Source organism: Helicoverpa zea, chromosome 10 (assembly GCF_022581195.2).
Source record: "Helicoverpa zea isolate HzStark_Cry1AcR chromosome 10, ilHelZeax1.1, whole genome shotgun sequence".
NCBI lineage: Eukaryota > Metazoa > Arthropoda > Insecta > Lepidoptera > Noctuidae > Helicoverpa > Helicoverpa zea.
Genome location: NC_061461.1, coordinates 8,119,399 through 8,233,726, shown reverse-complemented (window position 1 = coordinate 8,233,726; position 114,328 = coordinate 8,119,399). Strand labels below are relative to the sequence as shown.

Genomic DNA, 114,328 nt, shown 5'->3' with positions numbered 1-114,328 from the left:
GGCTTGGAGGCGAAACAAAGACAGGCGGCAACGAATATCTGGGCCCAAACGTAATTTACCTGAGATAAAGGTGGGACAATGTGCCCGCCTTACCGACGGCGAAGCAGATGAGATTACCAGGAATGGGACCCATAATACTGTTTGTCTCGGCGGAGGAAACTTAAAATATAACGGTTAAAATTGCTGACGCTCTCTGAGAGATGGCTTCAGGAATAGAATTGTATGGTCTGCGTGAATATCTTGTGTGGGAAAATGTGTATCTTCATTCTTATGTAGATACTAAAAAGCTGATATATTGTATTAACTAGAAGAAAATCTACAAACAGGATGGACTCACAAAAAAGAACTACAATAGCGTAGAATAATGTCCAGCAAAATAAAGCCAACATGTAATTTATTTGCCGTTACAATACAGAATTCATGTGCTTACGGCAGTTAAAAACTACTAAGCTTCTCTGGCTCAGCACCAAGACTTGAAATGTATCATCGTACATCTTGTGTAGACTATTATTTGTGAGAGTTAGTACCGTCACGAACCTACCTAACATGCAACAATTCCGATTCACTTCCTCTCCGGTTAAAAGCTTCTAGTTTCTTGAGTTTGTTAAAAGCCGTTAAAGCCAGTATGAATTGAGCCTTCACGACGCACACAATAGGCTGAAAAGGCAACATTAAGACCAGATTTTAGTCGTAAGTAAGGCAATGACTTGAGATACCGTAATGCAGACACCGGCGGAGTTTCTTCGACGTTATCATATCAAGGAATACTTCAGTTTTTTGTTTGTAGCACACTTTGCAAAACCTCGAGATTCTCGTAACTCCGTATCTAAATAAATTCAATCTCCATTCCGCTTCCTTGAGTATTTTTAAAAGAAAAATAAATATATCCTCGTTCCGAGAACTTTCTAGAATCCCCTTGCGCACCTGTTGTAATTGAGGGCTGCACACCAAAATATGGTCCCAATTGTACAAGAGTCATCTGAAAGTTATTCTCGGCTTCTTCAACAACTTTCTGAGATAAAATAAGTCATCTTTCTGAGTTTTGTTTTTACATTTATTTTTTGTTATAGGTAATGTACATTTGTACAGGTATCTTACAACTTTTGTCATAATAGAAGTCTAACTCTTATATCCCGAATATGTAAAAAAATGTGCTGTGGGGAAAAAATGTTTTACTCCAAAAGAATTGTGACCAGTCAATTAATATTCAAGATGTTCCCATATTCCCTTTTGTGCCATTTTTACACGCAAAAAATTCCGCAGCTGGTGCTCAGAGAAAACAATTTTGTCGTCACAAGTCAAGTTCGAGAATATTCAGGGTAATGGCCATTTTACAACGCCCCGTTCAGACGTCTAAATCTTTCCAGACTAAAGGGTAGGGTATGTTATATCGTGGTCGCAAGGAACGCTTAAAAGAGATAGCAACCGCTTAATATTTCCCGGCCCCACTTGCTTCCAGACGATGCAAAACGCCTAGAGGCACAAAAACAATTTACTCCTCTAAGACCAGTTTTATAACGGTAGGACTCTGCAAAGGATCCTTCTCTAGTACTTTTAGAAGTCTATTTCCATCACAAAGTCGTACCTGAGGCTAGGAACGAAAGAAGCTAGCTCATTCCATCTATTGTACTAATTCTGATTGTCTTTAGGGAGCTTTCAATGGGAATACTTAGTAGCTGTAAAGTAATCACTATCGCTGGACAATGCTTTTAAATGCATCGTACTTTTCGTATGTAAATGATTAAGGGAAGAAAGATATTAATTTATTTATCTTTATAAATTAATAAAATACTCAAATGCAATCATAAATCTTTAAATACATAGTTAATTAATAAATGTTCACTTGTAATTTATTTATTCCCTCCCCCCTTGCTGATGCAGATTGACAATGTATGATATGTACCTAATACCTATACATATACAGCCTTACTTATAAAAGTGAATTAAATATAAGTAATACTTAAGGGCTGTTTAAGAAAATTCTTACTTACATATAAACATTGCTTAAGCATGTCTTAACTAACATTTAACCACTACTTAAGACTTTAAGTAGTGATTACTTAAAATGTTGCTAAGAAGGTGATTAGAGATTTTATAGGTAAGGGGGATAATAATCTCCTTTGTTGTCACATTTGAGAAGTTTCCATAAACTTGTACAATTTAAACGAAATCCTTTTTCAAATATCATTGCCTTACTAGGTATTTCATAAAATAAAGTGTTAAAAATGCTATTCGATCTTTTTCGCTGACTGCACCAGAAATAGTAATCCACCTAGCAAGGGAATATTAAAAGTCTGTTCATGTATAAATCGCCGGGAGATTTCAGCCGAGGTAAGCGGGTTCCGTTCCTATTTGCGTTTAGCTGTCCAATATCTAGTCGGGAATAAAATGTCCATCGAGACCTACGATTTAAATCCGACATGTGCATTTTGACTGCAATGCCAGGGATCAAGTATGGTGGCGCAAAATAAAAATGGCGAGCGAAATTCGGAGCAAAAAATATTTCAGCTGTTGAATTATTGTACTCAAAGCTGGAATATTCAAAGCTTTCAAAAAATTATGATAAAACTTTTCCGTGCTATCATGAGACTTGTGCTTTCGATATGCTTTAGTTATGTTTGTAAAAAGGGTATAAAAAATGACTATAATAATATAGGATTCAAATATCAACGATAAAAAATACTAACGAATACTCTTCACAAAATGCAGATTTTGATTAATCTATGTGAAGAATAGAATAACATTTATGTGAACACCTTATGTATCGACTTACACACTTCCATTGTGCACTCATATAAATTTTATCCGTAGAAATGCAAGTCCTAAGTGGTTCATACTTCACTGGTTTCCTTGATACCGGGGAAGCGTTCGATCTTCATTAGTAAAGACGCTCTCAGCTAATTGCCAATACGCTGGCTAAGTGCCACTATTTAGTCGCGGTACCTTTAGATTAATAACTCATGAAATTTACAATAACCTGGTTGGACCTTAACTAGGTCAGATTGAACGGAGTGAAGAAGATATCAACTTAATGGCCTTGGTTATTGGAAGACAATGGCTTGATATTAAGAAGCGTTTATTACTGTTTGATGGGAGATATTGTTGTTTTACTCAATATTAAGTCACTACAAATATCAAAACTGATAAATTGCTGAATCAATGAAGGCACATTCATTACTCTCTGTACCAAAATCACGAAACATCTCTAATTTTCTGTTAGTAAGTTACAAAGGCACGAGTAGTGTTTTACCAGAGGGGACTGAAAAATACACGACCGTCTCAGCAGGTGGTACGTGATCATTAATTAAAAGACAGCAGATGTTGAGAAAAACTTGCAATTAGACGAGGGTAGTAAGTTAGGGCGGGGAAATGGCAGCCTAGAGGAAAATAATCCATTTTACTGCTTACTATAGCTTTTGGTACAATTCTATTTATAGATTAAATTGCTTGCGGTTTGCCGAAATGGATACTTTGTCCAGACTGAATGGCACTTGACACGTGTTCGGCTTTGCGATTTAATTACGAAATCTCGGTTCAAGGAATTGTTTTTTGTTTTTTTCGTTCCCAAAAGTAGTTCGAACAGTGGCGGCGTAGCATCGGGCGGCACCCGGGGCGTACTACCTATTGAGCACACCCCCCCCCCCCCCAAAAAAAACGACAAAATATAATCACGGGCTAAAATTGTAAATTAAAGTACTTAAAATTCGTGTAGAAATCATTCATGGTGCTTTTTGCTAGGTTTAACATAAAGAAACCGGAGACAGATCACTGCAAACTTATAAAGCCCTAGCGAAGCGATCCCGTGTCATTTGAGTTTTGAGACTTAAAATAACCCAAACATGTTTCTAAAAAACCAGTGTCCAGTGAAAAAGCCGCGAGCGTAGCGAGCGCGAAATTTTTATTTTAGAACAGTAAACTCCTTAAAGAGTTTAAAATAAACAGGCGTAAAGTGGAAAAGCCGCGAGCGAAGCGAGCGCGAAATTTTTGAGTTTTAGAACAGTAAAGTCCCTTAAAGAGTTTAAAATAAACAGGCGTAAAGTGGAAAAGCCGCGAGCGTAGCGAGCGCGAAATTTTTGATTCTTGGGACTCAAGAAATTAGAAAAACCACCGTAATGTGAAAGGCGCGAGCGTAGCGAGCGCGAAATTTTTTTAGTTTTGGTACACAAAAGTCCTCTACTTCCTAAACAACTTAGAAATCGTCAGCGTAGAGCGTCAGTTTTTGCTACTTCGGTGCTTTAACTTTTTGTTAGATTGAGGACTCAAGAAGTAAAAGCAGAAGAAGTTTTTTTCTAAGTTTGAGGAATTAATTTAAGTAATCAGGAAACAGAACAAAAATAAACAAGAAAGAGAGGGGTGACAGCCGGACTGTGTCACCCCTCTCAGTGTTGCCTCGACGTCTCGCGCATGCACTGTTGTGGTTTTGTTTGAATATCGTGCATTTAGTGAACCTAGGCTTTGCAGATTAGAATGGCACCCTCAGTGACTTGTCCCTTCTGCCCGTGCCATCCTGGTCGTGCAGATATGTGTCGACCGAGATGGCACCCCCTTAGACGTGGCACCCGGGGCGGACCGCCCCCTCCGCCCCCCCCTTACGCCGCTACTGAGTTCGAAGGTTGATAGGTACGCCTTCTATATAAATGTATAGCGTTCCGAATCTGCCTTTGTCACTTAGGAACACAGAATTAGAATTACGGAATAAAAGTGTACGTGGATTAATTAGTGAATATTCAATGGTATGCTGTGAGAATATAATAAGGGACTAAGGTAGGTGTTTACGCGAGAATACTCGTAAATCATAATGAGGTTCTGGTATTTTATTTGAGTGTAGATACGTAATTAAATTTTGTCCAGCACGCTTACGTAATTATATTTACGTTTGTTTGTTTTATAAAAATGTTAATTAATGTAATTTAACCTTGAGTGTAGGTTACATAATAATGATATAATAATGGTGTGCTATAATGTTAATTAGTGAATATTTTAATGCGAAAGATGCTGGCTGGCGGTCACAATGACAAATGTGAAACAGTATAATATTTTATTTAGGATTTTTTTGACTACTGGAACATTTTTTTTCTTAGTGACTTTGATTGTGAATTTGAAGATTGGTCCAATCAACTTGACAACCTTATCATATATTTATCGCAGTTTATTTAATTGAATTGTGTTCTTATTAAGTTGCCAGTGGTATGATAAAACAATATATTCTCAATATGAATAAATATAACAAAAGTTAACCTTGACATCAACATTGAGAGCGAATTTCCTGGAGAATTCCACTTTTGGACAAAGAGTTTACTCAACCAAAAGGCAGTTCATTAAATTTTGTCATCATTAAAGCGAGACGGGAACTATCGGGTGTCGAATATTTTGTTCCAGTTTAAGGGAAATTTTGACGGTCAAATTGTACAATATTAAAGTATTTTCATTCAAAAAGTAAAATGATTTTAGAACAAAACAGTGGCGTTGAGTTCTTTAAAGAGTAAATTTACTCTTTGCACCATAGAGCCCGTCGCATGAATACCAGGATAGAAATATGGAAATTTGTCTTATTCAAGCCTGTATTATGTATACCTACTTTTCTTGTCATACTTTGCAGCCGTTTTCCTGTGAAAGCGTAATAGTCAAAGTTCCACTTCTACGTTTAAATAGTAAGGATATTTTATTTTTGTAATCAGCGACTGCTGACGAAGATTTGTAAGCTGTTTACAAAAAATCTTCTAGAAATTTCGATACAAAAATTTTTAGACAAATATCCTCTGCATAATCTTGCTCTATTACCGCAAATCCTTGACATTGCCAATAAATATCAATAAAAGAGTAAACTTCGTGAATTTCGAAGCAAATTGTATTTTGTTGAATCGTATGGTGATTTTATGGGTTTGCTCGAAATGGTTCCTATTAGTCACTTTTAAGTTTATTCTTGATAAAATTTTGGGGTTTAGTGACTTTTTTGGTCGGACTTGATCTCAATTTTACCTAGACTTATGTATATTATACGATTACAGTTGTTTTGTTATATTATGTGCAGTCATTTTTTGTTATTGATATAACCATTTTATCAATTTTGTGTAGGTGCAGTTTTATTATTCAGCGAAGCAGTAATTTGAAGAATTTGATCTGTAAATAAAGATAAAATATGCTTTCAGCCGAACAATTTAAAAACCTACGATTGCAGCTACAAACAATCCCTTTGGATAGAATTCATTCGCTGTTTGATCAAATAAGTAAAATAATGCTCATTGCTTATTGGCACTGTATAGTTTTAAATGAAATAGCTGCTCTTTGTTTTGATGTAACAGAAGACAGTCGTGTTTAATTACAACCTTTGAAGTGTAATGCAACCTCCACACTCGACACATGCTTTTATTTTTAATCTTGGTTAAAATCAGGCTATAAATAATCAAATTATTTATTTCCTGCTCTTATAGCTTTGTAGTAAAAATGTTTAACCAGTCGCCGAAACCAAATGAACGCCATTCATAACAGTAGGTTCTATCAGGAAATCCATTCGAAAAGGCAAACCAAGACGCGAAATAAATTGCAACGGGACGCGGTCACGCATGAAAATTCCACTTCCATATTAAATGGAAAGTACCAATGATCAAAGTAATAAATATAAAACAGGGTCATAAATCTGTGTGTCCACATCCTTTGGTCCATTATTACGAGAAAGAGCCAGAGCGCATTAACTTACGAGTGTATCACATTCGCATAGGAATGTTATTACTGAGTTCCAATGTCTGCATGAAGATTGTGTGTGCTTTGCTCTAGAAACAGATTTACCTGTAAGCTGGATTCTGGATTCCTTTCGTTAGCTAGCAGTCCAACCAGGATACTAACATACTTCCCGTAGTTTCATAATCGTGTTTTCCCCTACACTATTCTATGAAACAGAAATAACGAGGTACAGAAACTACTAGGTCTCCCGGCACCGCTCAATGCCATCGCGCATAATTATTCAAAAAGTTCCTAAAGTAGACTTCGCTACGGCAAATATGTTACTTTTATAACTTCCTCTGACTGGGTGTAACAAACAAGTTGTTTATAAAATATCAAAACAACACATCCGCGAGTCTGTCGGGCTATAGGAAACAGACAAACAAAGCGACTTTTTCAAGAACAAAGACTCGACCCGCGGTCCTATGACGAATACAAACTAGCAAACAAGAAAATGCGGTCCTGATAATTCTTAAGCTGGTGCAATAAAGATTGTTTTTGAGGAACCTAATAATGTGGGTATTTTTGTACGTCGGGGGATGAACTAGTGACGTTGCAGAATGTGTGTTTTCCGTGAGAGCGCTATACCATTGTGGATTTTCAGGGAATTGAATTTTGTAGTTTATACTGACATGCGATGATATTTTATGCCGGGGGCGTTGTTTGATAATTAAATTAAGTAAATAAACATTTAAATAATAGTAATTTTTTTATTCAATAGTTAATTGAATAAGTAGGTATGTAATTGCTTTTTATTTTTCTTCTCCTCTGGGTAATTTAATTAATAGCTTGGTTGCAATAAAATATGCATATTTTTTTCATGTTCAAAGAACTAATTTAACTATTATATTAGAAAGACGCGCTAAATCATTTATCACGAACAAGTCTTTGCTTTATTGAAAGGCTGTTATTCATTCTTCCATTATTTATTCCCATTCAGTACACTTTTTTATATTCTATGGAATTTAAGACGAGAATGGAGCCTTCATTATTCTATGCGCTTCCTTAAATTCTTATTGTATGAATATAATATAATGATGTGAGGAAAATTCGACATGATTTTCTTCGAGATTGTACGAAGCGAATATGGTTGCGCCTCAAAGATAAAATCTAGGGTGGGATTTGCAATATTCAAGCCGTGGTTAGGAGATCGGCATTCTCGCTAGTGTAAGGGTTTGCTCACACTATTACACGGTTACGATAATTTTAGACCATTCAATGAATATTTTACCCATCATTTTTATCGTTAGAACCGGGTCTATTCTCACATCATTGTTTTGTTTGCGGAAATCTTTTTTTATGTCTAGCTTTATGGATGCGGGTCGCCGTGATTAGACCATTTGTTTTTTTAAAACATAGCAAAGTTAAGGAAGATATAGAATAAGGGGGAAATTGTTAGGTTATTTTTATGTTAAAGGTTCGCAAAGTCACAGCTTTTTTTTCCACTTTAATTTACAAAGTAAATAAGAAACTTCAAAGATTCCTTTAAAAACCTCAGAGCATTCGATTTGTTCGTCGGCTTCTAGTAAAATAAGCACGTCGGAAACGAAATTGAGGTCGAAAACAAATGCTACAGCCTATGCTACTAGCTATGAGCCTATTACTCCGAGATTTTCATGACAGGAGTATTCAAAATGTGAAGCACGAGTTTCTTTGACGTTCTCTTGTACCTCGTCTCTAAACTAGTGTACGTTGTTTGTTTTTCTGATCAGGCGCCTGCATTTGGCCCAGAATTTGAAGTGACGGAGCGATACTTAGAGATACTTCTTTATTCTGATTAAATTCATTATGTAGATCCGTTTTGTGCTCAAGCTAAGCTACGTTCTGTTGGAGACGAATATTTTGTTGATTCTTATTTGTTTTTTTTTTTTTTTAATTCAAAATTGGAATTCAATCAATATTGGAGCTTTTGGTTTCAGATATGTATCTAGAACTGTGAGGTTTTAGGGATATCGGAGCGTAAATTGTGCAGCCGACAGGAATTCATCTCTCCTTCTACAGGTTCTATACTTCAAATATAATATTCCTTTCACATATATTTGCTATTCCTGATTCATAAGGACTTCATAAAATAAGACCAGAGTCTTCGATATGTATGTGAGTAACGCAATGCGGTGGCAAGTAAGCAGTCACATTTCTAGCTTACGACCATTACTTTATACGACAAACGACCTATTGCCAGCTCGGGCACATTTGGGCGCCTAATAGCTTTCTGTTTCAAGTTGACTTTAGACGTAATTTACGCCGCACTAGCATGGAAATACTAAGTTACCGCTTTGAATATAAATTCTTTGGAGTTTTCAACACATAAAATTAAAATATTTTGAAAGAAAAACATCATAAATTGATGTTTTTCTTTCAAAATATTTTAATTTTATGTGTGCTTTAAAAGTACAAGCGTTAATGATCTAAAAAAATTATCTGTTTCAGAATTACTAACAGTTTTTGTGTTTTACAAAATATTTATTGTTGTATTATCAATGGTAGGTTATATTATTTAACGAAAAAATAAGTTGGTTAGTTATAATTTATAAAATAAACATAACTACTATATAAAGAATTTATTAAAATTCCTTTGAAATATAAATCTGAGAAATGATGTTAATTAAGTATCTTATTAGCAATACATTAATGAAGTATCTTCGTGTCTAACCCTCATCAATTTTATGAAGCTCTGAAGAGCAAAAATGTAAAGATTTTCTAAAGGGCACCTTTTGATGTAAGATTAATTTTATCTCATATAAATTATACTATTCATTCAACCTTGCAGATATATTAATGCAAACTGTAATTCTGTAACTCTTCGAGCAAAAATAAATTATTCGTATTAATAATAGAAATATCCAATCACTTAGATGTAATTAAGAAATTACTTAGATATTAAAATATTCATTTGGGAAAACCTTTGCAAATAAAGATTATATATTATAATCTCTATAGTCTAATTATGTGTGTTAGATAGTAGATTTAGATAAAATCTTTTGGCTAGAGTGATTGAGGTAAAATTTGTCATAGAGATGGGTGTTCCCTTGGACACAGATAAAGGTTTAGGTTTTGTATCCAGTCGATAGGAGTAGGTAGTTTAGTTTTATAGCGGAGCGGATGTTAGCAAAATTAATAGATTCATGGTACATCTGTTGTATATCAAACAATTATTGACGAAACATATTTACCGAAAGTACACACAACAAATAATATGAACACGAAGTAAATAAAAAACGCTGTTTACAGTGCGAACATCAATAGCTAATTATCGCTTTACACAATTGTATTTAGAACAAAGAGTTCCGACACTCAATTGTTTAGTGCTAGTTCGTTTTTCGTCGAATGTTTCATTGCATTCCTGCGAACAGACAGCTGAAAAATGATGATGTTATGAATGCTGTCGCCGTACATGTAAAGTAACTGTTTCAATTTGTTACGAACTCTTTTTAGGGTGCGTTTGTACCCGTTTATCACGTGTAAGGCGTTTACAATGTAAGGAGCGTAACGTGTCTTTATGTAGATGTGTCTTAGGACTGGGACTTTTTTTAATGTCGGCAAACTTTAAAATCCTGTAGTTGATACTTGTAATGTTGAACATCCTTTAGAAGAATATTGCAAAATCCCGGCTTAGTAGTTGAGTGTTTTTTTTTTTTTTTTTTGAGAAAAATTATATTAAAGTAATAAACCATACCAAAATTAATGAAATTAAATCCGAAAAAGTTTTTAAACAACTTTAAACTTGATATCCTGCCGCTAAAATTACGCAAAAATTTCGTGAATCAGAAAATTTTCATACGAAAAACTTTAAGTGAAGCAGAATAGCAACTTAGTACTTACTGAAGTTATAACAAGCAAACACTTGACTCGCTCACTAGAGATGTGCCATTTGCACTTAAAAACAAAAGTTTTAATTAGATACAAGTGTTCTATCCGGGTTTGTTTGCGGTTTTTGCTACCGTCGCTGGCAACTTTGGGCAAAATTGCGTAGTTTTCATTTAACTGCTATCCTGTTTGCGTTTAAGTTTAATACTGATGTAAGTGGTTAATGTACCTAGCATTAAAAAGTTTTAAATTCGCAGTTCAAATTCTACATTTTTGTATTCATTCTTTTATAATCCTAGTTCTAGCTTAAAAATAAATACAGAATAAAGAAAGAAATACAAACTGCGAATAGCTTGCGAGTGAAACAATCGAAAGATCTAGGCAAGCACCAGTAAATTTTACGCTAGATTTTAGCCCGTGATACGGTATCTAACTAGGGGACTTGTTAGCATTGAACCAACGTAAGTAACTCATAAATTACCTGCCTTCAGCAGCGTTTCAACCGTTTTCAGGAAAACTTTTCTTGTAGTCACTTAAAAGTTTTTGCTGTCAAACTAACCGGAAGTTTTAGAAACGGTTGTTGGCAGAAGTTTTTGTTAAGAAGTAGTTTGGTTAACCCTTTTTGAAAAAAACTACGCTACCTGCATTCAGTTTATTATTTACTAGCTTCTGCCCGCGACTTCGTACGCGGATCCTGTCCCTTATGCCAGCGACTACGGGGTCAGCAAAATCAAAGATCTGAATAGTCGCAATAGACGTGAACATAGGGATAAAAGTAGTGATTCTAATTAGTCCGCATTTAAGTTGTGTGTGGCAAAAATATTACGTAAAAAAACATTAAATAGATGACAAAGTCGTGGTGACTTAGTGGAATTCGTGGTGGTTTAGTGGGTAGAGAACCAATCTCTTAAGTATGAGCGTGCGTCTTTGATTCCAGGTCTGGCAAGTGCCTGCCAATGCAACTTTTCTAAGTTCGTATGTACTTTCTACGTATATTTTGGATACCAATGACCGTTATTTGGAGGGGATGTTAAACTGTAGGTTCCGACTGTCATTGAACATTCCATTCTTGGCAGTCGTTATGGGTAGTCAGAAGCCAGTAAGTCTTACCAAGGGGTATTGGGTTGAGCGGGTAACCGGGTTGTGGAGGTCAGATAGGCAGTCGCTCCTTGTAAAACACTGGTACTCAGTTGCATCGTGACTGGAAGTCAACCCTAACATAATTGGGACAAAGGCTCTTGAGATAATAACGACAATAATAATGAGATATAGGCACCGCAGGACATCTGAGGCTGATGACGGGGAGTAGCGACCCCGCGGGGTTATATATACTGAGTTCTCCCGGGAGTGTATACTGTCCCCCATCTCCGGCCGGTCGGAGTAAACCATGACGGGGGTAGGTCTCTCGCCTCTGGCTTGGCTTGGCCGTCCAGAGTGGAGTCGCTAGAGCAGGATTAGTAGCCCTGCTCGGAGGGTAGGTGCCTCATGGTAAGCACAGGGAGCGCGTAATCTGCGTTTAAAGTCCGCCGAGGTATCCTCACCCTTCAGCCGCTCATGTCCCTGTTGCCCTCTTGTTGCTATTCAGTGACTGGTTCCCGGGGGCCCAGTAAGTGAGGTGGCGAGTCTCCACCTGCTGTTTTTACATGTACCTAATACATTGTCATCCGCTAACATCCCATCACAATAGCCCAAGTAGTTTTCCTCCATAGTTAGCAATAGTTTAGCACAGAACCGGGGATTGTCTTTTTTTAACGACGTCCACCGGGGATTGTCCTTGGATTCATTTCTATAGTGTATAAAGGGATAATCGTCGGTTTTGTGTCACCATTTCATTAAAGTTGTCTCAAAAGGACTTCAGCGTGTTGGCTTCGGCCCCACGTTTGCCTCCCAAAAATTCGGAACTCTGTAGTCCCGAGGTCTGGAAGAGACATACAAAATAATAATGAGATATAACGCAACAAAGTTAGAGAGTGGGGGCTCGTGACGCCACGTCTAGGTATGTAAAATTTGTACTAAGCAGTGACTTAACACGAAATTCAAGCGTTGTTGTATCTTCGTTATTATTTGTTTGTGTGAAAGAGAAAAGAAAAATGCGTCAATAGAGAGTGCTTATCAGATTGAACCACTTTTGCTAAAACATCATATCTTCATATGCTTCATATAGTCTAGCAGGGCTCCTGGAGTTCCACATCAGGTGTTTTACATCTTCAATTTTTATAAGTCAACAGAGAGTGCTTATCAGATTGAACAACTTTTGCTAAAACGTCATACCTCTATATGCTATAGTCTAGCTGGGCCCCTGGATTTCCACATCAGATGTTTTAGATCTTCAATTTGTATAAGTCAATAGAAAGTGCTTATCAAACTGAACAACTTTTGTTAAAACGTCATACCTGTATATGGTACAGAGAAGCTGGGCTCTTGGGGTTCCACATCAGGTGTTCCAGATCTTAAAATTTATTATCTCAGCTGAAAATGCTCATCAAATGAAACAATTTTTGCCACGGCACCATATTTGTATCTCTTATAGTTTTATTGGTCTGTTGGAGTTCTGCATCAGGTCTTCAAGTTTCGAAGATAAATTATAGCCTATATGTTGACCAGGCTTAATACTGATACAACAAAGAAAAAATCATTGAAATCCGTTCAGTAGTTCGGAAGATTAGCGTGTACAAACAAACAGACATACAGACATACAGACAGAATTTTTTTTTTGGATTTGTGCTCCATTACTGTTTCTAAACCCCACCCAATTTTTTTTTTTTTTAATATATTCAATGTACAGACACAGTTTTTTTACAGATTTATTATATGTATAGATTCAGGTACCTGCGTCTAATTAAAGTATATTTCTTATATCAATATAAATATTTTGGTAAGTACTCAATACTCAATTCTTAATTGGCGTTCCATATGTTAGGTAGGTATACAGATGGTACATTTTACAGTCTAGAATTAATATGGACCTTATGAGGCACAGCTTTAAGAAGTTGGAGATTTTAATAGTAGCTTATTACTAGATTATACGTATATAGTAGCTAGCTATGGTGACCACCCAGCCTTCGGCCCTAGATTAAGTCTGTACGCACACATGTATAATGTGCTGACTATAATTTTAAGAACTTAGGTAGATAAGTCGCCCCACCGGAGATGTCGCGCCGAGATGGGTCAGACAGTAGATTAGTTTTTTTACAATTAAAAGTACCTCAGAATCGGTAACACGCTTTTAATTTGTCTCCCGAAATTCCTTAGTAGTAATACTTAGTAATTTCAATAGTTTCCCCGCTCCGGAAACAAGAGTGGCGCAGCCGGTAGGATTTCGCTGTTATATTCCTAAATTCTTCGCGGTTTTAAATTCGTCGCGTGTCTCGAGGACGAGCTGCACGATAGCTGTGGGAATTTAAGGACGAGTGAAATCCGACGAACCAAATAAATTACTCTTGGTGCGTGTGGGCAAACAAAGGAATACCAAGGATGAGAGTAGCAGCTGGCTGGTGAGTGATTTTTTCGCCAATCCATGTTCCTCTATCCCCCAATACTTAATACCTACATTATTTTGAGATTAAACCTCTCTCATTATAACGTGTTCATTTAGATTATTGGCTTATCTCATTGTGTTCTATAAATAGAACCGACATAGAGTAGTTAAACTTTCAGAGACGCCAATTAATTGTTATCTCAAGTGTATTCTTTGCATTGATATTTTTATAAATGTGTTTTATTAAAAGTAATAAGTAAAGTGTATGTAATTCTACACCTAATATAAAAAAAAATATATATTTTATACATTAATATTTTTAATTTTATTACCTAAACTATTACATACATTTTGCGTCTAATTATTTTCTGATTTACGTGTGTTATGTTTGAATTGTGTTATCTTGTGTGTTTCATAGCATAGTCAATTGTACTCTCACGAATTGTTTTATCTGTTCCGTTCTCTACTCTGTGAACATGACGACTTCAGTGACTATTGAACAAATACCCAAAGAAATTATTCAATTAATACCTTTGTATAATGGTGATAAAAGACAGTTAAATCTTTATTTGCGAAAGTGTCAGTATGTCCTTGACCGATATAAGGGTAGCCACGAACAAAATCTTTACGTTTATAATGTTTTAACTAGTCGATTGAGAGATGACGCCGCAGCGCTCTTATCAGAACGTGAAGATATTGTGACATGGTCTGCTTTTAAAGATCTACTTATTCAACATTTTGGAGACCCGCGTAGCGAAGCGTGCATTAATATCGAATTAGAATCCTTAAAAATTAAATCCGGTGAAAGTTATTTAGAATTTTGTAATAGAATCCAAAGTGTTCGATCATTATTGATGTCCAAGGTCAACATGATTGAGGATACTGATTTGAAGAGTGCAAAGACAATTATTTATAACAATACGGCCTTGAATGTGTTCTTATACAATCTCCCAGAGAATATGGTTCGTATTGTAAGGCTTAAGGCACCCTCTAGTTTAGAAGCGGCCTTGAGTATAGTACTTGAGGAAGTTAATTTCTTAGAGCAGTATAATACTAGGAATCGCATTTACGGTCAATCTAGCAGTTTCGGATCAAAATTGGTAATGACGCCAGCGGGATACAAACCTTTATTGCCAAATAATATTACCACACCTAAATTTAATTTCGGTATTCCACAGAATAAATTCAATCAGCCCCAAGGTCAATTACCAAATGCATTAACATCACGCCCCAAGCCTGGGTACTTACCCCAATCTCAACAATTTGGGTACAGGCCACCCCAACAATTCGGGTACAGGCCACCTCAACAATTCGGGTATAGGCCACCTCAACCATTTGGGTACAGGCCACCCCAACAATTAGGATACAGGCCACCGCCACAGTTTGGCTATAAACCGTTGCAACCTCAGCAGTTTGGTTACAAATCCCCCAATAATTCTAATACCCCACAAATACTAAAACCTCAAACGCAAACTACTGATGTGTCTATGCGAACAGCCCAACCTAAATCGAATGTACCACAAGGTTTCAATTTAAATGAATTGTCTGCTGACGACTATGAGCCTTATTACAATAACTATTACTCTAACTATGACGATGACTATTATGGTGACTCAAATGAAATTAATTATCATGACGAGACTCATGTTGACTATGAATTACAATCAGAAAATGAAATTCAGGCACTGGATTTTCAGGAGAGTGCCTCGACGGACAAGAAATCTTAGAATTAAATTTTGACTCTAATTTAGAGCTACCGTATATTTATGTAGAAGAGATAGACGCAAAAATGATGATAGATACTGGTAGTATGAGATCGTTCATTAGTCCTACAAAAGCATATGAGTATTTTTACGACTATATACGTAATGAAAATTTTCAGGTGGTTAGTACTCATGCTACTAGTAGACATAATGAAGTAATAGAAATTCCTCTTCTACCTACCTTTGTTAGTGACGATTGGCATAAGTTCTATGTATACGAAGTAGATCCACGGTATGACGGGCTTATAGGTAACGACCTTTTACAGCAATTAGGTGCAATTATTGATCTAAAAGAACGAATCTTAAAAACGAATTCCACTTGTATTCCAATAATCAATAATAATTTAAATTATAAAATTACTGTACAGCCACGTTCAGAACAACGATTTAAATTGCCAGTAGATCAATATTCAGGTGACGCTATTCTTGACTACCAAGAATTTCGAAATGGACTACGAATGCCTAGTGCTTTAGTAAACTGTGATAGTGGATACGCATTTACAGTAATTCAAAACACTTCAGATTGCCCAAAACAACTGACTATTTGCCAACCTTTCACAGTAACGCCATATGAAAATACAGAATACAACATTAATTTTACTACGACCAATACTCCTCTAGAAATTGACAAATTACTTGAAGAAAATTTAGATAAATTAAGACTCGATCATACCAATGGCGAAGAACGTGAGAAAATTTATGCACTTTGTAGGGAATATAAGGACATATTCTACTGTGACCAAATCCCCCTTACGTTTACTAATCAGGTTAAACATCACATACGTACCAAAAATGAAGATCCTATATACATTAAACCCTATAGACAGGCACCTTTCATCCAAAACGAAATAAATAATCAGGTAGAAAAATTACTTCATGAAAATGTTATACAAGAATCTCATTCCCCTTGGAGTGCTCCAGTTCACCTTGTCCCTAAAAAGAAGGATGCGTCTGGTGAAATTAAATACAGGATGGTAATAGACTACAGACGACTGAATGACATAACCATAGACGACAAATACCCCCTACCTAATATTAATGACCTTTTCGACAAACTAGGAAAGAGTGTGTACTTCACCACATTGGATCTAGCAAGCGGCTACCACCAAATAGAAGTAGAAGAGAAGGATAGACAGAAGACAGCTTTTTCGACGCAAAATGGCCATTTTGAGTTTCTCAGAATGCCGTTTGGACTTAAAACCGCTCCTGCTACCTTCCAACGGACCATGGATAATATTTTGCGTGGTCTGCAAGGACTCCACTGCATGGTATACTTGGATGACATAATAATTTACGGAAATAGCCTTGACGAAATGATAAATAAATTAAGAATTGTATTTGACCGACTTAGAACAACTAACATGAAAATTCAATTAGACAAATCTGAATTTTTACGCAAAGAAGTGCTCTACCTTGGACACACTATAACTAAAGACGGGCTAAAGCCTAATGACGACAAAATAAACGCTGTATTGAATTACCCGTTACCAAAGACAACGACAGAGATTAAGAGCTTTCTTGGACTTGTAGGTTACTACAGACGTTTTATAAAAGATTTTGCAAAAATTACTCAACCATTGACAGCCTGCTTAAAAAAGCGCAACAAAATTGTTATTGACCAGAAATACATAGACGCATTTAACAAATGCAAGGAACTCCTGACACATGCCCCACTGTTACAATACCCTGACTATGACAAAACATTTATACTGACGACCGACGCATCCAATGTCGCTCTAGGCGCTGTGCTGTCACAAGGACAGATTGGCAGTGACAAGCCCATTGCGTATGCTAGTCGTACCCTCAGTGATACAGAATCACGTTATAGTACCATCGAACGTGAACTGCTCGCTATAGTGTGGGCAGTAAAGCATTTTAGGCCCTATCTGTACGGTAGAAAATTCTATATATATACTGACCACCGTCCCTTAACTTGGCTCCAATCTCTTAAAGACCCTAGTAGCAAACTCACACGTTGGCGGTTACGTTTGCAAGATTACGACTTTGATTTAATTCACAAAAACGGCAAACAAAATACAAATGCAGACGCTCTGTCCAGAATAAAAATCAATGCCTTACTCACAGACGACGAAAATCAGTCTCTAGCAGTTAATATTGATGAGAAGGAAGATAAAAATCTAAATGAATGTGCAGATAGTAAAGGTTCATCAACAGTAACGATATCTGATTCTAGTCGAACTATGACCTGTAGTCCTATAGATTTTTCCGACAATATTAGAGAAGTTCACTACGATACAAATGAGTATCCAATACGATCAGTGTCCAGTAAGTCGAACGAAACCGTTCATTCCGCTGTAGAATTAGAATCAACCGGTATACCTATTTTACATGAGGCGATCGACACCAAGCCGAATCAAATCTTAATATTTTCATGGTTTAAAAATCAAATGCATGTTAAGAACCTGTCACGTGACAAACAAAAGATATTAGAAGTTTTCCTGCCAAAAGATAATCCGCAATTAGTAAAGGACTTTTTAAAGGAATACATACAGCCAAAATTAAAATATTTCATTTATTTTGAGGAGAATGAACATCGGAAACTATTTAGCAATATAATAATTGAACTATTCAGAAAGGGAACTATTAACCTATTTGAATGTACAGAAAGAGTTATTTTTGTAGAAGATGAAGGAGAGCAAAAGGCACTTATACTTAAACACCATGAAGGAAAGACCTGTCATAGAGGCATAAAAGAAACGCTAGTTAGGCTCCGTAGAAATTATTATTGGAATAGAATGCAGGAAACTGTAACAGCAGTCATAAACAGTTGCGATGGGTGCCGTAGAATGAAATATGATAGGAAACCCATCAAACCTATATTACAACTAACACAAACCCAAGACGCGCCTTTTCAAGAGCTATTTATAGATCTTTTTAGTATAGAAGGTAAAACTTATTTAACTATAATTGACGCATTTAGCAAATTAGGTCAGGCAATCGAAACTCAGGGAAAATCAACTCCCGAAGTAACTAGAGCACTGATGAAATATTTTTCGTATTACGGTACACCCAGAAGAATAAGCTCAGACCCCGGAACCGAATTTAATAATGAACTAATTAAGGAATTTTTGAATTTACATAAAATTGATTTCCACATTGGAACCCCTAATAACCCCAATTCAATGGGTCTTATTGAGAGGTTCCACTCCACTATAATAGAAATTTACAGACTGGCCAAATACGAAAAACAATGTACTGATGCGGCTTCGGTTATGACTTATTCTGTTCTGGCATACAATCACACTATTCACTCAGTCACTGAACTTGCACCATTTGAAGTTGTCTTCGGACATACCGACTCAAGCAGTCCGTTTAGCATAGAATTAGAAAAACGTTATTTCCAAAAATTAGTAAAAGATCATGCAAAAAGAATAAAAACATTATACGAACACTTAGCAGACAAAATGGTTAATATTAAAGAAAAGAATAGAGAGAGTAAGGGTGGTGAAGGTGAAATAAAGTTTAAAAAAGGAGAAATTGTTTTCGGTAAAGACATAAATAAGCGTAAAAGTAAGGATAAGCCCCGATATATAAAAGCTGTAGTAACAGGCAAAGCAGATAAAAATATTTTACCTATAAAAATAGGAGAAAGGGATACCAAAATTCCTATTAAAAATATAAAACGTCCTCCACAGGTGCGGCATATTATTGATGACAGTCACGATGCTGTCGCTGGCCCTTCATCTGCAAAATCTTGAAGGTAATCCAGGAGTTTTACCGGTGAAACAAGGTCATGCATATTTCCAAACTGATCAGTGGACTATTGTAAAGATCATCAGCCTAGATCAAATTTATACTGACCTTAACTACATCTCTACCAACTATCAAGCGCTTTGTAATTTAATTGATTGGAATGCATCATACTCACAAGAAATTATGACTATTAAAATGCATACAGATTCCATACGTGATTTAACTGTAGAAAAATACCAACAGCTTATACCATCCAAACGATCTAAACGAGGACTCATTAATCCACTGGGCTCTATTATAAAAATTGTTACCGGTAATTTGGATCATGATGATGCGTTGAAGTATGATAATCTCATTTCTAAATTGAATCAAGGTCAAATCACTATATCTAAAAGGTTAACATTGGTCTCTAAAATGTTTGACAGTTTTATTAATGCCACTGAAACTATTGAACAGAATACAATTAACTTCCATAACAGGTTAACTAAAATTGAAACATTAATTAAAGATTTAACTGCTCAGCAAAATAGTTGGATTTTTCTGACGTACTTAACTGGGTTGTTCAATGTTTTCATGAGTAACTTTCGTACTATATTTATTAGATTAAGTGAAATCGAAACTGCACTTGCATTAAGCAGAGTCTCTATTTTACATCAATCAATTGTTAATTCTTCAGAACTTTTATATCATCTTAAATTAATATCCGAATATGAAAGCTTAATATATCCTCCCGCCGAAGCGAACTTGTTAAAAATAGAAGAGATTATATGTGTTAAATCATTTATTAAAAGTAATCAAATAACGTTTATAATGGAGATACCACTTACCGATAATGTTACTTATAACTATTATAAGATTTACTCCCTACCAATTTTCCATGACACCGAAAATAAGACCCTAGCTATTTTCCCCAAATACCCTTACCTATTGGCGAAAGAAAATAGATACTCACCAATCGCAATACCGTGTAGACCATTCTCTGCCGGTGCTCGCTTCCTCTGCACTGCAGACAACAGGATCCCCTTCTATGAACTTACCTGTGTCGAACAGCTTATGAATTTCGAAAACGACCTTACCCTTTGCAAACAACATCCAATAGAAATCGAACAGGTCAGAGTCCAACAAGTCGCTAACAACAACTGGATCCTGTATAGTGAAGAGAAGACCACACTAACAGAACGATGCAAGGATGAGACCAGTAGACAATTGGTATTTGGTACTTACCTGATGACCATCGAAGAACCCTGTGAGGTGGAGATTCATGGCATACACATTAATCATCGTATCTTCATAGAGTCCGATGTGGTGAAAAGAGTACCAATCATCGCCTTACCTCAGTTACGCACTAACGCACAGCTATCCAGTACACGTGCACTTGATATGAAGGGCATAAATCTAGACGAAGTGAAATATATGGCGTATTCGTTAAAACATAGTGAAGTGATCGAAAGTGTTTTTGATAAAAGGGACAGTAGCTTCAGTGCGTCCTTGGTGTACGTGACCTTAGGTTTAGTTATTTTAAGTATTTTTGTATTTTCCGTTTATGTTGTTCGGCTCAAATTGCTGAAATACACGTGTTTCAAGAAAAATTATCGGAACCAATCTAAAATCGATTCTCCCGATAATTTTCCTCTTAAGGTCGGAGGAGCTATGGTGACCACCCAGCCTTCGGCCCTAGATTAAGTCTGTACGCACACATGTATAATGTGCTGACTATAATTTTAAGAACTTAGGTAGATAAGTCGCCCCACCGGAGATGTCGCGCCGAGATGGGTCAGACAGTAGATTAGTTTTTTTACAATTAAAAGTACCTCAGAATCGGTAACACGCTTTTAATTTGTCTCCCGAAATTCCTTAGTAGTAATACTTAGTAATTTCAATAGTTTCCCCGCTCCGGAAACAAGAGTAGCTATAGCGTAATTATTATATTAATGATTCCATATGGATAGGTGTTGACATTCCGTACCTACATGACAAACATGGCTTACATTCCTGAAATTCTGAAGCTGAATGTATCATTGAAATAACTAAATTAAGGCATTAGGTAATATTTTGCTCAGGGAGAAAACTTTATAGAACAAAAATAACATAGGTAAAACCCAAACTTTTACTTAGTAACACAATTAAGTTCGTCTCCAACCCTTTCAAAACTAGTGCCATTGGTGTGTCGTGTTAGAAGAGTGACCTAATTAGGTTGGCACCCACACTTTTCAATCCTTGTCAAATTGAGACGAACGAAAATCATTCTTAACACACCTGAACATTAAGTCTATTTCACCTTGCGCAATTAGCAGAGGGAACCAAAGATTGCGCCTCGACTAACCAATTTATTGTACCTCTAACTTACTGGAGAAGTAATGGTGATGTCTACTTAAACGTTAATCCAATAAAGAGAGGCAATTCCGTTGTCTTAGTTAACAATTAATGTCAATGAAATTATTTCCCTCGCTTTTAAATTATTTCAGGTAACGGCAGAATTGACTTGGAGTGCAAAGAATTTGTATTTTGTTAATAATTTTCGAGTGAATCAAAATTTCTCTATATTTAATTCTATTATGGCCCGTTTCAGTAAAATAAGTCACTGGAAGTGTACCTATTTCGTCAAGTGTTGCTTCCTTTCTCTAGGTTTTACCTATAGTATTACATACACCATCTTTTGATAGTCCCACAAAATATCCACTAAAACCTAAAACTCATTACCTACCAACAAAACCTTGAAACAATGTAATCTTAATCAACGCTCCAAAGCGTTCCCATACGGCGAAAAAACTATTCTTTCCATTGAATAATGATCGTTTCGACAATAGGGGACAATCGGCAAATGGTAATTGAAGAGCAGAATCAACCATTTTGTGGAATGCTGACCGGGCATATTTTCCCCATCAGTGCGCTTTCTAGCCACTCCCTCATTCGGTTCACTTAATAATCTTTAACGTGCAAAAATTTTTAATCCCCCTCCCAATTTATTTTCACGTACATTTTTAAGCCGTCGGGAATCCCGTTTAATTGTACTTACCTACAATTTGTTGACATTTTTATGAAGCAATTTTCTTTCTTGGAGTAATATTTTTAATTAGATTTTTTGTACACCTAATGAAGAAAATTTAATTATTCACAGTTGATCGTTGACCTGTAAAATTGTATATTTTTTCTTTATTAATACATATGTCCAATATATGTATAATAAGAAAATAGCCTTTAAATCCTAGATATAATTCATGTCACAGTCAGCCATCGTACGAAAACCAAGTGAATACCCATAAACCGTTTAAATATAACAAGAGTGAGTTTAAAAGCATAACGATAGTTTGATTGAGTAGCTTGTCGGAGCACTTCTCACTTATCGAGGCTAATGCATTTTTAAGCATCGATCAAACTACTGTTCTTTCAGAAATCGATAGCCATTCAAAGCCTTGAAGTATGGGAAGATATAAGTTTTACATAAGTAACGCGCTCAAGTAGCTTAGTTGATATGTAGTCATAGATTTTCATTTTTTTTTAAGTATGGCAAGTGATTAAACACCAACCACCAATTATGTTGTGAGTCGGCTTCCACAGTGACACAAAATATTTTTAAAAGCCTTGTATGTGTGAACCCTGATGAATTCAGATTTAACCTATACTCACTTCTTGAAACCGCTTCACAGCTGTAACATTAACCTGTATAAATAGAATAAACAATATAAAACGTAATTTATTAAACCATTATTTGTAGGAGTTTTAAGTATTCAAGTTACATAGGTGCCACGCATTATGAATACAAATTAAGACACCCTTAAAAGGGACAAAGAAAATATAACATTTGATGTTCTTACCTACGTAACATGGTTAACAAACTGCTAGTCAGAAGCAAAAGGGACGTAAGTATTATTTATTCTAGATGTAGGAACCCTTTATGTATAAAGGAAGCTAAGGCTATAGGCTAAGTAAGAGCTGACTGAGGTACCTTGTACATCATATCTTTCTCCTTTCATATGTCAAGATTAAGCAAATGTATGTAAAGTACTAGCTACAAAGTTTTATTTTTTACTAGCTTCCGCCCGCGGCTACGCCCGCGTGCTGTGTTGATAATAAGTAGCCTATGTGTCATTCCAGTGTCACCTATCTACATACCTTTCAACTGAACCAGCCGTTTATGCGTGAAAGAATAACAAACATACATTCTCATAAACTTTCACATTTATAATATTGGTAGGATATTGGTAGGATGAAGGAGTTCTTTCAATTAAAATGTTACAATGATGTCAACTATTTTACTTAAACTAACAATGAAATAAGTAATCACACTTCTATCTCGCATTTTTCTTCACAGCAACCCAGACTTCGAATTACTCACAAAACATATTCTTATAAAAAACTTTCAACTGAAAAATATCCCTACAAAACACTTATATTTAATCCTATTAAGACTATCATATAGAACTTTCAACTTAAAAAAATCTATACACCCCTGTTCAATCCTAGTAAACTAATTGCCTGGTGTTTGATGAAAACGAACACAATATAAAACTTATTAAAAGGCTGTGTCATTAATATTTTCGGAGAAGATTTCCCGGAAAATTCGATGCTATTTTTAATTAAACAAAGTGGACAGCTAATCAATCTTGTTGGCACAATTTTTGGGCGACCGTTCGGAAGTATTCCTTTTTTGTTATTTTATCGATTCTATTGACATTGACGTCATTTATGTGTACTGAAAATCACTCTGGTATTATGATTATTTTTATAGTTGGCCCGATGATAGATGAATTTTTTTAAATCATGAATTCAATAATAGTTTTTAGTCGGTCTGATACCGGCCAAATACTTGGTCGTCGTTATTTGCTTACTGATATGATATTCATCTTCATACTGATTCATGAGCCCAAACAAACTATCAGCCGACTAACAGCTTGAAGTGTGCTATTTAACATTCGTGTTGCAGTGTACTCGTAAATTGTCGTAGCTATGGAAATGAGCCTTGAAATAGACCACAGGTGTTAGGCTAATGCTGCATGAAATGTAAGCATAACTGCCGACTTAGGAATTATGAGGATTTATTTATGGCTTAAAATTATGGGTTTGTATAAAACTCACTAGTTCGGTAAAAATCGCATTAGACAGTGCCTTCGAGCAGTATTCAGCTAGGAACTTTCCAGAAAAAATCGGAAGGATAGTACGTAAAAGATAGTGCAAAAATGCTACCCTATTCTTTTTCCATTGACCATCGGCGCGCACGAGCGAGCACGACTAGTCTCATCATTTATGAGAACTGTTCAAAAATGGAATTCCTAATTTAAATTTGAATCCCAAGGAATAAACAGGGACATTTTTGAACGTTTTAGTTTTAATACTACTTCCTTTCAACGTTCAAATGCTCTTGACAGATATCGTGAATAATTGCAAACTTTGTTTAACTGTTAATAACTCTCAAACTGTCAACTAGGTACATGAAGTAGAAATCGAAAACTTTTCAAATAAGTCGATTACGTAACAGAGGATTAAAAGCTTTAGCAATTAAAACTTCTAGAAACCTATTTTCATCTTTTGTTTCTTATTAATTTATTTAATTCGCTAGGAATTTATTAAAAACTCTACAAAAATAAAATAAAATAAAATACGTATTTTTCTTCTGCCAACGTATTACCATTGAGGACGAAATACCTCGGCGGCTTGTAATTAAAATTGGCTTTAACTTGCGTCTGCATTGAAAAGCTCTATTAAAAGTTTTACGAACCCAACGTATCCTGAACGACGAAATTAAACTTTTTAAGCATCTCATCAATATAAATCGTTTGAATATAGATCGTGTGGAGTGAAATATTGTAATCGGATTAATAGATTGGTTGGAAACTCATGAAGGAGTCGTAATATGAGGCTTTATTGATAGTTAGTAGAAAACTCTTTCACGCTTTATGGATATGCACAATCTGCGTTTATTAATCAGTAAATAAGTTTGTCACTGGCAATTCAAAAACCGTTTTCTCTGTGAAAACACTTTTTGAAACACACGAAAAAAAATTGATTTAATAATTACGTTAAAATTATTGATTAAACTCTAAACCATTGGATTTTTTTTAAAGCAGTTTACATATTGCAAATTATCGTTATACGATACAACGTTATACAATGCCATTCATGCAATAAATGAGCTGACCATTAGGTACAGTTGATGGTGTAATAAGGCTCACACATTTTGGGAAAATTATGTAATAGGCAAATTATTTTACAGATTGCCGGTAGTCAAATTAAAAGTTATGTTCATCATAACACTGACCATTTTAATAACAAATTTTAATCGTTATGAGTTTTTGATATAAGTATTAAACATAAAACCTATACGTTTTCATGATTGCTAATTAACTTTACTCATAGATATGGCAAAGGTCTAGCGGGTGCCAATTCAGGAAAAAAGGCAATGTTGAACTGGTTTTAGCTTACAAGCTTAGCAGTATAATCCTGCTGAGCTAGACCAAAAATACCTTTTCATTACCAGCAATAAAATCCGGCTACTACAATAAAACAAAACAAATACTGACAACAAAACAAAGCACTACACAGACCAAGTGGCTAATTATAACCTCATCTATCCGGTCATCATGGCACATAAAAAGGAAAAACATTGTAATAAAGTGAATAGAACTCCATAGTTTCGTACATAAGTGCCACAAAAAGTGGGCAGAGATGTGACGTTGACAGATGGTGTGGACATTACAGCAGCTCAGCCATTAGTGCCTCACTGCTTTGCTTTACTCGAAGCCCAGATATTAATGGTTTTATACAAGCCAGACCCTTCATTAATTAAGTGTTACTTCTGCATATTTTGTTGAACATTTGTCGGAAAAGTTTCATTAATTTATCTAGTTTGGAGGCTGTTTTAAATTGTTTGCGAATTTGATTGTTTTAGTAGATTAGACTTGTTGTTGTATTAACACGTACCGAGCAAGTTTTTCTAAAGGGTCAAACGTGGGATATCCAGTTCATTATATTCGATAATATGCAACTGTTTCTAAACAGCAATAATTATTGTTATCTTGTATCACATTAAATAAAATTACGTGTAAACAATCGTGACGTGATAAAACTCTAAAAAATAAATTGTACTTCCTCTTGACTTGATATTTGCCACACAGACTCAAATGTTCTGTTATTTTTTCGATGTTTACCGAAAAGCTTATAAGTACACACCTCTGTTTCATCTCAAAAACAATTCGTGTTCATAAAACTTTGGTGGCTGTCGTAGCCAACTCGATTTCGCCGAGGGACCTTTCCCAACTTCTATTTTTGTCCCGACAGATATAATTTTCAAAGTCAACAAAAGTTCCCGCGAATGTATTAGTTTTTGTTGTCATTAGTAAACTTGGTGTTCATAAAGTTTAATGATGCTCAACTTAGGTGTATTAGATTTATGAATATTTTTGATATTTAATAATAACGCGATTAATTCCAAGTTGAAATAATCAGTGGTTCTAATTATAGCCGATTTTATTTTAGGGATTTGAAATTGAAAATATAATTAATTTCTTAGATAATTAAGGCTTCATTTTCATTAAAACACAATCGCAAAAGACGAAAATCGTATAAAATATCAATTTTATACTCAAATGATTAATTTAGAGAAATTATTCTGCGGTCCTTGAGTAATCCACAAAAAGCTTTAGATTTATTACTTACAAACCAAATAGTTTCAGCCCATAAAGGTTGGATAGCTCTAAAAAATCACAAACACTCGCGTTTAGTGATAAAACCGGTGTAAAACCATTTGTTGGAATTTATGACTCTTGCTGATGTAAACATTTTCACGTTATTGTTAGCTACGTACCTACTTTAAAAAAAGCTGCGTAGATACTAAAAATATTTTTTTGCTCTTGGATTTATGCTCATGTAATATCTACTTTTACATTATGTGTCAAAATATTGTAATGAAAAACAACTTTTATGTATGGTAATATACTAATCTATCAAAAACAACAATTATTCATAATCAAGGGCGATAAAAATACATCATTCATTCTAATCATAACAAATAACTAACAAGCCACTTAACCAAAACTACCTAATAAACACTCGCAGAAGAACTACACCCCAAAACTTCCGCGACCACACCATTATAATACTCAGAAAACTTTGCAAATAAATAAACCTGTTGTTTACCAACCACTGCCTCCCTCGTAGTGTGTACAAACACCATCCGTCAATGTCCACCGCTCTTATTCACTTTGATAGTGTAAACACGGCCTTAGAGCCTATTTACCGGGACAAAAGCATCCGTACTTGTAAGTGATAAGTTTGGTGAGGTCGAAAGGATAATCGATTCAGTACATTTTAGATGTTTGAATGACTTGTAGATCTTTGGTGATCGTAGTGGAGATTGGATTTTTTTAAAACATATACTTTGGTCTGTATATAGAATGTCATTTAGAGTCCAAAGCAGGAACATGGTGACTAAAGGAACATAATGAATTATACTTTTCTTAAGGGCATAGTGACGTTTAGCGAAAGGGTCTACCACCACCAATATTAAAATTCTCAATACCAAGTGGATATCTCCAAAAGTGATTAAAAGTCCCTCATAGTCAAGCGTTACTTTGACATCTCGGAAGCTATTTTGAACGTGCAATAAAGTATAAAAGTAATAAAATCATCACTGAAAACTACAGTTATCTATCGCAGTATTCGCGATATCTCATATTTATGGGGGTTATGATGTTTTCATCACGGGCCAAGTTTGCCGAAAGCAAACCTTTTACTTAGTTACTTAGATTTATTTGTCTTTTGTAACTAACGGAGATTCGGAGAGATTATACTAACAGTACCTAAGTACAAAACCACATAGCCTTAGGTAATGGGTTGAGCGGAGGTAGGTTTACCATAAATTTGAGAATTGTCGGGCATGCACGCATACATCACGACCGTTTTCTCCGGACAGTTTAGTAGAGATGTACCTACGTCCAAGCATACCCAAATCTCGAGAGCTGTATGCCTAAACCTCATGAAATAGCAGAGCTTATATCCTGACAAGAAACTGCTCCTGAGAAATTCCTGATTAAAAAACAAAAATTTACTATGTCTTATAAATCGGTAAGGCGAAAGCAGGACTAAATTCAAGGATACGTTAAAAATGAAACATTGTTGAAAGTTAGCCTTAGCACAATCTAGAATAAGAAACATGACAAAATGAAATAAAAATATAGTGTGTGAATATTTTGATTCTGTCTTCTACTCCTAAATAAATACTGTATTCGTCGTTCCACTCATGTTTAAGGCTCTTGGGAGGCCTCAAAGTCGACAGGTTCGAATCAAATTCAAATATCACCCTTTCAGGATTTCCTACCGCAGTACATTACTTTCTGCCCTTTGGTTAACATATATACTTTTATCTTGAATTAACTATGAGGGAAGCTTTGACCTTGGTACACTATTTTGTTTCACTGTACAAGTTTAGACTGAACTAAGATCTATTATTTAGTAGGTATGGTGAGAAGCTTGAACTGACACGAAAACCATAAACCTAAACGACTTTAAAAAGCCGATTACCTATTATACCAAGAAGAACAATTTCCCATAACAAACATTCAATTCTCTTGACAGCATATTAAAATACCATCTCCAGTTACTTTGCACTTCAACAAATTGTGGTTTTCTAAAGCAACGAACAACCATGTATACATACATATAGCTACATGTATGTGTGTGTGTATGTTGAGTTGTGAGCGTGACAGTGACATGACCGCAATGTCCTCGTGCCCTCACGAAGGGCTGTGAAAACACCGAGATTGTGTATTTAAATTATTTTAAACGCACATGTGTGTGTGAGTATGTGTGTTAATCTCTATGTCATTTTTCATGATGTATTTTGTATGCTGAGAGCATAATTCTTAAAAGAAATTTAGAGAGGTTAGTGATGCTATAAACTGAGTAATACAGAATTGCGTATAATTTCAGATAGCAAAGCAATATTTCTAAAGAACAGTAGGCTCTTAAAGTGGAAATGTCATCTATACATATAATAAATCTGTAGAAAAGTAATTTTTGTACATTGAAGAAATTGACAAAAAAAATAGCCAGCATGTTAAAGGATAACTAACAGAACCCATTTCCATCATTTTTGTCATTTTTGTCTGTTTGTCTGTTTGTCTGTTTATCTGTTTATCTGTTTGTTCGTTCGGGATTCACGTAAAATCTGCGAATTCAATGCAGACAATGCTTATATACAAAAAATCTACGTAACTTGGGGTATTACTTAGTTTTTGTTTCATCGAAATCGATTCACTCTATCAAAAGATATGATTAATTTTGTGAATTCAAGATGTAAAATATTACGACACGCAATCTGTTTGTCAAAACTGTACATTTGAATGTTGTACTTATATTAGTTGATCGGCCTATTATTAATCTTTACACAGAAAATCACACCTTTATAAGTAACTTCGGAAGAAAAAAAAATATGAAAATTTTGTTTAGCCAAGGTTAAAGTAGCTCCATCTGTGGTAATCTGTGTTAAATAAAATACATAAAATTTGTCAAAGGAGCGAGGTGGTAAATGACAATAAATTACCATACATTCTTTATAGAGGATTATTATTTCAACAGATGGAGTTGTGTATTTTCCGTAATTCACCATATTTTAACACGTAGTGTAATTTTTTGATAGACATTTCAATAGTGTTTGTCAGTTTGCCGTGCCACATCAAAATCCAATTATAATTATTACCTTGATGAAAGGAAAATTAATAGTTCTCAGCCAAATTTAAAACGGTGCCATCTAAATTATTTTTTGAACATTATGTCAAAAATGACGACTTTAGTATAACAATTAATTATCATTTAAAGTTACAGATGGAGTTCATATCAGGATTTTTTCATAAACATAGTTTAGCTTATCTTCCACTAATGTGGTGGCCTTAAAACAAATTACTTTGAGTGAGTAGTATTAAGTAGACCTTAATTATTTTTTCTGATAAAAAATATGTAAACTTAATCCTAGAAGAAAGGAGGATCTGTCTCTCGCAAGCGCTGCTAAGCGTGAGGTAGGTAGGTAATGTAGGATTCTGTAGCTTTAAGAACAAGCCCAGATACAAAGTGCAGATAAGAAATGGGAGCTTTCTCGATTTAATACCATACACACGTAAAATGCTTTATGCGTCTGAAAACGTACAAATAGCGCGTCGCATACCAGAGACATGCTTACTTTCAACTTCTGATCGCAAATACACTGGTCACGATTACGAACAGTCTCAGTAAGACCCGAGCCAAGTTTAAAAAACACCTTTTATATAAAACTACGTTTGATGTCATTCAATCACAAAGACAGAATTGTTTTCTGTTGCAAATCCTATCCACCTGTATCCTATCCTAATCCAGCATGCATTGCAGGTGTGCATTGCACAAAAACCAATGGTATCCTATTCGAGAAGTCAAAAGAGTCGACCTGCCAACGTCAGCTTCTGCGCTAAGCAAGTGTTCTTAATAGTACCATCAGAATTACATTCATCGTTGAATGAGGTGAATTAATTTTCAGAAACCACAATAACAGTAGGAGCCAAAGCATATGATCGCTTCATAGAGCTCTGATTGGCCCCAGGTGACCAAGTCAGGTCTGATTTGTTCGTTCATCAGATCTTTGAAAGTGTTTCGGTGGATACTTACTGTCGTTCTTTGTGACACAAAATATGGTATATAAACGTCCTCCGCAAGAGCGAAATTTTCCCGGTGTGCGGTAGTGACGCACAGTATACAACACTTATGTTTCTTTCGATTTGCTGGCTCCACCAAGAAATGACAAATTGCAAGCGTACATTTTGAAAATCTTGGCAAAACTGCAGGTTTCAAGTACGAATACATGAAGTGGACTCTCACAGATACGTACATTTTGCCTATTCGTGAACTAATGCAAACATTTCGGTGGAGTCCCGGCTTAGGCCTCCCCCACATTAGGTGTGCGTGATTCTCGGGCGTGTGAGTAGAGTGGGCGCCGCGCGTGCGTCGCGAGCGCGCTGCGTGAGCGTCGCGTTTTGCTGCCCTGCGGCATTTACCTACAGCGTTTAACTGCTAAGGCGTTTAGCGGGCGGCGGGGATAGCGCCGCGTGCTCGCCGCGAGCGCGTCGCTTGCACTCTTCACACATGCCGCAGGGCAGCAAAACGCGACGTTCATGCAGCGTGCTCGCGACGCCCGCGCTACTCACACGCCCGAGGATCGCGCACGCCTGATGTGGGGTCAGCCTTACCATAGTGAGTAAGTGCACAGAAAATTCCCGTCATACAAGTGTTTCTCCGCAGTAGTGAAACTATCCTACCCTATGCGCCTGCTGATGATGATGACTCATTTTATCATCCATCCAGCTATTCCCCAACTATGTTGGTGTTGCCTTCCAGTCACCGAATCTGTTTGAGTACCAATATTTTGCTTGGAGCGACTACCTATCTACCTATCTTCAATCCAGTCTCACTACACAAGACGATATCCATGGTGAAACTGACAGACTTTCTGGCTTCTGATTAGTCGCAGCAGCTGCAGAAAATGTACAAATGACAGCTTCGTCAGACTCAAAGCATATAGACATAGATTATAACTGTTTCCTGTGAAAATTACTTACTGGCGCATACGTAATAATTTTCCAAATTGGCTGATTAGATCCAGAGATATTCACAACGTCACAAACTTTACTTCTTTTGTTTAGATAAATGGTCACATCCACAACACAACCTTGATCAATGAATCTATGCGACTGCTAAGTGCTGATCCTAATTATACTGTCACGTGAAAGAATGCACCTACGGGATAAGTAGTATTTTGACTATTCTATATTGCCCACGCAGACGAAGTTGCGGGCAACAGCTAGTTATTAATAAAGGCCGACATCACAGGCTTGTTTTTGCATAGATTGCTTATTACTTAATCAAGAAATCTGTCATTCATTGTCATTCGCAGACAGATGGCGTAGGCGATTCAAGCTAGGTTATTTGAACCAATCGTTCGGCTTTCACTTAAATTGCTCCCACACAATCTTTGAAACGTCATCAACATTTTTTAGGCTTCAATCTAAGAATTTTATTATTCGGCATTCGAAGAAAATGAAAAAATCGTTTAATTTTACTCCCAGACGATATTTGCTTAACTCTTGAGCTCGTTAGAATGGAATTGCATTGCTAATGTGTTTTGTTCAAAAAATAAATTAAGTTTAGATATTACCTAAATCGGTTTATATTAAACTCGTTTAAACAGTCGTTTCATCGACATTACTGTATGCATTTTGAGCTAATAACTATAATGAAGTTTTGTCAATGCAATCAAATATTTTTTACATAAATTGTGAATGGTGTGAACTTTTAGGATACATATGTTGTAACAAAGTAACTGTGAGCACTACAGATAAAAATATCAAAATCTCTATAATTAAGTGTTATGCCCTTCTTTTAACGACGTCAAAAATTATCAAATGCCCCGCTGTGGGTTAGCAGCGGTGAGGGAGTGTCAGACTCTTACTGACTAAAAACCGTCGTGTTCCGTCGTGGGCCTTTTATGTACCAGGGCCGCGGTAACTCTTTCGAACAACCCGCAGCCCCAGCAGGCCTTGGCCCGCTGGAGGTATTATGCCCCGAAAGAGCTACACAAAAGCTGGTAAAATATCACTGTAATCTTAAAATCGAAGTTCAAGGAAGAAACGATGCGTTCTCGTAGAGTGGAAGTTTTAAAGCATTCCGGCGTAGACAATACTTGTAACTTAATTCATTCACAAGCTTAATACCATTGAAGATCTCAAAACCCCTACAAAAGAACAATTTCATACTAACACCACAACATTATGAAAACAAACCGCACAAGACTTCAAGTTTCAGCTCAGGCAGTCCGTAATTCTGAAATCACAACGTTTTATTGTACCTTTTCCACAATATGAAACGTAATATCGCGTATGAAAGCGGCTCTCACTAGCTAAAACATAATGTTGTAGGTTTTCTGAATGCATTTAAAGGGGTCACATCTAACCTGGAAAAGGCTTGTAATGTTAGTTAGCTGTAAGTTTTTGATTCAGTTGCGAATCTAGCAAATGAATAGGTGAAAACAACCTTTTATTTCGTCAGTGGAAAATTAAAACTGACACGTAGCCCGTGTACTTCTCATGTGTTTGTTACTCTTTTAAGAGTAAATTGCTGTTTTCAATCGAATTATATTTTGGATGGAACTAACTAGAGATAGATTGTAGTTACAATGCTTTTCAGCCGTGAATGTCCATCCATACATTTTCCTCCTCACCTCCTGACGGTCTATAGCAACACAATTGTTCTAAACGAGAAAGTTTGTGAAACCTTTTACGCTCACGCTTTTGAACAGATCAGAAATAAATACAGTTATATGGCTAATAAATGTAAACTCGGAAGAATATAGATAGTTTACTTTTATTAGAATGCGAGAAGTAGTTAACAGGACGCTGGTTAAGAATATTAGTCTAAGAATACAACAAGTTTGTTCTGAAAGGCGATTCATGAAAAAAGCCTAGATGTTAAAAGTACACAGACATGAATACACAAAGCTTATTCCCAGCGAGAATTTCCCCCAATAAATATTCTATTCAGTCCATAATGTTCGGCTCATGATGGATTAGTGTGCAACGTGCTAATATCGAACTGTGTGCTTTGCCAGATGAATTTATGCCGTATTTTACAGCCAATATTAATTGGCTGTGAAGTTATTTATTACTCTATGGAAGCTAGGTAAGCTGAACGTGGTCAGATCACCACGTGGATATAAGGACATCGGCTAATGTTTTGAAATGTGACATTCTTTTTGCAATTAGTTAGACCAATCAAAAATGTGGAGGCTAACAGTTATAGTTTGTCTACGCTATCAATACTAGTCTATACTATCTATTTCTATACTAATTTAATAAAGAGGAAACCTTTGTCTTGTTTGTTACTATAAAGGCTCCGAAATACTGAAGCAATTTGAAAAATTATTCACTGCTGGAAAGCTGCACTCTTCGCGTGTAACATGAGCTATATTTTATCCCGAAACGGAGTAAAATTATACAATAATTGTTTAAAAAAACAAGTTCTTTGTAAAATAAAATCACCCATTTGAACCAAATTTTCCCTTTTCACAAACATACTTAAACATCAATACTGTGCTCGGCTTATTTACAGAACATTATGGTTTTATCTAGGTGTATTTATAATTAACATTAATGTTTGCAATTTTGTATTATCTTTGTTATTGCCAATTATGTTTCGATTATTATTAAGTATACTCATTAAATTTTAACAAATGTGTTTGAATAGGAGAATGTTACTCTGGTCAAAATTTTACATTCACATTTAATAAAGTCAAGCTCCCATCTGACCATTTTATGCAATTTCAGCGTACAAATAATGCATTAGTTAAATACTAGCACTGGTTAAATACTAAATATGAGACCAAAGTACGTAATATATGGTCTGCTACCTGTTTCTCGTGGATCCAGCCGCATCTCGAGAGGACGCACTCTTCTAAAAAGTTTCCTATGACCTTCATTAGGCAGTGATTAAAATCGGCACATGACAATGAGAAAGACTTCGCATTTATTATACAAGTACATAAGTATAAAATTAATAGCATGTTCACTTCGAATTTATATTAGTTCAGCAACAGTAGCAGAACTAATTAAAGTAAAATTGACACTTTGATTTTCATATATATCCTTCTTATTAAATGAGTACGTAATATGTTAGTCTATCTCCTACCAATCCTTCATGAAATTGCTCTCGTGTGTAAAACTAATTAATTCAAAGACGATTCGAGCAATTAGTGATCGGAAATGAACATCTGAACCTGGTCGGGTCATCAAGTGTAATCAATTAATTACCTACAGGATGTGTGCTCGGATAGTTATAGGTTCCTACTAACTACTGCTTCATCTATCGATGTCCTTATTAAGTAACTTTATTTACCTTTTTTTAACGACGTCAAAATTCATCAAATGACCCCTCCCGCTGTGGGTTAGAAGCGGTGAGGGAGTGTCAGACTCTTACTGACTAAAAGCCGTCGTGTTCCGTCATAGGTCTTTTATGTACCAAGGCCGCGGTAACTCTGTCGAACAATCCCGCAGCACCTGCAAGCCTTGGCCCTGCTGGGTCCCGCTGGAACTTTACTTACCTACCTCACTAAAACTTTGTCAATTTCACAGTCCGGCGTGAATTTTTACGGTCGGGTGACTGTTCGACCGAGTTTATAAATAGTGTGGCTAATATTTTTAGGCTCACCCCTAAGGTAAGGAATAGAATTACAGCACGTACTAAGCTCATTTAAATAGCAAATAAATCTATTTGAATACAGTGCTCCTAAAATATATCCGATTGAAGTTCGGAGGCTTCCATTCAACGGCTTGAATGAGACCGTCTTTTTGCGAATGTATGGCACAAAATAGTGTCACAGCACAGTTTTCTGCAGTACTGTAACTCAGATCGTCAAAGAAAATGGAAGAATTGGTTATTGACTCTGATTGGACAACTTTAGGTATATGAATCAGTGCCTTAATACGGTATTAAGTAGACTTCCACTATAAAATTTTAGGTTCGCCAACGCTTTCACTCGCGACCGAGGGTACTTCTTTTACGATATGGCCTATGTATTTTTTCAAACTCTAGATTATTTATCAAATCAGTTCAGCAGTTTTGGCGCGAAAGCACGTCAGAACACAAAGTTGCGTACGTATTCATAGATATGTATGCGTAAAGAAAACTACAGTGTTTTGTTTTTTACGTGTACTCGATAGTTTGGTAAACGTTTCGATACCTTACTGTATTACATTCACTGTGGGACAGTTCTACTAGAAATGTATCCCCCGGGCATAGAAACAGCTGTGCGCTTTAAACTAGTAGACATATGGGTATTTGGCAATAGGTTGTATATTTTATAGGCCTTTCGGGTGCTTATATGATAGGTGGACCGTTCATTTGACGATGATAAAAATGAAGTTTTAATGCTACAATTTACTCTTTGACAACTATACAGTTCAATGTTACAAAATGCTCAATGAGAGGAAGGAAAATTATTCCTAGCAACTTACCTGTCTTTGTTCTGTCGATGTTTCATCCACTATAACTGTAAGTCCTTACTCAATAACTATAACTTCTATATTCAATGCGTTGACCAAAAGTTCCACAAAACGTAAAACAATGTAACAAATAAAGAAAACCCCACCTTTCTAAAAATACACCCGCGAGGCTAACAAAGTTAGCGTTATAAAGTAAGAACCTCCGCACACTGATTGTAATGCGATTTCGTGTAGCAAAATGGTGAGTACAAAATAGTAGCTTGTCTTTCTTGTAAGTCATTTTGTGTCAAAACTGTACTTAGTAAGCATTAATGAAACTGATGAATATTTGAAATTATTAATTTTTGTCAGAATTTTTATAATTATGTTTATATCACTATTTAAAGGGTCATGACTGACTGATTTATTGTTAACATTTTATTTGGTACAAGATCAAACTAAATAGTGAGATATTCTTAAAAACATTGCTTTAGCCTTTATAAGAATTTAAAAATGAGAGTGAACTATTTCTTTGTTAATTTAAAAGGGGTTCTAATTCTTTTTACAACTTGCTTGACACCAAGAACTCAGAATTATTTTACGTTCGTAAATAAAAACATTTTCATTCAAGGATCGTGACTTCGTGAGCCAACAAACTTATGTTAAATCGTTATTTATAGCGACAAATATAATTTCCGCAAAACGGTTCAACGTTCTGCGTGATGTTTTCGCCGTGTTCACTATACTTAGAAAAGTTTTCAATATTTCGAATATTTAATAAGTATTCGATTTAGCTATCAAAAAAGTTTAATACTTCCTACTGCTGAAAAAAATTGTTTTTTAAGGAAAACTGATCAGACTTAGTTCCAGTCTGCCAAAGTTTATGACTTTTGATACAGCAAGATTTGATATTTGACGATGATTTCGTCCGAGCCGACTATCGGTAGCTGTTTTTATAACAACGAGATAATGATATTTATTGAACAAAAATCTAGACACAGGGAAATATTTACTTATTTGGATTGTTTCCACATAATAATGTACATAAGCATCTTGCATAACAGTACGGTACAACATACAGTTTGACTACAAACACAATTCACGTCATGACGTCACAAAAGTCAATTTAACTTACTCTGACTGTATCTTGTATTAGCAAGTCTAGTCTAGTTCTAGAATTCAATGTCCGTTGGTTGTATTTCGCATGACTTTAGTCTCTCTAGGAATTAGTAGCCCGAGAGTGATAAAGTTTTAAGTAATAGGTCCCATCTTAATTGAGGTGAAACGTCATAGAACATTTTGGAGGAGACTCTGTTCATTGGGTTTGTTTTGTTAAAACATATGGGATGGTAGGTACATGTTTCCATAATTGGAAAAAATATAGGCTTCTTGATTGTAAGAAATAACGTAAAATAATGTTTCTGTCAAAACTTCATCTGCTCATTGCCCATTGAAGGTCAGACTACTAGGAGGTTCTATATCGTTATACCTATGCGGTTACAAAAAAAACAATAACTAAATGAATAAAATATCTTTATGTAGTTAGGTATAAGAAATAACAATACATCTGAACCTCATTAAACGTCACACAGTTTCCTTATAAATCAAACACAGTTCAGGAACTCTAAAGCACACACTATAGCTAATTACGTATTTTAATTAAGACGCTAAGTCGTCCCACGTACGTTACAACTTGTCCGGAGTTTGCCGCAGCAAAGCTGAAATAGTTCTAATTTCACGTTTAGTCAGAATACGTGTTAGTTGTGATTCTAAGTGAATAAGCATGACTTTATAGTATGGCTCTCTAGTGCTTTGTGTTTGTTCTATGAAGTACCTATAAGTATGTTTCTGGATAATACATATGACCTCTATTTAGGATAACAAAGTAATTTATCAAAAGCTATATTTGTCTATCCCGGCACATGTTTCTTCTATCAATCCAATTCGTTCCTTAACTTAGGCATATATATGAGTAGGTACATTCTTCTTTATGACGCACCTGTTAAGGTGGGCACTTTGTATAACAGCAACACCATTATTTAAATGTCCCACAACATCGAAATTGTCTATCAAACTATATGAAAACCATTCAATTTAATAGCACAAACTTTTCAAGCCTCGACTCACAAACTATGCTCTATTTTCCCGCTTTGTTTGTTCGGAAAAACATGTCACACACTTCTTCAACAAAACGCATATAAATTTTCATTCGAAAATACTTTTTTATTCTTAAAAAATAAATTTTCATTTTGTTTTTCGTGAGTAGAAGTGGATGTGTGTTATCTGTGCGGCGCTAATGGCGGGGCTCGTGACGTCACTTGACACTCATTAGGCGGTGGTTACGGTGTGCTGGATGAGTAAACAATGATGTTTTAGGATCTGTTTACATGGTTAACTTTTTTATTTCATTATTACAAGACTAAAGTACAAAGTTTTGGAGTGTAAAGATTTTTTTTTTAGATATTAAAAGAAATAGGTCTGTCACTATTGTATCCACGGAAACTGGATAATATATATTAATATAAATTATAATGTAGTTAAGCCTAGACTCTAAAATCGACTAAGTAAGCCACCGAAATTGATAAAAGAAATCTCTCCAGACAATGCTTTATAAAAAAAAAACGTGGTCCTAAGATACGCAATAAAACATTGATTTTATACGACTGTGGGATCAAAAAGAAAATGGAAATTCTATGTAGTCGGCTTCTAAGTGTGCCCTCTGAAATATATGGGTATCCATTATAGTCCGCGACTTCGAAGGTAGCGTAATATTCTTCGTGCGAAGTTCAAAACTGTGTAAAAGCATTCTTGTCGTACAAATTAGATTTTAAAGCGCGCCGCTGTCGCAAGCACTTGACACTCATTACTGTGCGGTTTGGGGAGAGCCGCACAAACAATAGTGAATACTGTGTACGGGCCCCAGTGCCGTGTCACTGATCCCTGAATAAATTCCTCTGTGGAAAAGAAAATAAACGGGTTCCTGTTTTTGCTGTGAACGGGAAAACTTGCATGCTTGCTGTATTATTGTTTTGAATGCTGGGCCTTTTTGTGATAAAATGCGCATTTAGCACTGTTCAGCTGTTTTGCTAAAAAATATGAGTTCTGTTATTTAAAAAGTAGGTACCTATTTTTAAACGAATTGAACAATAACAAATAACTACATCTTTTATTTTGTATGAGTAAAAATGAATTTTAGATTTGAAAAAAATACCTACAGAAATAATTCTCTAAAACTTACTTATACCTACTTCGTCATCTACATGAAATAACAACCTTCGGTAGCTTTTTTGTAAAATAAATTTCCTAAAGAAGTTTTATATAAAATGAAGAATTTTATAAATAAGTTATTTTTCCGAAACAGGTTAAAGGAGACACTTTTGCAACATACAAAAATAGTCTCGGTCCAAAATACACAAGTATTTGACATTTTGATACCCATCAACATCGATAGATACCAAAAGTCATTCCTTCATTCATGGATAAAATGTATTAAGGAAAATATCCTGTACCGTTTGTCTATTGACTACCTCCTAGTCTTATTTGTTTTTCAGTACTGAAGCTACAGGTATTACCAGTCGCACTCGTAATGAACTTGTTCAACGAAAAGTACTTTAAGATTCCTGAGCTGAGCTTGTACTTAAAGGCGTTAGTGTTTTAAAAGTAGTTCTTTGAGCATCTTTTTAGCCTTCTCTTTTTTTTAACAATTACTTATTACCTAATATACCTCTGTATTGTTGTTGAATCTCTATATTAATCGTTACTCATGGTTGAGTACGTCGTCAATCTATTTATTAACGACTAGCTGTTATCCTGCGGCTTCACTCACGTCCCGTGGAGACTGCTACTCCTACCTTCCTATGTATATTACTCGAGGATAATGTAGCTTGCCAGGAGTGAAAGAATTTTCTAAATCGATTCAGAAGTTTCGGAGCCTTTAGAGTACAAAAAACAAACATGCAAAGAAAAGAATGTCTTCTTTTTATTATATTAGTAGGTATATGGATTGAAGTATGATTATAGAATTATTAGGCTTATGCTTATTTTATCGTAGTTTATTCTATAATTGGTGATAGACACTCGCACATACCGTGAGTGTAATAAAACCACAATTTAAGGTTATAATTGATCAATTTGTCTCACCATAGGTGTTCCTAACATCGTAAATCGAACAAGCATTATAGTTTCCAATCTCGTGGGCCCGCATGCACGCAATCAATTTGAACTGTATTTGGTGTTAACGGTGCGAAAGATTTCACATTGATCTGTGTTCTGTACTTTCCTAGGTACGTCTACGTGACCGAACTGTGAACAATTAGATGGTTTAGTATTGTTATGCTTCAACAAATGGGGTTGTTGATGGTATTTGTGAAAATCATTGGAAGGTTAGACAAGGGTCCTTAGTTTTTACATCAAGGACAGTAAAAAATTTAATAGGTACAGGATATGCAAAGCTACGGAAAAAGACCATGCCTTTTAAAATAGAGTCTTCATATTACAGTTCGAGACTCTAAACGTATAATTTTCATACTTTTGTCACAGGAATTTTGAATCTGAAATATACATTCAAAAAAATGCATCCTAGAAGTGACAAAAAGAATTGTAGCTTTTCCTCTTGCGATGAAATCTAAAACAAAAAAAAAACGAATATTTGTCGACTGCATAAAAAATACGCTTTCAAGAATACTGTTAAAATGCTAAAGTCCTCAGATAATGGGACTAGTGGTAGCATCTGAAAAAAACACAGGACTAGATTATAACTTCACTCGGAGAAAATGGAAAGGGAGCAAAACAAAACACTGCTGCATCAGACGGCAACCGGCCAACATGGTGGACAGCTGACAGAGAATATAGTAGGTCAACTGGAATTATTTCGAGTTTATCTTTAAAAACAATGTATTAAGTTATTGTGTTTGAAAATGATGAAATGTAAACTTATTTTTAAAGCCATTAAAGAAATGCTACAATATATCCAAATTGAAACGATATGAATAATATTCGTATAGCAAAATGACAATATTTTTTTATTTATTTATGTTTGACGTTAATCACCCATTAATGTTTTTTTCTTTTTATAAATTGTCTGTATCAAAACGTACATTAGTTGATTTACTGTGGATATTCCTGTATCGTGTGGCGGTAAACTCGTAGAATTTTTATAAAGTGCATCTTGTCTCCCGACAAAAAATGTTAAAAAAGTGGGTACTCATCTCTCATGATTTTTAAAAACATCAAATAATACGTTTTTTAGCAATCTACTTTTTTTGTTTACAGGTGTACAGACAACCTTAGACTATAATTACTAATAAGACAGATTGATCAAACAAATAGAATGGAAACACCATAAATATTAAATATGATAAAAAACAATTAGTTGTCAATCCGACAAAACCAATACCTATTCAAAAACCAGTATCGATAAAATATCCAAAGGTCCCACCCATTACAATACAATTTGGTAATTCATCGACAAGTTAAGCACAACACTAACCTATGCCAAGTGTTGTTATGTGAACAGAAATGTTATTGCTTGGCCCGCCGCCATCTTGTGTGACTCCGTGACTTAGTCTTGGCTAACGTGGCGTGAACTTCTTGTAGACTGTATCATTCATGAGTTGGTGTTTCACGGTTTCTGATTTGATAATAATTAGGTACAGGTAACAAGTGATATTTATCCAGTCTTCTATGGTTTAAGAAAACATTTTTTTTGTACTAAGTAGGGGCTCCGAAGCTACTTAACCCATGTCACTGTTTAGTGGAATAATTCAGTCAGTTTTAATTAAACAAAGTCGAAATAAATCCGTGTTCCAAAGTGCTGCCTTTTTATTTTATAATTGATGTCCTCCTAGCCAATTATCGGCTACGGTCGCTGTTCTCATGTAAGGAGATCAGCCAACTGACCAGGACATATTATAGTGCACAAGCATTTGCGTAGACACAGGACGTGTACTCACTATTCCTTCACTCTCATGGCCTGATGGGATAGCAATCCGACACGACCGGAGAGAGATCAGGCGCAGGACCGACATTAACGTATAATTATTTTTATTTTTTGTTAATTAATCATTCTATGATTATTCTATTATCTACTCAAATTATCTAAAATTAATAAGTATAAGTGTCTAAAATTATCTTATTTATTAATATCTTGAGTTATTTTCAAATTCTGAAACCAATTAATCGAGTTACAAGTCAACAGCTGTTCAATTACCTTCAGTTTTCAGTCTCATCCTACCTTCCTACCTATATTATAAATGTGAAAGTTTGTGAGAATGTATGGATGTATGTTTGTTGTTCAATCACGCAAAAACGGCTGGACCGATTTGATTGAAATTTGTTATGTAGATACCCTGTATTAACACATAGGCTACTTTTTATCAACACACCACGCGGGCGAAGCCGCTGGCGAAAGCTAGTTAGTAAATATAGTGTACTAGAGTGCCGCTTTCAGTATCTAATCAGTTGAAGTGTCATAGATACAGAATGTAATGAATAGAATATTAATATTGCTAACTACGTTCAGTACTTATTCATATAAATATTTTGCTATCAATAACCTATAATTGAGATATAGCGACATCCTTAAAACCATTCATCGAACCATATCGTTATCATAATTCGTCATTACGTCTCACAATCCTCCTATTATGGGACTACACATCATGCGTCAAAGTTCCTTTAAAAATAAACATTTAAAGAATCCTTCAATTTCAAAATCTTACTCTCACTACCTAATTCATTTATCCGTCATCACAAATATCGACCACAGACATGTGAACACCCGTTATAAATTGTGGCAATCGCTAGAGAACACTCAGTATAGCTACCAATATAACAAGTGTTGACCTCAATAAAACATTTTAAATGGCCTAGGATTGACAATTTAGTGATATAGATAGTAACTGTGGTGGCGTGGTTATTTATCGTTTATGTGATCTTCAAAACAACTAAACTAAACCCAGTTTGCGTTTTTACTAGCTGTGAATTATTTTGACTGTACGACTTGTGTATAATGGGTAATTAGAACGATTAAGAACAGATAAAGAATACTTTGTGTCTATTAACATTAAAATAATTTGATGATGAATGCTAAAGTGCTACGAAAGAGCACAATATCTATGCTTGTCTGGTCTAAAGTACCCTTACACAATACCTTTTTTTTGTTTGTTTTAGTAGCAAAACGCAAATTGTTACAGGATCGCAATGTTGCCGTATAATAAAATGGTGCTGGAGGTGCATCACGGCAGTGGACCAATTCTTAACTTTCACGAACCACGAGGTAACGTTGTCACGAGGTAACAAAAGGCCTTATAGTAGGTATTATTTAAACTAAGACAATTGATTAAAAGTTTTGAAGTTCGTTTATTCAAATCTCAACAAATATAGTTATCCCAACACAGTTATTGAAAAATAAAAGAAGCTAAAAACAAAATGTTTCTGTATAGATTGTATCTTGTGATTAAATATACAACGTCAATTTACAAACCAAATATAAACTCCTATTCCCAATAATAAAATACGTACATTTTAACAAAACCAGTTTAATACCGCGGATTATAAATATTAGAAAAGGGCAATTAGCCGACAGTTACGATTGGTCCATAAAATTAGGTAACAAGACTTTCCTCGGAACCTCTAATCGTCGTAAAATATACAAGTTAACATATTACGATGAGGAAAGCCATTTTAAAACTTTTAATTAGACGAATTCCTAACAACTCCTGTTAAATGGTCCAGCCGTGAACTTTGTTCTGTTATAGGCGATCGGCAGCAATTTAGCGCCACGATTCGGTGAAAGTTACTTTTTTTAATGACTATTATGAAATGTTACGGATTTTTCACAACTTTGTAGTGTATTTCAGTAAGTTTCACACTAAATTTTATATATACTAAATTAATACCTAGATACATTTAGGACTTTCAAGTAGGTACATACATAAGGGCAATTATGTTTTTGTTTTATAAGTAAAACAAATGATACAATTACTTTGCCATTATTTCTTCATCTGTCTTCATCGCTAAAAACAATGAAACCCTAAGAAAAATCATGATACAGGGATCCCATATACCTATCAATGCCTATAAAGGTATCTATACTAAACGTAGTACCAATGTCGTAGATATCACATCTAGTGGGAAATTGTGATTGGTATCCAATAACGACAGTTTCGCGAGACGCCCAATTTGTGTCAATCATTTCCTATACATTACTAACAGGCGTCATGTGTAGTCACCCTACATGCTTGTTACGCAAGCAATGTATGATATTGGCTTTCAAATTCACGTAGGTAATAGATAAGTGTATTTTCTTTTAATGTTTATTTTATACGGTTTACTGAGATTTCAGACAATTGCAGCCAATATGAATTTGATCTTAGAAATGTTTAGTTTGATGCTTAATTTAAATAATTATATTCGGTTTACAGATATTAATCACTTGTTATAATATATCAAACGCCAAAAAATATTGTCATTTAATTATAAAAAATACTTAAAGCCTACTAATATTATAAACGCGAAAGTTTGTATGTATGGATGTATGGATGTTTGTTACTCTTTCACGCAAAAACTACTGAATGGATTTTAATGAAACTTTACAATAATATAGCTTATACATCAGAATAACACATAGGCTACAATTTGTAAACATATTGTTCGAAATACTAAACCTGCGCAGACGAAGTCGCGGGCACCAGCTAGTCAATTATAAATAAGTTCATATATAAACGGTAATACCTATAATATGACCTACATATCGTATCATTCCTGTTTTACTATCAGACACAAAAACTTTATCCATCTGTCAGTCAATAAAACACTCGAGTAATATCGCAAGAAGCCAAATACGCCGCATTACTATCTCTAACCCCACACTACTTCTTACCCTTAACACAAATCAGAGCTCAATTTTCCTCTTTAACCGCAGCCTATAAAATAGCACGACACGAATTGAAACACATATCAGACGCGGCGACATGCTATACGGAACTGTGCGCCTACTTTCTGTAATGTTCGAAGCCTGTTTCCTTCCAAGCCAATATCCTACACGAGACTAGTTCTTGGAAATCGCGTTCGACTTCAGCATATTTGTACATGATATTAAATTATGGTGTGTGTGCTTTTCTATGTATTTGAATTGATTTCAGGCTGCTTTTGTTTGTGAGGCGATGTTTGAGGAAAATGTCGGATATTGTTTGTTAGCATAGAATGGTGTAGTAATCTGTTGATATTCTGTTTAGGGGTAGGGGTTCTATAAAACTGATAACAGTAAAAAAGTGTATTCTAGAAATTACTTTGTCCATAGAAGAATATGTTCTTTAGTCGTCAAATCTTGCAATAAATAGCTAGCTAGCTATTTACAATAATTTTAATATGCTTATGTAAATATAAAGAATTCATCTCAGGAAGTGTGTCACAAAATAAAAACTGAACTAATTTTGATGTACCATACTCACTTAGCTGATTCTTACTTGGCTAAATACCATCTTAAGAACTTCTATTTCTAGTCTATAAGAATATCCCATTGTTCGTATAGAACTTGAATAGCAATTCTCTCTGAGACGTAACTTAATAACCGTCATGTTCACACTTCTGAAACCGACTGTACTACGCACGTATACCACCGACCACCAATAGCACCGACTGTACCGATTTTACAATCCGGGGCTTTAGTTGAAAATTGTCTGGCGAAAAGTTCCATTTTATTTCTTTTTCGCCGACCAGGTGGTTCCTTGTTGGGTATCTAGGTAAGGCACTGCAAATCCAGATGCTTTGTAATGCTAGTGATAACACGTGCGATTCTAAAATATTTGTTGGTGTTACTTTCAGTGTTTCAGTATGTCAATTGTCTTGGAAATATTACATTGTGATTTTTTTGAATTGAAGTTACTTTCCGATAATATTAGAATGAAGCAGTGGCAGTCATAATTTTAAATACTGACTCCATATTTTGCTTCTAATAAAACAATATTAATGACAAATTAAATTCACTTTCTGAACAGAAGAAAATCTTTACACCATAATAAAAACAAATGAACCACATTTGAACAATCGCAGGTCGACCACGATAAACAATTATTCAGATTTAAACAATATAATTGCATCGTTTGAGAAATATTATTTCTTCAAATGGATGAGAATAATTTATAGTCTTTTGTACACACATTAAGTGATATTAATCCCGGTTATTTGATACCGCTTGCTAATTGCCTAAGACAATTGATATCAATAGCCTGAAGTGGGATTTTATTGAAATAAATTGATTCCGCCCTTGTGGTCATTTGACTTTTGATTATTGTGAAATTGTGAATAATTTGAAGATATTTTATGTAAAATACGTCATTTGTTTTCAAAATTATTATTTAGATAATATTTTAGTGAAATTAATTGTTTGCTGTCATCTCTTCTTTTATTTTTTAGGAATTTTCAAAACATTTAATATCTAATTGAAATAAATCATATCAACAATATATTTTTTTGTTAAAAATCGAATTTCTTTGGTTATTGATTCTTTGGTTATTGATTGAGTCATTATTCGCTATCTACGACTTGAAAAGACATAGATAAGAAATGTAAATCTACTTTAGTATCTCGAATTTACCTTTATAGATATTTATTTCCCAACTCTATTACACACTAGTGAAATTTCACATAATAATGTGATCATGTGTCAAAGCTATTTACTGTATCTAGTCAGCTAGATTCCGAAGGCAGGGGTTATAAACAATTTTATAGTTTCTATCTCCTATAATGAAACCATCGTTATCCGGTGATGCGGTATATTAAAGTCTTCCTATATATTCTGTTTACGGTTTCTTGTTACAATTTTATAGGAAATGAGCGTATAATATGGGAAGGGTGAAAATTGGATCGTTTTATTATTTTTGTTTCCAATAATAATATTGGCGGGATTGGGATAATTTGGTAGGAAGTTTGTTTTTGATCAAAATAGGAAACTGATTCAAGTTTACTTTAGTTAAAGTACACGTTGCAAATACTTGAGAATGATTTATCTAAACACGACAAACAAGAACAATTATTTATTAATAATTAAATATTGAAGCACTAAAAGAACACGTGATACGTGATATTGATACCTTCTTAAAAATCAAAACCCAAAAATATCGTATTCTCATAGAACTTATTACGATAACAATATACACCATAATTATTTACAAACTAAACAAAACTATAACGAAAACAATATTAATCAATGCAGTATCGATTTGGAAAGTACCAGTAATTTATTGCGCGTCCAGTGAAATATTACACTTCTTTCAGAACCGTTCGTTTCACGTTTCGGTTGAAAACGGACAGAAAAAGTGAATAAAAGAGGGCTTTCCTCGAATAGTTTTTCTCGGCGAACTAAGAGCCATTACTGTATAAATAAACAGATTTATATATTTATAGCCTCTAGTCAGGTGACTGAGTATCTTTTCAATAGAGCTTTCATGTTCTCTCCTTAATTACTTTTTATTTAATTACAAACGCTTTTAATTTTAATGTACCCTGTTCGTATTTAGGTTGAGTTTTTTCTTGGATATGGGTCATTTATAATTGCCATGTTGTGTATAACTGGGTTGTAGAGGTCAAATAGGCAGTGGCTTACTCACACACACACAATGATACTTAGCAGTAAGATTTGAAGCTAACCTTAAAAAAGTTGAGAATTGACAAGGCTAAGGATTGGCCACTTTAATAAAGTGGTTCATTTACAAGACGTTATTTTAGAATTATACCCCTAGCTGTACATGACAATAAATTAAATGTTGACTGAGGACGATATCAAAGCGAGAATACATAAGAATGTACCTGTTTCCCTACAAACAGTAAAAGTCTCAAAATCGCCACACACATGTGCACATAATTTGTATGCAATATTGTTCAAAAACATATACATAAATTATATTGTCTACCAATCAGCTCACCGAGCCATACATATACTTATTATTTTCCCACGAATCATTGCACAGTGTAATATGAAATCTCTTGGCTATAAGATTTCATACCTGAACGTTCGCCCATTGTGTGAAGCCAAAGGCATTTTTGAACTATTGGACATTAATTTTTCTTCAATGCCAGTCATAAATTCGATGAAGGAATAATTATTTTATGGAGAAATCCTTTAGATTCTTGAATAAAGACGTTCAGTATTCTCATATATTTTGAAGCGCAGTACCTCCTTCTTATGTTTTTTTTTTCTCACCTGACCTTTCTACTCATTTTTAATTAACCGGAAATAATTTCAATCCCAATTCAGTCTAATTATGAAGCGAAAACTATTTTTTATCAGCCAAAATTTCTCGCAGAATTTTGTTTGCGGTCTAAAAATACATATAAAAGAAATGTAAACAAAAAACAAAACGTACTACCCATTTCCAACGAAAAGCGCATCTGAAGTCAATGAATATCTCATGAATGTAATTCTATTAACAAGGGTTAGATTCCAAGGGAATATCATACACAGGCGATGGGGTAACAATATACCCATAGCCAGGCCGGTCACGTCTTCAACATTCAGTGGGACCCTCGGTCACACAAAATAGTAATATCGTTCGTTATACTGTGTATTGTAAAACGATCCGTCTGTTCGCACGTGTTATTATAAGGGGGAAATTATGGGAGAATATTATTTAGGAGTTCTATACCGATGGAATTATTCTGTGGTATGGGATATGAAGGAAGTATTTTCCTCTGTAAAAGGTTTTGTGTTGTTCTCTGTGAATGGAAATCATGAAGGGTCTTTATTTGTTCATGCTAGAGTTGAAAGTGTTTAGATAGTTTTAACTACTCAGTAAAATGTTGCCAACCATTTAAGAGTCAAAATCATATTTTTTACAATATATTTTACTTTATCATGAGATAAGTAAAGTTAGAGTAATTTAGGTTCATGTGCATAAAACTGTACATTTGAAAAGTAAATTGGATAAAATTTTGAAAGTAACTTATTTTTTTTTACTTTTAATTACTGTTCCGTGGCTCCATCTGGGCTTTATTTGAAAACGTCAATAAGGACAAACAAACAAATGAAACAGTCCCCGTTCACATTAAACCTGTTAATAAAGAAGACACGTAACGCCGGAAAGCACAGTTAGTCTTAATACTGTGACAATAAAAGACGGTACACGTATTTCACGCTAAAGATTTCCCGTGTCTTCGCTGCAACCATTTGTTATAATTTCCTGACTAAATAAGCCTCGGTGCGAACATAAAAAACATCCTTTTTGTAAATTGTGACAGATTATAATGCCTTGCACAAAAGTGCCGCGTAATTACTATAGGGGAAATTTTTGAATGGGAATTGTTCGTGATTTTGGCACGTGTAAGGTTGTGCTTTTTTGAATATTCGCTGCCATTTTTAGCAAAGAATATAATAATATTGAGCTTTAATCTGAATCGTCTCTGAATGTTTGGATTTCCTTCGCTATCGAATCTCTGTATCTTTCTAAGATTTGCTGTAAGAGAACTCATAAGTATTTGCGTTAGCTCGCCCTTATGTAAATAAAAATAAATACATAAATATGTACGTAGGCAAAAGGATATTGAAGTGCAATAAAATATAAATAAATAAAAAATCCTTAATGATTATGTATCTCAAATTATTGAATCTATAAAATCTCACATTTGGCTGAAAACTCATACATGATTGCAGCCCAAAGTACCAAAATCGCAAGCTTGCACCACAGATAAAACACTGATGACAAGTCTACTAGATAAGCCTTGTAGTCCCGAACATCAACACCTTTAGTACCACTTACTATCCGCTATGCGCTGTAAACCCATTGTCTGGTCATAAAAATTGACGTAAACCAAATATCGTACGTGAACTAGTTTAGCTTGCACCGTAGTAGTGTAGTGTTATTGTTTTACACTGGCGTTTATGCTGACTGTATTTATTTTGTGTGAACTTTATTGAAGAGCTGTGACTGTTTATTGGCATGATAGGTAATATCGTTCTGACAGTATCTACTTTATTTAAGGCGTTAACGTGTTGTCTATACAGATGAACGTTGGCCTCCTGCGATGAGCAGCACCTATTCACTGTAGTCTTATCGATTTGGATGTATTCAGGATAGGTACGGAATATTTTTTTTAAGTTGTGACTTTTTGTTAAGTTTTTATAGGAGTGTGGTACCTAGTAAATCTTTTTTGAAAAATCTCTTTTGAAAACTATCCTATTTATCTTTTAAGACTGTTCATGAGAGAGTTTACTCGAACTGGTCTGGTGGCGTAATTATAGACACACTTCATTACTTAGATACATGAATGAAAGATAGTCATAGTCAATTCATATCATATATGAACGGTTGGAATATGGTAGGTGTTAGGTATCTATATTTTTGTATATAGTTAAGTATGTATATGTATAATCTTACTAACGAGTAGAAACGCACCGTGAACATGATGGCAGAAAAACTTCAGAAAACTACCTTATAGTAAATTCTTCTTACAGCAGATTTTGCACAGATTCATTATTGCAAGATTCTAGAGGATTTACTTAATCTTGTATAGGTACCTACTCATGAAGTATGAATGTTTTCCAATCTATTTACATTGCGTTTACTTTCAGAAATAATTTCATTCGAAATCGAAAAAGGCAGTACCTAGTTGGGTCTGTTTAATTCTAACCAAATAAAACCAAAAGTTATATAAACAATTTATTTTCTCTCCGTTTGCTGATTTCACATTTAAGTAGACATCAACAATGTTTATTAATTAATACTCCATTATGTATAGAAGAAAAGTATTGTGCGATCTGAATAACTTTAAGAATTTCCCTTCAAACAGTCTTATTATTATTTACATACGGAATAAATTCACATTTTGTATCAGTGAATGTTTAATACAAGAAATTATAAAGAAATACAGTAGTAGTTCAACTAATTTAATACGACATTAAAATTAGAAATACACAAAATCTCTTTTATTATAATGTATAAATACAATTTCATAATACTCCGATTCCACTATTACAAAACATACAAAACTTCCTTTACTTGATCTGATACTAAAACTTGTTAACACTCGGTATCTATTCATACTCGGTATAAATATTAACGTTATACAATATACTATTCTTCAGGGAAAATTATTTACACAAAACCATTCGTGTCTCCCAAAGAGGTAGGTTGGAGCTCACAATGTTCTACATCTATAATATTGGCACAATGTTCCTCAACGTTCATAAACCACATTCACACACTATTGAATCATTTACAGAAATCAGACCCGAAGCTACTGGTCCACATGTACTTAAAACTAATATTTCTCTTCTAAACCATCAAACAACTAAGGATGTCTTTTAACTGTCGATATACACTTTTGCTTACATTGGTGTCTATGTTCCGGGGATAAATCCAAATGAACAACATTAACCGCTTTGTCAAAGGTAACCCTCGGAAGTCATCGCGTTAACGTCACTTCAGTGTCACTGGAGCTCCTTGAGCTCTCTTTGATAACGTCAAGTTCTCTATTAGATAACGACGAAGTACGAGAGAATTTATGAGCACTGTATTCACTTTTTTCGTCATGAATGTCATGAACACAACCGTTACCATAGTCTTTGTTTTCATCGGAATCGTCCTCCACTATATCATTCACTTCAACCTCCAATAAATTATCGTTCTCTTTCAGTCCATACGCGTTAAAACTCCTCTCGTGACTTAAACTGCGTATTCTATCGAGATTATGCTCTAAATTTTGCATGTCATCGTCAACACCAGGCGAATCGTCAAACTTCCACTTTATATTTGAATTAAAATGTTCCACACCTGGATACATACTTATGCTATTACTTCTATGCCCGAAAACCGGACAGTTTCGGAACTCTCACAACTCCGGATGCCTACCATTACAAGTCTTGTTGAAGTTGCCCTCATCTAAACTTAAATTGGAACGAGATCGTCCGCATTCCAGACCGGGGCTTGGTCTAAACAGGCACATGTCTGAGTTCTTCAGTCTACATTGTCGTGAACAAGATTCAATTTGGAAGGCTGATCTGTCTAGCTGTCTGTAATCAGTTGGGCCATAGCCATCGAAGAACCTTGGGTCTTGTTTACAAGTACTACTTGAACAGCCTTTGAAGGAACCGGTGCATCGCAAAGGATCGCGATGGCATGCTTTCTGAATAGCGTGAAGGGATGATGATGATACTGTACGTTCTAATATCTCGCCCCAGTACTTTTCTCCAAGGCCCTCAAATTCGCCTTTTGAATGTAAACCATCGGATGTGACGGGGGACCCACAACATCCTGTTGTGGGCTTCTCGTAACTTGGAAACGATTTTGATCTCCGACAGCAAACCTGTAGATAAAAGGAAGATTTTAGTTGTGTTGGATTCTAGTTTATTACTTACTTGCTACTCGATGAATGAATTCCTGAAAATATTGCATTTTATTCCAATTTAGTGGTAAGTTAATTATTTAATTAAATAGTGAATGGTTAATCAATGGACCGCATTTCAATTATAATAAACACAATTGTCAATCAACGCCATAAATATTTGCATTCACAACATAACGACCATTATTTTATAATTAAAATAAAATACGTTACAACTTACATAGTACTGTAGCAATTCATGACTAATCCTTCTAAAATGACTATTTAATAGCCAGTATAGAAATGGATTCCAAAAACTGTTGCTTAGCGCCAACCACGTGACGATGAAGTCCAGTGAAGGTGGTACCTGCATAAGAAAAAACATTTAAATAACCCATTAGGTAAAAAGAAAAACAACATTCAATAATTTAAAAACAGATAAAGCCAATGTCGAAAAATGGAACATGGAATTAAATATGGAATACAAAGATATCTGGATGGAACCTTTTTTTAGTAAATTCAATAAAATTAATCAACGAAACCCGGCTCAAAATAAAGAATGGTAATGCACGGCTGTATCATTTTCTTTCTCGTTATTATCCAAAGGCTTTCGTTATTATTCATTAGTGAAAGTAGGATTTTCAAAGGGGAAGGTTCAGTCGCTTTTTCCTTAGTTAGGAGGAATATTCATAGACACTGGTAATTGGCATGTTTAAGAGAACGGTCGCTGAGATAGTGTTAGGACGGCGTTCAACGCCTAATGTAGTGGTGAACACAGTATCAAAGACGAAGTACTACCACCGCACATATTTAGGGCTGCCAAGAACTTTGGTTTTGCATACATGACATATAATTGCGGAGATGGTGCCGTCTAAGTTTTATGATTTCTAATAAACTATTTCAACTAAGTTATCCAATATATTAATCTTTATTAGAGTAATATACATTCAAACTCAAACCTAGATATTAAAAACTGTTCCAATGTATAATACACCACATTGAATACTGAGGGCAGCTCACCAAACTGGTAACCTACTAAAAATGACATTAGCCCCCAACAATATCAAAGCAGAAATCCATACCTTGCAGCCGGTACAAGCCGCAACTACTTCCTGAATAGTGGCCGGAGTGACCATAACGATGAAACCTAATGACATCGCAGCCATAGTACGTGACGTGCTCACACTGTGTGGCCTTACTGGAGCTTGAATCTGTAGCAAAGAGAATTATATTATCAACATGTACCATACTAATGTTTGCAGCTGAATGGACGGGGTTAAGGGAGACTGTTGTAGTACAATTGATGTGGAACGTCATTACATTGCGATAGATCGTGTTGGGTTAGTGAGTATCGAAATGAAATGAAATGAAATGAAATGAAATGAAATGAAATGAAATGAAATGAAATGAAATGAAATGAAATGAAATGAAATGAAATGAAATGAAAATAAGTTAGGGCTAACGAGTCTTGCCATATTTACCAACTGAAGTCTACCTCACTGAAGGCTTCTAAAATATGTATAAAGTAAAAGTAATATTTTAATAAAATATTACTTTTAATCAATTTCTTAGTTGATAACTGGCGAAAAAATGTTGATTTATCAACTTATTTGTAAATAATCAATGTTTCTATTTTTGCATGCCTAAGTTAAGGTAGAATGTACAAGGATCGCATTTTTGTAACATCTGTATTTATATTGTACCTACATTCCGTTGCAAATAAACTATTATTCTATTCTATTCTTTATTGCCTTGATTGTAAGACAAATGTTGCATTCGCTATAATAGAATCTTCATGCGAGCGCGCCACTTAAATCAATGAAGTCGAAGAAGCGTCAGGCGTACTTAAAAAGAAAGACAATATATCAAAACTCCCGTACATTGGTAACGAAGTTTTTGAAAAAGATAGGAAAGAATGAAGCACGGGGGATAATTTTATTCCGTCTGATACAATTACATCGTGAGCGAGATTTTATTTATCATCTTGATTTATAAAAGTAACTTTATCTGTGTAACGAATGCTTATTGTATTTAATCTTATTTGTAAAGAGATGTATTGCTGATACGTTAACCAACGTACACTTGTAAATGATAAATGTACGCTACGTGACCTGTTTAGGGATATTCATATTTGATGTCATAGAAATTATTTGCTTTTGAATTTCTGCGAAGAACATTGGAAGTTAAACATTGTGACAACTGTTTACGTTATCTTGAGATTTAAAAGTTCTCTTCAATAAGAGATTTCTACTTTTGTACATTCATATGAATGAAAGTCACACAACGCACAACCTATGAAAGTCTTATTTTAACCACTTCACTGTCCACAATATAGACACAATAGTTAAACAATAGGTGTGTATCACATATGACTCATTAGATAGGGAAGTTATTAAGAATACAGGTGCTGTACCCGACTTTAAAAACATATTTCTTACCACAACTTCATGTTCGCCGTGCGAAGTCTTGGCACACGGTACAGGCACTCCGTTGGGTCTCAGAGGTTCTGGGTCGAATTTCCCTCTGGTCTTACTGACGTGGAAACCAGAGCCGTAACAGTACATCAACGCCATTGTAGTTGGGAAGTAATAAGCACAGCATGATAATATCCTAGTGGAGAAAAATAGGACATGGTGTTTTTAGTCGGTTGTAAAAGTTTAATTTAAGTAGGACTTTACAGATTATGTTCTCATGAAATGTCACATAAGACGCATTTTTTTTTATTTAATTACTAAAAATATGTCAAATGGACAAAGTTAAAATTATGAGGATTACAAACAGTAGTTTAAGTATGGTAATTCTAAAAGTTAATTATTATTTTTTTATTTATATCATCTCCTGATTCAGTCCACTTATCAGATATGGCTAAAATGTTTGAAAAAAAAAAGAATCACCTGAAAGCAACTCTGCTATGGAAGACATCGCACGCCATGAGCCCCGTTGAGTTGAAGTAGTAACCAGATCTCGGTAGCACCATGATAGCGAACAGCGAAACTGATAGTATCCAAGTTATGCTTATCACAAGAACGCAGCCCTGTGTACACAGAAACAAAAGAAGATTTTTAGAAGAAAAATTTAAACAACTATCCATCATCTTTATCATCATCAGTTGTTTTTTCGTCCCACTGCTGGGCCCAGACCTCTCGCACCGAGAAGGATTGAGCGTTATTCACCACGCTTGCTCAATGCGGGTTGGTGATTTCAGACTTTTCTCAAGATGTTCCCTTCAGCAGTAAGAGTTCATTACAAAAAAGTCAGATCATAAAACAACACGACCACGTTAGGCGAAGTCAAATATTCGTTTTCAACACGCTTGAATGAGACAATATTTTAGCAAACAGTGTACTTTAAAACGCAACTTGTATAAAATAAGAAATACAATTTAAGTTATATGTCGCACACTACTCATATGACCAGAGGACTGGCCTATTTTTCACAGCCATTTCAGTCACGTTTCTCGTCCGCTGAAAGCAGGGTAGACGAATATTCTTATACCTAAGCTTTTCCTCTTGTATCACCATGTATGTTTCATGTTTTCGTAAAATATAACCACATTTTAATAAAATATTTTGTTCAGTTAAATTTACCCGATTCAAGACACATTGACAATGAAGCTTAGTTCTCTTAGGAATTATAACAACAAGTACTTGGATATGAATTTCTATTCCAAACAAAAAATTAAGAATATAAAATGGCAAAGTTGACCTTGAATTATTCTTGTAATAACAATACAAATTGAACTGTCAGTCAACATGTTTTATACAGTCTAGTGATCCCTAGACCCTAATTTACGTCAACAAAATAAGAAATAAATAAGGCATTTGATTATAAGAACCACCTCCTTTTTGGGAAGTCGGTTTAATATACTTTAAAAAAAAAAACTACTGTCTAGAATAATGAATCAATTTATAACTTTTGTTATTTTAGTAGGTACCTATTCATTTACATTTAGTTTTAGCCCCATAACATTATTTTTAAACAGAGTTTTTAAATAAAAAGTCATGCCTATCAATATTGTTTATCTTTACATTGCCAAATCATATGGAGCATCTATAGGCATACCCAACTTTAATTCTACCTACATAAAAAACGTAGGTAGGCTTACAAGCAAATCTCCAAAGCCAGCTATATTGTTCCTTACAAAACACTTCAAGTTTTTACATAAGCCTAATAAATTATTTATACAAAACGCTTTCGAAGCAGGAAAGAGTTAATTTTAAACACGTACTTGACTACCCTTTGCAGCTAAGTACATAAGTTTTGTCCCGATACTTAAGACAACTTCCTAAGCCGCTCAAACAGAGATTTCTTAAGAAAGATTGTGTGAGATTATTGTGTCCACGACTCTCGAAAGGAAAGTTGCAAAATAACTCAGTAATTTAAACTACCCTGTACTAGGTTGACCACAAAATACCGACAAGCAACTAAATAAAATCTAGCTAACAATATAACTTGACTAAAAAACAAAAATGGATAGCACCACGACTATTTTGACAAATAAACAATTTTATAACGAAAGCCCACTCACTTTTTTACTCGAATGTTTGTGATAGGTGTCCGGGTGCAACAAATACAAATATCTGTCGATAGCCATGCAGACCAATATAACCGCACTTTGTTGACTCACTGCACCGCGCAGGAGAGCCTGAAATAAACAACATTGTTTTAATACCTACAAATAGAATTAAGAAACAAGTCACGTTATAAACGAGGAACCATGGACGTCTAAACCTCGATCTGCGAAACAAAAGGGCCACTTCGTAAAAGGAATAAATAACAAGTCAGCAAGCGTCTAGCAACTTACAAAGCTTAAACTTCATTTTTACTTTGTGCTTGGTCACTATAAACCATTAGCTGATGCCGCATTATGTGCTTTCATAGAAGTTTTAGCAATTTTATTGTTCGCGGATCGCCGCTTCTTCGGAACGTCAACAATTACCCCTTTACAAACTTTGTATTGTAAGCATAAAGGGTCTTCAGATCGATCTCTTTAGTAAACGTCTTGCTTCATACTTTTGTGTTGCTTCTATATTTTTTAGAGCTTCTAATTTAAGCTTTCAAAACTTCGTCAGCTTTCATTTATTTCATCACAAGCAGTATTAAATCATGTATCCCTGACACCCGATTACCATTTAACTTTGTTTAGCGTAATGCAAAGTTTTTTTCTTCGAAGGAACTTTACTCATTTTCTCTTCATCTCTTGTTTAAACAAAGTTTCGCAAGGACCTCGTAACTCCGCCTAGCTCTAACTAAATTAAGAAACTCTTGCAAAATTTTGATGGCAAACTAATTTTAGTGTACTCATTTCGTTTATGCTTATTAGGTACATTGCAAATCTTTTGAAACAACATTTTGCTCACCATACAGTTATTAAGAGGAGTATATTATAAGTTAAATCTAAAATGAAATTGAAAGGAAAGCAGGTGAGTAGAGAACAAGGAAACCGATTCCATTGGCTAAGTAACTCACCTGTATTTGACAGAATATCTCTCCGTATGGCCAGCACTTGTACAAAGCCGGCAGGAGAGCCACTGGGGCTATCAAGATTCCCGTGAATAAATCGTTCAATGCGAGCGAGGTCAGTAAGTATCTGGGCTGTAAAATATGGCACCACATAAATTATTTTCGTTGAGAACTATCATTGTGAATTAATGACCAAGAAAGATGTCTTATGATGCCAAATAACTTAGGTAGAACCTAGTAATATTCCACCATTATTCAGAAGCTTAACATTGTTATTATCTGAAAGGCAATTATTTAGACACAATCGCGATTTTATTATAATTGGCGGTTCGAAAATCAAGAAGTCACTCCAATGAAAATTATGACAGCAAATTATATTCAAAAGCGTAATTTATTATCTTTGTGCAATAGCTACATATTGATAGAATTCTATAACGACCACTTATTATTCAAATATTTTATTAAGTGTAAAAAAGAAGCATGAGCTCTAAAAATATACAAATACATACCTGGTTATCAATATACTTGATATACCTCCTGTTATTCAAAACGCAGATCAGAACCAAGTTCCCAAAAACAATTGACATAGAAAGTGCGAATATGAAGAATGCTTTTAAAATGTCAGCTGGTGCTGGGAACGTGGAAGGCCAGCCCTTGCCATTCAGCCAACACGAGCTGTTGGACAAAGAGGGCGCTACGAGTAGTGCGCCCTTGGTCGAGTCAAACATAGTCGGCGCCTTAAGGCAGCGCACTCTTCTCTTAAATAAGGCATTTAGATCATATGATGTGCACTGTCTTCAGACTTTCTTGGCTTTTTGTTAACGCAAGTACTGTTTCTTCCTATCTTGGGGATACGGGCTTGAGGTGCGACACCATCATAAGAGTGTAGCTTTGTGTTTCTTTATCTCTTTCAGTTCGATATCTTTCTTCATAATTTATCTGAAACAATGACAAAAAAACAAATTTAGTTACATTTCTAAATATTTTAAACTAGAAGGAATGTACTGGTTTAGCCGGTTACTAAATAATTTCTTTGAAGCTATTTAGATCCCGAGATATTCAAATTCAATTATGTTTTGAGACTCAAGATATAGTTAAAATTACATTGTGATTTTTCAGATGTGTTGATATAAGACCGTACGCGGAAAAAAAGAAAAGGCTATTTTCCCGTCAGAATCAAATACTGTTCGAAGTAATTTGTGAAGCACCCGAGGGACTGAGTCCCCCAGTTTCACGCGACTTTAAAACATTTTATGGTAGAAGAATTCTTCATACTTTTGAGAGAGGAAAAATAAAAGATCATACGTGGAGCGTGCGTGACAAGACAAGGAATCTTTTCCTTGAGATAAAAATATATATTTTTCTAATAGAAACTTTTCCTAAGATTGGTGGCGAGTAGTCTGTCAATTTCCTAAAGGAAATAGTGTCTTGTGTTAAGGGAAGAGGACCTTTTAACGTTTTGCTTAGGTTTTCTTGCATGTTAATTGTTGTGTAGAATATATTTATTGGCTTTATTAGTCAAATAAATAAAATAAATTAAAAAATTATAAATTAAATTTTGCACAAAATTGACCAATTTGAATAGTACCTTGTCATTTGCCTCTATCGATTCTTCTTCTTTTTTTTTATTATTATTTTTGTTATGCATAGTTTGGTTTAGTTTAATTTAAGTTATTTTTAATTTGAACGTTGTGCGCACCTGTAATTAACATATTTACGCAGGACTTATTACAATTATAAACTTATATATGTGAAAGTATTTGTAAATAAGTTGTTGGTGTGCCTAAATAAATAAATAAATAAATAAGTATAAAAAAACATAAAGTTATGAAAAGAAAGTTGAAACAACGTGAATATCATTTCATTTTTTATTATTAAAATATTCATTTTTTTTTTCTATTTACTTAATTTTTTTGTGTTCCGTGATCTGTGAAACTTTTTACTAACTTGACTCTACACACCCTACACCAATAAGGGAAAAGGAGTCCCGAAGCGAAATTTTACTAGCGCCCATAAATTTGTTTTTGTTCAAGAGACGAGATATATTAGGAAGTTAATGCTAAGTAGATTGATCCATCTGATAGAGAAGTGGGACGGGCCTATAAAATAGTGAGTACTCCTTTTTGTATCTACAACACATTGGCTTGTGAGAAACTATTTATACCGACCTTTTTATAGAATGAAGGGATCCTCTTGAATGGAATATATATAGGAAAGTGTGTTTATTTATAAGGAAAAAGGTTATATGTAATGAAATAATGTCTGACAGTTTTTGCGTTGCTGTTTGGTGATTAATAAAATGTCTTGACCAGGCATACACAAAGATAGAATTCTTATAACATTGTTACAATGAAAAATCGACAATAAACGAAATATGATAAAAAAGTAGGTATTTCTAAAATACATTTCCCTGTAGAATAATATGATATTACTATCCTTTTTAAAGCCGTCGAAGTCCTATAGTCACAAGCTACATCTGCCCATCCTAGTACAAAAAAAAAACAAAAATATACATATAAATACATAGGTAGTTTTAAGTTCAAATTGAAATCTTAGTGGAGGAACTTTATTAGCCTCACTCAAGAGCTCGGACTGTAAATACCAGGACTTGACTTCTAGTGCCAAACAACGCAAACACAATAAAAAACCTTCATTACGACGACTTGAAAGGTCATTGGGACCCTGATGTTTTCACATAAAAAGCGCTAAGGTATGAAAACTGGACCTTGCTTTGGATGTGGTTTCTTTTAAGAATTAGGGTTCAAAGTGTAACAGATTACTTAAATGTAAATTAGCTCTTTAAAAAAAGAAAAATATGTATCATCAAAATTGTATAAATTATAAACATGGTTTGAAATAATTTACGTTCATTTTATTTTCACACGAAATAGCATTGTGAATTTTAATGCTACGTAGCTCTAAAGACAATAAACCCTTCAATTCAAATTAAATAATGAACACAAAAGTAGTAAGGACCTAATTTATTTATTTTCATATTATTAAATATCTTGCTGAAAATAGATATCACTTCGAAACGTGGTCACAATATCAATTCCTAGGTATTACTATTCCTTTGGCTAAGCTCATGATCAAAGAAAATTTTGGCCGTATTGAGACTATACATTATGTGTCAGTAGACCGAACTCTTATCGATTTTGAATATAAGGTCCCCATTATTAGTACGTATTTCATTTTGCTCATTAACGCAAATTACTAGACGCTTTTTGTTTGAAGGACCAGCCCGAATGCGGCAAAGTGCCCCGGTTTTAATTATTGAAATTAAAGCAGTCCTATCAGGTTTGACTAGACCTTACTTACGTAATATGTGTTTGGGAACTCGACCGTTGAGAAGATTTATTCAGCATTATGAGGTTTGTGGCCTTAATAGTACTTAGTAGTTTTCGTAGTACAGTAATACTTAACTACAGTGTACAAGCCAAAATATTATAAATATCTTAAAATCGATTTGATTGAAATAGTTTTTTATGAATTCGAAAAAGGAATATCGCCAAAAATTTAAACAGCCATTGTTAAAAAAGAACAGTTCCACATTTAAAATTAATTTCCAGCCACCAATAAATCTGCGACAAACAATAAAAAGTGCCACGAAATAAGTTCCATTATATTGTTGCGATAATATCCTCCTTTCGGCCAAACTTAATGCCGCACTTGGCGACAACGTGTCTGGCCTCCGCACTATGGGAAAATCGCGTATGTTTCGTCTCAAAACTCCGTATCTCAGTTATTTCAAAACTAAATGATCTGTAATTTTGCACACATATACTTGAAAGTACAAGGTTTAATAAAAAAAAATAATAATTTAAAAAAATATGTTTATTAATTTATTTAAAAAATAAAACTTAAAAAAATACATGCATTTATAAGAAAAAAAATATTTTTTTTGTAATTTACTTACATTAAATATAATTAAATATCATTGTATAACGAGAAAACAATAATATACAAAATTCAACAAGCTCCTACAGATTTTTGTTGACAGCAAGAAGGGACTTGGCTTCATCGAAAAGTTCTTTCGATATTGTTTCTGAGGTATTTCTCAAACTTGATATATATGGATCAGAAGTGTATAATAAGGTATGGAAAACGTCTGTATTGGTAGCCGCTCTTGAACACTTTCTAGAATGATGAAGTCTAAACTTTTTGTAATCCTTGTTGCGGGATTCTTGAGCGTCTTCGGACAATTGTCCGATAGGTAAAATAGCATAGTACTCAATGATTTTTTCTCCGTGAATAAGTATTTTATGTACGGAGGAAGGCATATAATACCAATTATAAATATTTACGTACAGTTGGGCGGTACTATATGCGTATTCACCGAACTTTTTTGAATCAATAGCCATTCCAGATGACATAGTTTGTAGTATAATGTACATTCGTTTTATAAGTTCTACGTCTACACCTGTAATGTCTGCAGAGCAAGAGTAATTCTGAAAAAATCTCCGAGCTGTGTTTCCATCATTACTATTTCCAGTGCCTTGTCGAGGTTTATCGATATGCAGTCCCATTTCCTCCCTAAACCGCTTTTGTACCAGTTTTTTCTTTTCGTCTTTGTTTTTTTTATTTTCTGGTGTAGTGGCTGACCACTTTTGGAAAGACAAGTTATAGGAAATGTGTAAAATCATCTCCATGCTTCTAATCCAAGCGTGTAGTGTTGACAGTCCATATTGAAATGAACTTTCATTCACATCTCGTGTCCTAACTGCCTCTAAGTTATTCATTTGCCGAGGAGTAGCACCACAAATTGTACAAGAAGCGCTTGAAGGAGTTTCAGTTAAAACTTGTGCTACTTTACCATCAATCATGGTTAAAAATAGGTCATGAGTAATTTCAATTACTTCACCATTCTTATTTATCATGGAAGGGGACAGGATTTTAATTTGATTTTTGATATCAGCCACAACAGACGCGGTTTTTTCAGGAGTTTCTTTGGCAAATTCTATTAATATAGGTCGGCAATATCTTACGGATGAGCAAGCTTCATTTTTCCAAATAACGATATTAGTTGTCACATCTATGAGTTTAATGGGTACAAGTGAAGCAATAAAAAGGTTCGCATCTGATATGAAATCGCTTTCTTCGGGCAAAACTTGCTTGTATTCACTTTGCCCTGATGACCCGTCACAACCCCATTTGCAGAATAGTTTCAACTGTCTTAAACCGTTTTTGTAAACTGAACCAATTAGTAATATACGAGCTACAGTATGATCCAATAAGTCCTGCAGATTGACTTTTGCACTTATGTTAGTAATGGTTATGCTCGAATCTGGTGGGTAACACATCTTCTTCGCTTCGGCTAAAGTTGGATAAGAAGGAAACACTGAGCAGTTTTTGTCCGCCAAACAAATTCGAAGTTTCCCATACTGTTCTTTGTTAAGGTCTAAGTCAATAAATGTCCGTAGTGCTTCTTCCTTTGTAAAAGGTGTAACGTCTTCAGGGTTCTCAGTTATGAATTTAAGAAACTTTTTCTTATCATTTTTTGGCGCAGTTCGTATAATATTAACAATTGTGGCCTCCTCCGTCTCACCCATAGACCGCAACTCCTGAGTATATGCATTGAGCACACACTCCAATCCGTATTCTTGTATTAATTGCATGTTTTTTCGTTTCTTTGTTTTTTCTGAAGATGCTTCGTATGGTTTCGATGGTCTGCCACCTGCACTGCTTCCAGATGTATTAGGGTCATTAACTGTGACTCGACACTCCAGTGGAACACGAAATTCACCATTTAACCAGTCGAAGTTCTTACTTTCAAAGCGTTCTCTTTTCCGGGATGCATTTCTCCAGCGTTCGTTACATTTAGACACCAAGTTTCTTTGAATGTAGGAGATCACAGTAGCCATATCGTCTGGTGACAAATTGAAATTTTCATGCAAGTAGTCTTCTATATTATTCCCATTTATCAACAAATTGCACAACTCTCGTTTACTACAAACAAATTCACCCATTATTTAAAATCAGATAACTTCTGTGAATATTTGAAAATAGGTTTGAACTGCTTTTTAAAAGCAACTGAATTTCTGACGAACAACTGTGGATGTTTCAGGGTTCGCCTTTCTTTTATAGGCCAATAAAATAGTGCTATGTGCAAAAAGATAAGAAACTAATATTTGCATTCTTCCCATAACCTGTTTTTAACTTGACCCTAATAGATAAAGTGACCATATTTTATCATATAAGGTGGTCAAAACTATATCAAAACCACAAATAACTATTAATAATACTCATCACTGTAATGACCATTTTATCAATTTGACACAATAGATAACAGATGATTATGTGAGAAGTAAAATCATATTGGAAAAAAATATTTTTTTTATCTCGCGATATGTTTTGGCACCGTGTCAGAAAAGGCGCAAGTATGCGCAACTTTTTTTTTTCTCCTTGTGTAAACTAATGTATAAAGATCGTAATACAACAAATATCTCGACATCGGCAAACAGCGGCAACCGGGTAAGTCTCATTAAAAAAAAAAGTAACCCGAAAATTATACCATCTTAAACTACATTGGTTAATTTTTATTTATTTATTTATTATACATAATATTATTTAAGAAACGTTATGAGGAGATTATAAGCATTTCAAAAATGTATAATACTTATACATTTATATCAAAAACTTTCGAGTAATGTGGCGTTGAATTGTAGTAATGTATTGTGCTAAAATCACATCATTGAACATGGGTTAGCTTTGATGCCTTTTTTTATACATTTAGGTTAGCAAAAAATAATTTAAAAAATATAGAAAAGAAAGCTCATTTATAAGACTAAATTAATTAATTAGTTTTACTCCATAACAATGACTTTCAGGTGAAACGGTTTTGAGACGGCCTTGTATGGGGCTTTCCCATAGTGCTCCGTGGTGACCTTTGTTTTGGTTTTCATATTTTTATTGGGAACGCGGCTTGAATAAAAAACTGTACACTTTTTTATTAGTTCTTTTACTGTCTTGGTGTACGTGTGATGATTTTTAAGGGTCGTATTAATTTAGATGAGGTTTTAAGTCAGAGTGAAATCTGATTTTGTGACACAAAAAATAACTGAATTTAGGTATACTGTGTATAATGGGGCAGTCATCGATATTCTCTATTTAGGACGCCTTATTCAATGCCTTTCGACGTATTTTAAAACACTAAACAATTATTTACCATCGAATATTGCTTGGCGCTATTGTAAGTTCAGTTCCCCTTTTTCACACTTTTTCAAAAAATGAAAATGAAACAATTACATAAAACTTTTTTAATAAATCTATTTAATTTTACTATAGTTCAACATGCTGTCCATAAAGAGGCTTTTATTTTACGAACTACTTTTAAAACCTACACTCATTCATGCGTAATTTCGAGCTTAAATTCCATCGTATGCGGTTATCCAATGGTCGGTCGGTCTTTGCACAATCTTTCGCTGACACAGTTACTTTATGCAGCCATTTTAACAAACCCAAATTATGATAAACCTTTTTGAATTAATCATTTTAAAGTTCACTTATTTTCTAAACTATTTAAAACACTAAAATTCTGTTGTTTTTATTAACTATTTATTTAATTCCCGGTTTGCACAGAAATGTTTCAACAATTTCTAGATTTTGCTTTAGCTTACAGACAGGCATTGAAAATAATTAATGAAAGAAAAAAGATTCACAATAAAGAAAACAACCTACCTAGTAAATAATCCTTAAATTGCTTTCTTTTCAAAAAGTTCCAACACACTACAACCCAGAACCTAACTGAATAAAAAACTGGCCACAAATGCCTTTAAAAATAAAAACCGTACCTTCACGACACACTTTCTACGTCACACTAGTGAAGCACCTTCGGTTAACACTTAGAGCTAAATGTCGCAAAGCGTCGCCGAGGGTAATTAGCGTTCCTATTGCTTCAGGGTAAATTAATTTAGGGATTACTGCGGTAGCTGACCTAACACAATACCGTGGAATGAAACGTTTTATATGTGAATACGACGGTCGTTAGAGACACGGTTTGGCTGTATGACGCATTCAATGTAAGGTTACGGATGTCACTAAGTAAGAACCTCGTGTTCTAAAGAAACTGTTGTAAAGTCAAAAATTATGGTCTGCTGCTGCTAGTTTGTAGCTGTTGTAGCCGTTAGAAATTGCTGTTATGACGAACTATACACGTACACCACCAAACTTAGTATGAATTTAAAATTGTAGAATACGAAAGTATTGAACCAATTCCAATTAAAAGTACGTAGATAGAGCCTGAGAAAGGATCATATAAGTTACTTTTCTACCATTTGCGGGAAACAACCAGTAAACCAAAAGTCCTAATCGTGACATCAAAGAAAAGGCCAAATCATCATCCTCCGAGCCTTTTCCCAACTATGTTGGGGTCGGCTTCCAGTCTAACCGGATTTAGCTGAGTACTAGTGCTTTACAAGAAGCGACTGCCTATCTGACCTCCTCAACCCAGTTACCCGGGCAACTCAATACCCCTTGGTTAGACTGGTGTCAGACTTACTGGCTTCTGACTACCCGTAACGACTGTCAAGGATGTTCAATGACAGCCGGGACCTACAGTTTAACGTGCCATCCGAAACACAGTCATTGGTGTCTAAGATATACCTACTTAGAAAGTACATACACACTTAGAAAAGTTGCATTGGTACTTGCCTGACCTGGAATCGAATCCGCGCCCTCATACTTGAGAGGTGGTTCTTTACCCACTAGGCCACCACGATTTCATTACTATACTTTACCAAATATACTTGTCATTTAACAGAATAAAGTCACAGTTTATAGCAACTATAGTTCGGCCATTCAGAGAATGCGTTCCTGACACGTCGCGATTGAACTGACGACGTAACTACATTCATTGATTATTGATATAATAATGTTGTTTTAATGCTCCTCAATTGTTAAAACGGTAAACAACCAGCAAAAATATTTTTATCGTAACTGCAACGCCATTGCAAAGTTACGTCGTCAGTTCAATCGCGACGTGTCAGGAACGCATTCTCTGAATGGCCGAACTAGGCATCCACAATGATAACGTGCTCGAGATGCTTGCTTCCTCGCTAGGCGAGTTGAGAACAAATTCACGTTACTTTCAAGTCTCCTAAGACCACTCCTAAGTGCTTACCTAGTGTGGATGAAGTTTATTCGTCTAGCTGTAGACAGTTCTACTAGAAGTTCAAGACAAATCTTATCAGGATTCTTCCCATTGACAATAACTATACAACGTAACATAGAATTGTAGGAAAGATTGGATCTAACAATTGCATTATATCTCATGTTATTAAATAGTTTTCCCAATAACGGTCGTTGTTTATAAAGTTGATGCAATTTATCTAGAAAACTGTCAATTTGTCATAATATTTTACGTTGGACTACGCTCAAATCTCATAAAAGCTATTGGGTTTGCCGCTGGGGACCTATAAATCTTTGGATTTTTGTGAAGCTGGAATCTTAAGCTATGTAATCTAGAGCTGTGATACGGAGCGTGAAGTCGCTAATATTTTTACGTTTGATGATAATTTACTGAATCATGAGCATGAATTTAGAGAAAAGTATTCAGCAAAAATCTAATCAGATGTAAATGATATTGAAGATAAGGCGTGAAATAATTTTGGTAAATAAAGGGGGGATAAATAAATAATCTATTGGTTTTAAAAAAAATAAGGACAAGCATCGGTTCCACGAAAAAACCTAATTCACTTATGACCTTTAGAACTACAATATTACGAAACGCAATCCATAGTGTGGATTATGGACTAGATAAGCGTATTCATATGAATCTACCCAATGAGGGTTTTCGATACTTTTTCTGCCGCCAGGCGGCGCTTCGTATGCGTCAGGTCCAAACAGCTGTCAAATAGTATGGAATTGTAGGGTCCGAACTTATTGTTTATTGAAATTCTGTTATATTGGAAGTGTTATTGATTTTATTATGGACTACGGTCAGAATAAGGTTTCCGAACTAAAAATTGAGCTAAGAGATAGGGTGCAAAAGTCACTGGTACTAAGGAAAAGCTTGTTGAAAAATTTGTTAACACAATATGATTTAGTTTTTTTTATTTACTCAACCTCAATAGTAAAACAATAATGCAGTGCTTTAATTATAAAATAAAAAAAAAACACTAAAATCGTTCACTATTCATAGTAAAGATAAGCACTTTGACAGTTACCTGGACCTGACGACTCGGTGCTGCCACCTCGTGGACGCCATTTTAAAAAACCCTCATTAGCGAGAGTTTAAAACAAAACTGATATTTAGCTACATAATGATGATAGTCCCAAATACATTGACCACAATTATTTGTGGTTTCAAAATAGCATAATAGGTATTGAACGTTTATCCGAATCAGACCACATTGATTTCCGGACAAATAGTGATTTATTTAACGTTTTTGGTAGCAATTAGCTCATATAAAATTAGCTCATATAAAATTAGCTCATATAAAATTAGCTCATATAAAATAAGCTCATATAAAATTAGCTCATATAAAATTAGCTCATATAAAATTGGGACTTGTCACTTTCAAACTGCTATGAATAAATTAACTTGAAAAAAAAATTGAAGGATGGTAAATGGCGCTGAAATAGATTACAGCATAGGTACACCGAAATCTCCCCTTGGCCACTACATCACTCAGGCAGGAAACATTCGCTTTTCCCCTCAAAGTATCGACAAGAATCCGTGAGGCATACACATTTATATTGTTTACATCACATTAAAAGTTATTACACATTCATTGTCAACTCCGGGGCGTTGCTGCAGTACCCATAAACAAAATCATCTACATATAACATTAAACGATAGTACTAGTTGTTGGGTAAACAAAATGGTCCTCACTTAAACCTTACTATATTTTTAAAACTGCCACAAGAGACACGATGTTAACGATTACGGACTTCAAAGATGTATAGCCAACGCCTGAGGGACATAAATATAAAATAAACCAAGCCATATATTTTCATGCTTGCTTAAAAACATTGGAATATTATTTCGTGAAAAAGAGTACATTTTTGGAAGCGTTACACTTTGAGTTTCTATAAGAAAAATACTGCGAGAATAGATACGACCATCGATCAAAGTGAGGTAATTACCGATCTGACGGTCAATTTTATGAGCGACCATACTCCACAGAAACTACCTAACTACATTGAACATTCCCCTCTTTTTCACGGAATTCATGTGTTCAGTTTTATATGATTTCATATCAAATTGTTTATTTGTGTTTGGAATGATATATTGTGTGGATTAGACCAACTATGTGTAGTACCTATTTGCAATGTAAATATAGGCTTTGCTTGTATCTATGTGAGATAACATTTTCAAATTATTACACTGCATCCGCAGCCAACAGGATTTTAAATGAAAAATAACTTGCTTTACATAACTTGTATAAACTTAAATAATAATAGATTTTCTTTCCTCAGCTTAACACCATGAGAAAAGTTATTAGACCGACATTTAGACTTTATATCTACTCCGGCAGACTGCCAAGGCGATAAAGTAGAATCACCATTTGATATTGTAAAGGGCAATGCACACTTTTTCGCTGCACCACAATGGGAATGCGTAATCACCTACTATATCACATTATGGTTTAAGCTTGGCAAGAAGGTTACCAAAACTTTCATGCCAAACAGTTTGCTACAATGTGACTTTAACAACAATAGACAAACTTATGGTGCGATCTGAACTGTGACCTTTCGATATAGAAATTGTATAATAAACACGAAAAAGCTTTTACCATTGCTACCGTTTTAGGTTTTCAAACCTTATGTTTCCGTACCTTTTCGATTGGACAGAAGCCAAATCTCGCGAAATATAAAAACAGGAATTGGCCAATAAAAATAATTGTATTTGTGTAAAAAACTCTGGCGATATCACGCAACGCTAGCGTGTCATCGCCGCGTGTCGACGAATTTCGTGGGGAGTCGAGCGATTCTGTAGCGAGCATGTGTGCATTACGCTTAATAACGTAGTGTCGTGGCGTGAAACCAAATAATATTTTCGCGAAATGCGTTATTTGCAAAGGCGCAATCGTAAAATCCGTCTTTTATGCTTCGTCGCTCACACGACTTCATGCCATGATAGCTTCTAGAATTTCTCCGAATAAATCCAGTCAGCCAGTTCTTTGCAATCTTATTAAGTTGGCTTGTTCTGTTTGTTACTTAAAATTACTGCAATGTCAGTAGAATTTTATGTGTTTAAAATGGTTGGACTTAACTGAATGTCTCTCGCCGTACACGATGGTTTATGACATTTTTGAAATACAGAAGAAAGTTACCCACATAACATATTATAACTTTAGCTCAAAATAAAATATGAGTCTGATAAAATTGATTCACAGATTAATTGATTACTTGTCCATGTATTATGCTCTCAGTAAAACTGCTCTCTATGAGTGTAGCTGGATTATTTATATTAGTTGAATACTGACTATGAATACAACGAGAACAAAAATTAAGCAATCGAAAATAGTTTATCAGAATTGTAGTGAAACAGTTTGTAACACAATCAAATTATCTAAAACCGACCCTAAAAATATGAAAAGCGACCAATTTTAAATTGTAAAGAAAAACATTTGACAAATAATTATGGGGTCTCTTGTATGAGTCAATTGGCCGCCGCCCCGGAAACGGTAACAAATGCCGACTTGGCTACGCGAAAGGCCGCACCGCCCACAGAGAGACTTATAAGTACTAAGCCCACGATTCATTTAACAATTTTTCCCACTCTACTGGCTACTTGCTTTATTTCTGTAATCATATTTTCTATCTTCATTTTTCTGTGTCTAAAATTATGTTTTCCAATTTTCATTGTTGTTTTCCTTGTTAGTGATATGTTTTATTTTTGGACTAATTTCTGGAAATCATTTGACATTCAACCTTAGGCAGATATAGATGTATCAATTGCAAACCTATGTACCTATATTATGATTCCAGATTTATCAAAACCTGACAAAAGGCTTTGAATATTATTTTCGATGACAACTATCACAGTGTAAGAAATTAAAACTTGCAATTTACCAGTCCCTTTGGGTGCCTGTAATTCTCTCAGGCTTTTGTAGGTAATACAAAATTTAAGTTATTTAACAAAATAAAAGAGAAAACACTAGTGTAGAACAAAATGCTTGATCGCCAACACTTCCCCGTCTAACTGAGCTGTTATCGTCAAACTATCGCCATTACTGTGACATTATGGCGTTAAAGATATTGACAACCGTTAACTGCCATAAATCTTAACTTCTTTACTGGTTTCCTAGACTACGGAGGTAAACAACCCGTTGATAACATTAAGTTTACTGTTTGGTAATTTCATTTATTTTATTTCAGTTCTCGCTTGAGTATAGGTACCAGTATTTTTTCCCTGTAAATCATAATTGTATATATACGTAACATGCAAAGTAGACGTATCCAAAGGGTCTCGCATATCAACCATTATAATTATCAAAATCACAATTATTTATTGAAACTAGGCCAAATAAATGATCACTTTTTCACGGCACAATTACAAAAACCTTTCACTACTTGCTAGTGTCATGGCTGGAAAGAAGAAGTGGTGATGAACAAACTTCCCAGCAACAAGCTATCCATCGATTAAACACTGGGAGTGAACATCACCTGTATCCGAGCAATGAAATGTAAAATTCATTTAAGTTTAACTACCGTTGCATAACTTAATATAAATTGCTTACTTGCCGATCCCTCATTAATAAATCATCATGTCCGTAGCTTGCATAAAGTTCTCCGGATATTTTTGCAAAGAATTTATTCGTCCGTTCGAGGACTATGTCTGAATAATGTAGTTAATGCGATGCTATAATATCTCGCCTTGGTCCCTCAAGACAGAAGTTCCTGCCTACCTATAAACGCGTATCTTGCCAGTTTTATGACTCATGCTTTAGATTTAAACCTATTTCCATCAAACTGTTGGAATCTGATTGCAAACTCTTTTTACTAGCTCAAATTGAACTGCAAAACAGGACCATGGTTGATAGCAATAACAATAACTATCATACATTAATTACACCAAAGTTTTTAATTCAACTACCCATAATTAATAAGTTCCATAACACTAAATAACAACCATTGGCGCTAACGGAAGATAAAAACAACAAATTCAAGTAAGTGTCCCTAAAAATAAACGTACAAAACAGGTCAGGGATATGTCGTCCCATTTGGCTACGATGTGAACTTGGCTGGACGGCCAAGACTAGAGCGAAACCAAGTCTATGCTACTCGTGTATGTACGAAAATTATTCTCCCAGTTTCTTTGTGCTTGCCACGAGAGACTGGTATTATTACGACAACTGTACCACGTTTACTGATTAAAAACCTTCTGTGGATTTAGTAATGAAAAGGGTAAACAGAATTTTGTTTTAATAAAAGACGAAAAGTTTTACAATTGACATTGTTTTGTAGTTAAAAAAAAAAATCTGTATTAAGCACGAGATGTCGAGAGTAAGTACATTTATTCTACAAAATGAGCACTTGTAGTTGCTTAAATCGGAAAATTTTGCATTTTTGAAGAAAGAATATTTAATATGAAATAGTAGGAAACTCATTATTTCATTTTCAGAATCCTGGAAACAATCCCATCTGAAGACCGTGCTGTTGTTACTTTGAGTATTTGCATTTTGTAGTATTAAAAATGGATTATTATAAAATGAAATATATTCGAGTACAGTAAAAATGCTTATTTGAAATAAGCATTTTTACTGTACTCGTACATGTAATTTATATTTATTCAGGCTATTTGGAATGTTTGTCTTGCAGTTTTAAAATTAATATTCCTTTTATAGATATTATTTTGTTCTTCTCTACTCTAGTTATTAAACTTCCTTTTAGCGATTTACCCAGCCTTTTGCGGTACTTTGGAATGCCAATAAATCATCGGAATATCAATAAACCCGTTGACAAATGCCCTTTACTGCCTCCCACTACAGATCGTTAGCCGAAAATGGATCAGCTATTGGAAAATAACAAACACATAAAGTTATTTTCACACATAATACCTATATTATTAGTAAGAAACTATCGTATTTAAGTTCATATACTTAACTTAATCTAAAAAATATTTGGTTTTGAGAAAACTTATAATCGGTATATCGGAATAAACTGCATTACAAGGAGAGTGTGTTTAGCAATAGACCAAGAAAACATGAGACGACCTCTGATACAACAAAAATCTTATACGAAATATCCTTTCAACCGGTAACGATGCCCCAACCATTATGTTTCCAATAAATTTGTTGGGAGCACAATCAAATCACAAGCAAGATTGCACAAAATAACGACCACAATAATCATTATAATGGCTAGTTTTCCTGCAGTCCCCATTCTATCCCCTTGTCCTGCTATGTACCATTACACGGCAATAAAGGAAGAACTTTAGAAGTAAGCGCGAAACTTGGTCAGCTTATTTTCGAGAATTAGCTACAGAAACAGGTTCGCCCTCAAACGGCAAGTTGTCGGGACGAAAACAACATTTGACACGGTCTGGTTAGCCCGTGTGAAAGGAAAACCTCTCATTTTTACGATCAGTTGTTCAAAATAGTTTCTATTCTTAGACTTCGTTATGCCAATACTGAAATTATTGGGTCTTACTGAAGTGGAATTGAGCTTTGTTTTTAGTTTATTTATGTTAAGATATTTAAGCATTTTAGTAAATACCACAGATATACTTTCTATACATTAAATATAACTGTTACTATATTCTACGTATTTTGTGAAACATTTTTTGGACTGACAAGATGGGTACTACTCAATTTTACGTACATCACTCCGTTTACTTATTCAGCATCGTCCCAAGGGATATGTATCTTAGTTTCTTCAGTCACTTAAAGTAATGCCTACGTTTCAATGTACGCTTGTACCTTTATCAATTGTCTGAATATTGTAGTCAAGTTGTAAACGTCCGTCAAGGGAATGGATATTGTTTCAGTACTAAATTAAATAACAGTTACTTTTACTTACGTACATTATTCACCCCTTTAAAAACAGTAACATACTATATACATAGATACATTCGTACACAGAGAAAAAGTTCTTCAAAGCGTTAGGAAGCGAATTAAATTTTATTACCCTGCCAGTAGATAAAACTTTTGCGAACGCAAATTCTACGCGAAAAACAAATAAACATGCGATCAGGAAACTGCTGCAAGTTCTCCCTGGTGTTTAAATCACGGCTCGGGTAATGTCCTTCGCATTTTTATGATCACTCCCCCAAGAGAATGGCTAAATAAAGATAGGAGAAGTGCGATACGCTCCCATACACAGAGTAAGGAAAGGCTTGTGTTTAAACACCACCCAAAAAAGTACCTATTTTACTACCAAAAAAATTCTAAACGGTTACCAAAATGGATAAATGGTCACCAAATAACGTTTCCAAAAATATTATTAGGTAAAACCATTTTTTCGTATTATTGACTACTAAAAAAATTATGGACGCCTTTAAAATACACTTTAGACCAAATATTATATATTGTCACTACTTAGATGTTACCAATTATGTAATACCATGACTCCTAATTTGGTCATTTTTGTTAGACTAAAAAAGCTAACGATCGCTAGAATATTTCCCAAATACCAATTAATATACTGGGGTTCCCAAACGTACGTCGCTTATTTATATGAATTTGTGTGTAACTCAGTAGTAAAATGTAAGCACGAAACATGCAGCAAGCATGGCTTCTGTCACGGCTCCGGCACTGTGGGGCTCCGGCGGTCCCATGCGAGCTTATCGTCGCAGATGGTTTTCACGCTCACCACAAGGCGAGCCTTAAAAACTACCTGCGCCTCAGCTCGCAGGCCGCCTCGCCCCTCTGCGCCTACGCGGATTTGAATTGCACTCTAGGGGTAGGGCAGACAAGACTACGTGGAGTCGGTTTTGCAGCATTAATAATAATAATCTTTTAGTTGGATAGAATTTGGTGACCATTAATCCATTTTGGGAACCAAAAATAATATTTGTGCGAGATTTGCGATTTTTCTGATGTTATTTTATTTTTTTTGGATCATAATATTATATACTTTAGTGCCCTTTTAATAAAGTCAATTTATTTTTTTTGGAGTTGTTTATTTTATTTGGTGCCTCAGCTTAGAGTCTTAAAAATATTTTTAGTGATCGCCTAAATTATACCCGTAAGGAAATATGAGCGAAGACATAATGCAGGTAGGTCAGGCGCCTTCTTCTAGGTCAAATACGTACGGAGGGCATGACCAAAACAATCAGTTACAAGTGAACTAACGTAGTTTTCGGGCTCCTTGAGCTGTCAACAATTTTTTCAATTACAAAAAAGGGGCAGGTCCAAAGAAGACGAAAACAGTTAAGTTCCTCGTCCCCAGCTTACCCACATTTTTCTGCACTACTTTCTTTCTAAATTTTCAATTATGACACCTCCGCTAGTCATTTTGTTCTCCATGCTCCCATACGATGATATGTACATATAGATCCCGCTAATCGCAAAATGTGGAGACGCACGACTCCACGACAAAATCCTTACAAGGAAAAAGTGTGGCAATTTGTTTGACCATTTTTACTTTCCGACAGAATATTATTAATATCAGGGCTAAAGTGGGATTATGTGTAAATGTGTCCGTCACGTTTTTGCGTTCGTATAAAAGACTTTTACTCTAAAGACGGTTGGACAGCTGATATGTTTTTATCATGAGTACCTTTAAGGCGACGAATTGGTCAACAATAATTCCATAACCGGCACGCGCATCTAAGGCGCCAAAAGGGGTCGGAGCGTCTGAGCGGGGCGAGGATAACAATACGCGCGCTAGCTTATAACTAAAAGTCGTAAGCGACAAAATGGTTTTGTAATTTTATTATTTTGAAATGATAATTTGATAAAAATTCCTTCTACAATTTTAAAGAGTATGTATATACTCAACTACTAAAAAAGTTAAGAGGCTTAAATCGGTCCCGTTTGCCCATAATATGTGAATCTCTTTTTAAAAAGAGGTATGTTTGATATATTTTTCTCTGTTATCAAAGTTACCTAATCATGTTTTGACGTCTAACAAAATAAGGTTTATATCATGAACTTTCAGGTAACCAAGTTTTATTTTGATCCGTTTTGTATTTACTGAGAAAAATTGAGATCCTTGGCGCCAAAAATTCCAATTCGTCCTCTTAAGGTTTATTTTGCTAACATTTTTATTGTTTTCACTTTTATACGATAGAGCGGAAAAAGAACCGAACTATTTACAAGGAATGGGTGCTATAAGTGAGATATCTCAGTATCCTCAATAAAGAAGCTGTTAATGATCAGGAAAACATAGCTGAGGGAATGACAAGGCTTGAATGACCTAAATAAATGGAAACAAACAGTAAAATTATAAAGTCAAAAAGACAACAAAACTATGAACATATTATTTGTATATGCAAAGTAGGTATCTAATAACCAAAAATCCCATTACGTCTTTCAAACAGAATCCAAAATCATGTATAAAATATTTTATGCGAACCTTCTCGATCCCATCAAATCCAAGAAATGAAAAAGTAAAGAAACGTTGATCGTATTATTGAAACCTTCTTTACAGTAATTGAATATGAGATATTCCACAATAAACCCGAATTTACCGCTAAACGAGTAGAAAAGTAACTACATCCATCCAAACGTATTAGGATCACTCATGAATGAAATTCAATGGAAATAAAATATAATGAGATTGTAATAATGTTCACGGATATTGTGCGATTGAAAATTCATGTGAAATATATAGAAAATCGAAGTACATTTGAGTATGATGTAGGTAAGTACTCCCATTTCGAAACGAAAAGAAAAAGTATACAATATGCCATAGAGAGGTATATTCTATTCTGAATACGATTGGACATAATTCTATAGTAGAGAGATATTTATATATCTCACAGTATCATCAGCTTTGTTGGTAACTATATGGGGCGGTATGTTGCCCACAACTGGGTCAAACTTCATATGCCAGGCTACTGCTTGCTGCATGAACTAAGTATATGACCTTTCGTCATAGGCCTCATGTTTAACGGTCTAGATTTACCAAGAAGCCAGAACTATTGTGCAAAAAAATGCTACTTTTGCACCCTTGAAATGTTTACAATTTCAATCACTATCACTACATAGTAATTCCTATTCCCCGTGTTCCTTTGTAGGCTTAAATCTTCAAAACTACACAACCGTTTTTCATGCGGTTTTTTTTAATAGATAGGTATTAAAGAGGAAGGTTTATATGTATAATAACAACCATTTAATAGTGGAGAAATACTGTTATCCCGTGCGAAGCCAGGGCGGGTCGCTAGTTACACTGTATAAAATAAGTAAGAAGTACAATGAATTCCATTTGTCGTGTTTCAAAATAGGCACATCAACAGAACATTAGACGACAAAAAACTATTGTTTGTACACACGAAGAAAACAAACGCAGCCCATTATTTTTACCGTTCCAAAATATCCATACAAAAATATCGCGAAGAGTTTGCGAACTAATACCGTTTCTTTGTCCCATTATTTGTATTCAAAATACGTAAACAATTGACAGGGAATAACTTTTGCTACATTTACGATTCGAACGCACGATTGATGTTTCTGTAACTTCATCAGGAGCGAGAAGATAGAAAAAAGTCCTCGCAAGGAATATGTCAATTGAACGAAGACAAGGATAGATAAATGATGTGAATACTCCAAGGCTTTGTACTGGGTACGCAGATGTGGATAACATTTTATTAAAAGAAATACAGGATGTCGTTTCGTCACAAGCAACATGTGGGGTACGATTCATTTTGTTGGGAGCGTTAATTAATTTTGTTTTTGTATGTTTTTATTTTATTTATATGGTATATTTATCGGCACAGGCACATTAAAAAAAGTATGTGTGACTTTATAGTACCTACTGAATTTTACATCTCATCAATATGTATATTATAAGTGTTAAGCTGTTTTACGCTGGGACTCTGACGCGTAATCCTCTTATTGTATGGGTGTTAATTACTGCGACACAGTTTATAACTAATGCAGTCCTCATGGTACTTAATCTTAGGCTGCAATCAAACCTTTACTGTCTGCAGCCGAATGTCAGCGTCTATGTCTATTACGTGTAACGTATCGTTGGTTAGATGTGAACGAAAAAGTGAATGTGTATGGAAATACAATAAGCTGCGTATAGTTACCGGCACGGATATTGAGCTCTCGGCGGAAGAGTGGGGATCGCTTTGCGCACTGTACACATAAGGCAATAAACCAATAAATCGCTTCTGCGCAGGTGAAGGTCATGGCTCGATATCCGTGCCGATAACTATAACGTTCGCTCACATTCGGCGGCTGACAGTCGGTTTGGTTCGAACACAGCCGTAATGTAACTTGTGTTTCTCGTTCCAATGAAGAGCTTACATGTTTTTTCACCACAGCTTTCTGCCTACATTTTGTATCATTCATAAAAAAACGAATTTAATGAGTCATTGCATCAGATGATCAGATCTGATAGAACTGAATTTTCGTTTCAATGATCTGTGTGAACCTAGCTACGCTATCTCATTCCTTTCAAGCACAACCTGCTCTAAAGATGACCTCAATAGGGCTTCCGATACTGATGACGTTCTGAAGAAACCAATTATTGGCTCTGGTCTAGCAGAATAGAATGACGTGAATGTTGCACACTTAATTCTTCTTGGTGGTATATGAATATTAATCACTTCGAAATATTAGTATTAAGGTATTGTTGAAACATATAATTAAAATATACTTTTTACTTATTTCTGGAAGCGTTTTATCTGTATCAGGGTTTAAATTTTTCAGTAGGTACATATTGTATTTTTCCTACACAGCAACGCGAGGTGCTTTTACGGACACTTGCAAAAAAGACGAATTCTTCTTATTAAAATTAAACGTAACATTTAAAGAGTATATTTTATACTTATATCGGTAAAAACGATACTTCGCAATTAACCTTCCTGTCTCCTTCACCATACCTTACAAAGAATTGATTACGAAACAACGAAACGTTGATTGCATGTTTGTGTGAGCTCGTGTTTCAGCAAATGAAACGTACATTTTCCTCACACTGTACGGCTGTTTAACATTTATTTACATATTTTTGTTGCACTCTAAGAACTTAAGTGAATAATCTTCGTTTGCGTAAGCCTATTCGCATGTTAATTATCTTAATTGGTAAGTGTTTGGTTGTAATATTTGCATTTCTTGTAAAAGATTATAATATTTTTACTCTGATTACTATACCAAATAGTTTTACTTACTTTGAAATCACCAAATTTATTTACTTCTCCGATCGTGAAGTCATTTTTGTAGTAGCGAAATTTGGATTACTAAAGTTACATATTTCTCGAGACCCGTAATTCTGTCATTGTAACCAGTAGGTACACCAACAACATATGGTCAATAAATAAATATTAAGTATTCTATTCAAACAATTGATCATGACATAGCAATTTCATTAATATATTTGAGTATAGAAGTTGAAGACATTCAAGGGAACGCATTCTCTCCCAAGACAGACGAGTTTCTTACACCTGATGGAAAATCAATAACTGTATTTGCATATCTCAATAACAGCCGATATACATAATATATTTGCTGGTACATATATGTTCATATTATTCATTAAGAACGTGTGAACGTCAAGCGCTTAACAAATTCATATGCGCCTTCCTAGGTCTTTAGTGCAAATGGTACCTAATTTACGTGGAAACGTGAATGATTGATTTTCGAGTGATTTTCTCTCACGATCTGAGTATAAGAACCAACATATATATATGTATGCGTGAAGCAATTATGATTTACATATTTTATCAACTTGAAAATATACTTTGATATTTTAAGTGACAAATCATTTGTAACGTGAGTTATAGCTTTGGTTATAAGGATAGTTGACGAATAAATCTTTGGAGTAGCTTTTACTAGAAGAAGTTTATTTTAAAGACAAATCTTATCGTCTCTTTTCAAGTTTGTTTTTCGGTACGAAAGTTACCAGGATCTAGATTTTTCTCGAACTCTTTGCCATCCTATCTGTGCACATAAGTCACAAAAGTTTCGACGTCAGGACGATTTCAAATGCTAGTGTGTTGAAAAGAATCGGTCATTTTAAGTCTAGCGAGTTCGACTTGTATTTTTTATGCACCTTATATTCATTGATGTACATAATTATACTTTTACAATATACTATACGCAGAAGTTTTCAACTTTTAAAATGGGAATGATCGTTAACGAATACAGCTTCTATAAAGTTGTCACTACCCACCTCTTAAAATGCTACCTACAGTGATGTTACATAAATACATTCTTGTAACATCACATCGACTTCTAGCTAGACTTCTAAATCGATGCCTCTTAAGTCTCGACCTACCAAATAGACATGATATTTTTCGCTAACCAAAACGTCAGATACTCTAAATTGGTGTCCATTTCCGCACAATAATCGCATCGTTTGTCTCTCACCGTCACAAAGGAAGCGTTGGAGAGTGCGAAACCAGACAAACGACTAATGGCCCGTACTCGAATCGACGTCACTTGCTTTCATACAAGTGATAATGCATAGTACGGGGTTCGCGTCAACTCTCATCTCCACTGATATTTGTACAACTACGTAATGGAAGAACATGTATTCAATTTCGTGTGAAATTTATTCAAGAACATATGTATATTTGTCAACAAAATTACGCTTGTGTAAGATCTTTTGACCTCTCTCTCACATCTATGTATAAATGGCTTCATATTTTTCTAGTCTGTGAGATTTAGGGGATGTCTCCGTATAATGCTGGGGCACATAAAAATAAGAGGCTTGTCCAATTTATATTCTTTAACAACGTATTCTGTGCGTGACTGTGCAACTAATCATCATTTTTGTTTTTTTTTTACTCATTTTACAGTGACTTGCGAACATACGAGTATAGATAGAACATATATGTATATATATACGAAATACCTGATATTATAAATATGTGGTCATCAGTAGAAAAATAATTGTGATGACACAAGAAAATAATTAGGGTTGTGGATACATCCACAGTGCCCACAGATGTACCCGCAGTACACAAGGATGACTAATATACAGGTCATTGAAAATAAATCACGAGTCCGTAAAAGCAGCAGATGCTTCTTATGGCGTCAAAAAACAACACTGATCAGATCCGCATTAAACTTATCCAAAACTATTCACTTAACAAGATTCGGCTGTCAGAAAATTATATAAGTAGTAAACAGTTTTCTTTCCCTTTAGCGATTTCCGAGCCACACGTACCAAAAGTTTTTCTTTATGCCAACCTTACGGCCAAGTTTGGCGCAAACTTTGGTCCAAACTTTTCGAATTTACCGTTTACCACGTGCAATGTTCGAATAGGCATTGTATTCTTTGACATTTCTCACCTTTTCCGACATCACGTGCGACAAAAATGCGTACCTAGACTGAAAATGGTAAGAAAAATTCGGTTATTTTTCGTCGTCTTGATCTACGCATAAAGATAAATCGTGATGTGGTTGTATATTTTCCGGGGTTGTGAGAATAGGAAATAAAATATATCACCAGCGTATAGAAGTATTATTGTGACACTACACTACTGGAAATGTAGTCATAATTTACTTCTACTGAGTACCTTTACGTATAAGTAAACTATACCTACATCAAGACCGAAATCTTCTTTGCATTTATAGTAATCCTTTTCATTTTTCAACCTACAATATCCTAACATAACATAAACCACATCCAAATGCCAATACCATTCCTATACATCATTAGACACAATAATAGGAACATATCACTCAACACTTAGAACAATGGGCTGCTGAGATTTGGCAAGACATGGCCACGACATGGCTCACAGCGTGTGATCGCAAATCGCCTTGTTTTGTCATATCGTGACGTCACTACTGTTCGCCAATATGCACTGGGACCATAGATCTACCGTTTGATAGATCAGCAATAAGTGACAGACGGCTGTAGGAAAGTGGTATGAGTCCTAAAAGTGGATACTCTCAAGGCCTGCAGTGGTCCCTTATGTATCGAACGTAAATTTTAACAACAAAAACCGCGATGTTTCGTTCTTTTTTATTGTAAATGATCAAAATTAAAGAAACACTGCAAATACCGATTTTGAAGTCGAAGAGAGCAGCTTATATTTACTCACACATGGAATTGTCAGTTTATTGAGTTATTCACAAGTTATTATAAAGCTGAAGAGTTTGTTTGTTTGTTTGAACGCACTAATCTCAGGAACTACTGGTCCGATTTGAAAATTTCTTTCAGTGTTAGATAGCCCATTTATCGAGGAAGGCTATATGCTACTTTTTATCCCGGTACGGGAAGTAGTTCCCACGGGATGCGGGTGAAACCGCTGGCAGAAGCTAGTATATATATAAAAGAGAAATTTACATTATAACTAAAACGCTTACACAATTCCTCATCATGGCTGTAGTCACCAGCGATGATGAGGAATTGTGTGGGAGCGTGCCTAAAAGGCTGGCAGCATTGATGTACCTATTTCAATTTTTGGTTTCACTAAAAATCACTCACTTGCCGATCTATCTACCATTGTACATCTATGACTGGAACTACATATAACTGAATAATAGCCTTGCGTTTGATGTGTGCGGGTGAGTAGTACAAGTCGATAGTGGTAGTACATGATCCAGTTTCGCGGCTATCTAAAGTGGTACAGTCGATGCTAAAACACGTCATAATGTTGCCTCTATAAAAAAATATGTAATGCCTTTTTGCGAATAATAGATCCGTTTTAGTTTTCATTGAGTTCTTTTTTTCTAAAATTTACCCGAACATTAAATTGGTGACTTTAGTTATGTATAGTATCTATGTATATTATTAGATGACAAATATGTTCCGTGCAATGTGAAATACAATCTATTTTCAGAACAAACAAAACACCCCTAGGAAATAAATTAGTGTTGCGAAAGTAATTTATCTGCATCAAAGCACTGTATTTCACCGCGCCCGCAATTGCTTTAATAACTTACAATTTAAATTGCGCTTCTTTCATTATTTTTTTGCAACTATAAACATTCCTCACTTGTATTTATTTTGAAGTAGGTATCTAAGGGTAAACCTAAGTGTAACTCGAAGAAAAAGGGTGATGAAACTGATGAATGAAAACCTAACTGGAATTATCCAATTTACAAGTAACATAGTGACAAAAAATACTACCATTTAATCCATTATCAAATTCAATTAATTCGTTATCAATATCGCATTACGCTTACATTGAATCAAAGCCTGAAACGTGACCTTTAAACTGAATAAATATTTAACCCACATGACCCGCAATGTACACAAAATTTATATATACTTACTTTATCTATACTAATATAATATAGAGGAAATATTTTTTTGTTTGTTTGTTTCAACCCTGAAGGCTTCGAAACTACTGAACCCGAACTACACTTTTCCCGAGTACCATACCATATAGTAGGCTGTATCTTATCCCGGTACGGTCAGTAGTTCCCACGGGATGCGGGCGAAATCGCGAAAAAACGGATAGTCAATAATAATCTAATTTCAAGATCAACGCAACCGGAAAAGAAATAAAGTGCCCAGTAATAATTTAGAGGTTCTCATCAAATTTAAAAAGTTTTCTTAGGTTGGCAAGTTGTACGAAGTTAGATTATTTTGCTAGGATCGGAACATCGTCTTATAAAAAAGTTTTGTCATCACTAGAACCCGAATTGGGCATGGCTTTTAAAGGTGTCTACACACCAAAGCCGCTGATGCCGGCGGCACAGCCCGGCGGCCCAACCCGCCGGCCGTATTTTGTACAATCATGCCGCCGGCTTTCATAGAGTATTTGACAATTACTAGAACACCACATGCCGCGGCAGTCGTGCCGCCGGGCTATGCCGCCGGGTCAGCGGCTTTGGTGTGTAGAGCCCTTAAGGGAGGTCGGGGAAATTATTTTGATTAAAACAATTCTGACCGTGATGTTACCTGTTGTACTAAGATGGCCTATATGAAGAATAACTAATTTTATTTCTGTCTATTCGTACCACCCACTAAAACTGCTTGCTTTTAGAGTTTGCTTGTTTGCTTTGTTTGCTGTTAGAGAACCCAGTTCTGGGTTAAGCTCGCCTTTGTACATGTCTTCTCTGTGTTGTGTGTGTCTTTTAAATGTTTTTGTGTACAATAAAGAATAATAATAATAATAAAACCTATAAGTTATAATGAGTTTTCAGGAACACTATCAACCAACCAATAGCATTAAAAGAAGTTCAACCAGATCATGACAGTCCTCAAGTATTTAGGATCAAAATTAGGTACGCAAGCAAATATTAAGCAATTTAATTTCTCACCAGTGCTCTAAAAACGTTGAATGAAACGTAATTTACTGGTACGCAAAATTGGGTATGACATCTCTCAATCTGCGCTGAAAATCTCTGCTTAAGGACGATTTAAGTTATATGTACTAAACATGATGGAATTTCAAGCTGTGTTTTACAACGTCATCGCAGCCTTTTTATCATCCCACTGCTGGGCACAGGCCTCCTCCCACACGGAGAAGAATTGAGCATTGATCACCATGTTTGAGACTTGATAGTCCAGGTTTCTTCGAGATGTTTTTCTTCACCTTTAATCAGTCATTTTTGTCCAAGATATACAAATAGGAAAGTACATACAAATTTTGCAAAATTCCATTGGTGCAACTTGATTGGCCCTTTTTATCAAATGACTCCCACCGCTCTGGGTCAGGGTGAGGGAGTGTCTCACCTGGAATCAAACCAACACACTCATACACGAAAGGTTGGTGCTTTATCCACTAGGCCACCACAACTTTTACATTCTTTGTAAAATATAAGGGAAAGGGTTTACATTAAAACTATTGAAAAACATGACATTTACTTTTATGCGGCCACTATCCACTAAAAGGAAATCAGCTTCACGGGTCATTTGCCGTCCACCGTTTAATTTTATTTTCCTAGCGTTTCGGTACTTAAGCGAGCAAATAATAGGTACGGTTTTATATTTGGTTTTAAAGTTCTTTTTTAATCATAAATAGTTTGTGTTTTGGTCTGGATCTGAGGTCAAGTTAAGGATTGTCGAAGATTTGGAGAAATAACATTGAAACATTATCATGTTCTTTGTTTCTTTCCCTTCATTCTAATTTTAAATAATCTGAGGGCACTTCAGTGCCCCAGCCAAGACTCGAGCAAAGCGGGCACGGCCGTACCATCTTTTCTCGAAGCGTTTCGCGGCTATTTCAGCCCCCTGTATCTTCCATGTGAACAAAGCTAGGAGTTTAGGTTTTCGATGACCAAGAGTAAGTATTAGAACAAGCTCAGTCTCAAGATTACAAGACATTTGAATAAATAGTTTACGAGTTATGAGCGATCAAAGTTACACCATTTTGTCACTGACTCACTGACCGATCATCAAAAGTCTAAGGTACTTCTAGCAAACTTAGAACCTTCAAATTTGGCACCAAGATAGGTTATTAGCTACATATAAAGGGAAAATTATAAAAACCTTAAAACTTAATAAAAAAATAGGAAACAAATTTATATTTGCGGTTTTTCAAGAACATTGTGTATGCATTCTGACTGCATTGATAACTTTGTTATTTATTTATGTACAAAATGTTACTATTTGTTTTATTGTTATGTAGTGGTATATTGTTATTATGTATTAAATATACAACATAAATATGAATAAAAAAGCTAGGTTTTATTTTTTGTTGAAATGAATAATGATAAAATCTTTCATATTAATGCAGTGCGATAAACACTGCATGCTCGCTCGATAGATGGCGTTGTCCTGGTCTAAATCGCGCTATGGTTTCGTTACATAGCTTAGTATAAGTAGTACTTAAAAAAATCAAATAATTTCATGTGATAGCGTCATCTACCTCTGAAATAAATCTCTTTTATTCTAAAAGATATTCGATTAAAAAATTCGACAATTTCGAAATTTTTTAGGTAAAAAAAAAATTGTTTACGTGCTACTTTAGGTGTACATATTTAGTTTGTTAGGTATTATTGTAATGTGAACAAAGCTATTGATATAGTCACAAAATAATGATTTATTATTACAAATAAAGTAGAACAGGACTTGGCTTCTATGCGATCTCAAAACTTTTTACGGTGGAGGAATTGCGTAGAGGATTGGCTTTTTTTTACATTTAATGTTTTTGGTGGGATACATCTTCTTATATTAAAACACTCGTAAGGTAATTCTACGATATTTTGATGTTCATGTAGATCGTCTTATTTAGTAAAAAGATAAAATGTTGCATGCTCATCTATTTTCTATATAACAAAACTTTAAGCAAAGAAGTTTGACCTTGTTAGCAAGTTTTAATTTAAAAAATAAAATATAAAATAATAAGACCATAAAAAGTGACAAGTAAAGTTTCCATATTTTTTTTTTTTTCAAGAAAAATAAATAGGTTTATGGATCATTATTTTTTCTTTTTGCGTTTCTAGCTTCCACGAGTGGTTTTCTTTAACCACTTTTCTTATCTAGCTAAAAAGTACAGCCTTTTTCAATCCTTTAAAGGCTGTCTGAAACTGAAATAATGTTTCAAAACAGTACATTAGTTAGTAACTTAAATTAACAAACGAACCTTTGATGAAATGAACTGTCGGTATTTTACACGTTTTGGGTCTTCAATTTTTAATGTAAAAAATGTGAATAGACATACATACATTCACCAACTACAGTTTTCATTACATTTGAGAGCTATTGTCTACAGTGTCCTGTGTATTGGTTAAAACACGAGGGAAATTCGCCGCTACACAACATTTTCAGGACATAAAATATCTGCAGCTTGAATGAAACCACACATATGGGTTCCGTTCCTAGCAAGCTTGTTAAATTCACTATTCGAAATGTGGAGACGGTTGTTTCAATACTGCAATCCGCATTGGAAACATTCTCATTGATTTATCTATACTAATATTATAAAGCTGAAGAGTTTGTTTGTTTGAACGCGCTAATCTCCGAAACTACTTGTCCGATTTGAAAAATTCTTTCAGTGTTAGATAGCCCATTTATCGAGGAAGGCTATAGGCTACTTTTTATCCGGGTTCACGCAGAGGTTCCTACGGGATGCGGGTGAAACCGCTGGCAGAAGCTAGTAAATTTATATGGCCTGTTATTCTTAAAATTAATTGACGATTATGGCTGGTTACAGTATCTATTTAAAATATTATTTTCTGTTTGTGCTTTAAAAGCATCAGATCAATTACTTAGGTAGTGAAAACTGTTAAATTCATTTTCATAAAAGATTATCTTTGTATAGGTATACATCTATAAAATAATTTCTACTCGATTAATATAATCTTTCGTTCAATTTACACTAAACTCTGAACAGAAAATAAAACAAAAGCGCATCTACTGTGTTTTGCAAAGGTTCAACGATGTGTAGAATTATCGAACAACGAGCTCAGAATTTTCCCAGAAAACGATTTTCAAACCATTATTCTTTATTCTAGACTTACAACCTTGCACGTTAATATTATGATTTAATTAATGAAACTCAGACGATAATATCCTTAACATATTCAAAGCATATTATGAAACAGATAAACCTATATGTAAAGTGATCTTAACTATACACGACACGGGTCTCATTAGATATTCTATTAGAGAAAACCCTACAGTAATGTTATAAATTACAAATGAATTCATAATTGGTAATAGTATATGTTGGAGCCGGTATATCTTCATCATGTTAGTAAATGTTGCTTGTATTACAAACACGTAACATGTTTTATCTACATGAATTTGAAGAAGGTTAAACTTCATTAATTAGGTATGATTTGGCTGTATTATTTCTGTTAAAATCGATGACAGCAATTTATCGTTATTCGAAATAATGAAGCAGATTAATAGGTATTATCTCGTCTACAAGCCTTGGTTTACAAAATTTCTTGTATCTAATGAGTTCAAACATACATCAATGTACCATACATTAACTACCTACATGGAACGATTTCCTATCTTAATTACATAACGTATCGCTTGTTTCAGATCTGCAAATGGCAGTCACTTCCCACTGCTGACGTGTTTTCAATACACGAAATTGTTTTGAGGATCCGTATGACTAACATAATATTTTGACCATATCAATTTTACATTCTTTTGAGATACAATTATTGGGAATATTGTAATATAATATGTAGGTATATCAAATCAATCTATTACTCTAAGGTTGGCTGTAAGAGAACCCAACACTAAGTTGGTTGTCGTTGGATTAATTAATTTGTGTGCAATAAGTATTCAAATATAAATTAATTTTTCACCAATAGCAGGTCAAAATATTCTTCTCATACATAGAAGCAAAAATCCAGCTTCCAATGGATAACTTAGACGTAAAATAACACATAATATATTTCTACACCACAACCCTCTCGTTTATTCTCCTCCTATTTCAACGTAATAGTATCAAAGTGATACCGGCCGAAATGGCAATCATAATAAAGGGGTAAATGAGATAGATAACAGTTTCATGGCGTCATGTTGTCCGTCTCTCCCCTCTTCTTGTAAAAGGATCTCTCATACATAAATATCAGTGAAATAATAGTATTTACTTTTGTCAAGTAGGCTTTCTTTTGTTTTCATGTTATTATGCTTATTTGTAATCTGTCTTACCTGCCATGATTAATTAAAATAATATGTTGTATCTGAATTTAATATTATTGTTACTGGTAATTAAATTACTACAAAATTTTCTTTACATACCTTTTTGTTTTCTTTATATATTCTGTACCTAACGGTACATAAACGTCACTGAATGCATTTTTTGTATTTTATCATGATGGCGAATTTCCAAACGCATCTCCTGATTTTTTTTTATTTAAGTGACGGTATCTCATTTACGTTTTTATTTTTGTTTTAAAATAGACAAGGCAATGCGAATCAGCAAGCTGAAGTGGCAGTGGGCTGGCCATATTAGCCGAAGAACCGATAACTGTTGGGGTAAACGAGTTCTAGAGTGGAGACCACGCCTCGGCAAACGTAGTGTAGGACGTCCTCAGGCACGGTGGAGTGATGACTTGCGCAAGACGGCTGGCAGGAGCTGGATGCGAGCAGCCGAAAATCGATAAGGCCTATGTCCAGCAGTGGACTGCGATAGGCTGATGATGATGATGAATGCGAAAAAAAAACATAATTCCTTTCTAATATTAAAACAGAGCAATAAAGCTCGCACTAAACAGTCCGGATCTAAAACCAAGATCCTGAATATTTGTATTCATGAACAGTAGGCGCATAAATGTGTATTATACGCCATCCAGACCATCTCTCGCAAGTATAATGTGCGAGAGAAATATTCAAATAAGTTATTGCTCCATATGAAATGTTAAATCAAACTCTAGCTCATTCCAGGCACCGAAATATGTAGAATGGATTAATATAAAGTGATATAAATCTAGAATACGATAATATTGTAAAGATACGTGTTCATAAATATACATTGGAAGCGGTAGAATAATAGAATGGCTTTAGAAGGCTTGAATCTACAGAATCTTTATTGAAGGATTTCGCCATTACAAAGGTTGCATTCATTTTATGAAAAAAAAAGACAAAGTATAACAGGTAGAAAGTTGTGTACCAACATGGATATTTAATTTAATTATAATATTTTTGTATTAAACCGGGTGTTCAAATCATATATGTAGATAGTTTGAGGCAGTTATATTATTTCTCCATACCAGCAAAAACACTTAGGAAGTGGTGAATAGTGAGCATTTTTGTGGGCTGTTGTGAAACCTGCAAAATGTGTTAGTTTTGAGCTTCCTTTTAATGATGTCTTTTATATTTTAAGGCCAATTTTCTAGATACATCATTCAATTAACGTCCTAATTACTCAAATTACATGTAGTACATTCGGTTAGACGTTATATTACATTCGAAAATAACTTTATAAGCGTGTAACACAGTCTGTTCGCATCAAAGGTGTTGTTTCGTTTATTTTCTGGGTTAGATTGAATATGGCACGTAGTGTCGGCACGTTTAAAGGCATCCTTCTCCCCTCCCCAGCTATTTGAGATATTCAAAAGGTCGACCGTTTTAAAGGACCTCATTATTGCAGCCTATCTGTGTTTCGACTTTGAATAGACTATTTATTTGAATTAATTTGATCACGAACTTTGAGAATTCTATATTACCGATGTGGCTTTGTTTGTATCCTGGAATTATTATTTCATTGTTTTTTTATGGCATCGTCTAAATTATAAATAATATTATTAACAGACTCAAGGTTAAGACGTGCACTCTTAGAGGTTACACGTGGCGAGATTAAGGAAGAAGTATAAAAGTAATATTGTATTGGAACTCATATTATTATAAATTTCATTATAAGACGACAGTTGCCTGATCTTCTTCTTCACAAGGGTAAATAAAGAGTAAAGGAAAATCCTTTGATACTGAGCAAAACATACAAGGAAAAATAATAAGTGATATGTACAAAGTAATAAAATACCATTCAACGTACAATCCAATGAACGGGGTTCAAAGAAAAATCTAATTTAGGACGTAGGTATCTATGCAAAAATATAGGTGACTGAGAATAAAAATATTGGCACACTTGAATGTCTTGTGGTGTTTTTTTCCTTTTCACATTCCGGTTGGCCCCATGATAAGTTATTAACTAATATGTGTTGTGGGTGCTAACACAACTGAGGAACTACATGTAGCTTCCTATATACATTTACAAATACATATTGTTACACCCAGACCGTGGCCAACAAGCATGCTTAGGTATCACACAAATGTCGACCGAACCGGGAATTTGGGACCTCAGGTTCGGCAGTCCGGCATGGTGACCATTGCGCCATCGAAGTCATTTAAAAGGTAGTATTACATGGGCTCCTCCATTAAGGGACCCTACTAATAGTGAACAATCCGAAATAAGCCGTTAAAATCACGGTCCGACCCGACCACAACAGTTTTGTTTCTGAATATTTAACGTATCAGCATCGACAAGTTTCAATCTGTTAGCGTTTTAAAACAATTTGTATGCAGGTAAAAATAATATGGTAAATTTATAGTACTTTTGTTTTCTGTGTGTGTGCTTTTTTTTAATTTAATTAATAAATATTTATTATTTCTTCATCAGAAGAAGAAGATAAACTTGACATATTATTGTTAGAACATACCTACTTAAATTTAAAATTTTGAAGACTATGGTGTATTTTTGTTTTCAGATGGATAATATAATGGATCAAGATACATTTTGCTTGAATAGATGATTCCGTTACTTAAGATGATAAACCAAAAAGCATGGTTAACCCTTTCCATAAACAGACTCAAAAAAAGCACAAACCCTAGCGCTGCAACGAAGTAAAAGTATTGAGAGTAAAAACTTTTATAGAAAAAAAGCATAAAGAATATCAACTATATCGAACTCTTTTGTAGTTAAAGTGCTGTATTCCATTAAATTTCAAATAAACGAGTACAAAGTTACTCCTGTATATTTCATTCAGTTTGTATGCAGCGCTGGCGAGCTAATTCCAGCCGCTTGGGAATAGCCGACTAAACTTCTTAAACACTAAATGTTTCGGTCAAAGTGGACAAACTTCAGCAATTGGTTTTAAATATTGTAGTTTAATTATTCCCTTGCTTTAAAATTTTATTTTCTCTGTTATGGTGTTTATTTGTGTTGTTTTGATTTTTACTTTTATCGCTTATTTAGTCTTTGAATAGCTTCATCATCAAAGCGAGACCATTTCCGCGCTTAATGACATATTGTGTCCTACCATTTAGGTTATAATTACTGAGGTACAGAGGAGCTCAAACGATCGTGACGTTAATATAACTATGTATGTGATCCCAGATTACATTGCAACTGTTAAAATAATCGCCGAAATCAGTAGCTCCCACTAAGCAAGATTAACAGCCTGCTAACCCAAACGGTATTTATCCACGATTTACATCCTCCAAAGTGCGTTCATTTAATTCTTAAGTAAGAGTAAAGCAGAGGATTTTACTCATTATTACTATAATATATTATGACTGTGTAAACTTAGGGGCTTAATTAAAAGCGGGTAAGTGTAGGCACACCTTAACGCCATCAGAAGGGATGTAACTGTCACAAAGGGACTGAAAGACGTGACTTGAACGAAGCCTAATGACTTTAGGAATTATGAAATTTTCACGCTATGGCGACATTCATGTTAATTAAATCGTGTTTTATAAATTAACGTTAGTTTTGTGTGTTTAGTTTATAAATGGATAAAAGTAGTAAAGTGAAATGAAGGAATTCTTTCGTATCTCGAACTCTGAGTATGAACAGTAATTCAATAATAAAATGGTTTCGGTACCTACTTATTAGGTATTGAAAACCTTATTATGTTTTTATCTCAGCAACTCTTTATATACTATTATATAGGTTAACAGGTTTCGTTAGTGACATAAGATTTAAACCGTCCCATAAATATTAGCCCATTCTCTTTTCTCTTTGTGAAAAATTGCAAATGGCTTAAAGTTCCTCCCGGATTTTTTATAATCTGTTTTGTATCAAACTTTCTGAATAAATGACTTTATAACTCCCTGTATGAATAAAACAATTTGTTTGGGAGTTAAAAGAAGTCGAATTAAATTTGTTATTTAATGCGACTGGAGTAAAACAGGGTAAGGTATGTGATTGTAAAGTTTTCAAGTTTTCAGAAAGAATGCGTTGTCAAAGTTTTGTTTGAAAAATGTATGAATTGTGCTTGTAATGATCGGTTATACAACTTAAAAGAGAAAAGATTAGCCTTACTTGAAGGCAAGTACGATAAAATAAAGAATACCTAAGAAATAAAAAAGAAATATAAACGTATCCATAATGTGTTTACCGAGATTACTAAATGGAATTAGCATCGAAGGAGATTTTATCGCAGAAGATTTTTTTTGTTGTATTTTCTGCACAGAAATAAACCTCTTGACTTTATTTTATGTTAAGGTTTTTGCTGTAAAACTCGCGTAACTTTTTGCTTTAGAAGCAAAGATCAGCATGTTTTCATGAGTCCTTATTCTCTTATACCCAGTGATTATAGAATATTTTCATATGAAATCAATAAGGACTGTAAGAGACAATGTAAATGTTATTGCAATACTTTTCATACAAACATTGCTTGATAGAATGATTATACTATAAAAACTTGACGATGACAATCGGATATACGCTTTTACATAAAAAGTTGTGCGTATTTCCAGATAAAAATAGCTCAAATAACAAAGCTTTCACATGAATATAATAAAAATCACATACGCAATTAGCTCTAACAGCTGCAAAACATCAAAACATTATCAATTTCAATTGTTTTAAATCGTAGTTAGAAAACTGCGCTACCGGCCTCATTTTTCTAAAACTTCTCCGTAGTTCACGGGTGACAGCTACCTGTACTAAATAAAATCAAAGCGAGAGCAGCTACACGTCACTTTCAAGAGCCAAGACTAAGACTGAAGACGTTCTTAGTTTAGAACCGTGTAGGCGTGCCTAAACCCGGTTTAAATTGAAGAAGCTTTGGTATTCGCGACGTGTTTTCAAGTCGTATTTAATTAAGAAGTTTTGCGGATCATTTCCATTCTGATCTTGGTGGTGAAATACGTTGTTTGTTGTTAGAGTTGTAATGAGTTAATTGGTGGTTGAACTAATGTTCTATTTTTGGAACAAAACATGTTTGGATCTGGTAATGTGATTTTTTTCTATAGTGTCTGGCTTGTAGTGTGACATTAACTTCCTCTGTTGCTTGCCAAGATTTATGTACTTTGTTTCAGGCTCCACATAAAACATTTTTATGCTATTTATTGGATGATACAGAGAACTTCAATAAAATAAAATTACAGAAAAATATTCTCATACTTAAAATCGATAATTTTTTTAATTAAATTATTTTCAATTTTAATACACATAGACATTCAAATTTTCACATTTCACAAAAAAATAAACCTGATTCTAACAACACAACAAGCTGACTACCGTTCTAACGATAACTGCGTACATTATAACAAACATCAGTAATTTTACGTTGGCTTCAATCGAAGAGCAAAGCTTTATCTCCCCGGAATAAACCACGAGACACTAATGAGGTGTCACTATACCGCTCGCATATCATATACATGGTGTATTAAACTGGCACGCCGTCGGAAATCCGACAACAAAGCTATTTTTAGCATCATTTTAATAATAATGGAATTTTTTGAGCAAATGTGAAACTGGGATTTTAGGTAACCACACTAGAAAATTTTTGCTACCTGTATTTTAAAACGAGTATTCCCAAAAGCTCCAAAATAAGGTTTTTAGTGCGGCCCGTGATCTCACCTGCGTGCTGTGGAAACAACTTAGCACAAACTGATATATAGGTAAGTAGTCTTTAGCCTTCCTCGAAATTATGCAATATTTTACCAGAAGTCTCAAGAAGATTAGCGAGTTCAATCACACAAACTAACTAATCAACTTTATAAACAAACTTTTTCACTCAAACAATTTACAGCTATGTGCAAAATGATTTTTTTTTGTATTCTGTAATAAATTATCTGCATAAATCGTATTTAATAAGTAGTAAGTTATTAACTTTTTTTGGATTATAACCATTCGACCTGTCCCATTTAGGTAAGGTTAAATTCATTGCATTGGAAAGTTAGTCTATTATTCAGGTTTGCCGGATGAGCGGCGGTAATTACCAAAACCGCAGCTGTCCATTCGAATCAATTCATATTGACATTGTTAGGCTTGTGTGTTGGAGTTTAAGCGTTATATCTAATTATACATTTATTAGGGTTTCAGCAATGATGTAATAATATTGGCAAGTACAAAGTTTGCTGTATGTTTTTGGCTGATTTTATCGCACCTATTCGAGCTCAACCAAAAAGTATAAAAATCAATTGTAATTTTCGATTGTGAGACATTTTAATGGGCTGGAAGTCTTGAAGACAGAAAACTACTTAAATTATGAACTCCTTTGGCGAATTTTCATTGCAAAAGTAGACAGGTAAGCCTACATTTCTTCTATTATATTCAAAGGCAATCAACAACAAAATAAAGTAGGTACTTTAAAAACCCTCTAAAACCGGAATACTATAACAATTAGATTACCATACTAATGAAGAAACTCGCGAATTGGAAATAAGGTAGAATCTGACATTTTAATTGAAAACGTTGAATAAGTAATTAGCTGGACTAACGAATTTCATGGCGAGATAATTTTAGATGAAACCGCTTGATAATAATATTATTGAGTTACTGTAAAAATTAACAACGCCAGCGGCCTACATTATCATTAAAGTCTTGGACAAAAAGTCTTTGAAACTTTGTCTTTACTTAACAAACAAAAACTCCGCAGTGGTTTTATTTTACACGTTTCGTTGTCATGATCCACTTCGCTCATTATAAAAGTTAATGAAAATATACATAAGAGTAATTAAAACTATGTTTTTCTTTTTAAACTGAAACTCATTTTGATACCGTCTATTAGACGAAGCGTTTATTTTATCAACACAATAATATATGTGTAAGTTAATCCGACATTACCGGAGAGAGAACAGGCGCTATGAGAGTGAAGGAATAGTGACTGCACCTGTGTCTGCGCAAATGCTTGTGCACTATAATATGTCCTGCGCAGTGTGCTAATCTCCTTACATGAGAACAGCCGCCGTAGCCGATAATTGGCTAGGAGGACATCATCACATATAAGTTAAAAATGTTATGAACCTTCATTATTTACTGAGTTACCCAAATAACTCTTTTTTATGAAATTGAACTGAACACAATATATATAGGTGCCTGTGAAGAAAATACCTGTAGAGACTAATTGGTAATGATGACTAAAAAAGTGCCATACTCAGGATCCTACAGACAGATTTGTTTTACATCCAAAACTTTTTACTGGCTAACAGAAAATGTTCTATTATATTGAAAATATAGAACGTTTTAGCCGTGCCATGTTGAAAGCGGGATGTTTTCCCGCATCAGTTCAAGTGAAAAGGTTCCGAGTGGTGTGATAATGGATGCTGCAACTTATCCCCGGGTTATTCACTGTTGTTATTTTAGAAGCCGAAAACATTAACTTAAGCTCTGTGAAGATGAAAATTCTCACGGTATTTGTGTACTTACCAGTTGTTCTTTGTTCTGCAAAATTGTAGATTGTGATTCTAGTGTTCCTTAGTTTGCAGGTAATCCTACTTTTATATCGTTTGGACAACGGGTTAAGTGAAATAAATGGAGTTGCCGTTAATTTTTGTAACACAGTTTATTCTCCTTTTGAATACAATTAAACAGTTTTTATTTAAGGGATGTACGCCTTTTTTTACTCGACAGCTGCATGGTTATTTTTATTCAACCTTTTCTACTTCAAAATCTTTACGTCTAAAATAAAAGACTACCTGGTATTCTGATGCTCAGTTATTTTCCAATACTTGAACACTTGAGTCGCTTCTACTTGAAAGAACAGTTTTGAATATCAGATCATTATACCTAAACAGAATTTGTGTGTTTTTGTCTTTAATCCTCATAATGTAATTCCCTACGTTAAAGACACATTTGAACCTATCGTGTTTTGTTCTTTGTGACTTCTTTGTAATTTTAGTACCTAATAAGCAACCTTAAAACCAGAAATAAGTCCCCGCGATAGCAATGTTGCTGTATTGTATTTATCGGATATTTTTTTCGGATGGTTAGTCAAGTAGTACTGAAAATATTTTCAAAAAATTGTTTTTCCAAAAGGGATCATCACGTGCTACAAATTAAATATAATAATACTCGTAAGCTAGTACAATGTAAAAATATTTAACATTTATAACGTATATATTTGTATTTAGTCGTTCAAACTATGCTTGAATTATCATTGGGAAATAATTAAAATATATATGTGATATTCACATAGTTGAAATATTGTTGAGATGAAATAACTGAAACACGGTTGATTAATTAGTTTTAACCTCATATACAAGTCTATACTTATCCAAGTGATATAAGTAAACAAAACCAAAATAATCTATCTGCGTAGAATGAAATATTCAAACCAGAGGCTGCATAAAGACATCATCGGAGCCATAAAAAGATTACACTTGAAAAAAAATATAACCTAACCCTACTTCCCGGGCACAATAAAACGTAATTTACGTTCCTTTTTAGGGTACAGTGTCGGAGAAGGCGAAACTATTGTAGTCTATGACTTATGTAAGGGCGGGAAATATTACAGATTAGAAAAGCTTGTCCATAGATTACAAATAACGTTGTTTCTTTGATAACATGATAAGGTTTTCCGTATAAATAAGGTTTTTAATGTAATAAGTATTTTTTTATTTTTATTTAAAGAAGATAATAAATATATTAGTATCTATCTCTCTTTTTTGAAAATCATTTATTTCAATAAGACATTATATTTGACAGGTCTTGAAAACAAACACAGGTATTGTCTATATTCTTCGAAAACAATGCCTTACAGAGGAACATATTTATGTTTATAAAACAAAGAACAACAGGGTGTTCGGAAAACACTGAGGTCTAGAAACTTAGCCGCTTGATCACAGCCTTTATTAAACATCGCCTAAAGCTCAGCTACTTGACACAAGCAAAATATTTTTTTTTTTTTTAATTAATTTATTTATTTATTTTATGTAAATATTTACATGACGTAAAAAAAAAGCCTTATTTATACATATATACAACTAAAAAATGCCATCAAAAAACTCCTCATCACTGCCCACCGGGAGTGTACCCAAGAGGCTGGCAGCATTGCCACGTTGGATGGCAATGCTTAATTTTTGACCAAAATAAAAACCAGCCTTTGGGTCACTTGAAGTGTCAGCAAGTCGCTTTGCCAGATCTTTAAAAAGCAGATGAGCACTTGGACCCCACGGCCCGAGGGTTTCAACAATTAATTGTTGAAACCCTCATTCAGTTTCAAATAATTTATTAAATTACTCAAATATTTGCAGGCATTAATTCTCTAAACAAGCAAACCGACACTCAAAGGAAATCAAACAATAATTCAATTTACATCAAACCCACTGGAAAATCTTCGTTTGTATCTGTTGTAATATAAACGTACTGAAACCTGCAAATTCTCAGAACGTCGCCACATCGTGTCTTCAATTTCCAAAGGAACTCACATAGGAGGAATCTAGCTAACATTGGTTTAAACGCTTGCGTTCTGTGATCAAGATTTCGTTATGAGTACTTTGCATGGAGAACAAATGACTAGCGGAGATGTCATAATACAAAATCTCCTAAGAAAGTAGCGCGCCAAAATGCGGGTGTTCGCGGGACGAGTAGGGCTGCCATCTCGAATTTCGCCAAACCCGGACAAACATTTAAAAAACCCGGACATTTGGCGTAAATCACATTTTTTCCCCGAACGAGTACGATTTTGTTTAAACAAAATAATACCTAATTTGTAATCCATTTACTATTAACATATACTTAAATTCAATGAGGTGCTTCCTTACATCAAAAGTGTCCGGTTTTCAAACTTACTTACTTTCAAAATATAATCACCAATCAATCAACAATAATCTTTAACGAGGAACCCGAACGCCTCCTTAGTTCTAGTAACTCATCACGCATACCCTGCGTTACCGTGACCTACAAGATGGCACCTCTCATACCTTCCTTATGGCATCTCTGCTATCTTTCTTTCCTCGGTGTACTTTGTTACATGTGTTTTCTGCAGGGTTCAATTTGATCTGTACTAAAGGCTTTGCCCACAATTTGAAAGCAAATTCAACTGTTTCAACTGTACCTGAGAGATTCACACCTACAAATTGTTTGAATTTGGAACGATGTTTAGAATCCACTGATATAATATTCAGTACATTTTGGTGATATATATAGTAAGTTCAACTCAGTCTTGCGCGCGGCCTTATGTGTGGGTAACCCTTGTACATACACAGTGACTTTGTGTGCGTGACAAGAGGTACAGTCGGGTACAAATGATGAATTTTCGGATTCGCTACTCTCACCAAGGTAAATTATAAATTTTGACTCCATGTCAAAATGTCTATAGTATTTTTCTTTTTTCTTTTGTACATGTCGACAAGTATTACCCAACATCCCTTCATCAATATGACTTAAACGTTCATTTATGAGTTTCATTATTTCCGCCTTATTTTGGTCGACATTATGCGAAGCAATATTATTTTTTTAAATTCTTACATTATTATACTAGATTATACGTTTTTTTACAATCTTAGTCCACACTTTTATTTATTGTCCGCGTACCCCGAGATCTAGAAAATATGTAAGGAGTATTTAATTGATCTTAGATATTTCACCTCATTTATTTCTTAGATACTGTCAACGTCAAAACGATGGATGGATTGTGTGAAAGTAGATATGGTAAGAAAGAATGTTACTTGTGAGATGACGGCAGATAGAAGAGTATGGAAGAAGAAAACATGCTGCGCCGACCCCAAATGAAATTGGGATAAGGGCAGGAGGATGATGATACTGTCAACGTCAATTTGAAAAAACTTATGAGAAAATAATGAAAAACTGTAAAATGTAATAATAAAAAGCTTTGAATGTTGTTTCATTTTTTGAAACGCTACCTGACTCCTTAAACATTTTCTCCGTGAAGAACGAAAATTTTCGTAAACGACTGTACCCATAACAAAAAGCGATAAGAACACGTCATGCTCGGACGACGTCACTGTCACTCGAATGAAAGTTGTATATTTACAAGCCGACGCACACATAGGGCCGCGCGCAAATCTGAGTTGAACTATCTATACCTATTGACACGAGCTAGACTACTGCACTATGAGAGTATGTGGGAAAAAGATTTGGATAAAGTTTTCTGTCGATATTTAGTCAGACGAGCATAATGGCTGAAAACCCAAAGGCTACTAGACTTCATATTTTAGGTTGAAACTTATATGTACCTACATGTGCATCCATCCTACGTAGGTATGAATAAATTGACTACCTACCACGAAGCTTAACTTTGCCGATGACAAATTTTGCTTTCACTACTAAAATGACTTAACCAAAAAATAGACCCACATAGAAAAAATGATATATAGAGCTCTGAAGGCATATTACAAGCCACCGATTTCAATAGAATCCTCGAATCGTTATGAGACAATAATTACAAGAAACAAAGTTCATCTATAAGAAGTTAACCAGTTATCTAAGATTAATTTCAAATGAAAGTGATCGAGTGCGATCCCAAAATCCTTTGGAAGTGTACCTAACTGTTTGCTAACGAACTTGGTATTCTAAAGGAGCTATGCAGTGGTTGTTCCGTTACACTCACGATCAATTTTGGTCGACAACTACTGGACGAGTTTAGTTAATTACACCTTCGGCGGCTCAGTTCACACTTCGTCTCGGATGCAGATTATAAACTCCTTGCTGGTTCCCTAAGCTGGTTTTGAAGAAGGTTTTGTTTTTGGAATGTAGTAACTCTTTCTCTTACTCTGTTCCTTTGTTTAATCTCTATTGTATGGGAATAACGATCATGTTATGTAATGAGGGTTTGAAAAACAATAAAATACACTAAAATCTAATTTATTTCCTATTTACACTTACAAAGAAACCTTAAGTTAATTTTCCTAACATTCGTCTTCTACTTAAGTTATTAAATTATTACTCGAATTCTATTTCCAATGTTACTTATGAACGAGTTTAGGGACGCCTACATTACTGATACATATAAATACTATGATCATTTTAAAATATGTTTTTGCTGGAACTGAAATTCTGTATTATCAAGTAAGTTCTAGCTCACAATTTACTTTTCGCTTGATTACATGGTACAAATAGCTTTAAATTGAAGTAGTGTTATCTGTTATGTGAAAGAAACCTGAAAACAAAAGATAGATAGTACGATACTTCTTTTGTTGAAAAACAAAAGAAATCCCTGAATCCTAGACCTATTTGTAACTTTGTCTATTTCACTTACAAAGGAGATGGCCAAAAAAAACCCAGAGTCGACAGAAACTTCGTATGTATGATTGGATTCAGTATAATGTGTAGATTACAAAAAGTATTTCATATCATCTAAAAACCATGGGGTTCTCTTTTTACAAGATTTTTTCCAAGAAGATTTTAGTACATAAAAAAGCTTAACTTTTCTGTTTGCAGTTCATTAAAAGTTGCGCATAGGGTAAAAACTTTACACTCAGGTGTACATATGTCTGTTATTATAGCACTATACACAAGTGATGGTTTAGAGCTGACCTGATGATGGAGAAGAGAGAAGGTCAAGGGAACTCGGCAATGGTAAATATTAATTACCTCGTGTTTGGGCTTATATTATTCGCATTGACGAGAACTTTTCACTAATGTGAATAGTGATTAAAAAGCTAAAAAAAAAATATATTGTTTTTTACTTTTAAGTTTTTTTTTTAATTAACCTTTGTCAGTTCAGAAGTTTACACATAACAGGGAAACCTCTTCAAGTAGGTAAGGTCGGTACTTAGTCGTAGGTATCTGGAGTGGTTCATGTCAATAGTGCAATGGGTGGGGGTCAAAACTCAAACTCAAGACCTTTTGATTACCAGGCAAACTCTGTAACTATGGTGATGTTACTCTTCGCATGTATAACGTTAGTATACCATGTTTTTTTATGCAAATAATCTTTAAAATCAACATAAATTCATAATATTATATAACCTATTTTACATACATATACATAACCTATTTTTGTGAAAATATGATATAGCTCCTATACCCCATGGATTTCAGACTGGATTTTTTGACACCATCAAAGGTCTATCATAATGAACCCATTGGTACCCATTTCGTTGCTGTCGATTCTGGGTTTTTTTACTATGAAAATTTGGCCATCTCCTTTATCTTTGTCTATTCCACTTATAGCTGAACAGGTTCAGGTGAAATGGAGAAAAGTGGGACTCCATTAACTGTCAAAAACGGCAAATATCTACGCTTAATTAGGTATCTCTGCGATGGATATCAGGTAAACATGAGTAACGAGCTAATCGTGTCATAAGTTAAAACGACAGACACTGCGCCACAAATGTCAGACATAAATGTCTATACTGTAGACGCTTTGACAGTTACTGACACTGGTGTACCACTTTTCTTCTGTCACGACGTATGTTAATCAACAGTTTACTCAAAGACTTTAGACGTTACTTTTTTTTTCATCGAGTGTGCACTTTTTGGTATCGAGTATAGAATGTTTATCTTATAGATTTGTCTTCCCTAACTACTACTCTTTACGTACATTTTATCACTTTACAAATTCATCAAACATAGTTATGGGAAATATGGGATTTCATCAACTATGAATGAGATTTCAGTAATCAAAGTGGACAATTTCAATGTCAAAATGTTAATCAAAAAACGCCCATGAAATTAAAGAAAAGCAAACTAGGTACAGGATATCTGTTAAACATAATACATACTAGTATGATCAGAATGTATGACTGCATTACTTTGCGTTCCCGTTACTACAATAGGCAAAACGCCAGAGTTAGTTGCAGTACCAATGAAACGGCACCGCAGTTTTAAAAGTCGTTTGAATATTGACCTGGCATAGAGAAAAGCGAGCCGAGTCAGCAGCTTCAGTGAAAAGTTATTAGTTTTCTGTGTTGGAAAGCACTATTTGCTAATCAAACATACAATTTAACTTGCATTGCAAACGTCCAAATTGCAAAGCTTGAATTAAAAAATACGTCAGCTTAAACTCGGTCAATTTCCACATGAGTTAATTCATAATTAGTCAAAAACCAAACCTTTTTGGCTACACGTGCAGATAAATAACACATCGTTTACTTTTCACTTTGGCAAAACAACATCCAGCTTCAGATTGTGGTCAGGAAAAGCGGCACATAAAAAATAAATTCCATTTTTACTACCCTTAAATTCAAAACTCAACAACTTCGCAAAATTCGTGCGATCCTTCACCCCTAAAACAAACGAGCACTCCATTTTATTTTCCAAACCCATATCAGCATGGAAACTGTCCAACATTGAGCGAAGTAAAAACGGTCATTTACTTAAAACGCGCAACCGACATCGGTTAGCCTGTGTTTAATTCTCCTAATAGTTCAAGGAACATTGTTCTGGGGACCTACGAACAATGTTTACGCATCCTTCGTCGTGATTTGTTGCCAGCCTTTTTATTGTCCTCATTTTATTTTTTTCATCTAGCCACACAATTCGCGAGCCCCAAATTGTTCCTCCACACGAAATTTCCGCTGTGCCGAGTTTTAATTGAGAAATGTATTTATTGTTTCAATATTCACGGATATTTTATTCCTTTTTTTTAATTATCTTGATTTGTATGGGCCGTAATGGATAAGATTGTGAAATAAAAATATTTCTAGTACCACAGTTGTTACTAAACCCAACAACATCTAATTTCACTTCATCTCGATAAGTTCAGACTAATTAATTAGTACGATACAATCTGAAGCTTACAAATTACCTCTCCAAACTTCTCAATTAGGAAACTCCATCAATGAACCACGTATCAATTTGGCTAAATAAACATAAATGGTTACAAATCATTCAGAATTAAACCCGATGTATTGCTTACATTGAAATGCATTACAATATTAACTATCATACAACATCGTTACTCAATACATATTGTACTAATGCGTTAATCTATCGTTACGTATGCAATTCCGCAGGCGTTGATGATATTATATCGGGTGTGTCGTTCACAATCTCATTAAATCATATCGCATATACTTTATGATATTCTATGACGAATTGTAAAAAAAATAACCTAATCCATTCAGTGGTTTAACCACAGGAGTCATTTTTCGTTTTTATAATTTACAACATCATGTGTAAAGCAGAGATAAAGTTAGGAGTATCGTATATTTTGATCAGTTGACAGCTATATTAACCAGTATATTAACGCATTTCATTTAATGTGATTATGAACGACACACCCGATATACGGTTTCAATTATTATACCATAGAAGGTCAACCGGGGTCTGTCGTCTTGTATGGATTAGAGTGTTGGGAATCACAAAAAGAAGGATGAGAAAAGAGTGCAAGTAGCAGACATGAGAATGCGAGATGTAGGTATGTATGTGAGGAGTTACCAGGATGGATAAAGTGGAGAGTAGAGCCAGTGATAGAAGTGGTAGTGTGGGCATGTGATGAGAAGCGCGTGTTAATTATGAATGTGGAAGGATAGAGAAGCAGAGGTAGACCGAACAAAAGATGAAAAATGAGAAGGATTGACGGCCAGAAAGCAAACATGACATATTGCAACGAACCCAAATAACTTAAGAATAAGTAGTAGTAAAAAGTAGAAATTTATCATGATGAATTTCTATGTTAAAGTAAGTTATGTTTTTTGTAAGTCTCCGTACTATTGAAGGTTTTATTTCTCTTCTATTTATTTACTTTATATTTGAGCATGTGTGAAATTCAAAATGGACGGCAATTCCGCGTGAAATGTGTCGTAAAGTTCTTTAGAAACAAACCGACTGCTTTAACAACTGACTACATGACAATATGACATACAGTTTCGACAATAGATGTCAACATAGAAAGCTCCTACGTCTCTAGCTAGATGCAAACGAAATGGACCAAATACATTTTTGGAAAGAGCATGACAATTTAACTCCATTCTGTGGTCTTTAAGCATTTTGATTTTTTTTAAGTACCTACGTTTGGTGTTCACAACTGGTTTCTATCATGGCATTGTTATAGGATTCTTAAATAAATCATAATAGGTAGGTATTTAGTATAATACCTTTTAAGACTCAAGTTGATATAATTTATTTTTTCGATACTTACAATAGTTTTACAAAATGATCTTATTATAGGGAAACTAAGTATCAAAATATTCATCCGCATCGCTGTCAGCTGGGATCGTGCCCAAAAGGCTGGCTGCATTGCCACGCTGGATGGCAATGCATATCCTTTGACCGAAGTATAGGCCAGCCCTTTGGTCACGAGTGGACTCCACTAATCGCTTACTAATTTCTCGAAAGAGTCTGTGGGCACTTGGGCCCCATGGTCCCAGGGTTTCAACCCCAAACGGCTCAAAAATGCAATTGCCGGTGAGGTTTACATATTTGTGCCGCTTGAGGTTTTCCGCGGCTGCAGCAGCTGCACCGACACAGCTCGCCGTACTGGGAAGGTGGGAAGGTGCAAGGGTGTCGACGCAGGTTGCGTCCCACACCAAAGACCTTCCCATCTTCCAAGGCATTATAGACATCCCGTCTGGTCTCTTGCCATCGTCGCGCGCCAAGCCTCTGGGTTCTAAAATGGCTGGCACTCCGGCGGTGACAAGAGCACGACGGATAATGTCATTTATGCTGGCGTGTCGTGCCATGCGACCAGCACTTTTGCTACAGGAAAGACCATGGTGCCCAAGGCGGTCCACAGATTCACCGCACTGACAGCGATGCGGAGCCGCAGTGGGAGCGCCTTTTAAGTATTTTTTTTAATAATACCTTTTAAGTAAAACACAAGTATATAAATATGTAGATATGGTAAAAATACGTGGGTTTTGCGTATATCCATTTAAGATTCTTAAAAAAAAACAGGCAAGTTCCTATAATACCCGTACAAAACAAATATTGTGTGTAAAGCTCGCGAGTTAAGTCAAGTGCCAGAGATTCCTGTTTAAATAACAAAAGGAAAAACATGAATAAGAAAACCATATTTTATCCCATAAGACGTGGCGCTTACATTCATTGGTATAAATAAATTCATTTTCCTCAGACATCGCCTATAAGCCAAGCAAGGCGGCTATTGTCTTTAAAAAATATTTCGTGATATTTCGGTTCCTACAGTAAATTGCTTTAAGGGGAACCTTTCACCGAAAGTGGCAAACGCCAAGGAAAAGTTAAACCAATTATTCGCCAGTAAGAAATATCAAAGTGTTGTTGTAACAATATTAAAGATTCATTTATAGATTTCTCGCTCCTTGGCCATCTCCAATTCAATAAAATTTACATTTTTGGTAAGAAATTGACCTTAATTTTATGCTATATTTTTTATTGAGGAAGTAACAATTACCATAGACAAGTAAAAACAATAGGGCAGCCTTTGATCCTTTTTCCGAGTAACACCTAGTTAACGAATACTGATGAATTACAAATTCAAACAAAACACGATCAAAGATATTTCCTGATAATCATTTGAAAAGTAAAAAAGAAACAGGGTTCTAAATTTGAACACCCGAGTCAAGATTGAAAAAAAAAAGAATTAAAACGTGCTACCAAACAAGTCCATTGTGATTAAAGTGAAAAATTAGTCGGAAAATTCTTCGTCAGTCAATCTCGGATTCCACTTTGTTACGTTGACGAATCACTCAACTGTACAGAACCCTTCGGACGAACTTGGACGAAAGTTTTATTTCGTTATCTCTCCTGAACGACGAACGAATAAATTGTACAAATTTTGAATTCCATGTATTTTCTTGGCCTCTTGCTGAACTCAAAAGATCACTGTTAAGGGCGTGAACCCTAAACCTAGATTTACTAGGCCGGTGACAATTTTTTTTCAATTACTTAGTGTACAAAAATATCAAAACCCAAAATACAAATTTAAGTGTTTCAGCTTCTTTACAAATTGATGTGTGATGATTCAGTATAACCACTTACCACTCTCATCTGTCAACATCGTCATCATTCATTAACTCGACACTACCACTTTAGCAACACTTAAATTTTGACCTAAAAAAAAGAAAAAGTTTCAGGTCCACTCCAAAACAAATCACATGTAATACGTCTGTAACAGTCAAGAGTCAATAGTGAACTTTGATTAAAATTATTCGAATATATTTTTTCGAGCGGAGTGCGGTCGATGCTTGCGGCGCGCAGACGTCCTACCCCTGCGACGTTTCAGTGAGGACTGAATGGTACTGAAGCTGAAAATCTGAAATATTTGACGATCCCTGTGGACAGCCACCCTCTGCCGTGAAGATAAGTCCAATAGTACTTGCGCTAAGCTGATTACGAGCCTTGTACCAGATATCTCTATCTTCAATGCTCAAGTTTACAGATTACGGACTCCTTTAAGTTGTTGTTAAAGGATTATGTGAATATTTGGTTGTTACTGAGCGTTATCGTTGTTGCTCAATTTTATTTTATAAATAACTTGTATTTGTTAAATTTTGGATTAAAGGAAAAAGAGAAAAGAAAACGTGTATTTCATCAGGAAATTCACAATGCATCGTACTTAATGAATAAAATTGGTAGCTCGTTAAGTCCTATCACATGCGACCCAGTGTGAATAAAGTTGACCTCAATCAACGAAGCTACTGGTAAACTACCTCTATATTCATAACTAAGAACAACAAAGAGACATTTACCAATTCTATTAACAATTTCGACCGAGTTCGAATACAAAGCCAAGCATATTTAACACAAATCTGAAAAATAGGAGGCATTAAATAAATACAAAGACTCCAGTATTTTTAAAATAAGACGTCTCCTAAAATTGATGTCTTACGTTTACAAAAAATTACGCCCATTACTGATTCAAGACTTTTCTTCTGAAAAAACTAAATTCATTTTCAACCGTAATGGTTCGTATTAAAGTTTTTCGATCGAATCTAATGACCATAAATAAATATAGACGAATAAATTGTGAATGTGAGACATGCGTGTAGTTATGCGATTTTTCATACTTTTTGGAATATATGTTACTAGCCGTTACGTACCGTGATAACTACTGCCCGTACCGGGATAAAATAGAGCCTATGTTACTCGTGGATAATGTAGCTTTCGAATGGTGAAAGAATTTAAAAAAACGGTCCAGTAGTTTTTGAGCCTATTCATTACAACCAAACAAACAAACAAAGTTTTCCTCTTTATAATATTAGTATAGATTACACTAGGTGGCTGCTGTCGGTTTCAATTGTCTCTTCGGATCAATAGGTTATGTCAACTAATCATAAGAAAGTTTAAACAATATTAAAATTTTTCTCCAAAAATTCGGTCCAGCCTGTTTCGGTGAAAGTGAGCAAACAAGTAACGTTGGCTATGATATTATAATTGACATAGTGCTTCTTTTATTGTTTAATTCTTTAAGTAAGCTAGGTAAGCAGACAGCAGCCATCTTGCTCTAATGAATATACCCTCGCCACACTACACTAATCGTATATTGATCTTGTGATACCCGCATTAATTAATGACCTCTTGACCATCAAAACACTGAACAAGAACAATCAATTATTAGATAAAGTAGGTTTCGTTGTACGGGATACCTGTTTAAATATAATGTGTACCTAATTATTAACTGAGAGAAGCAGAAGATTAGAAGCTATAGATAGATATTCATTTTTTTTACCGTACCGAGTCAATAAATGTGTTAAAATTCTTGTCAGTTTTTAGGGTTCCGTACCCAAAGAGTAAAGCGGGACCCTATTGTTTTCGCTCCGTCCGTCCGTCCGTCCGTCTGTCACCAGGCTGTATCTCATGAACCGTGATAGTTAGAGAGCTGAAATTTTCACAGATGATGTATTTTTATTGCCGCTATAACAACAAATACTGAAAACTAGAATTAAATGAATATTTTGGGGGTTTTATAAATAAAGAACGGAACCCTCCGTGCGTGAGTCCGACTCGCACTTGGCCGGTTTTTTTATTTGTTCATAAACGTGGTCACTGTTTATACCTATCACCAAATATATAATATAAAATGAATTCAATTCTCGGAAGAGGATGACAAAAGGCCATGATTAAAACAATGTAACTTCTTTTAAATGACATTATACCCGGGTAAGTAGGAAGCCATTGATTTTCTCGTTTTTTTAAAGAAAACTCACAAGTTCTTCATACTCAAGGTTACCAGGTTGTATGGCCCTCTCAAAAAACAAAGGCTCTATAGAATCGATTCTTTATTGTACTAAGATCAAGGGCGATATACTAAGATCGGAAATCTTAAGAGCGGAGTAAGATTTTTAAAGCACATTATATATTTTTTTTTTATTGAGGAATAAAACTAATAGTAACATTTTATTCATGCGCGTAAACTTTCAGTTTCATGCAGAATATAATTAAGTAATTATTATTTCATGCGAAGAGGTAATGTTAACACAAATATAGAAAACAAATATTATTCATATGTTATTGGAATAGTTATTATTACCAATAATTTTTTCAGACATATTACCCATAATTGTAATTGGATTTCCACATTTGGACTGAAATAGGCAACTGTCTATAATTGGTTAAGCCTCGTTAACATATTACGTGTGGCAGTAATCCCCCAGATTACCTTGCAAGGATTCTAATGTAACTGATATACATTATTATTATCTAATTAGATCAGTATGACGAGTTTAACGCACTTTATTCAGAAGTGCTCCACAATTCTATTTTTTAAAATGTTCTTTTCTTTAAATAGCTATATTTAGCTTAGAACCAGTTTGATCGTAGGTAGATTTATTCACTTGTTTCTTAAAAGATCTCATTAAGGAACTGTTGTAACAAATGCACATTATAGAAAGAAAGAAAGAAAAACCATTTATTAACGCAAACGACGCAAAAGCAATAAAACAAATAAAACTAATTACAGAACAAACAAACATTTAGTAAATAAGGTAAACGTACCAATAGTCGTCGGATTTCGGAAATCACTGACTTTGAAGCGCTACTGTGTGTTAAATATTCAATAGAAAATGAAAATTTTTGCATGACGTGATAGAGTATTTATTCGTTATTCTAAGTAACTAATGTTTTTTATTTCATTTTGATGGGTTTATATACTTATTAAGGCAAAAGTAAAAAAAGGGCGATTTGTACCAATAGTCGTCTGATTTGTACGGATACTCGTCAAATATTCCAGTACTCGTCAACTTTTAATGCTAATGTAAACTCTCTGCTCTTGAACATAAAGTTCAAGTTATGTACATTTTTTTGTGGTTGAATTTGTTAAGTATACTTGTGCCTTTGAAACATTAGGTAGATAGATAGAAAATCAAATCCCTATTTAGGATAGCAGGTCACAATCTGTTAGAAGATCAGGTATTCAATAAAACAGATACATAATTGCATTTTAATTTATATTCCTAACTATCAAACGCTTGGAATCACAAAATCAGTCTATAAAATATGTACCTATATGTTATATTTCTTAATCATAATAACCGTGCAGTCATGTGCATATATGGCACGAGTAAAATTATTACTATTAAAATATTTAAATTGTAAAATAAAATAATCAGTTTTCACAAAAAATAAACGCCACATTCATTAATCATCATATCAGCCGTAGGACGTCCACTACTGAACATAGGCCTCCCCCTTGGATCTCCACAGATACCTGTTGGAGGCGACCTGCATCTAGCGTCTTCCGGCGACCTTTATAAGGTCTTCTGTCCACCTTGTTGGTGGACACTGCGTGCGCTTACTAGTCCATGGTCACCACTCCAGCACTTTTCAACCCCATCGGCCATCTGCTCTGCGAGAAATATGGCCTGCCCATTGCCACTTCAACTTGCTAATCCGGTGGGCTATATCGGTGACTTTAGTTCGTCTACGGATCTCCTCATTTCAGATTCGATCACGTAGAGAAACCCCGAGCATAGCCCTCTCCATAGCTCGTTGAGCGACTTTGAGCTTTGAGATGAGGCCGATAGTGAGAGACCACGATTCGGTGCCGTAAGTCAGCACTGGTAACACATATTGATTGAAGACTTTCGTCTTGAGGCAGTGAGGTATGTCGGACGCAAAGATATTGCGTAGTTTCCCGAACGCTGCCCAGCCGAGTTGGATTCGGCGGTTTACCTCTTTCTCGAAGTTGGACCTACCTAATTGGATTACTTGTCCTAGGTAGATATATGAGTCAACAACTTCGATTACCGAGCTTCCAACAGAGAACGGGGTGGGCTCAACATGGGCATTTGACATAATTTTCGTCTTGTCCATGTTCATTTTCAGGCTCACCCGTTGTGAAACTCGGCCGAGGCCATCGAGCATCATACTGAGTTCCTCCATCGACTTTGCCATGACTACAATGTCATCGGCAAACCGAAGGTGAATGATGTATTCGCCGTTGATATTGATGCCAAGTCCATCTCATTCTAGGAGCTTGAAGGCGTCGAGCCTTGGTTTCGCTGTATGGTCTCTTTAACACGATTTGTATTAAAGAGACGCAGATTTTGTCGCAAGGACTTAGATATTCGTCTATTGAGCTGCTTATATGACTTCGCGTCGCTGGAAGACTGCAACTGTAGCAAGCGTCCTTCAGTCGTGAGGTTTAAGGTTTGGTCGGTCAGTTTTTGAGGTCTATCTTTACGGCAGGGTCTAAAAAACTTAGACCCTACCGTGCGGACAGTTTCCACTATAGTTCGGCCATTCAGAGAATGCGTTCCTGACACGTCGCGATTGAACTGACGACGTAATAACATTCATTGATTATTGATATAATAATGTTGTTTTAATGCTCCTCAATTGTTAAAACGGTAAACAACCAGCAAAAATATTTTTATCGTAACTGCAACGCCATTGCAAAGTTACGTCGTCAGTTCAATCGCGACGTGTCAGGAACGCATTCTCTGAATGGCCGAACTATAACCCGTCGTTGATCTCGTCCACTGATGCTAGGTTCTCAAGGCAAGCCAAGCGATTAAAGAGCTCGAGTTGAAAGCTTTCTGGGTTTTGTATATGGGACCGAGTAGGTCGGAGCGTAGACTTCATCAGACTGGACCTTTCAAGTTTAACATTAATATTCAGCGAGGCTCTTACGATTCAGTGATCGCAACCGGTTTTTTCCCTATTGATCACAGAGACGTCGCTGTATCCGTTTCTTGTCGGTCATGAAGAAGTCTATCTCGTTTCTCATGAAACCATCGGGACATAACCAGGTCCATTTCCTGTGAGGCGGCTTCTGGAAGAAAGAGTTCATCATGAAGAGTCCCTTTTTCTCCAGAAAGTCGGCCAGCCTCTGACCCCTAGGGTTCCGTTGCCCATACCCAAATTGCCCCTCTCTCAACTCATCACCGCTTTTCTTTCCCAACTTAGCATTAAAGTCCCCCATAACAACAGTGAAGTGGGTTTTGGAACTATGTATGGCTCTACTTACGTCCTCATACATAGTCTCCACCTCATCATCGGAGTGTGACGAGGTCGGTGCGTACACCTGAATGACCTTCAGCGAATATCTTTCGGATATTCTGAGTATTAGGTACACCACCCTATTCGATACACTGTCGATGGATGTTATGTTGTTTACGAGGGACTTGTGAACGAGAAACCCGACACCACCTTGGGACTACTGGTCGCCCTCCCGGTAGTAGAGCAAGTTACCAGACTGCAGGGTTACTGTGTCCTCTCCCTTTCTACGGACTTCGCATAACCCTATAATGTCCCAATGTAACTTGCTCAACTCCTTTTCCAGCTCGCAGATCCTTTAACCAGTCCTCAATGTGCGTATATTGTGTGTTACCAGGGCCAGTCATCGTGGGGGTGGGTAGCCGGATCTCTTCCGGGGATTCTTAGCACCCCCTGCTTCGCCGTTACCTTGACCGCTACCCGCGCCAGGAATAGCGAAGCTGCCGGGGACTGGGGGCCTAGTTTTTGTGTTGGCGATTAACGGCAAATTATATTTATGTATATAATCATAATTTGCCGTTAATCGCCACGCTTGGCAGGCGGGTTGGCGATCGCAGTTAGGGTGTGCGGTACACGGAGGGCGCTGCTGCCCGACCTCCGGTTTGTCCCTTAGTCGCCTCTTACGACACCCACTGGATGATTTGGGGGAACTCAATTCTAAGCCGGCGTTCCATGGCGGTTTAGAATTTCATTATTCTATTCTAAACAGCTTCTATGACTTTTAAAAGGCCCTCTTGCTTGTAGTTTCTTACAGTCATGATCTGCTATTAAAATGACGATGATGCAATCACTAGGTACATACAATTTTAAATAAAAAAATCTTACTTAAGATTACTCTTTACCCATCAATATCGAATACGACAAGCAAAGAAGTGACAGCGCTGGAAGCTATGTCATCTTAGTTTTAAAACTGATTTTAATATTTTTTGCATCAAAACAGTTAGCTAGTTGAATGATATAATTTTTATACAGGCGAAGATACGTTAGGGAGACGCGATACAATACGCGTGACGACATGCAGTTATTTCGAACAAAAAGCATAGTGTAAAAACAGTCAAGTCAAACACAGTTATATCAACAATATTGTAGTCTAAATTTTAAATATGTTTGTCCTAGAGAGTTAACAATTTTGTAAAAGTCCCGATATTAGCTATTTAATCGCATTTTGTACTGTAAAACATAAAATATCCTCATTATGACGAGTTTAAGTGCAACTATTGAGCATGTCCCAGTAGTCGTCATAATAATTCTAAAATTGACGAGTTTTGGGTCAAATGGGAGTTTTAAAGTACCAATAGATGTCACATGAAAAAAATATATCTTCTATGTTAAAAGTATTCCAAATTGCATATTACATCGTTAGCAAATAAACTTAACTATCCAATTAAACAAACAAACATACCACAGACACCACTGGACTCATGTAAATCAAAACACAAAACCACGTGCTGAGCTTCACTTTTGACAGCTGAACTTCACGAAAAAACGATTTTGTTAGGGCACACACGTTTCGATTAACATATCTCCGATACCATGACTGTTAAAACCCCATATTGTCATTTCAATCGTGCAATATGTTTTCAACAATATGTTGACATATAAACCGGCCCATTTTAAGTTCAATAGAAAAAATAAATAAACGTTTTTAGATTAATTGACGACTATTGGGGCATGACGACTTCACCCGCGTTTACCTTACGCTGCATTTGCGCCACCTTGTGAAAAAGGGACAGCGCTCAGCATAAATGCTGTGCCTCGCGCACGCAGGCACGAGACAACAGCGCTGGTTTTCAGCGCTGACCCGCGTGTCCTTGCCTCGGAAATTTAATAAGTTCCGAGACAACCCTGGACATGCTTAACTCTTAAATTTAATTATCTTTCATTACGGCGAGTACGCATGTATTGTCTTCAAAGCCTATACAAAAACAAATAGCTTTGATATAAGAAAGCTTGCTTACTGGAAGTGTTCAAAAAATGCTAGTCTTGTAACTTGATGTATGAATAAAAAAAAGTAATAAAATACTTACACCATTTTATCGATGCAAAATTCTGTTCGTCAATTTCAAATACTATCCTAAAACCATCGGAATATATTTGGCCGTGTGAAAATACAAAATAAAATACTTAGGTGCGTAAAATTCACAACGCGGAAGCGAAAAAT

General features: G+C 35.0%; 2 protein-coding genes across 2 annotated transcripts; one reads left to right on the top strand and one right to left on the bottom strand.

The window, feature by feature from the left end:
- Positions 1–13,562: 13,562 nt before the first annotated feature.
- On the top strand, positions 13,563–21,300 carry LOC124633876. The gene is made up of 2 exons (XM_047169247.1): positions 13,563–14,021; positions 19,425–21,300. Exons 1-2 carry the CDS (start codon positions 14,002–14,004, stop codon positions 21,163–21,165), a joined length of 1,761 nt encoding a protein of 586 aa, XP_047025203.1. The 5' UTR covers positions 13,563–14,001; the 3' UTR covers positions 21,166–21,300.
- A 29,811-nt stretch (positions 21,301–51,111) lies between these two features.
- LOC124633766 (trace amine-associated receptor 1) lies at positions 51,112–106,956 on the bottom strand. Its single transcript, XM_047169097.1, has 9 exons — positions 106,711–106,956; positions 58,760–59,189; positions 58,257–58,382; positions 57,316–57,432; positions 55,682–55,821; positions 55,226–55,397; positions 53,870–53,998; positions 53,029–53,154; positions 51,112–52,769 (listed from the first exon to the last, which is right to left on the bottom strand). Exons 2-9 carry the CDS (start codon positions 58,976–58,978, stop codon positions 52,296–52,298), a joined length of 1,503 nt encoding a protein of 500 aa, XP_047025053.1. The 5' UTR covers positions 58,979–59,189; positions 106,711–106,956; the 3' UTR covers positions 51,112–52,295.
- Between the last annotated feature and the right edge of the window lie 7,372 nt (positions 106,957–114,328).

Bases quoted from the DNA above. Each gene is read 5' to 3' on its own strand.
- LOC124633766 (XM_047169097.1), bottom strand. From the start codon at position 58,978: ATGTTTGACTCGACCAAGGGCGCACTACTCGTAGCGCCCTCTTTGTCC. The intron at 57,433-58,256 runs GTGAGTTACTTA...TGTTTATTTCAG, and splicing joins AGATATTCTGTCAAATACAG to GCTCTCCTGCGCGGTGCAGT. The intron at 55,398-55,681 runs GTGATTCTTTTT...TTTCTCCACTAG, and splicing joins CATAGCAGAGTTGCTTTCAG to GATATTATCATGCTGTGCTT.
- LOC124633876 (XM_047169247.1), top strand. From the start codon at position 14,002: ATGAGAGTAGCAGCTGGCTG. The intron at 14,022-19,424 runs GTGAGTGATTTT...CGTCCTCCACAG, and splicing joins ATGAGAGTAGCAGCTGGCTG to GTGCGGCATATTATTGATGA.